Source organism: Ixodes scapularis, unplaced genomic scaffold, assembly GCF_016920785.2.
Source record: "Ixodes scapularis isolate PalLabHiFi unplaced genomic scaffold, ASM1692078v2 PGA_scaffold15__6_contigs__length_5221840, whole genome shotgun sequence".
NCBI lineage: Eukaryota > Metazoa > Arthropoda > Arachnida > Ixodida > Ixodidae > Ixodes > Ixodes scapularis.
The window spans coordinates 652,026-796,204 of record NW_024609841.1 but is presented as its reverse complement, the minus strand read 5'-3'; the positions used below and the strand labels follow the sequence as shown (position 1 = coordinate 796,204).

The window sequence follows — 144,179 nt, the reverse complement described above, 5'->3', positions numbered from 1 at the left end:
GCGGTACACGGCTCCTTGCGGACCTCACCGAACTCAAACTTTCCCTCCTGAATACTCCAGACACACCTACACGTATCGGCCAAACCTCCCGGCAACAAGACACTTGCCCCGTCCTGACCTGGGCTCGCTTCCCTCGACGCTGGAAGTGGCAGGTCACCAGCGATCACCTCGGCAGCGATCACCTTCCCATCACTTTACATTATCACTTCCCATCTCTAACTTCATCTCACCACAACACCCGTCGGGACACCTTTATCACCAAGTGGGACAAGTTTCGGGCAGCCCTGGTTTCTGTCATGGACGTCACCGGTTTCTCAGACATTATACAAGCCATCCAGTGTGCCCACAAGGCCGCCACCAAACGCCTAACCGTTCCCGGGGACGCTCCGGCACCTGATGCACATTTACTCACTCTTTGGAACCGCCGCATACGCCTGTTGGCTCGCTACCGCCGATCTGGTAGACCACGTCGGCTCCTTAGGGTTTTGCGCCAGGTGCAAGACACCATCTCGAGCTACACATCGGAACTGGTTTCTGACCGCTGGACCTCCATGCGCAGCTCCGTTTCCGGTAATACCAATCTCTCCAAAGTATGGAGAGATTGGTATTACCGCGCTCGTCCTGTTTGCCTCTCCGTCTTCGTATTTGTCTTTATTGTGCGCTTTCACTACTTTCAACAGGCTTCTGCGCTTTCTCCTTGGAGACCGCAAACCTAGACAACCTGCCGCTGCCGTTGCCCTCCGCGAAGGCGTTTCTTTCGAGGAGCTAGCGGAAAGAGCGTCTGATGTCTTTTTTCCACAACCATATCGGCATGACCCTGGGTGCTACACTTGTATTCACCCTGTTCCCGAGCCCATCGGCTTGGATTCCCCGCTCACCCTCCACGAACTCGAGGCCGCCCTGGATATGGCGAACACACACAGTGCACCAGGCCCTGACAACATCACCGTCGGGCAACTTCGCAACCTTCCCACCGCCCTAAAACAGACCGTAGTGACGGAGATCAACCTGGTGTGGGATTCTGGGTGCGTCCCTTCCGAGTGGCGTCACTCGACGGTATGTCCTATTCCGAAGCCCGGCAAACCACCTACGTATCTCACAAATTTACGCCCAGTATCCCTCACATCATGCCTCTGCGAAACGGTTGAGAGCAAGCTGAACGCCCGTCTGCAGTGGTGGCTTGAGTCCAACCAGCTGCTCAGCCCGTCGCAATACGGGTTCCGCCCTGGACTCTCCACTCAGGACGTCATGAGCCGCCTCCAGCACGATACGCAATCTACATCATCACCGCATCTTCGTATTGTGGCAGGGGTCGACGTGCGCAAGGCGTTTGACAGCGTCCCGCACTCCTCCGTCCTTTCAATGGCACAACAGCTAGGCATCACCGGTCGGCCATACAACTTCATGGCGGCGTTCCTCGAAGATCGCACTTTCACTGTTCACGTCGGCACACCCCACGGAATCACCCATACAAACCGAGTGGGCGTTCCACAAGGGTCCGTTCTTTCTCCAGTACTTTTCAATATCGTCCTTGCTGGCCTTCCTCCCCGCCTTAGTGAGGTGCATAACCTCGAACATGCGATCTACGCCGACGATATTACGTTGTGGACCCACTCTGGCTCGCCCGGTAACCAAAAGGATGCCATTTAAGCTGGGCTCGACATCATTCACGACTACATCCAGTCTGTTGTCCTCGCTCCCGCTCCCGACAAGACGGAGTTCGTCGTTATTCATGGCGGTCGTCGCACACCAGAAAAACAGTGCATTCAGCTCACGCTCGCAGGTACTCCCATCTCATGCCGCACGAGCACCCGGCTGTCTTGGTCGAAAGACAGCCGGGCGGCGACTTGGTTTCAGCGTACCATGAGCACCTCGAAACAGCTGAACCACCTGTTATACAGGGTAGCCCACCGCTTTCGCGGGGTGCACGAACATGATCTCCGTATCTTTGCTAGGGCCTTCGTGGTGTCCCGCATTATGTACGGCTACCCGTACTACCACCTTACCCGCACCCAAAAACTAAGGCTCGAAATAATTAATCGTGATCTGCAACGAATTGTCGCCGGCCTTCCGAGATACACGCGAATCGATGCGCTCACCAGCTGCAGCCAGATGAACAGCCTTGACGACCTGGCCTCCACCCAGATCGCAACTCAAGAAACTCGACTCCGAGCCACTCTAGCGGGGCGCTTCACACTGCGTAAGCTAGGTTACAACATCGACTACCTCCTACCTTTACCCACCCCACCCCCGCCATGGGAGCTCTGCCCTCTCACAGCACCCCGTCCCCTCCCTCGGAACATGGGTGAAAAAGCGCAAGCCCGCCGCAGCGACTTTGCTCGCCGACATCTCCACTCTCTCCTTGTTCGCTCTTCATCGGCTCTAGTTATCTACGCGGACGCGGCTGTGGACAATAACTCCACTCCAATCTTCAGCACGGCATGGTGCGATGTCGACGGTCATCGACGCGGTACACAAGTTTTCATGACTCCCTGCTCCTCTAGTCACGCTGAACTTTGTGCTATACTGCACTGCTTAACCTCCGTTAACACTTTCACCCTGGTACCCTCCTCCAGAATCGTAATATATACAGATTCTAGAGAAACCATCCGTGCTCTCCGCCACTCACCTCCATCATCTGCCATCGCTATTCAGATTCATCGGGCAGCCATTTCTATCCGGACAACCGGCCACCATCCCCTCATCGACTGGGTGCCCGCCCACAGCGGCATACCCGGCAATGAAAGGGCTCACCGACTTGCGCGCGCTAAACTTCTCTCCGCGCGAGCCGGGGCCCCTACTTTTCCTACGCCATTGGAGCTCACACCTGGCTCCTTTCACGATTCACACGAAGCCCGGCAGGAGCACGCCAGCCAATGGCGTCATTACCTGACTACTCAGGCTAACCCCCTTGACTTCCCCTCTCTTTCCCACCTTCCTCTCACTCGCCACGAGACCTCCCTTCTACAGCAAGCCAGGTCAGGAGCGCTCCTCGCTCCCTCCCTGCTTGCAAAGATGTATCCCCAGGTCCACATCAACAATCAGTGTACCCACTGCCACATTCCTGCTAGTCTCCACCATCTTTTGTGGGGCTGCCCGCTCCACTCAACAGCCCGCGTTCGCGCGCTCTCAACCCTCTCACCTCCCCCCTCCACTCTTACTGAGTGGCTCAACTCCCCATCCGCTCCCGACCCTGGTCGTGTCCTGGCGGCATTCCAGGCGATCCTCCGATATTTAGCGGACCCGCAGGCGCCCCCACTCGGCTCCAGGCTGCTCAAGCAATACGAGCCAATCATCGCCGCCGCCCGACGTCTCTCTGCCCCTGGTAACACTAGAGCCACTCTATATGGCAGCGTAGCTGCCAGAGTAGCGACACGACGCAAAATTATCTAGATGCACGACGTCAGAAGCGCTGATAGTGATCTCCATTTTGGGCCTGGGAGGTTGCCATGGTAACCGTGCTTCTGGCGACGCCGGGCGGCAACCTTTGTAGTCTAGTTGATATCTCCATTCGTTCATTGAAAAGTGGTATAAGACGCTTGGCATCGCGGTACGGCAAGAACGTCTGGAAAAACGGTGCCTGTTTTTTCTGAAAAGTGAGACGATTTGCAGCCCGGAGACTGTCGGGCGACGATAGCTGCTATGGCATCGTACGTGCACGGACAAGGCGCGTAATTTTCGGCGCCGCCGGGATGGCGGCCGCTTCGCGGGACCAACGCACCGTCCTAGTACTTTCGGACTTCGCTCCGATGGAACAAAATCCGATTACGCCGGCCACGACAGGACGATTCGCTCGGAACATGACTGCTGCTCGACTGCACCATAGTGAGCGAGTATATATGTTTAGCATCATACTTCTTCAAGACCCGATCATCCCTTCAAGATGAGATTTCCTCACCGACTGGTGAGGAGCGACGTCGACGGTGTTCAACCAAAAAGGACGGCATGGTGGTCTCTAGAGAAATGTTGACGCCATCAAAAGAGACGGACGCCGGATATGAGGTGTTCTTGCCGACATTCCAAATGGTCGTTCGGAAGTTTACCGGCATCCAAAAAGTCAATATTTTTATCTGGTGTAGCACACATATCCGTGTTAAAGGGGCCACGAAATTATTTTTAAACTTCTTCCTTACCTGTAATCCTCAACTCAGAAGAGAACTGTGAAATCACGCAGTCGTGACATGCTAGGGCACCGGTGCGATGACCTCAAGCTTTCACCGTGCTTTTTAAGCACACCGTAGAACTTGGCATTCGCAAGTAATGATAAGTTCCGTCAGGGCACTCATTCGCCAGGAACGTGAATTCAAATATCCATGGACGAATTGATTGCTGACGAGCGCATACATCCGAGCAATGCAGTTTTCGTGTCCAATGCGTGAGTTGGGGTCGGCTGACGTCATTTTGGCCTTTGTAGGCACTGTACAGAGGATATTTAGAACCATACACACATGATGATAACGTCATAGCACACTGACATTAAGGAGCACAAAACGGGCCCAGCTACAGAAAATAAATATTACACTTGTAAGAAATAAATACGTCTGTAACTTGTTAATTACAAAGACGAACACACCTCTGAGCATCTAAGTTTAATAGTATGTGTTGATGCATTGTCATAGAGCAGGACATTTCATACACGTCACTTGAGCAAACGACAGTTTTTCACTTGAAAAACAAACCAAAAAACACTGCGATCAAATGCAAGCTATTGCAACGAAAGAAAGTTATATCAAAAGCTTCAGAACTGCCATTTCGTAAAATTGGCGATTAGTAAAAAAGGTTAAAGATCGCAGGAGCTTCCTCGCTAAAAAATGCTGTGATTATTCGGTGACCCAGGGCTGAAAAAATTTCCCCTAGGCCCTACACGCGCCGTATACCTTTCGTTATGATTCTCAGAAATTCAGACTTTCAAAGGAAGCTAGAAAAATGCGAACATTTTATCCTAAAAGCTATGTAGAGCGCAAGTTCGTCTGCTTCTTTTTGCAGGGGTTGTGGTGACGTCAGAACGCCGAGATCTGAGTGGCTCCGATCGAAGGATAGTGAGTAGACCTAAAAGCGAGCTACATTGAGGTCTACCCACTATTCTTTATTCAGAACCAATCAGAGCTCGGCGTTCTGACGTCGCCACAATCCCTACTAAAAGAAACAGACGAACTTGCGCTGCGAATATCGTAAAATCGTTGATTAGTATACTTGGGAGTTGTGTGAATATTTATACAGCGTGTAGTTGGTCAGCCATTTCAAAGTTGCGACGAGTCACTCGCTGTAGATGAGCAATTTAGTCAGTGCAGTATAACCGCTAGCCAGGCCGGGGTCTATAGGCCTTTAACGTGCACCACGCAGTAGTGATACACAACCGCAGGCCGGTACGATGCTCATCCAGATCGAAACGGGCAGGGGTGGGGATTGAACCCAGGTTCCCTGGTTCATTAGTACAAAACGTAAACATCGCAAAAGCTTCCTCGCTAAAAGTTGGTGATCATGCGGTTACCTGGGGAAAAAACAAATTCCCCAAGGCCCAACATGCGACGCATAGATTTCGCATCGACTCTCAGACACTCCAACGTTCAAATAAAGCTAAGAGAATGCGAAAATTGCATGCTAAATTTCTTATCGATCCTCAAACACATCCGGAAACCCGAGCACCGCTAAGGCGATATTAATGATGCTGTCGCACAGGTGCTAATATCCAGAGCGATCTTGCACAGAAAGGGTATAAAGTATCATTTCTTTCATATCTTCATGTTATACCTACGTCAGAAAGCACGAAGAAGCCCTAAATCGTCGACAAGCTGTGGCATATCACGACTAAGGGCCCCGAACAAACTCGCATCCACCAGCTCTGGGCGCTGCCATCTTACCGATGACATCACGGCTCTTGAGAGGTCACGTGACGAGTCGTCACTCGGTTGTTACGGAAACCGAGCCAGCTCAGCGCGTTGCTATGGTACCGCGTGTGACCAATCGCGGTGAGAGGCGGCACAGGGAAAAGCGTGGCGCTACTCTGGCAGCTACGCAGCCATATCGAGTGGCTCTATGTAACACCAGGGACACATAAGACGACGAGATAAAAGATCATACAGCAGAGCCCATAGGGCGCTCATTCATTTGGTCTGTAAATAAAGACGTTTGAAAGAAAGAAGAAGTCGAGTGTGTGCAGAGCCGACCTATGTTCGGCTCTGCGTGCAAAACATTGACATGCGTCCATCCTCCAGATATTTTAACAGCAGTGAGTTTCAGTATTGCGTGTATGAGCGAACGCAAACGCTGTGCGTTGGCGTTAGAGTTGCGTTCTCCGCGCTGCGCATTCGCCAAGTCGCCATCCGCAAATACAATTGCGCAGTTTTGGCTCCGCGCATGAGCAGTATGGAACACGCAACGCTAATGCAAACGCACAGCGCTTGCGTTCGCTCGTATACGCAATACTAAAACTCACTAATATCGCGCGAACACCAACTGACCTGTAGATCAGCGCCTTATCGCGTTATTCAGCACCTTTTAAAAGTTCTACTTTTGCTGCAAATTGTAGAATCTGAAATTTCACGTTCGACATGCGTTGATATGCTACCGGTGACGGGATTTCAAACATGACGTTCAGCACAATCGGGAAACATACGGGAATCTGTGCACCGATGACGATGAGGTGGTTGCGGAGTCGTTCACTTCAAAAGGCGTGTATTCGTGAACAAAAATCACATTATTTTGACAACGCGTGATTTTGGTGATGGTTTTATTTGTAAACGAGTGCGTGAAGTTTTACAAATTCTTGTAATTGAGGTTCCTTTAGCTCAAGTATTGCCCCAAAACACCCCCTTTTGTTAACAGTGTTATATAACAATACAGGACAGAGTCGTTCGTAAGGGGCTTGATCAAGAACAGAGGAAAGTCATTAACTTATGCGAGAAATAAAAGTGAACCAGGAACGCTGCCCTTGGGTGATATAACGGGAAGGCAGCCTGATTTGACCTGACCAAGATGAACAGCTCGTTTACGTTTATGGATAATTGCAAGCAGGGCACCTGACGGCCGCCATGCCTCTGCTCATGTGGACAAGAACGAGCAGTTGCAAGCTTGGCAAAGATAACGTTCACGCGCACGCTGCACGTGCTTGGCGCATGGGGCACCAGTCGGGCGCCATGGTTGCTATTGTCTATAGACGCTTTACACACGCGCCAAATTTTTAGCGGCCATTTCTGACCTTCTCTTGTCTTTTCACAATGCCGAGCCACTAAAGTGGGCGTTGACGAGGCTCCAGAAGGGCCATTTCTGTGGAGAAGGATACAATAGAATCAAATGTGGCAATAACCTGGCCTGCTATAGTAATGATGAAGTGAAGTAAACGGAATAAGAGGAAACAAAAACTGTAGGTCGGTTATGGCGGCTCCCATCGACAGCTGCTGCAAAGCGTCTGTAAAGGTGTATCCACACGACGGACCAAATTGCTGTTTTGGTCCGCGGGCCGCGCATCACGTGATCTTACGTCACCGGATTTTGAGGTCCGCCGGCGGTCCGCGGCCCACGCTTGTGAGAAATGCCAATCGACTTTTCTCGCCCCGACCTTGGCGGCGGACCGCGGCGTTTTTAGTATAATTGAAGCGCTAAGTCTGGCAACAAGCTGACTTTTGTTGTTTGGATTGGAATCCAAATCCAAAGTCGTGTTCTTTTGGCGCCAATTGTGGAAGACGAAGTAGACGAACCATTTGTTTTGCGACGATGCAACGTTTTACTTCATCGCGCTCATGGATCAATTCCCCGCTCCGTGGGACAGTAGTCGCGACGACTACCCAAATAATCATCTAAAGATGTCCCCATGCCTTTTTCGGTTCACTTAAGTCGTCCTCGTCCTCAACATTCAACGCCAGGGCCACCGCGGCCAAACGTCTCTTTCGTTCAACCTCCATCTTGGCTCCTTAGAAATAGCCTCAAAGCAGCTCGCTGCATGCGTTTGGCGGAGCTGTGAGGTCGAGGGTTAGACCGGCCCGTTCGCTTTGTCGTCTGCTCTTTTGGTCCGCCGTGTGGATGCTCATCGCAGTCGGGCGGCCCGCGGGCCGTGCATCACGTGATCAATCGGTCCGCGGCCCGGTCCGTCGTGTGGATACACCTTAAAGGAGCTGTGCAACGATATTAAATTGGAATGTTTTTCTCTCTACACGAACTTACTGGCACACCTGGGACTTAAGGATACTCACACACAACGCCATTGGCCAAGAAACTCCTCTGTTGCGGTGTAATTTCAAGGACAAAAGTGATCATTTTCATTCAATCTCTCCTTTGCAAAATTTGATGACGTAACTCGGGGATCGCACTACACCCAAGTGACGATATTTGAATGCGGTTCATAGATTGTACCCGAGCATTGCGTGGGCACTCGACTTGGGCTCGTGACAATTGCTAGCTCGAGAAGCATTCGGGTTGTGACCCGTGTCCAATCGCGGCAACGACGACAACAGCCGAGCCATAACAATGTCTGGAACTCAGCGCGTGTCCTGCGCTTTGCCAACCCCAGCGCGTGGCTATGATCAACACTGGCGGCATATAATCGGCTCCAGATCACGTGGCCGCTTGTTCTGGCTGCGAGTTGAGGGGGTGAACGCTGCTCGTTTTTCTTAAATTTTTTTCTGGGACTTCTATTGCGTGGGGTGAAAAACGAACGCGTGTTTCATAGGTCATTAACGTTAGGGATCCGTTTTAAGCGGTATTTGTGCACAGTACAAAAATTGTTGCATCGCTCCTTTAAGGGGTACTGAATGGACACCATATTTGAGAGCGCTGTTTAGAGCGCGTGCTCAGAATTCGTGCACACAGCTATTGCCGCCAGTAAATACTCACTACAGGGTGTATACCACGACCGGCTTTATAGGGGCGACCAGGTTACTTCCTCTAGTTCGCTGAACCGCCACCGCGTTTTCTGGCGCTGCAGCTTAACACACTAGCAGACGCTTTCGCGTGTGTATCTGTCTGTGTGTGTCCGCTCCACGACCGGCGACGTTTTGAGGACAATCGGCTGTATTTTAAGGACTATTCTCATCGTTAATGTGATTGTAGGTTCGGTAAAACACTACAAGCTGATCTAGATCGCATTCCCTCTTTGGTCAAAAGATAACAAACTTTCCCTAAACTTAAACCAAATGCGCTACCCTGCACATCACTGACTCGCGCCAACTTTCGGAACCTCCAACACTTTTCCTGAACCAAATGGAGATCCCAAGAACAACGCATATCCACCTCCTACTTGTTATCATCGACCAGCATTTTGGTTTCCATCGTTAAGTCCAAAACGTCGTGTCCGGGGAAAGGTGACTTCTTGGCTTCGTCATTCGGTCCACAAGGAGAGCCAGTCCCTATGTGCCCAGATTGCTGTTCACAGCACCGGTCTTACCCATCCTGGAGTTTTGCTGCTCGGTGTGGGATTCGGCAAGCGTGCAACTTGCTGCCTCCCTCTAGTCGGTGCAACGTCGCGCTTCCTACCTTTATATGAGGCGCCGACTTGGCCCCCAAACACCATCCTATCGAGCACTGCACTTCCTTTAAGTCGGCAGGGTCCCGCTTCAACATCGACGTCAAGTAGCGACCACGCGGCTCCTAGCCACTTTTCTGCTACCGGACTCCTCGCTTCCTTTTGCCTCTTCCCTGCGGCGTACTCGTACTAGTGGACTGCAGCTCTTTTAACCCTTACACTTCGTCACTAGAACTCTCCCGTGCAGAACAACTTTGGAGGTCCCCCCCCCTTCCCCCACGCCAGTGACCAGTTCACCACCAATCGACAGTGTCTCATTTCGAACATTCGCCAAGAGCTTCATGGTCCACCTTCGGAGCCTCTAACTCGATATTTTATTACGATCAAGGTAGTGGGCTGCAGCAGGCGGACTGGATGCACCATCCTGTACACTCGAACACCCTACTGATGCTTAGCTCACAATACTAACTATTCTGCTCGAGAAAACTATAATATAGTCACTCATTTCAACCTATTCTATACACACTATGTGCTAGCATCAGCCCCGGACTATTAAATGCGGCAAAAATCATCTGAAACCAACGTTATTTCCACACGCTCCCATTGCCTTTCATAGTAGCCGCCGCGCTTTTGGTGTTGAGCTAGGGCGGCGGCTAGCGGAATACTCGGTCCCTCCAAGCCGTTCCCGTGATATTTCTTGGCCCGCGCGCTCCCATGGGGAAACGCGGAGTGAGCTGGTCGCCCCTAATAAAGTCGGTCGTGGTGTATACACTGGACACCATATTTGAGGGCTGCTTAAAGCGCATGCTCAGAACGAGCTCCCAGTAGTACCGCCATAAGAGAGGCAATCTTGATGGTGTGGAATGCACATTGCGAAACAACTGCGGAAGCTCGCCATCAGCACGCCCTCAGCAGTCGCGCATGCAGCTAGGGCCGCCAATGAATACTCCCTATACAGATTTTACACAAGGGCGCAGCCACCTTGAATGTCTTCACTTCTGGTGTGCGTTAAAGCACCGTTTTGATTTCCGCACGACGCTGGAAAGTGTACACGAAATATTTGTGAATGTGAGAAATTCTTGTTTTGCCCCACCAAGAGTTTCTTGCATATTGCAAGTTAAAAATTATCTTATAATTTTTTCGTCCCGCTCACCAGATACGGAACCCAAGTGACTGAGAACGAAAGGAAACAAAGAAAGTTTACAGTTACTGACTGATTGAAAATGGCAGGACGTGTCTTTCGAACACCCGGCCTCCAGCACGCGCTCTACGCCTTCCTCGGTGCTTCGGCTGCGCGTGCGCGCTCGATTTGCAAGAAAGGCGGAAGCGTTGTCGAAGATGCGAAACTGGCTTCTTCGTTTTCTTCTCTTTTTTTCTCTCTTTTTTTCATTCTTCGCCTTTGTCTTTCACTTCTTCGTCTTCTTCCTCTTAGTTTTCCCTTCTTTTTCTTCTTGACCTCATCCTCCCACTTCCTCTTCTTCTACTTCTGTTTCTTCTTTGTCGTTTTATTCCTCCTTCTCTTTTTGTTCGCCTTCTTCTTTGTAGTCTTCGTCGTACGTCTCCTTCTTCTTTGCTTTTTCTTATTATTACTATAATTCTTATTAAAGGGGTACGGAAACGAAATTTTTGCTTTTATTTCTGCGTTTAGATGTTAACTATGATGCGGCATCACAGAAACATAGTCTAGACAATTATTTCTGGACTGTCGGCAGAAAATTTAAGAAAACTAATTTTAAAACGAAATGTCATATTTCAAGATTGCGCCTGGTGGCGGCCTGTGACGCTCCGTTGGAATGCCGCCATGTCATCGGTCTCTAAGAAGAAGCGCCAGTTCGCCACAGTATGGCTCTCTCGTGGAGTTACTTAGTCTTGAATATGACTTGGCGGTGAACGCTAACGAGTCTACTACGTTGTACGTGTTAACTTCAACAGTGTTTTCGCAACACGCATTCCACATTATCGAGATCGCCGTTCTTTGCAGACGCTAGGTAGGAGCTTGATCTGACGATGCAAGGAGCTCTACCAAACCAACCTCACCACTCTCCCCTTCCCCCGGGTATCCGCTGTGAGCAACGCACTCAAATATTGCACCCAGTGAATGCCTTACATACAGAGCTTGCAGGTGTCTTCATTGCTGGGTACTGACGGTTCTTCCTAGTCACTGGTTCCCTCGAGCTGCGGTGTGAAACTAAGAGAAGAGTACCGAACGCTCGTGGCGCATGAAATGCCGGCATGACCGCGAATGACCTTACGGGCAAGCTATGCATGGCTGTGTACCAAATCTTACCCAAATGAATCAGAGTTACTCCGGCGGGTCGTGTCACGTGACAACAACAGATTAAAAACCGCTGAACATGGGTAGGTTTCGGAACGCCAAGGTACAAAACCCTTACCCTAAAATAAGATCGAGTAAATTTTGGAACACGGCCCAAAGGAAATAGGGTGTACAGTCCTGAGATATCTATTAGACAAGATTGTCACGCGTTTGCGCTACCAAGTGACAGCGCTCGCAACAACATTAACCTTGGCCATGCAGGAGCCATTGACATCACGAGCGCGATACGCATTGCGCTTCTCGCTGACCGATTTTGAACCGAGAAGTAGTGAGCTCCCGGCCACGTCATTTCGTTTCCGTACCCCTTTAATGTTAGGGGGTTCATTACTTTCCGCATCAACATTCGCAGTGCGAGGAAGTACTACGACTAATTCTGCCTTATCGCTGATTCATTGAAAGATTTTGGTGACATATGTGTTATGTATGTTGACTAACAGCCAGCGCCCCCTGGCTCCGGTGCTCTCGTGGCAACCTGGCGAGGACGAAGTGATGTGGCGCGCCCTCGAACATTCCATCGAACACTGACCAGAAGCAGCATCTCAGTTCTATGTTCAAGACTATGCTCTAAATAAGCATAGTCTGATACATAACATGGTGTCAGAAGTGAACCGGTAGACGCACCGACGCACCAGCCGCCATCGACGCACCAACGACGCAACGCAACGACGCAACAACGACGCACCAGCCGCAACATGGCATGTGTCTTCATCCAGCTGCCATCGGCGTTGGAGCCCAACACGGAAAGCCCAGCGATCTCGTGGGAGGAACGGCGATCCTCTTACCTCATCTACGAGACAGCGTGCGAGTACGCCCAGAAACCAAAAGCAGCACGGAAAGCGCTCCTCCTCCACCACCTCCAGCCTTACCCGCAGAAGCCGCAGCCTCCTTCAACGAGGTCGAATATATTTTAGAGCAGTTTGACGCGCGATACCAACCGTACAAGAACGTAACCCAAGCAACTGCCATCTTTAACTCGATGAAACAGCAGGCGGACCAGTCCATTGATGATTTCGTCACTGAGCTCCGACTTCAGGCTCAACGTTGCGACTTCGGCAGCACAGGGGATCGGCTCATTGGTGACAGGATTATCGTTGGGATCCAAGACTCGGCACTTCGCGAACGGCTTTTCCGCGAGCAGAACCTTACTCTTGAAAGAATAATATCAACCTGCAAAGCCGCAGAAATATAAAAAAGACATGTCAAGGATCTCCAGGCAACTGCACCTAAGACGGTGGTGGACGAGATGCATCGAAACAATTGGCGAGATGCCAATTTTCACCGCGAACAACGGCGCCGGTCCAAATACCCGACACAACCGCCGCAACAGCAACAACGTCCGCCACAACCGCAACACAATCCACAGCACCCGCCTACAACCCGGCCATGTTCGAGGTGTGGTTTGGTGCATGCCCCTAAAAATAGCCCTGCCTATGGGAGCTGCTGCTTTCGTTGCGGGAAATTTGGACGCTTTGCTTCTTTATGTCGACAAACAAGATCTGGCCCAGGGAACCACACATCCAGTCTTGAGAACGACGGTTTCTTTCTGGGACAGCTGACAGTGGACAACGTTCAGACACCCTCTTGGACGGCCACAGTTGATCTTCACAACAACAAGGTCGCCTTCAAACTGGACACAGGGGCTGACATAAACGTCCTTCCCAGGCATGTTCTTCGGAAATGGAGTCAACCACCAAAGGTAGAACCCACTTGTGTCGGGGTCTACACCTACCTACGTTATTTGCATGTTATCGCCCCCTATCCGAAAGCGCTTCAAACTTTCTTGATGAACTCAGGTCATGCCTGGCTGACTTTCAATCTGCAGAGCAGTTTTGCGTAGTTGGTGGCTTAAATATTGATAGTCTAAAACCCCAAAACCAACTGCATACGACTGTCTAAACGTACTTTCAGAATTCAGTTGTGACAACACTATTCAGGCCCCTACAAGGGAGGAAATATTAAATGGACACGTTTTTCTGCTCCTTTAGATTTCACGAATATACGGGCTCATGGACCTTCAGTTAAATCTACCGTGGTTTTGCAGAACTTAGCAGACCACTACTTCACCACAGTTCAGTTTATTTCAGATACCCGTATTCAGCACACCTGCCCTGAAAGAATACAGATAGAAGTGATCGATCGAAACTTATTCGACAAACTAGTTTCTTCTTATAACTGAGATAGTTTATTACAATTTCAGAGTCAAAACGAGCTTTACTCAAACTTGATTCACCCTGGGCAAAAGTTCATATTGCCGCGCGCAAGGCTGAGAAAGCAACGCTCGGTCGCGGTCCTCCAGAAAGCTCCCGTTTATTCATGTACCGCCCGTAACTTCTATCATTTATCCTGCTTTTGTTTTCTAGAAAGTACGTGTTCATTCTCGCCCCGATCACGCGACGCTCGAACCGCTTTCGCCGAATCTTCGAGATAGCGACGCACTCTAGATAAGAGGCCGCCCGCGACCTTGTCGAGTCAGTCTCGCCCCAGCGCTCGATTCTGCTGACACGCCGACTTCGACGCCCGCGACGCTCTGCTTTCTTCTGTTTCCTTCTTTATTTTTGGCACAAGTTCGCCACATTAAACGTTTATTTATTTCTGTTTATTTCTTGTTTATTGGTCACGAATCACCACCCGTGACATTCTGGTGGAGGTGCGGGGTAACGCATGCCCCTGCCGCGTACCCCTCCGAGGTCCCGCAGTACAAGTCCGGACCCAGCCTCCCGAGGACCCGACGAAGACCAGATCGAGACCCGGTCAAGTCGCCGCATCCGAGGTCTACCCCCGGAACACGAACTTCTGCCGCCCAGGACCAAGCAGTCAACAAAGCCGACGATGGCCAACCAGTCGCCGACGCCCGCCGCTCCTGCCATCGTCTACCTGCCCGCCGCTCCCCGTATGCCGACACCCTTCCACGGCGAGATCCACGAGGATGTCGAAGACTGGATCAAGCACTACGAGCGTGTGGCGCGCCACAACGGATGGACTGCGGAGCAGTGCCTCCAGAACCTCTACTTTTCGCTGGAGGGTACTGCGAGGCATTGGTTCGAGAATCACGAGGCTTCGCTTACGTCGTGGGACATCTGTGTGGCCGAGTTGCAGCGGACGTTCGCCAGCCTACACCGACGGGAGAAGGCAGAAGATCTCCTCCGAATTCGAACGCAGGGCCCCGACGAAAGCGTCACAAGCTTCGTAGAAGATGTCCTCCGCCTGAGCGCCCGTGCCGACCCACGAGCCACAGACGACAAGAAGCTGCGGGTCCTCATGCGCGGGGTGAGAGACGACATCTTTGGAGGCCTCGTGCGCAACCCGCCGGGCACCGTCGAAGCCTTCGTCACCGAGGCGACAAACATCGAGCGCGCCCTCCAAGCGCGCGCTTCCCACTACCAGCGACATCCAAGTCCAAGTGTCGCTGCAACCGCGCTGCTTGGCGGCGAGAACGCTCCCGGTACGGACATCCGCGAAATTATCCGGGAGGTCGTCCGGGAGGAACTCCGCCAGTTGCTGCCAGCCGCAAGTCGTCCAGCGACACTCTCCATTGCCGAGGCTGTGCGCGAAGAAGTGCATCGGGCGCTCCAACCAGAGGTTCCCGTCACCACGGTGGCACCGGAGGAACCGATGTTGAGCTACGCCGCAATGGCCCGACGACCGCCGCAAGCCCTTCGCCAAGCCACGTCGCCACCCCGAAGAGACGCCCCAACGCCGCATTACCCCCGACGACAGGAAGATCAAGCGCACGTTCACCCAGACCGACCTGCGCCGAGGAAGACAGACGTCTGGAGGACGGCCGACCGACGCCCGCTGTGTTACCACTGCGGTAGAGCTGACCATGTGTACCGCCGATGCCCATACCGACGACTCGGGCTGCGCGGATTCCACCCAAGCGACCCGCGTCCCAGGTATGGTGAACGCCCTCGGGAGATCGACGAGTACTTGCGACGACCCCAGTCCCCCGAGCCTGCGTCCCGCCGAGAGTTTCGATCGCCTTCACCACGACGTCCAGCTTCGCCGATGCACCGACCCCGACGTGAAAGCCTGTCGCCCCTTGCTCCACGCCGGGGAAACTAGGCGCGGCAACCCCTGGAGGTGGAGTTGTCGAAGACGACCGACGCCAAGATCCTCCACGAACGTCGGAGGGCCCCCACTCGAACGCTACCGGAGACCGAAACGACGCTCCTGAAACGGTGTCCAACAACCTAAACGTCATCATCGACGGCCACGACGCATCGGCACTCGTGGACACCGGAGCAGACTACTCAGTTTTGAGTGGGAGGCTCTCCCGCCGCCTTCGAAAAGTCATGACGCCGTGGGATGGACCTCAAATACGAACCGCCGGTGGGCACCTCATCACACCAATCGGGCGATGCACCGCTCGCGTCGAGATCCACGGTGAGACGTGCCCTGTAAAGTTCGTCGTTCTGCAAGACTGTTCGAGGGACGTTATCCTCGGAATGGACTTCCTCTGCGAGTATGGCGCCGTCATCGACCTCGGAGCAAACCGGTTGACGCTGCGAAAGCCTGTTTCACAACCGGAGGAACCCAAAGCGACGTCATCTGCGGTCCGAGTCCTCGCCAGCCACGTTAACTTACCGCCGCGGTCGAGTGTTTTCGTACCCGTCGGGATCACCGAAGATTTCTGCGGCGAAGTTCTGCTCGAAGGAAGCCTCCAGTTGCTTCTGGGAAGAGGAATAGGCGTCGCAAGAGGAGTTGCTGAACTTCAGGATGGCCGCACTGTGGTCCTCGTCACGAACTTCCGAAACGAAGCGCAACACCTCACAAAAGGTGCAGCCGTGGGCCAGGTTGAGGAACTCCAAAACTCCGCCGCTGTCGCCGCCATTACTGACGAATTCTGGCCACCTCAGCAAGACAGTGCGTCGCCAGCGCAGCTCGACATTGACCCTAAACTCCCAGGCCCGAAACGACGACAGTTGATTAACCTTCTCGCCGAATACCGCGACTCCTTTGCCACGTCGTCGAAGGTGCGCCAAACCACCGTTGCGAAGCACCGCATCGTTACCGAGGACGACGCGCGCCCTGTGCATCGATCGCCATACAGAGTCTCCGTTAAGGAAAGGCAGGCGATCCAGGAGCAAGTTCAAGAAATGCTGAACGACGACATAATTCAACCTTCAAGCAGTCCTTGGGCCTCTCCAGTCGTACTGGTTAAGAAGAAAGACGGGACGCTTAGGTTCTGTGTAGACTACCGGCAGCTGAACACGGTGACGAAGAAAGACGTCTACCCACTCCCCCGCATCGACGACACTCTAGACCGGCTGCGCCACTCTCGATATTTCTCATCGATGGACCTGAAGAGCGGCTACTGGCAGATCGAAGTCGACGAAAGGGACCGAGAAAAGACAGCCTTCGTCACGCCGGATGGACTGTACGAGTTCAAAGTGATGCCCTTCGGACTGTGCACGGCGCCAGCAACTTTCCAACGTGTCATGGACACCGTACTGGCAGGACTGAAGTGGCAGAGCTGTCTCGTCTACCTCGACGACGTCGTCGTGTTTTCCAGCGACTTCGACGAGCACTTGCGACGACTCCGAGCAGTTCTACAAGCCATACGGACCGCCGGACTCACCCTGAAGCCGTCAAAGTGTCGGTTCGCTTATGACGAACTGAAGTTCCTCGGCCACGTGGTTAGTAACGAAGCTGTCCGCCCAGACCCCGAGAAGACTCGTGCCGTCGCAGCATTTCCAGCGCCAAGAGACAAGAAGGCCGTCCGAAGGTTCCTTGGGCTATGTGCCTACTATCGGCGCTTCGTTCGAGATTTCGCAAGAATTTCCGCACCGCTCACACACCTCACGAAGGACGCCGAGAAGTTCGAATGGGCCGATGAACAGCAGCAGGCATTTGACGAGCTGAAGCGACGACTGCAGACTCCTCCTGTTCTTGGACATTTCGACCAGGATGCGGAAACCGAGATTCACACGGACGCAAGTAACGCAGGGCTTGGCGCGGTTTTGGTTCAAGTACAAGAAGGCACCGAGCGAGTCATCGCCTACGCAAGTCGGACATTGACCAAGGCGGAGAGAAATTACTCCACGACTGAAAAAGAATGCCTTGCGGTCGTCTGGGCAATCACGAAGTTTCGTCCGTACTTATACGGGAGCCCGTTCCGGGTAGTCACGGACCACCACTCGCTCTGCTGGCTTGCGAACCTCAAGTACCCGTCAGGACGCCTCGCGCGGTGGAGTTTCCGACTACAAGAGTTCAACATGACCGTCGTCTACAAGTCAGGCCGCAAGCACAGCGACGCCGACTGCCTGTCCAGAGCTCCCGTCGCAACACCTTCCGGCAGCAGTGACGACGATGACGACGAGTGTTTTCTGGGCGCAGTGAACATCGACGACATGGCCCGGCGTCAACGAGACGATCCTGAGCTGCGCGCACTAATAGAGCACCTGGAAGGGCGCGGGAGTACCGTGCCACGTGTTTTTTCACGAGCGCTGCCGACCTTCGCCATTAGACAAGGTGTACTCTACAAAGAGAACTTCGGGAACAACAACTCGCCATGGCTGCTGGTAATCCCGACCGACCTTCGGGAGGAGATCTTTCAAGCCTGCCACGACGACCCGACGTCCGGACACCTTGGTTACAGCCGGACCCTGGCACGTATTCGTGAAAAGTATTACTGGCCCAAGCTCCCCAAAACCGTCCACCTGTACACGCGATCATGTCATGAATGCCAGCGACGGAAGAAACCTCCGACGAGGCCGGCCGGACTCTTGCAGTCAATTCCTCCGCCAACAGCACCCTTCCAGCAGATCGGAATGGATCTACTTGGCCCTTTTCCGCCGTCGACGTCGGGAAATCGCTGGATCATCGTCGCCACAGATTATCTCACGCGGTATGCCGAAACGAAAGCCCTTCCTTCCGGAACTGCTGTGGAAGTTGCCAAGTTTTTCATTGAATCCATCGTCCTCCGGCACGGCGCTCCCGAAGTCCTGATCTCAGACCGTGGATCATCATTCATGGCCCAGCTGACGCAAGAAGTCCTTCGTCTCAGCCACACCAGCCATCGCCGCACCACGGCGTACCACCCGCAGACCAACGGGCTAACGGAGAGACTCAACAAGACCATCGCCGACATGATCTCCATGTACGTCGACGTGGAGCACAAGACATGGGACGAGGTGCTGCCGTACGTCACATTTGCCTACAACACGGCCGTACAAGAGACCACCGGAATGACACCCTTTCAGCTGGTGCATGGGCGCAAGGTAACGACAATGCTGGACGCTATGTTACCCCACGAAGTGGCTGTCGACGCAAGTGACGACGCCCAGGTGGTTGCCCAAAGGGCAGAAGAAGTCCGTCAGCTCGCCAGACTTCGGATTCAGGCTCAACAACGTGTCGACACTGGCCGCTACAACCTTCGTCGTCGGGACGTCCACTTCCAGCCCGGAGACAGGGTGTGGGTGTGGACACCGATTCGCCGCCGCGGTCTCAGCGAGAAGCTCCTGAAACGTTACTTTGGACCCTACAAAGTGCTTCGTCGACTCGGGGATCTGAACTACGAGGTGATGCCCGACGGAACACGAACATCGTCACGCCGCCCACCACGACCTGAGGTCGTCCACGTCGTGCGCCTGAAGCCGTACTACGCTCGATAGGACTGTGGACCTTTTGTGCTCCAAAAGACTCTTTAGTTTATCGTTCTTTTTTTATTTTGATTTGTTTTACACTGCATCGGGGCGATGCACTTTTAAAGGGGGGAGTAATGCCGCGCGCAAGGCTGAGAAAGCAACGCTCGGTCGCGGTCCTCCAGAAAGCTCCCGTTTATTCATGTACCGCCCGTAACTTCTATCATTTATCCTGCTTTTGTTTTCTAGAAAGTACGTGTTCATTCTCGCCCCGATCACGCGACGCTCGAACCGCTTTCGCCGAATCTTCGAGATAGCGACGCACTCTAGATAAGAGGCCGCCCGCGACCTTGTCGAGTCAGTCTCGCCCCAGCGCTCGATTCTGCTGACACGCCGACTTCGACGCCCGCGACGCTCTGCTTTCTTCTGTTTCCTTCTTTATTTTTGGCACAAGTTCGCCACATTAAACGTTTATTTATTTCTGTTTATTTCTTGTTTATTGGTCACGAATCACCACCCGTGACAATATAAGGCAGCAAAAAGGTCATTACTGTTAAAAGGGGTCACATTGCACATAGCATGTGACTGAATAATGATATAATCGCCGCCATTAAAGACAAAAAACTCTTGTGACCACACTGCTACGGTCACTCTCCAGACAATATAGATCCGCGGATTTAATTCAAAAGCTAGCGCAACAGGGTGACCGCGCTCATTCGCTCAGCTAAACGTAACTACATTAAACAGAAGCTGGTTGAGTCATGCTTTAATTCCTGCGTAAGTTGTTCTTTGTTTAACGAACTGCCTATTGGCCAAAGTTTAAAACATTCTGGCGATAAAATTATTTCAAAGTAGTTTCCTTATGACACACAGTCCACGGCTAGTGGGTTTTATGGTCACTTTGGAAAAAACCTCGAACGCCTCACGCGGTAATGCATTCTCTTCCTAAAATTCAACTTCAAGAAATGTTGCATCCACCAAATGTTGCATCCACCAAATAACAGAACAAAAAAGACATGCACTGCTACTAAGTTTCAAGCCAGGCCAATCTCCTGGAATCCATAAAGTACGGATAGCTGATTTATGCAGAAAGGACGACTCGTTGAAGAATCTAATGGTTAAGATGCTGATCAATTTCATTACTTCAGTTATTATTACAGAAGATCTAAAAATAGCAATTATCAAGCCTTCATATAGAGATGGAAGTCATAATGAGGTCGAAAGTTAGCGTCCGATCTCTGTTTTACCTTCATTTGCGAAACTCTTAGAAAAACACAATTTCTTGGTAGTGACAGTGTTTTTAGATAAATTTAATATTTTGTCGCCACAACAGCACATATTTGTACTTAAAAAAGGCGAGCAACAGTTGCTTGAAGAGTTTTCCGATTTACTTTACAGTAGATTCGAAGGTAATCTTTTCAAGAACAGGCTTCTTCTTGTTGTCTCGAGAGCTTTTGACTATGTATCACCTAAAGTTCCTTCACGTAAGTTATTCAGCCTCGGCTTTAGTTACTTTTTCCACGCACTGCTCGATAACTTTCTGTCGAATTGTAGGCAGCTTGTTTCGATATGTGGCGCTCACCGCACAAAACGACTTTCAAGGCTGGCATTCCACAGGGTTCTATACTGTCACCTTTCCTTTTGAATACCTATGTCAGTGACCTTCCGCAAGTGGTCAGGATATTTAAATTATAGCAATATGCCGATCATACTGTTTTGTTGCTGAGTTATATACGTTATAATAAGGCAGACGAATTACGTCTGTTAAATGCATTGCGGGTTACGGATTGGTTTTCGGCCAGCGTCATGCGAAGTAAAGCAAAAAAAAACTGATGTGCTTTTGTAATTTACTAAAAACTACTTTAATCAAAACACCACTATTTCTGCACGTACCTAATTGTGTTTCTTGTGAATGTATGGCGATCGGCTATGTGAACTCAACAAAATATTTACGAATCTATTTTGACTGAGACATATCTGGGAAGGCCTCACCACTCCTACATCTTCAAAACGTTACGAGCAGCTTCGGGCGCCCCATGCTACTTGCGAATATTTCTTCCGATGGAAACTAGAGTACTTCTTGTGCATGCCCTTGTTTACAGCACACTGCGATACGGAATAACTCTTTTCGAACAGTGTACGAACTGAATATTGATATAAAGTGAAGTATTTGTCGAGGGGCATTTTCCGTAGCGTGGCATATGGTTCTAGAATTCAGTCATCTGATACCTTTTTGACGCCCTTTCTTTCCCAACATCTCAAGCTTTCGTTTTTCAAGCTGTGATACTCAGACACTACTCGGGTATTTTTAAGATACCAAAAATGTTTGTCGCGTCCTTCGAGATCTGACACCATATTCAACGCCGCGCGTCAACGCCCATTTTGAGAAATGCATGCGAGCTTATTATGTACCCCAAATTTTTAACAACCTCCCTTTTCAGCTTGTTAACGTCAGATCTCGAGGAGACTTGAAAAGAAGATTACGGTAAGAACTATTTGTACGTAAAAGTAAAATCATTTGATTGTGCCGGTACAATTTTCTTTTTTTTACATCCGGTGTTGTTTTTTTTTTTGTTTTTTTTCGCGTTCTGCACTACGACTTTGCTTGTATATCTTTCCTTGTCACAGATTCTGGGTTTCTACTCATGTTTTGCACCTGCCGTGACTCTAAAGTTAAAAAGACCAGTCCTGGAAGCCTTTAGCGCTTTGTCGGTTCCGATATAAAATATTAATATACTTTAAGCCCTTGAATTAAATTGCTAATATTATTATTATTATTAGTAGTAGTAGTAGGAGTATTAATATTGATAATAATATGATTATTTAAAAGGAGCTATCCAAGGGATAATACCTACAAGGGTGAGTGTTTAGTTCAGAAATATTATACAAGTGACGTGGGCAAGAAACCGTACGAATGCTTTTCAGAAATCAGTGAAAGTTACGTTAGCGGGTTTAGACAAGTGAAAGTTGTTACAAAAATCAGTAGCTAATTAAAATAGCTGGTGTAACACAAATTTCCATTCGTATAATTATGTTAATTGTTACATAATTACTGATTTTGTAAGAAGTAGTTCATAATGAGGGAGTATACTACATATTCCATAATTTTGCAAGGGACAGTATTTAGTAATATGGGTCGACAATCTACGAAGTAATTTTTGTTTCCATTTTTAAAAATAAGCAATCTTCTCCGGGCTCTCCAGTCGGTGGGGAGTGCGTTTTTAAGCCGAGTGGCTCTTGGTATAAGGGATAGAAAATACGGCAAGGTATGTATTTCGTTAGCTTGAGAATTGTAAGAAACATCATGTCATCGCCAGGGGTTGAGCTGCAAGAGAGCTCTTCTATTACATCCTGGATACCGTACAATTAAAGATGATGGGTTCACAGCAAATGTCAAGCGCTCTACAAATTTATTGAGTGGTGTCAGTAATTTTTCTAAGGCAAACGCGAAATTGTTAGTAAAGTAGTTAGCGTTCCTAGCTTTGTAAGCATTTCGTTGAGCTCGTTGCACAGTCAAGGCTGGGCGTCACGATGTAGTATTACAAACTTCACGAAAATTGGTTATTACTCATTTAACCATGTCTTTGCTAACACAATTTTAACCTTCGCTTTTTCTTGATAATTTTGAATTTTCCGAGACAATTATAATACTTTGTGAAGTAAGAATACAAATTAATTTTTTTTAGCCTTCACAAAAAGACGTTTACTTATTATTTAATTTCCTAAGGGTATTTGTGAACCAGCGTTAATCCGCATTCGACTTTAACTGTTGGTGTTCCCACATGTGTGTGTGTGTGTTGTGTTGCGTGTGCGTGTGTATGCGCCTGTGCGCGTGTTCGGATTTCGTAAGCATTTTCAAGAGCGAGTTTAATTAGACCGTAACTGGATTAAGTGAAGATTGACGTGCCGGAGAAAAAAATAGAGCTAACTTAAAAAAGTTTGCTTGTCCTCTGCGCCAGGTTATAAATAATTCACGCGAGAGCCGCACCTTCCCTGAGCAAGAAAGTTTCTCACTTGTTCTTTCTCCCCTAAAGTTTTAAAGGGGAAAAAATCTCAAACACCATTCCATTCAAGAGCACGTGAAACCAAATGGGCAGGGCAGGATCGCTGGCGTGCGGACACTGAGTAATCCGCTCCTCTTCGCTCTGCAAGTCCTTACCTTGTGTACGGGCCTTGCGACAGGTGTATCGTCACCTGAACATGAACCGTCTGCCTCCGTTCCCTGCGCTCTCTTTGGCTTTGTTGACGGATGCACGGATTTCTCTACAAACAGGACGCTTCCTTGGCACTTGAACGACGAAGTTTCGATTTGTGCATCAGGCAGCTGCATAGCGAAATCGACAATAGCCACGAAGCTGTTTTCGACTAACGACTCATTCGCTCTCCACGGCATTGGACAAGGCGGCACTGCTGGCCGGCTAAGTTGGACATTTACATGCGTGTTTTAAAAGAGTCGCGGAAGTGACGTAATGGCGTCTGGTTGATGTGCCCTCGTTGTCTTCTGAGGTTGTTCCCCTAAACTAAACCAATACACACACAAAAAAAAGACCAATGTTGCAAGTCAGGATTTTTTTTTTAAGTTGCAGGCGTATGGCAATTCATGAACATGTTTATCGCTTTTGTGGTGCTGCGCCGGCCTCCTAACGGTATACTAAACCTTGTAGATCTTCTCAGTGTTATTCTTTATTCTTTCTTCAGTCTTTTTGGCAGGAAAATCCCGCAGCTCCTCTTGGGCATTATTGCGGGGGCACAGTTCATTATAAAACAAAACGGAGTTCTCGCGGCACACCACTTTTGCTGATACCGAATCCCAGCTCTATGTGGTACGCGCAAAAATTGAGTGTTTATATATATTTTTCCTGGTTCGATACGGTTAAACTTTGCAAGAGTGAACTGTTCGCGGTAGTATTTAATTTGGTGGTTGTAAGCATGATGAAGCAGAAATTCCTGTATGATTACTATCAATTGAATAAAAAAAGCTTAAGCCGGAGAAGTCGAGGTACTCTTCCAAAGAAACCCAGTTCAACTCTGGCTACATTTCTGTTGTGCTTAAGAAGCGATCGTACTTGCCCGTGACAAGCCGAGCAGCGACCGATTAAATGCAGAGCTGAAATAAACCCGGTTAAGCGGATCCCACACAGGGCATCTATATTTTAGGATCGAAATACGATCCTTGATATGCGACTTCTTGAACCTCGTTATTGACATGTTTGAGGTTATATTTTGAAAAAATCTAAAAGACCTAACCGCCTTCCCAATTACACTGTTTACTTGAGTTGACCGCAAGGCGCCTTCAGAAAAGATCACTCCTATGTTTTTTAGGTTGATTTTGTTGTGATTTGTTCACTATAAAGAAAGTGCTCAAATATAATTTCTTTAATTTTTTTAGTAAAGCTTGCGTGAATGCACTTACTAACAATCAAGGAGATCATATTACTCTTGCGCGATGTCTTTGTGCTTCTGACATCACTCACAAGCTGTGCGGAATCCGCTTCACCAGAAACTGTACTGTATAATACCCAATCGTCCGCGAACAGGCGTATTCTAGGTTGAACTCCAGTAGAAATATTATGAATAAAAAAAAAAGAAGAAGCCACAAAACAGACCACATTAGCACTCCACATGTAACAAAGAGCAAGCCCGAGCATGTTCTATTTACCACAACATTATGTTTTCTTAAAGCCAAGTATTCCCTAATCCAGGTAATCACCCCAATGTCAATTTTTACAGCTTCAAGTTTTTCACGTTGTATGAAGCCAAATAAAATGTTGAACGCTTTTTGAAAACCTCAACTTATGCAGTCACTTCGAGCTTCGTTTTCAAGTTCTTTGAAGGCACCAAAATAAAATTCAATGAACTGCGTCGTACATGAGAAGGTAAACGATCTGAACGATCACCATCCTGATTATCGTTCAGAAACACAGTTAAACTAAGGCGCTTCATTAAAGCTGAGTACTAGAAGTGTTAAAGTATTTTGCAGCAAAATGTGGTAAGTAAAATCGGCCTGTGCTTCGACACACAAGGTTTCAATTTCCTTTTAAAAACCGGCACAACATTAGCAGCCTTTCAATTACCGGGAAGTTTTCCCCCCTAAAACAGTTTAGTGCATATAACCGTGGAGGTACTTTGCCACATCGCCAGAACAACGTTGCAACACTCGAAGCAAAACTTTACCAGGACCAGAGGCTTTTGACTTATCAAATTTTCAAAAAGCTTGGCAATACCACTAACAGAGAGGTCAACCTGCTTCACTGTAGTATGCTGATTGCTAACAATCTGTAGAGAAACAGGGTCATCAGGAAGAAATACTGACTTGAAAAAATTATTAAATGCAGTAGCTTTATCAGAAATATTTTTCACTAATGTTCCTTCGTGCAGCAAATTGGGAAGCCCTATTTTATATTGAGCGCTCCGTTTTTCGGGCTGCCAAAACTTTTTTTTATTTTAAATGCCCGCCGTTAAACAGTAAAGACCCTCTCTTTCGACAATCATTCAATTTTAATTTATACGACGACATTACATTTTTTAACCTACGAAAATTATTTGCAGATTTATTTCTGCAATGCTGCGAGTATGCTTCCCATCGTTTAAGAATCATACGAATGGCATATCAGTGATCCATGGCTTCCCTCTCTTTTTTCAATGTGCTGCTTAATATACTTGGTACATGAGAGTCAGTGAGCGCAAGAATCCTCAGCTTAAATACTATTCACAACTCAGTAACACTTAAGTCTTCGGCTAAACACACAAAGGCAAGAGCGTCTCTGCAATTCAATACAAGGATTTCCGTAAAATCTCCCTTCACGAAAAAGAAAACATTTTAGGCATGATTTTTCGGATTGACAAACAGATACAGCGCAGACAGCAACGACCGCGTGGTGAGTATTAATCGCAGGGATAACACCTACGTTAGAGACTATATAAGAGGTGTTACAAAATAAACCAAGAAGGTTGCATACCTGTAGGAGTCGGGTATGAGACGTGTTAGAAAAAGCCAAACGTATTTGTCATAGCTTTCATTTCGCAATATACATTGCTATTAGGGCTCCAAGTAAATGTACGTTCGATTCATGTCCATTCTGGTAAATTTAAATCATTTTTAAGAAGTATACAGTTTGTAGAAAAGTGCGATAAGTTATGCGCAATTTGTGCACAACACCTGTGTGGGAAGTAGCATGACGACAAAGGGCACCGATGACAAAACTAGAACCGCTAGAACCATCCGACTGCGGGACACGGCGGCAAACAGACTCAGACAAATTATTTTCAACACAAAGCTCAGTACTCATCAGTATATCACTCGCAAGAACGAAAACGACACCACCGTGAGTTGATCTATCATTGCAATACACGTTAGGAGAACCAGGAAAAGCTACACTACCATTTACTGATACGTCGAGGCAAGGTTCAGCGCCGATAATAACGTCGGCACGTAAAACATCAATTTAACCAGTAAATTATTACGCTTTATTTCTTAGGTTTTCTGCAATTTACAACTACAACAATACCACTACCTTTGTTTTTGGGGGCAGGTTATGTACGTTTTAACGGTACTAATTTTTGCAGTTATGAATCCCAAATAAATGGTTGACCATCTAAACAGAGCTTCTCATGAAAAAGCTTAACCGAGTGCTCGCCGTTTCTTTTTTTTTTTTTTTGTGGATTTACTTACAGGGGCGTATACCATTATTCATGACTTCACAAGAGTAGTCATCACTGAGTGCGAGGTCAATGTCTTTTAGCTTACAAACACGTTTCTAAAATGATGCTTTTTTCTCGCAGTTAAAATGCCGCAGAATGACTCACCACCTTAAGTTTTCGTTTTATCCAAGCAATAAATTCTCTCGACCCTAGAAACTTTTACACGCTCTCGTACTTCTGCCGGAATTTCTTTTTTTTTTTTTACCCTATATAAAGTCATGTTATATCGTCTACTGTGAAACTAAATGTCGTTAATCGTAACACAAATTGCTGCATTATCACCCAACATCGTTGGGACTGGACTACCTTTTCACATTGAGCGACTTGTGTTTTGTATCCAGCAATACTTTTGGGTTCATTTATACGGCGTTTAATTGCCTGTCGGTTTGAACTGTGTAGTTGTCTAACGTTTGGGTGGTAAGCCACAATCTTGTCGAGTATTTATTTTTAATATTCTAGAAGTGCCCGCACTTTTAGCGCTATTCGGCCCAGGGCTTAGCTCAATATCACCGCTTAGAAGCAATACCGGCTTACAGAATCCATCAGAACCTTCGGCAATACAACCAAGCAGCATTTTTTGGGCAAGGATACACCACTAGGCACAGATAATTAAGTTAATATCATAGCATATATAAAGGGTTTCGATCAACCTGCAGAGCGGAGAGGGGCAGATTACTCGGTTCCCGCGTGCCAGGAGGGCTAGGTTGGGCATTTGAGTGATTAAGGTGGGGTCTGAATGCAGGTTGGACGTCCAACCTGCAGTTAGAGCCCATCTTTATCACTTTGCATACGCATACCTCCCAACAAAGTTCCTGCCGTATGCGGTTTGTCTATGCACTATAAAAGGCTCCAAAACGTTTTCACGTGTAAAACGGTTAGAAGACGGCCCTTCAATTTTTAGTTGCCCACCAAAATCATCTCAAACGTGACTGCGCATGAAATGGACCGGCATAGCAGGTTCGAAGCAGCTTCGTCCTCTTAGTCGTAAAAACAGACCGTGCTGGTCAGCCTATGATTCTCTCGAAAAAATTTCGCCCTTTTGCACCGGGATTCGGAGTCGAGAGAATCGTGATCAGCATAATGAGGAATTCAGCCAGGACCCCGCTACTAATTTGCAGAGTCCGGAAACAACTGCTGTGTTTTACGACCATCCGCTTCGAGCGACGAGCGTTGAGTGCCATATGCCTTGGCTAATGGCAAGAAGGTCGCTGAAGTAAAAAAGAAAAAAAGAGAGCCTTCCTTTGACTGTTTTAATGGCGCCCCTTCTGCATTTTTGCCGACAAGATCATTTCAATCCTTAAAAGATCGCTGAGCAGAGATTTTCTCTTTTCTTTTACTACCGGTTGGGAGGAGAGATGAAAAGAGCGTCGTTTATTTAACGGGTTTTATTCAATGGACCCGCGGAGGTGGCCATCTCCTCATTAGAAACATAAAACACCAGGATGAGCGAAAACGAACGAATCGAATATATTATTGGGGTCATTCTCTCTGATGTTGAACGAGCACGATGGCTCTGTCTGAACTTAAAAACAAAAATGTCGCAGAAGCGTTGGTTAGCAATACTCAGCTGTTCCAAATAAATACAAACAATATGCGTAATCCTGCCTCAGCTTAACTAAAATAGTTTATTCTACAAGTCATAGAGGGAACTGAACAAGTCATAAAGAGAACTCCCGATCTTGAAAGGCAGTGGAATTTTTACAGTGTCATCTTGCAAGAATAACGGTGTTATACTAGCAAGACACAAACAATCACGGGACGGTTGCGCGTAGTGCTCCTATGTCAGAATACCATAGTAACTTTCGGACTTGCCGTGACTTTTATACCGGTGTTTTTTTACCACATGGAAAGGGTTTTAATTTCAACGAACCTAAGTCCTGCAAACGTAACTATAGGCTTCATAATGTTTCTTTTTTATGCCCTAATAACGAGGTACAAAGCTTTACGCGGAAGTAACGGACTCGGATAAAATTGCCAAAGCAAATGTCACATTTTTCGGAATAAATAATACTATCTGGCCAAATTGGCCAGATAGTATTATTTGGCCAATTTGGAGTGGGCACGGCAACCGTCCGAGCGACAAGTCATTTAACATGCCCCTTCTTTTCGTGATACAACAGATGATGCTGCTGTGCACCGCATGTCCCGTTCCTGCGTTGGGGGCGGCAACCATCGTAACTAGAATTCCAAGGTCAAACCAAGCGCAAACGTTGCTACCGCACGTCAGCATCGGCGTATTGCACGGACATCAAGCAGCAACCATGACTCAAGGCCAGAGGGGTACAAGAGCACGGCCCGAAGCAGCTTTCGTCAGTGGGCACGGCAACCGTCCGAGCCACAAGTTATGTAACATGCCCCTTCTTTTCGTGATACAACAGGTTAGTGAAGGCGATTGCATGTGCTTCAAATCTGACAACCGATGTATTATTGTTCTGCCGTGCCCACGAGTGTTTTTGCCTGTGCCTTGCAGTGTCGGGACAATTTATTCTTGCTTCTTTCTGGGGACGTTGAGTTAAATCCGGGCCCGGATAAACACTAGAAAAATAGATTAAACAAGTTCTTGAAAATCAAAAGCAAATGAGTAGTGAAATTAAAGAAGTGAAGGAACGCCAGGTTACGTTCCAACAAAGACAGGACGAAATGGCTGCAAAGATCACCCGCCTTGAAACGGCTCTAGACGCCCTTCAGGAGAGCAATCGAGATATTGTTCAGCTACGGGGAACGGTTCAAAAGTTAGAAGAACTAGTTCACATCTAACAGGCTAAAATAACAGATCTTGAAGATAGAGCTAGAAGAAACAACCTAATAGTATTTGGTATTACCGAAACTCGCAGCGAAACAGATGGCTTGAAAACTAAGGTAATTAGTGAACGTTTTTGAACAACAGCTAGGCGTGACTGTGAACACGGTCGAGCGAATTCATAGACTTGGGGAAAAAAATGAAGGTAAATGTCGGCCTGTAATCATGAAACAGTATGATTACAATGAAAAAGTTCAAGTACTCCAGAATTGCAAGAAACTGAAAGGGTCAAAGATATCGGTGTCCAATGATTATTCGCATGCTACTTTATACAAGAGACGGAATCTTTGGCAAAGTGCAAGTGAAGAAAGGTCCCGAAGATTACGCGTGAAGCTTGTACACGATAAGATGCAGATCGGTTACGAGTCGTTTATTTGGAATGATGCTGTTGGCTGTCGCGAAAAAGTTACGGATTCACGGGGTTCATGGTTGGGAAATAAACGACGATCAAAAATTGAGGAGGAAGAATGCCTCGGGCTTATTAATTTGAACGCGAGAAGCCTTGTTAATAAAGTGGATGAACCGGAGCACTTACTTTTATTACATAATCCACATATTGTTGTTGTTACTGAAACTTGGCTGCACGACCAGATAAATGATTCCGAGCTTCTTCCGCCAACCTACAAAATAATCAGGAAAGACAGAGGATCCCCGTGGAGGTGGAGTTTCTATTATCTATAAGAATAACAGAGCCTGCATCTTGATGGCCGACTGCGCTGATACTGAAAGCTTGTGGTGCAAAATGACGTTTCGTGGACATACCTATGTGATTGGTGGAGTATATACACTCCGTGCGGGAACTATAGGGGGCGCTTTGAAAAACGCGCGCAGCGCCGCTAGCGGAGGAGCTGGCGTTCGACAGTCAGGCGCGTTCAGCAGCCGGCGGCGCCTTTTCGCACGCCAAGCTGTGGCGGCGGAAGCGCGCACGGACGAAACTTTTGCTTTTCGAGCCGATACGTTGTGGGTGACGTTGCATGAGTGCTGGGTCAGAAGGGAATTTAGCTGTTCTCGACTTCTTTTATATTGAGCTTGAGTCGTTATTAGGGATAATTTCTCTAGTTGCGGCCGAAAAAGGAGTTGGAGCAATTTTCCCAAAAGCAAGACGGCCGCCACCATAAATGCTCTGAGTGGGAAATTTATTTCGCTCGTCGCTGTAAACGTAGGACTGCTGGAACGATGATATTGGAGGCGAGTGAGATGTTTCCTAAGTTTGTGCACGAAGTGTGCCAAGTTTCATTAAGACAGCTGGTGTGAAAGTTAGGTTTCTAACGAATAAAGAAATAAAGCTGTACGGGTTATCCATTATTGGACCCAGAATGTTGTGTTATAGCGGGCTGTACAAAGTGCCGTTTCGGGCACGCAGGTGCTTAGACTTGACAATAACATGACACAGCACTTATTATACAAAAAAAAAAGGTGGCATAGGGAAACCAGGTGAACATTCGTTATGGGCGGCGTAACTCAATGGGAACCGGTTTTGACCATGAAAAGGCTGTCAATAGAATACCACTGGTCGTGTCGTGGGAGGTGGAGACTTTACAGGTAGGAGGTGACTAGTGGACTGTACTTCCAATTGAAATAACTTTACGAAAGGTGGTTCCAAAGCCGAGAAAACAAAGTTGTCGGCCAACACACGTTATGGACGTCAAGGGCTTTTGCGGTCAGCTGTTGTGTAATAACCTGTTGTGCGAGGTGCTGATTTTCTGCGCACAGGTACTTTGACATGACCGTAACTTGACTGTCGTGCTACAACACAAAAAAAATGGAGCAGAAGAGGAAAACGTCGAGGAAGCAGGGCGGAGGAGAAGGGGGCGAAAAAGGAGGAAGAAGGGGAGTTCTTGTTCGGCGGTAACCCGACCAGGTGGAAGCACACCCGGCAACGTCCCGAGGGTGCTACTGTCGGGTGAAACATCAGCTTGGCGGTGTGCAACCAAAGCGGCAACATCCGGCATGAACGAGGCATTCGGCAGCGATCCGAAGTAGCCGCTGGTGGGAAAGATTATTGACTTCGGCGGTGTCCCGGAGCAGAACATCCCAGACCAGCCTCAAGGAACACCCAAGGAACACCCAAGGAACATCACTGGGAACGACTTCGGCGGTGTCCCGTAGCAGAGCATCCCAGACCACCAACAAGGAACAACACTCACCAACAACCAAGCGCTGCTGAAAACAAGACAGCACCAAGACCTTCAGCCAGACAAGGACGAACTGAAAGTGAGACAATTTCTGACCTGTATATTTGTGTATAGCTAAAACGTTTCTTATTTTTTTTTGTTAATTTTTTTAATATATATATATATCTTGATCAAACCTCACGGTATGACTGAATTCCTCCTTCGGCGGTTTGACCTGAACCTATAACATCACATTGACACAACACTTATTATACCAAAAAGAGTCGGCATAGCGAAACCAGGTGGAAATTTAGATTGGCGACGTAACTAAATGGGAACTGGCTTTGACCGTCAAAGGCTGTCAAGATAATACCACTCATCATGAGAGGTGCACACTTAACAGGTAGGTAGGGACCAGCGGACGGTGCTTCCAGTTCAAACCACTTTGCGATAGGTGGCTCTGAAGCCGAGAAAAAAAATGTTGTCGACAGAACTCGGGGTGTCAGCGTTTCCACATCCAAAAGGAAGCTGATCAAGAAAGAAAGCACACCACATAAACTTCCATACTCAAACGTCGACTCTCCAGTGATTCCAAGTTTCATTGTTGTTTTCTTTAGTCTTATATTTGTCACATTTTTTTACCGTTCAAATCTTTCTTCATAAAGTACAGATTGCGTGCCATACTTGTTCGGAAATATCATCGACAGGTACGATGTGGACGAAACTTCTTTGGAGGGCATTCCTCCAACGAGAGTGGCACTGCATACCCGCGAGTGTGGGATGGCATTTCAGGTAGTCCCATCGGCGCTGACACATGTAGGCGCTACTGGTACGAAAACACACGCAGACCGCAAAGCGGCAGTGTAGAATATGTCAGCCATGCCGACACAGTGGCAGACATGATCGGGAGATCAAATTTCTCGCGTCGTACGGCACGGCTCCATCGTTGTCGCTGTCCCACAAAACATCGGCGAGGTGAAAAACTGTCAAACTTTGTCCCCACGAGATACGACGCATAACTATTGAAGCACTTAATGAGGCAGCACAGGCAGCACTTCATGCTGTGAACCCAGCGCAACCGCACCGCTCCGACTTCAATGCGTACCAACGTACGCGGCGTGGTTTCGGTTTCGTTTTCTCTGGGGTTCTCACTGCCTACTTTCGGTACCGGTCGCGCGGCGGCGCGCCAGTCGCGACGCACGGAGTGTATAGAGCTCTTGGTTCCCCAACTGCGTTTCTGGAGGCTATTCATGATGACCTACAACAAAATGTGACCGATCACTCCATGATGATAATTGCTGGTGATTTTAACCTACCCGGAGTTAAATGGGATGACTTAGAACCAGGACCAACTGAAACCAACAATGGCGAACTTTTATTGGACATCGCTTTTTGTAACGATCTCGTGCAGGTGGTTCAAGAACCTACTAGAATAACTGGGTCATCTAGGTCTATACTTGACTTAATTTTTGTCTCTCAACAATTGACAAATTATAAAGTAAGCCTTAAAGACGGACTGTCAGATCACAAGATGATGTTACTATCCTGCAAAGTCGCAACAACGTGCAGAACCGCAAAGTGCTTAACCATGGAAGTGTATAACTTTAACAAAGCCGATGACGTCAGTATTCTCGACCATTTAGAATTACAACTTTCTTCTCTGGAGGGTGTGGAAGACTTAAATGAACTATGGAATCAATTTAAAAGTGTAGTCTTCTACTGTCTGGATAGATTTGTTCCAAAGAGTGTTAAGCGCGTGGCAAGACAAAACCCGTGGGTGACCCGAGAAATAATTCAATTCAAACGTAAGATAGCCCGCAGTCGCAAGAAAAAAACTCGTAATGCCACACTTATTCAAGAACTATCGCGTACCCTGATATGGAAACTGAAGGACGCGAAGGAAAAGTATTTTTCAGAATCCATGCTTGAATTTATGAGGACATCACCACAAAAATGTTGGCGTCATCTCGCGCCGTCACGGGTGGGTGTGGAATATGCCACCGGTAATGACCGTATCATTACTGATCCCGCCCGAATGGCAAACGTGTTTAATACTTTTTTTTAATCTGTTTTTGTAGATAGTGACAACACATATAAAAGCGTTGAAGAGATAAGAGGCGCGCGGCTCTCGGCTATGCCAGCTTTGATCATCTCTGAGCAGGGTATTTTTGCTTTACTACTAGAGATCGACACGAAAAAATCCCCAGTACCAGACGAAATTCCCAACGCATTTTTAAAGCGTTCCGTGGAGTGGGTGTCCAAATACCTATTCGTTATTTTCAGCAAAAATTTAGAGCGCCATCTAGTACCCTCGGACTGGCTGACAGCGAGAGTCGTACCAGTGCACAAATCGGCAGATAAGCATTCAGTTAAAAATTATAGGCCAATATCGCTGACGTGTGCTTGTTGTAAGATACTTGAGCGCATTCTGTCTAAGGAGCTGTATACGTTTCTTGAAGATTCAAACATATTTTTTTCTAACCAACATGGGTTTCGAAAGTCGCTGTCGACTGTAACACAGCTTGCTGAAACTGTACACGACTTTGCCAAAGCTGTTAATAATAGAGGGCAAATTGATGCAATATGTTTGGATATATCGAAAGCCTTTGATCGGGTACCTCATTTTGAACTTATTCATAGATTACAAAACCTGGAGGTAAATGAAAACATTGTTTTGTGGATTAAAGCCTACCTCACAAATCGAATACAGTTTGTGCAAGTAAGCAAAAAGAATTCAGCTACTGTAAGTGTACCCTCCGGCGTTCCCCAGGGGTCTGTATTGGGGCCCGTATTATTTTTGTGTTATATAAACGACATTACGGAAAAGGTAGGGCCTAATGTTACTGTTCGCTTGTTCGCAGATGACTGCTTGTTGTATACAAATGTTTCTCGTCACCATGATCAGGTACAGTTAAATAACTCTTTACAGCAAGTAAAAGAACGGTGTAAGCAATGGAGAATGAAAATTATTCGTGAGAAGACAGTTTTTTCTGTGATAAATAACAAAAAGAAAAACTTCTTTCATTTGTGTACGAATGTGATAACGGACCTCTGACTAACGTTTCTCAATTTAAATATCTGGGCGTTACAATATCGTCCGATCAAAGCTGGAACGCACACATTGACAACATCTGCTCCGTAGCCAAAAAAAAAAAAAAGCTGTGGTTCCTTAAGCGCAACCTTACGTACGCTCCACCTGAAACAAAATTAACTCCATACAGAACATTAATACGGCCAAATTTAGAATACGCTTCTGTTATCTGGGATCCTTTTAGAAGTTACCAAATAAGCAAATTAGAAAGGGTGCAAAGAATGTCTGCTAGGTTTGTACTGTCGAAGTATCGAAGAACCGAATCAGTAAATGAACTGCTTAAACAGCTAAGTCTTCCTCTCCTTTCTGATCGCCGGAAAATAGCTCGTTTAAAATTCCTATTCCTGTTGAGAAATCAAATGTTTAACCTTAATACAAGTAACTATATAACGCCCCGTGTATCTAGGCATCTAAGAAGTACTCATTCATGTGAAATAAATTTAGAGAAACCAAATAATGATATTTATAAGTATTCTTTCTTTCCAATAACTATATCAAAGTGGAATAACCCCCCCGAAAAAATAGTATTAAGTGATACCCTAGCTTCTTTTGAAACATGCATTTCCAAATTGTATATGCAGTATTAGCGAACCTTCTCTGTCTGGCACTGGATAATTTCGATTATATGTTTCTGACACTTAAAGGGATTGGGACTTTCGAGACTCCATTTATTATCTGCTCATGTGTTCTTGTCTTTGTTTTCATTTGCCTTTGTTCGATGTTGTTTTTGCGCGTTCAGCAGCGTACGTTCTTGTAAGTTTTAGCACTGACGAGATATTATACGTAAAAATGTTTTTGTTGTTTATTCAGTGTGATTTACCAAAATAGTGTACTCTTGTCTTTCGTGAGTTGTAACCTTCAAAAATGTGCCTTCATATGTACTAGTTAGTGTTCTATTTTGTATACTGTTGCACTCCTGTAACAGCCCCTACGGGCTAACAGTATAAATGAATAAAATTAAAAAAAAAATGGTTTGACATACTACTACGTTTTTGAGTGCTCGGAGTTTTTTTTTTTTTTTTTTCTTTTTTGTGGTATTTGTGTGTTTTTTGGGTGGAGATGGGTGATCGTTGGCCAAGTGTGCTCACGCGATTACTTTGTATTTTATTTCCGGTCACATATTACACCTTTGCGATACTCCTGCGGGTTCTAGGGGAACAAAGTAATAAATTAATAAATTGTTCAATTATTTAATTATTACCTTCTTAGCCTGTTGAGTGTTAGTGGCTGCTTCTTTACATATCAGTACAACCATTTTTGAGAATAAGAATATTCAAGCTATAATCTCATCGCAACATTAACCGCGTTGACGTTCGACTTCATTCCACTGCTTTTATTTATCGCTCGTCATTTTCGAATTGCTTCCCGATCATTCATAGGCAGCCACAAAATGGAACCAATTCTTGCATAAGAGAGGTTCTTTTTGTCTTCGTATTTGTCATACGCATAGCCATCACCGTCAATCTTACACTTATTGAGACCAACCTGTCTCAAATCAGGAGTAAAAAAATATTAATCTACCGAAAGTTCTCTCTTTCTCTCCCTCTCTCTCTGTCTTTCTTTCTAAATGTTTTTTTTTTTTGTCTTCATACTCTGAGTTTGATTTGACTGCATAATTCCCAGGTGCTTGATCATTTCCTGTAATACCGTGTGCAAGAAATATTCGCAGCGAATGACGGAATGGCGATGGCGCAATACCAACGTTACACTTCACAATTTTTTTTTTGTATCAGCCTGCAGTATGCGCCAGATTAATTGTCTGCGAACGATGGATTGTTTGCAGGTTCAGATATGTGTTGCCCTTGCATTGGACGGTTACAGTCTTAACAAGAGTGGGTGCGCTAAAACCGGAGGAGTGATACTACGAACCCCAAAAGTTTGCTGATGCGCTTGCGAGGGGTTACCTACCGGTCGGCAATAAGAACAACGCCTCCATCGTCCGTATGAACACACGCATTCGCTCCATGATATTGCACAAATGACTAAAGAGCAGCAGACACAAAAATTAGAACTTTGCCTATTTACCATTTTTTGGCTCTCGACAGCATGTGGTATGATAATCCTCAGCACGCAAAAGTCGTGTTTTTTTTTCTTTCTTCTTAACTTAAGTCTGAGGAAACAACAACGTTCAATAAAGACGCGCTGTAGCAGCAACGACGTAATCGACACCATTTAGGTATTGAAATTTGTTGTTGTTTTCCCTGAACAATATTACAGTCTAACACAGGAGCCTGCACTTGGTATAACACTCCCCATTCTCACGCAGTGTGTTTTCATCTTACACGCAGGCTAAGTTGTAAGCATTTCGCGGCAATCCACTTAGGGCATCCAGTGAACCAGGATGTTGATAAAACGATTCGGCTAAATCTGCGTAGGAACAAATGAGTGTGTCGCTCACGTGCTCATTGGGACACGATACTGCTCGCCCTTTCTATTAGTTAAGTTAATTAAAGAAAGACAGTGATGGCGAACAAACTTCTCAGAAGAATATCTGAGATAGATAATTTCCAATGTTTCCAGGCGTTGAAGGGTTCCCATCAATTCTTATCGTCTTAGACACTGCGCCGGATATATTCCTGTATTCTATATTAAGAATCGTTCGGTATATATCTCTCTGTTTACTTTTCGCTCCTTAAACCCCTCCTCACACACATACAGACAGGCTCACACGCTCGAGCACGCACCTTCCTTGCAATCTATTTTGGTGTTTCCGTTTCCAAGTTTTGAGCGAGCAAGTTGGAAATAGTTTGGCACGACGTCAGGGTCCCCGCGGTGCGTTCCGGATCGCGATAATTGCCCTCGCGCTCACCTGGACTTGGAAGCAAGCGTGGAGTGCTTCCGAACACGCGCCAAGCGTGAAGGCAGTGTCATCTGTCTGGGTAGTTGTCGATTGTAGCCAGGGTTACCGGCTACGCGACGCTCCTTGGCATTCAAATTAATGTCCCGGAACAGAGCAGCTGGTATTGCTACACACAACTGCGCTCTCAGAAGTGCCCGAGTATACATTGCGCTGGAAAGCACTCGGAAAACCGACTGTTACCTGTTCTTTCCGTCAATTCAACTCGTGACAAAGACCACAAGTTATCATCAACATGGCCATGCGGTTACTACGCCAAAAAGTCGCCCACATCTTGGAACACATTGCTGCTACGTTATAAACACTGAAACTACATCAGCAATATTGCGGTACGTCGAACTGGTTACTGTTAGTCTAGTTACTGATACAAACAGATACGTCGAACTGATTTAAAAAAAAAGTCTAATAGTTGGTGTTTAGAGTGCAATGCTGTATGCATGCATATACAGGGTGTTTTTTGTTTCTTTTTAGCTGCACCAAATTTTTAGTAATAGGGAACGCGATATAAAGTAATTTAAGCCTGAATAAATGTTAGTGGCCATGGCGGCCTCTAGAAAAAAAGTTAAAATTAAGTAATCAGTTTGCTAATTAACTAAAATGTTGCAACTAACTTTTTGATTTTTCACTTCATGGAGCATAATGTAATTAGAGATTTGAAGCTCGACCTCAATATGGTCTAGCCCTGCCATCAAAGTTTTATTAAAAAATGTGTAGTAGGTGCTACGAGGTCAAGGAATGTCACTTTGGTACACGGCGTCAAACCGAAACTAAGCGCGAAAGAGCGCCGGTAAAGTTATCGTTCCGCCCTTTCGGCCCCCGTGGATCGTCGTCATCGCAGCCAGCTTCGCCTAATAGCCCCTTCCCCTGGCAAATGCCGAGCGCTCCCCGCTAGCGATCGTCGAGCGGTCGGCCTCCGTGAGCGATCGGTTACGTGGTCCATCCCAGTGGCACGCGCTGCGGAGCAAATCGAGCGTAACGCTCCCAGCGCCATCGCTTCCAGAGCGTTTGCTCTCGCTTTTGAACAGTTGCGGTTCCCATTGCTATCTTGCTGAAAGCATGAAGTTCTGATCGGAACTTTATGCTTTGACAACAAAATTGATTGTTTACTACTTGATTAACGGTGACCCCGACGTTAAGACACAATTTACTTTTCCTTAAAGTTATATAAGCCCGACGAAGACAACTAGAAGTACTTGTACGAGCCGTAGGATACCAACACGTATGCCGTAAAGCGATCGTCATCTCCGAAGGCGACTTTCATCTGCGGAGTATTTAACGTGTTGTCTTCTAATTATTCCAAATACATTACAGAGACAACAAAACGAACAAACGACATATACCTAGCTCTTCATCCGAATCGGCGCGCACAACGCCTTCGACGTAACGCGGTATCTTGGGCCTCTTCGCTGGCCAGCCAAACGACTCGGCAAACCCTTCGCCGAGAACGGCTGCCTCGTCGTCACTCGAGCTGGAGCTAAGCTGGTATCTTCGTCGCTGTCACTGCGTTTTATTAGACCTCCTGAAATAAACTGTAATGATGTCATCGTTGCAGTATGCTCGGGCGAGTCGGTCATGACGGGGGGAACGAAAGCAAACGCGCCAAGAGAGCCCACCCAGCAATCGAAACAAAAAAGCCGCGAAACGCCTTCACTCCCCCGCGGGAATGTCGATGGTGAAACTGAAACGTTGCGAGAGACGACTACAGATCGTATTCCTCCGAAAAAGGCTGCGCGGAGAACTACTCCGGACCGCTCGACGCGCTCCGCCACTTTTCCACGGAGCGGTTGGAGCCGCTCGGCGAGCGCCCCTCTGGGTCCAGATCCACAAGCGGCACACGGAGAGATTGCTCTCATCTCGCGAGGAAAACAAGAATCCGCTCGGCGAGCGCGCGCCGAGCGCTCGCTATTTGCCAGGGGAAGGGGCTCTAAGCAAGTGGAGCCGGCCGCGATAATGACGAATCGCATGGCCGAAAGGGCGGAGCGATAACTTTACGGGCGCTCTTTCTCGCTTAGTTTCGGTTTGACGCCATTTACCAAAGTGACTATTCTCGACCCCCTTAGAACCTACTCCGAATTTTTTTATCCCAATTTGACGACACGGCTACACCATATTGTGGTCGGTCTTCAATCCTCTAAATGCAATATGTGCGCTCAAGTGAAAAATTAAGAAGTTAATTAAAACTCTTTAGTTAATTAGCTAACTAATTACCTAATTTCACCTTTTTTTCTAGAGGCCGCCATGGCCATTAACACTTCCCCAGGGCTTAAATTACTCTATCTCAAGTTCCCTTTTTCTTTTGTTGAAAATTTGGTGCAGCTAAATAAAACACCCTGTATACAGGGACATCTTGGAGACTTTAGTAACGCAAATCTCAAGCTCACAATTGCAGCGAATTATCTAAAAACAGTCATCGTTTCAATTAAAAGATTTCCGCTGAAAAAAAAGAAAAAAAGATGACAGCGCACGGCAAACAAAGAAACAACGACCATCATTCGCTGTTCACCTTCTCCATCAGACGATATCGCCATCGCCACATGAAATTACCGCGAGATTTGGATGCCGGAAAGAAAGAAAATCTTTGAAATTCAGCGCTTTCCTTTCTTCCCTAAGCACGGTGTAAGGTGCTTTGTAGACCTCAAAGGACAAATAAAGAATAGACAGATCTCACCAGTTACAGAGCAGTGTATACAGAGGGTTTGGCCAATGGGAGGCGCGGGCAAAGCCAGCTGGCGTGCGCGAGACGCAGAACGTGAGCTTGACATGCGCTCCTGGCAAACCAGAAGCCTAAAAGAATCCCCTAGCGGAGGTAGCAAGAATCTGTTTTATTCATAGGTGTATGTTGGTATATGGTTTTAATAAGCGCGTAAGAGTGAAATGTAGTAACCTTCATGGTTGAAAATAGGGTGCACGTGATGTTTCGATCATGATCATGCAGAAAGATGTAAGAAACGAATATGCCGCTCGAACTCTGTTTTGCTCGGACAGAGCGTCATCACTCGGACGGCAGATACCCAGCCCTGGGGGCTTGGCGTACGGGTTATGTCGATCGTTCCGCTAAACTCATTCTTCCACCATGATTTTGGATGACCGTGATTGAAACATCACGTGCACAATATTTTCAATCAGCGAGCGCTACTCCGACGCACTTATTCAGTTTGTTTTTCGCGACCACCATTCGGGTATTATTTCCGGCTTCTGGTTGGCCACATTTGAATTTGTGAAGAAGCCCTGGTACACGCCCAGTCCGCTTTCGGTCAATGGCGCCTCCTCATTTGTCTCCTATATACTTCCCAACCAATGGCCAAACTCTCTGACCAGCCAGTTTGGCTACTCCGCTGCCGCCGCGATGCATCAGGGAGCTGTAGTCTTCCTGCACGTGCGACAACCTCGGGGCAGGTCTGTGCGTGAAAAGCACGGGATGGCACGTGCCGTAGGGTGAACTACCGCCTGCTTCTCGCGAAATGATGCAGTATCACCTAGAAGGCGAGGTCAGGGCCTTTTTACTAAACGTCACCGCTATAGTCACCGCTATACTTCGTTCAGCTTTAAAGGGGTACGGAAACAAATTGTTTGCACTTATTTCTTTGTTTAGGTGTGGCTTATGTTTTGTCGGCAAGCCCAGAAACGCTAGCCTAGACTAGTATTTCTAGGCTGCCGGCAGTGAAGTCAAGAAAATTTATGAACAGATTTCAAAATTCCGTTTTGTCGCTTTTTGTGAAGTTTCGTTGGAATACCGCACGTCATGAGCACCTAAGGAGCAGCGCAAGTTCGCGGCAGTATGGCTCATTTGTGGTGTTACTTAGTCCTGAATGTAAATTGGCAGGGAACGCTAACGCGTTTACTACCATGTTTATGTTCAAGCCTCCACAGTGCTTCCGCAAAGTGCATGCTACACCATCAAGGTCACCGTTCTTTGCAGACATTAGGTAGGAGCTTGATCTGGAGGATGCGGGGACCTCTGCCAGGCCAACCATATTACTCCCTCCCTTCCGGCTCCCCGGATGCGCTGTGAATACCGCGCTCAATTATGGCATCCAGTAGATACCTCACATACATAGCTTGCAGGTGTCGCCATTGCTGGGTGCTGACGGTTATTTCTAGTCAGTGGTCACTGGTCCCCTCGAGCTACTACTTCTGCAGCGTGAAACTAACATGGTGAACGGAATGTTGGTGGCACAAAATACCGGCATGGCCGCGAGGGACGTTAAGGGAAAGCGATGTTAGGCTCCGATATTACTACTAGGCGAGGTTGTCACGCGTTGACGCCACTAAGCGGCAAAGCTCGCAACTACAGTACCCTTGGCCATGCATGAATCATTGACGTCAGGAGCGCGGTACGCATTGAGCTTCTCGCTGGCCGACTTTGAAGCGAGGGGTAGAGAGCTGGCGTTTACGTCATTTTGTTTCCGTACCCCTTAAGGGTGAACGGAGTTTCTTCACAACTAGTGGACCCTCGCAGCGCCGCCTATTGCCAGCATCGTTCCTTGCAGTGTCTCCCAACGAGCACGACGCTAGCACACGACGACAACAAGAAAGACGCGTCTGTAGCTTCGCGGCGACACTAGTCGGGTTCCAGCGTGCTTGCCGCTTGGGGCGGTATCCACAAACAATGACGTCATGCGCAGGCCTTGTCTTTTAGGTGGTATTATGGCATGCAGGTAGGAAGGTTCTGGAGGCTAAATGACGCCACCAGAGGTGAAGCCAGAAGTGTGAAGGGACACGCACCCAACAATGACCAAAACCACAGCTGTTTTGGTCACGCTCGGGCAGACTTGAGAAGTAATCCGTTTCTTTTTCAAATAATTTTGTAATGGCCACGTTACTTTTTTTCGCAAGTAATTTGTGATGTAATTTCGTTACAAAAATAGGTAACGGAGTGCTTTAATTACTCGTTACTTTTTTTGAAAATGTTAGCATAATACAGTAACTGAGCAATACGAGCAGAATATTCAGCAGCATAAAGACAGCACGGACAATAAAATAGAATACATTAGGAATGAGGGTATAGCCGAAAAGAAAACACGATTTTTTGCATGACCGGTCACTGGAACCACTGGAAAAACCGCTAAGGCATGTACAAATATACGAAGGACAAAGATCAAGTAAGACAACACCGAGTGTGCTCTCGTAGCCTCCGATGTTGTTTTTCTTCTCCCGGGCAGGAGAAAGCTCGTCGTGTTTATTTGTTTTTGTCTTTTACACCGTGTCACCCTTTCCAGCTTCTTCGACGTCTCCCGTCACTTGCGCAGACATCAAACGCGGGTTCAGAACTTGCGTAACAGACGATGTAGCCTCGCGCGAGCGGTTCGAATTCTCTTTGTCTTTGATGTGCGCTACTTTATCCTAGCACGCTCTTGAGGTAGGGCTGAAAAGCGCCTGGCGCGAGGCTAAGAGCATCGTCTTCGAGGGTACGGACGATGCTTCTTTTGGTTTACTTGTCTGTTCCATGGTGGTTGAGTCCAGTCTTCACTTTACAGTAAACTGTCAACGTAAAAGGGGAGGGGGAGTTGGCCATCTAAGGGGTGCTGACAGAGAGAGAGAAAGAGGGATTGCGTAAAAGTGGTGTGATCCCCTACTGTTTTGTGAGACCGAAGGCCACCGCTTCTCTCGCTTTCTATCCTCCCCCTCCCCTAGCCTCCGCGAATATTGGTGCGAAAGTGAGAACCGATGAACGATCGATAACCCGCAACCATTAATATTTCTCTTACTATTTTGAATTTTCGGTCATGAAGTGTCCGTCGTCTCCATGGCCATCTCTTAATAAGATGTTCAAAATTCAGTGTATTAAGGAGAAGGGAAACCTAGAGTTTCAGTACATACTTTGCTTGCAAAAAACACACCCATCAGGAAGAACAACAAAATCTAACCTACGGAAACACATCACGTTAAGCTGGGACACCTGCATTCTGTATTGGCTATACACTGTAACGTTAGAATCAAGTTTTTCTTTTCTTGTGAATAACAGGCGAAAAACCCGAGTCAAAAGGCAGCTTTCGTAGATCGATTTTTTAGCTGCAAATTGCGTAGCGGGGGTAGACGCTGCTACTGAGCACGCGTACCCCTACCTTTGTCTGTAGAATTCCAGGAATCATTTCCGGAGGCCGTAAACTAGAGGGATGGCGGGTGAGGTTGCAGCTTTCGGTTCCTTGTCATCTTACAGGTGAACGAAGTGCACCTGCACTCTTTGTTTTTTTAAATATACTATTTCATTGTTACAAGGACTACCATAATATGGACGTATGAGAAATGAAAAGTAGTATTGCAAAACACTTTTTTTGAAAATATCAAATTTGTTTCTATTGTTTTCTGGGTAAGTGAATGGATAACGTAACGTGAAAGTAATCCGTAACGTAACGAGTAAAGTAACCCATTGATTTTCAGCGAAAGTAATTTGTAACGGTGATTCATTACATATGAGGCACGGTAATTTGTAATTGTAATTCATTACATTTCTCAAGTAACGAGCAGAAGTCTGCCCTCAGGTGCCTTGTTCTGGCTTCATTTCTGGTGGCGTCATGTCGCCTCCAGAACCCTCCTACATTCATGATTCTAGTACACTGTAGCCACACGCTCCGTGCCTTTTATTAGGGTCCGACACTATGAACATACTGTCAAGACCGGTTATAACGAAGTCGGTTAAAACGAAATAGCGGCTACAGCGAAGCGCTCACGATTTCCCATTCCCTTTTGCACTTCGTTTTAACGAAACAGCGGATGTAGCGAAGTGAGCTCCGATTCCCGTTGACTTTGTTATTACCGGTCTCGAGAGTATTTCGCGTGCTTCGTTCGCCTTCCACAACGCGCGCGAAACGGTAAAACGCGACGCCAATAGGGAGTTTTAGCGAGTCGTTTTTCAAGCACACGGTTCCGAAATCACGAACGGTACAGCTGGTCCGTTCCGTGAAACCGTACGTCAAATTTGACATACTTTAGCGAATCGTGAAAGTGGTGCGACCGTGTAAACGATGATGATGATCATGCTTAACGGTGGCGCCATCTTCTAGTAAACATGTGAAACATTCTGCAACGTGTAAATCAGTGGCGACGGTGGCGGACACCGTGGTGGCGGTTCGTGTTTCCGGCGTACGACTGATGTAAACAAGACGGCCAACGTAACATTTGCCGGTCGGAATTTCAAGAACTGCGAAGCTAGATAGAGTAAAAAATGTCTGAACGACCGTAAAGGTATGTGGTGTGTCTCCGTCATCTTCAACTTGAACGATCGTTCACGTTGTGTGCCGTCGAACCAAATCATTTCGTCTGCTCGCGGTCGCCACGGCAGCTAGTCTGCCCGCAGATCGCAAAAATTTACTAGCATGCGCAGTCTACAGCATTCATGATCGCTTACCATTGTGAGCAGTCCTCGAAATGACTTGGTTCAACCTCTCAAATGAAGCAGATTTAAACAGGACGACAAATCGCCTCCCGCTGTCCTAAGCCTAACGCTCGGCTGGGTCGGCGAAGGCGGTCGCCAAACCGATCGCCATCTTTTTTTTGCCCGAGTCGTAAACGGTGCTGACTGCGTTGCGGTGACGACTCGAGCGGCCGGAATGGGAGAAATGAACGAGAAGAGCCTCCCGACTCCCCGAACGACTCGCGCGCGCATGCGCAGTGGCGTCGCGGATGCGTTCGAGGGCGAACCGTTCGCGTGGAAACGACCTGTTAAAACTCCCTAATAGCGCTTTCCGAACACGAGCGTTCTAAGCTGTGGAGGAGGAGGAGTAGGAAAAACTTTATTTGTCTTAGGGTGATTGTTGAGCGGGCAGGATAGGGAGATTACACGCCGGGCCGTGGATCTGCAAATGTACCGATCGAGTGCTGCACTGCTGGGTCGATAAGAACGTAGCGCCCCCTCTGTCCCGTTTACTGAATTTTGTTTACACCGCGGTTGGGTGGGCCCCCCCTCCGATGGCTGGCAGAAGAGTCAGTGGCCCGCAGGCTTATGTCGCTCACTTCTCAATGAGATATTTTATTTTTTTGTCATTGTTCAGAAGGGCGTAAACTACAGAGAAATTCAGAGCTGAAGAAACAAGAACGAAAAAAAAAAGTTGGGAAAGACACGAATAAAAAGATATAAATTCAAAATGGTTGTTTTAAATCAAAGAAAAACAGCATATTCTATCACTTTTGAAATAGTACCTTGCACCTGAACATTTTAATTTTACGAAATATTCTACAGATACAACTTCGGCTGGCAGCTCGTTCCATTCGTCTATTTTGGATTGTAAAGGTGTCGTTTGTAAACGTTTAGTATGACATCATTGTTAACTAAATTGTGTAGCGATGATTATACGTAGGAGGGGGGGGGGGGGGGTGGCAGGGATTGCGACGAGACGTTTTAAATAGGTCGAATTTGGGCAGGATAGTTATAATAATTGTTATAAAAAAAGTAAGCGTCGATTTTTTGTATTTTTTTTTTTTGAAGATGTTTCTTTCTCTACAAGAGCTTGTATGACGACAGTAATTGTTGACACTAAATGAAAGCGCCCCCTTTTGAGTGGATTCAATTTGAATGGTTGGACAGTCTGATTTAAAATTTCGTAATATGCAGGCATTGTCGAATGGAGACAGGATATGCGTAATTAAAGGGATTGAACGAACCTCCGTGGGTGCCAGGTATAAGTTTTGTTTTATCGAGCCTAATTAGCGACTTTTATTGGAAGCCTCATAATTAACATAACTTTTTTTTGGTTAAAAATGTTTCTGCAAATGGCTTTTTAGTGCTGGGAAATATCGCCGGGCAGAGCGTCATCTTCAGAGTTGAGAGCATTTGATTTTAAAGAAACGTATTCAGCTCTGAAGTGGAAACCCATTAAAAACAAGTATGAGCCTCTCGGTTCTGAATTGAAACCCGGCATCTCCATTGTCAGTCAGATAGCAATTAGCTTAATCGATACACTTGTCTGGACCGATAAATGAGGCAAAATGATGAGGGCGCAGAGCGCAACCTTCATCATTTTAATGCACTTCCCTTATATGCCTCTTACTTGGGCAGTGAACATCAAATTAATTGTTACTTCGTGCCAGGAACAAACTGTATAATATTAATTAATTAAGAAGGCAAAGAGCAAGTAACTAGAACGTAAAAAAAATGCAGCGCAGGAAATAACGCGATGCACCGCAATACGCAACACGCACACGAAAAAAATAAGGTCAAAATTAGGATGGAAGTTGAGGCTGAGCGACGTCACCACGCTAACGCGGATAAAACGACTGTCTTCAAGACGGCGCATCAGAAGCAGTCTAGCAGCGGCAACGGCAGTACCTTCTTGCCCTAATACGTCGCACTTACAATTCCAGCTCCAACTGACCGCTGAATCGCTTCGTTGCTCCTGGACGCCGCCGACTACTGCAAGCTATCACCTGACCGCCATTGGACAGCGACAAAGAGGCTGAGCGACGTCACCACGCTAACGCGGATAAAACGACTGTCTTCAAGACGGCGCATCAGAAGCAGTCTAGCAGCGGCAACGGCAGTACCTTCTTGCTCTAATACGTCGCACTTACAATTCCAGCTCCAACTGACCGCTGAATCGCTTCGTTGCTCCTGGACGCCGCCGACTACTGCAAGCTATCACCTGACCGCCATTGGACAGCGACAAAGAGGCTGAGCGACGTCACCACGCTAACGCGGATAAAACGACTGTCTTCAAGACGGCGCATCAGAAGCAGTCTAGCAGCGGCAACGGCAGTACCTTCTTGCCCTAATACGTCGCACTTACAATTCCAGCTCCAACTGACCGCTGAATCGCTTCGTTGCTCCTGGACGCCGCCGACTACTGCAAGCTATCACCTGACCGCCATTGGACAGCGACAAAGAGGCTGAGCGACGTCACCACGCTAACGCGGATAAAACGACTGTCTTCAAGACGGCGCATCAGAAGCAGTCTAGCAGCGGCAACGGCAGTACCTTCTTGCCCTAATACGTCGCACTTACAATTCCAGCTCCAACTGACCGCTGAATCGCTTCGTTGCTCCTGGACGCCGCCGACTACTGCAAGCTATCACCTGACCGCCATTGGACAGCGACAAAGAGGCTGAGCGACGTCACCACGCTAACGCGGATAAAACGACTGTCTTCAAGACGGCGCATCAGAAGCAGTCTAGCAGCGGCAACGGCAGTACCTTCTTGCTCTAATACGTCGCACTTACAATTCCAGCTCCAACTGACCGCTGAATCGCTTCGTTGCTCCTGGACGCCGCCGACTACTGCAAGCTATCACCTGACCGCCATTGGACAGCGACAAAGAGGCTGAGCGACGTCACCACGCTAACGCGGATAAAACGACTGTCTTCAAGACGGCGCATCAGAAGCAGTCTAGCAGCGGCAACGGCAGTACCTTCTTGCCCTAATACGTCGCACTTACAATTCCAGCTCCAACTGACCGCTGAATCGCTTCGTTGCTCCTGGACGCCGCCGACTACTGTAAGCTATCACCTGACCGCCATTGGACAGCGACAAAGAGGCTGAGCGACGTCACCACGCTAACGCGGATAAAACGACTGTCTTCAAGACGGCGCATCAGAAGCAGTCTAGCAGCGGCAACGGCAGTACCTTCTTGCTCTAATACGTCGCACTTACAATTCCAGCTCCAACTGACCGCTGAATCGCTTCGTTGCTCCTGGACGCCGCCGACTACTGCAAGCTATCACCTGACCGCCATTGGACAGCGACAAAGAGGCTGAGCGACGTCACCACGCTAACGCGGATAAAACGACTGTCTTCAAGACGGCGCATCAGAAGCAGTCTAGCAGCGGCAACGGCAGTACCTTCTTGCTCTAATACGTCGCACTTACAATTCCAGCTCCAACTGACCGCTGAATCGCTTCGTTGCTCCTGGACGCCGCCGACTACTGCAAGCTATCACCTGACCGCCATTGGACAGCGACAAAGAGGCTGAGCGACGTCACCACGCTAACGCGGATAAAACGACTGTCTTCAAGACGGCGCATCAGAAGCAGTCTAGCAGCGGCAACGGCAGTACCTTCTTGCCCTAATACGTCGCACTTACAATTCCAGCTCCAACTGACCGCTGAATCGCTTCGTTGCTCCTGGACGCCGCCGACTACTGCAAGCTATCACCTGACCGCCATTGGACAGCGACAAAGAGGCTGAGCGACGTCACCACGCTAACGCGGATAAAACGACTGTCTTCAAGACGGCGCATCAGAAGCAGTCTAGCAGCGGCAACGGCAGTACCTTCTTGCTCTAATACGTCGCACTTACAATTCCAGCTCCAACTGACCGCTGAATCGCTTCGTTGCTCCTGGACGCCGCCGACTACTGCAAGCTATCACCTGACCGCCATTGGACAGCGACAAAGAGGCTGAGCGACGTCACCACGCTAACGCGGATAAAACGACTGTCTTCAAGACGGCGCATCAGAAGCAGTCTAGCAGCGGCAACGGCAGTACCTTCTTGCCCTAATACGTCGCACTTACAATTCCAGCTCCAACTGACCGCTGAATCGCTTCGTTGCTCCTGGACGCCGCCGACTACTGCAAGCTATCACCTGACCGCCATTGGACAGCGACAAAGAGGCTGAGCGACGTCACCACGCTAACGCGGATAAAACGACTGTCTTCAAGACGGCGCATCAGAAGCAGTCTAGCAGCGGCAACGGCAGTACCTTCTTGCTCTAATACGTCGCACTTACAATTCCAGCTCCAACTGACCGCTGAATCGCTTCGTTGCTCCTGGACGCCGCCGACTACTGCAAGCTATCACCTGACCGCCATTGGACAGCGACAAAGAGGCTGAGCGACGTCACCACGCTAACGCGGATAAAACGACTGTCTTCAAGACGGCGCATCAGAAGCAGTCTAGCAGCGGCAACGGCAGTACCTTCTTGCCCTAATACGTCGCACTTACAATTCCAGCTCCAACTGACCGCTGAATCGCTTCGTTGCTCCTGGACGCCGCCGACTACTGCAAGCTATCACCTGACCGCCATTGGACAGCGACAAAGAGGCTGAGCGACGTCACCACGCTAACGCGGATAAAACGACTGTCTTCAAGACGGCGCATCAGAAGCAGTCTAGCAGCGGCAACGGCAGTACCTTCTTGCTCTAATACGTCGCACTTACAATTCCAGCTCCAACTGACCGCTGAATCGCTTCGTTGCTCCTGGACGCCGCCGACTACTGCAAGCTATCACCTGACCGCCATTGGACAGCGACAAAGAGGCTGAGCGACGTCACCACGCTAACGCGGATAAAATGACTGTCTTCAAGACGGCGCATCAGAAGCAGTCTAGCAGCGGCAACGGCAGTACCTTCTTGCCCTAATACGTCGCACTTACAATTCCAGCTCCAACTGACCGCTGAATCGCTTCGTTGCTCCTGGACGCCGCCGACTACTGCAAGCTATCACCTGACCGCCATTGGACAGCGACAAAGAGGCTGAGCGACGTCACCACGCTAACGCGGATAAAACGACTGTCTTCAAGACGGCGCATCAGAAGCAGTCTAGCAGCGGCAACGGCAGTACCTTCTTGCTCTAATACGTCGCACTTACAATTCCAGCTCCAACTGACCGCTGAATCGCTTCGTTGCTCCTGGACGCCGCCGACTACTGCAAGCTATCACCTGACCGCCATTGGACAGCGACAAAGAGGCTGAGCGACGTCACCACGCTAACGCGGATAAAACGACTGTCTTCAAGACGGCGCATCAGAAGCAGTCTAGCAGCGGCAACGGCAGTACCTTCTTGCCCTAATACGTCGCACTTACAATTCCAGCTCCAACTGACCGCTGAATCGCTTCGTTGCTCCTGGACGCCGCCGACTACTGCAAGCTATCACCTGACCGCCATTGGACAGCGACAAAGAGGCTGAGCGACGTCACCACGCTAACGCGGATAAAACGACTGTCTTCAAGACGGCGCATCAGAAGCAGTCTAGCAGCGGCAACGGCAGTACCTTCTTGCTCTAATACGTCGCACTTACAATTCCAGCTCCAACTGACCGCTGAATCGCTTCGTTGCTCCTGGACGCCGCCGACTACTGCAAGCTATCACCTGAGCGCCATTGGACAGCGACAAAGAGGCTGAGCGACGTCACCACGCTAACGCGGATAAAACGACTGTCTTCAAGACGGCGCATCAGAAGCAGTCTAGCAGCGGCAACGGCAGTACCTTCTTGCCCTAATACGTCGCACTTACAATTCCAGCTCCAACTGACCGCTGAATCGCTTCGTTGCTCCTGGACGCCGCCGACTACTGCAAGCTATCACCTGACCGCCATTGGACAGCGACAAAGAGGCTGAGCGACGTCACCACGCTAACGCGGATAAAACGACTGTCTTCAAGACGGCGCATCAGAAGCAGTCTAGCAGCGGCAACGGCAGTACCTTCTTGCCCTAATACGTCGCACTTACAATTCCAGCTCCAACTGACCGCTGAATCGCTTCGTTGCTCCTGGACGCCGCCGACTACTGCAAGCTATCACCTGACCGCCATTGGACAGCGACAAAGAGGCTGAGCGACGTCACCACGCTAACGCGGATAAAACGACTGTCTTCAAGACGGCGCATCAGAAGCAGTCTAGCAGCGGCAACGGCAGTACCTTCTTGCCCTAATACGTCGCACTTACAATTCCAGCTCCAACTGACCGCTGAATCGCTTCGTTGCTCCTGGACGCCGCCGACTACTGCAAGCTATCACCTGACCGCCATTGGACAGCGACAAAGAGGCTGAGCGACGTCACCGCGCTAACGCGGATAAAACGACTGTCTTCAAGACGGCGCATCAGAAGCAGTCTAGCAGCGGCAACGGCAGTACCTTCTTGCCCTAATACGTCGCACTTACAATTCCAGGTTGGTGCATTGCTTTTTTTTTCTGTTTCCTTAAACTTATAAGTTTCACTGCCATTGCTGCTGCTACTGCTACCACTAAATTTAGGATTGTTTTAGTGCGATGTCATCCGATGAAGGGGATTCAGCATGTATAGCGTGCGATGAACCCTTGCCAAAAAGTGACTCACTTATGTGTTGTGCTGAATGTGAGTTCAGCTTCCACTTGGGGGCGTGTTCGGGAGTGTCTAAAAGCGCATTCAAAAAGAAAAGTGCTGCTTCGAAGGAAGCCTGGACGTGTCTAGCTTGTAAGAAACCAAAAGCAAGAATTGATCAGTAGGTGAAAATCCCAAATCAAGCAACGAAAAAGATGATGGAAACACACTTGCTGAAATAAGTAGAAAACTCTCTGTTTTGATGACACTACACGCAAAAGTTGACGCATTGATGGAAATCAAGAACACTGTTGATGGAATCGAGCGCTCGGTCCAGGTCATGTCTGACCAGTATGACGTACTGCTTACCGAAGTTAAGCAGCAGAAAAACGAAATCAGCGAGGTAAAAAAGCGTATCGAGAGGGTGGAAACAAGTGGCGACACCGAGGTCCAACAGCTCAGGCGCGAAGTGAACGATCTAGAACAGTATAGTAGAAGGCAAAACATTGAAGTACACGGGCTGGCACCTTTCGCAAATGAAAACTTACTGGGTCAACTAAACGCGCTCTCGGAACAACTTCAGTTACCAAAGCTGACCGAGCAAGATATCGAGGCAGCACACAGACTCCCCCCCAAGTCCGACAAAGTTCCAGTCATCTTAGTGTGATTTGCGTCACGTCTCACCCGAGATAAGTGGCTACAGGGAAATGCGCGCCTAAGGCAGATGAAATCTACAGTGCGAATCTATGAAAACCTGACAGCTCAAAACAAAAAGTTATTCTGGCAGATTAGGACCAAAACCGCTGAAAAGGGCTATCGATTTGCATGGCACAAAGAAGGAAAGATGTTCATGAGAAAAGCTGCCGGTGACCGTCTTATCAGGATAGAACGACAAGATGACCTGGAACTGATACGTTAATCAGAAACGCGAAGTTCACTTTTACTTTTATTTTTTCGATAATGGGTAGTTGTTCCACAGAACACAGTTATTATGATAACAATTCGTTCAGAAATCTTGTTAATGGAAACATTGCACACAATGACAATAGACATAGATTATCTGTATTTCATTTAAACACAAGAAGCATTAGAAACAAATGTGACGAAATTAAACAGTTACTTGACTGCCTAGAACTACGCTTTGATATCCTAGCATTCACTGCGACACGGCTTACGAATGATTCACATATTCCTGAATTTAACGGTTACTACCACACAGAGATATTTCGAACTGGGAAAAAAGGTGGGGGAGTGTCCCTTTACTATAAAAGCTACTAGGCATGCAGTGTTATCTGTGAATATACTCGTGTCTCTGCGAATTATGAGTGTCTTTTTGTAGGGTGTCGTGATTACATTATAGGTGTTGTGTACAGACCGCCATCCGGATCAGCTAGTGTTTTTCTAGACTTCTTACAAGAAATTTTTCAGTATGCATCTGAGAGCAAACTTCCTATGATACTAGTTGGTGAGTTTAATATTAATCTGATGTTGTCTGACTCATGGCAATTAGAATTTTTAGATCTCGTGCAATCACATGGTTATGATTTAGTAAGGTACGTTGTTGGGCTAGTTGGTTCATCTTAGTAAAACATGTAAAATAGCGCAACAGAAACAAGGACAAGAAGTAAACAGGACAGGCGCTAAGGTAGCGCCTGTCCTGTTTACTTCTTGTCCTTGTTTCTGTTGCGCTATTTTATATGTTTTACATGGTTATGAAAATGTAATTGATTGTCCTACCCGCGTTACATCTGAGACGGAAACTTTAATTGATTTATGTTTGACCAATGCAATGAGAAATGACGTAGTATCTGGTGTACTGACGGTAGATTTAAGTGATCACTTACCTCTCTTTTGCTTTCTTCCATGCGCAAACGTCGGTTACAATAAAACGAATATAACTAACCCTTATTATCGAGACATAAACGATTATAGTATCGAACGCTTCGTTACGCTTGTATCGACCATACACTGGAATGATATATACAATGAGCCAAACCCTAGTAAGTCCTACGATAAGTTTATAGAAAAGATAAAAGAAGCCTATGAAGATGCGTTCCCATTTAGGAAAGCTAAAAGACACAAGAAATCACGGAAACCCTGGATTACCGTAACACTTCTCAAACGAATTAATGAGCGAAATAAACTTTACGACACATTCATGAAAACAAAAGACCTCGATATACTGGCTGAATACAAAAAGAGACGGAACAAGTTAAACTCCGACATAAAAAAGGCGAAAGTAAACTACTATAAAAATAAGTTCATTACAATTCAACATAATCCAGTGAAAGTATGGAAGACGGCAAAAGAACTGATGTCCAAGTCAAGCAGTACCATCCCCAATGTCCTTAGAATAGATGACGTGGATTATTCTGGTAGAGAACTTGCAAATATATTTAATGCTCATTTTTTGCTTTCGGGCGCTCCGACCTTCTCCTTGCAACAGGAAAGAAACTTTGAATTTCATACCCGCGTATGTTTACAACAGTCTATATTTGTGTTCCCCAACTACAGAGACTGAAGTGCTTAACGTAATAAATTCATAAAGAAACAGCGGCGCATGCGGCGATGATAAGTTGAAAGTTAAACCTATAAAAGCAATTGCTGGGGTAATATGTCAACCACTATCAGCAATCTGTGACAAAATATTAAGCACCGGGATATTTCCTGCTCAATTAAAAATCGCCGAGTATCAGTAATACACAAAGGTGGGCCAGTTAATAATTTAAACAACTACAGACCTATATCTGTATTGCCAGTATTTTCAAAAGTAATAGAGAAGATAATAAACTCCAGGATGTCGGACCATTTTATTAAAAATAACTTAATTGTTGAACAACAATATGGATTTCAAAAAGGGAAATCAACCGAGGAAGCTTTACTGAAAATCAAGGACAAAATTTTAACCAATTTTGAGACCAATCTTTACACATTAGGAATATTTTTAGATTTCAGGAAAGCGTTTGATTCTATTAAGCATGAAATAATTCTGAAGAAGTTGTATAACTATGGTATTAGAGGAGTAGCCCTAGAACTTATTCAAAATTACTTATCAGATCGTGTGCAATATACGACTTTAAGTTGCGAGAAATCAGAAATCGGTAAAATACAATATGGTGTTCCCCAGGGGTCCATCCTTGGACCACTCTTATTTTTGGCGTATATTAATGATATTGTCAACATTCCCCACACACCTGACATTGTGCTCTACGCCGATGATACAAACGTATTTTTTTCTGGTGCCAACATAGACGAACTTGAATCACTTGCGAATGATTGGATGTTACAGTTAAGTGCATGGTTGACATGTAATGAATTAGAGCTAAACACCGAGAAAACAAGGTATATGATATTTCGAGCAAAAAATAAAAGTATTAATCAAGAACTTAACCTACGATTTAGAAATAGTGAAATTCAATATGTAAAAGCTCACAAGTTTTTAGGTGTATACTTTCAGGAAAACCTTAATTGGTCTTATCATATTGATCAGATCCGGCCAAACATCTCCTGGTCAATAGGCATTATAAATAGGCTCAAATATATCATTCCGGTTTGGTTAAAACGACAGTTATACTTTACTCTTGTTCATTCTCGTTTAAATTACTGCAGTTTGGTATGGGGTACGTGCTCACAGACCTGTATATCCAAGCTGCTCATTCTACAGAAAAGAGCAGTACGGTCAATTGCCAATATCTCGTATAAGGAACACTCTAGCCCATATTTTATCAAGTATTCTCTTCCTACGGTAGAACAATCACTCATTCAAAAACTGGCAATTTAAATGTTTTACAAAATAAAAGCACACCCTCAGTTTGTACATGGAAATTACATCAACAATGCATCAATATACTCATTTCGCCATACCCACTGCACTCAGTCCAGAGTACGCACAAACTACGGTAAACAAAGAATAATTAATCAGATCGCACAGCTATTAAACAACCACCCTGAAATACTGTCCATGATCAATAATTCCAATACAATATACACATTTAAACGAACACTGAAAACGTACCTTTCAGGTACAACACGATTTATTAAAGTTTCCGGCCGCATTTCTTTTGTTATATCAATGTATCTTAGTGTAATCCCACTATTAGTATTTGATTGTTTTTGTTCCTATGTTTCTGTACGTTGTGCTGCTGACTGTACAGGGGGATGGAGCCCTGTCAGGCGATTTAAATCGCCTTTTGCCCCATCCTCCTAGACACTTGTCTGGATAAAGAATATTATTATTATTATTATTATAACATGAAACATTGTTCCATGCCTCTACACTGAACGGTAGCGCAATTCCTCCTCTCCCCGCATTTTCCTCCTTGCCATAGAGGGAAATCCTCCTTGCCTCCTTCCGCGCTACGCTCCCAGCCGCCATGTCTGGGCGAGGCCCACAAGGCGCGCGTAACCGCGCGCCTGCGTGCCGGCTCGTACTTGTTTGCTATTGCATACGGCGCCATAGAGAATATTTTTTTTCTTTAATTTAAAGACCGTTTTGTTTTCCAATGTGAAGAAACTAGCGTTTGTGCACCTTTATTGAAGTTGTAAAGCACGGGAAGACGTCTCGATCGCCAAATGTAATAACGGGAGCAGAGTTGGAATCGCTCGGGTGTGATGACAAGCTTTCCCAAATTCCGCTGAACGCAGTCGGTTAAAAAAAATGACAGTGTAGTTTTGAGTATTCTAGACATCGACATGCATTGCAAACATATGTTGCGCTTACCCGTTCATCGCAGCAAGAGCTGAGAGAGCAGGCACACAATAGAATGCACCTCTCCCTAGCTGCGTGTAAATAGATTTGTAGGCAAGGACTGCGTTGCTAGCGAGAGCTCGTGCCTTCGCTTTGAGCATAGAATGGACACGCGCCCGCAAGGGTCGCAATCCTTAGCGTGCGCACCACCATAGCCTTCTTCATACTCACAAAGCTTGGTAGTTTTTTTTTTTTTTTATTCGTGCAACAAGCAAAGCTTGAGAGTTTAGATTAGGTGCGCTATTTGTGCATCCCGTATAAAGCCCAAAAGGGCTCCGGCATGCGCGTTCACTCTTGTCCATTTGTAGTAGTCCTCAGGGGATGCTAGGTTGAGGTCTCGTGCCTGAGTCAGGGGAAGGAGGCGGTGCTGAAGATTTGGGCAATTCCAGAGAATGTGTCTGAGTCCAACTGCGGACGCCCTGGCAGAGCAGTAGGGGCACGCCGGGCTGGCATCATCGGGACCTCGGCCCCAGGAGGCCAAGACTGCTGGGGTGACTGCGGAGTCCGTCCGGATCCTTGCGAGGAGGACCTCCTCCCGCCGGGGCAGGCCCGCCGGGAGAGGATGTGGGCACGCGGGAATGAGTGCACGCGTAGCGACCCTTATGCGGGCCTTGCCCACGACGAGTGAGGCCTCCGGCTCATCCGGAAGGGGGGTGGGATCAGGGGGGGGATGTTCAATCAGGGCTCGAGCGATTTGGTGGGCTTTGTCCTGGTGAGTACCGTGCTGGTGCCCAGGGGTCCAGAGAATCCGGACTTCTTTAACAGATGTACGATTTAGAGCATGAATCTCATGGCAAATATGTAGTAAAGATCGCGTTGACTTGAGATGTCGGATGGCAGAGGCACAATCCGTGTGAACGCGTACTCGAGTGACATCGGGCATCCGCGTTAGTGCTTGTATGGCGTCTCGAATCGCGTATAACTCGGCGATAAGCGGATCGTCCAACTGTGTGGCGTAGAACGCCGATGTGTAAATGGAAGGATGAGATGGACAATGCACTGCGGTAGCGATGCCATGTCGGCACGTTGCTCCGTCGGTGTAGACATCTATCGCGAACTCATCCGAGCTCGGGGCCGCGACCTGCTCTACTCGTGGTGGCGCGGAGCCGGACGGATGCGTGCGGACGGTAGCAGGCTTATTGGTAGTAATTGTAGTGTAGTACCATGGTGGAGGTGGAGCCCCAACGTACGGAGAGCAGCGGGGAGGTTCCTCGTGCAAAGGAGTGACGGTATGTTTCAGATTGCGAGCTTCTCTTCGTTGATTGACAAGTTGTTCAATAGTGTTCAGTTGCGCATACTCGTACAGGTGCCAGGTAGGGGTATGCCGAGGGAGACCAGTCATGCCGCGAATTGCGTCCCTATTGATGATTTCAATACTCTTCCACTGAGATGCAGTGAGACGCTGGAACTGAGCTTGGTATATCAATCGAGGTTGAAGGACGCATTTAACCAGACGTTGGGCTACCTCAGTCCCCGCTCCGCCACATCGTTTCGAGATGCGTCGAATGAGGTGTGTTGTAGACGCCGCTGTCTTGCGTGCCGCTTGAAGCCACTGCTTGGCTGAGCCGGACTGGTGGATGAGGAGTCCCAAGATCTTGGTTTGTGTAACCATCGGAAGCTGTGTCGACCCTATTCTGAGTGGCATGGGAGTCAATGGCAGTTTCTTCCGGGCAGCGTTGTTGCACACATGAAGGAATTGCGATTTCTCGGGAGACACCGTCAGGCCAAAAGTCTTTGTATGGCAGTCTAGTTTATTCAGCCCGGCCTGTAAGGCATTTTGTTGCTCCTCTAGGGATTTGTGAACTGACCACATTGTGACATCATCAGCGTAAATTAAAAAACGAAGGTGTTGTACATCAGCGAGAGCCCAGGCCAGGGGAAGGAATGCAATGTTAAATAGGAGTGGTGCAAGTACTGAGCCTTGGGGCACGCCACAGTTTGATAGGAAATTGGACGACTCGCCATATGATAGGCGGACGGCGAAAGTTCTGTCGGTAATGAAGGCGTGGACAGCATTTATGACACGAGGTGGAAGGCCGAGAACCACCATTGCCTCCAACAGTGGGGCGTGAGCGATATTGTCATAGGCCTTTGATATGTCAGTAGCTACAAGTGTGCGAACCAAGTGGCTATAGGGTGACAGATGTAGGACTTCCTTTGCAAGGCGGTCGAGGCCATCTTCCGTTCCGAGATGTTGCCGGAATCCAATTTGGTTGGGGTGATAGAGACAGTGGGCCTCCAGCCACCAAGAGATACGTTTAGCCATCATACGCTCATAGATTTTGCAGATGGTGGGAGTCAGTGATATAGGCCGCAGAGCTGTGAGGCCGGTCGGTGCCTTGCCCGGTTTCGGAATCGGTACTACAATCGAGTGTTTCCATGATGTGGGGAGCTCGCCGGCTTCCCAGATCTTATTGATGATAGCTAGCAAATCTGTGACTGCCTCTCCCTCGAGGTTCTTGTACACTTCGTACGGGAGACCGTCATGTCCTGGAGCAGAGCGGCGACTAGCACTCTCGATGGCGTCTTGGAGCTCAGCCAGAGTGAAGGGCGTATAGTGATGCCAGTAGTGTCAGGCATAGCCGTGACAGAGCGCGGGACCGACGGGCTGGCATGTCGAGGGAAAAAGGTATCTGCCGCGCGCGCCGCAAACTCATCGTCGGTGAGCCCCAGACGCAACTGAATGTTGCCAGTCCGGCCTTCAGCTTGGCGAGGTCGTTCCATAGCGTGAAAAGTCCGCCAAAGAGCCTCAGGGTGCTTCGGGTTACTCAACGAGGCACACCAGTCAAGCCAGCGTTGGCGTGTAAGTCGTTTCTCGTGGCGGCGTGCCTTAGCTGCCACGTGGGAAGCCTCATCCTGAAGTTGGTGGTCGTCGGAGTGTAAGGCTGCCAATGTGACCGCTTCAAGTCGCTCTTGCCACAGGCGGAGGAGGTGGGGATCAGGTGTTGGTTGGTCACAGTGCACCGTGGTAGTCGTGGTGCACTCTATCATGGCTTCTTTGATGTCTCTCTGAACTGTTTCTGGGTTCTGCGCCGTGATGTTAAGAGATGATCGAAGTTTATCCCAATCGGTTACCTGAACTTGCTTCCGGAGGCGGTTATATGCCGTTGGGAACCATTTGATAATGATCGGAAAGTGGTCACTTCCCCAAGTTTCGTCTTCAGTCCTCCATGCCGGATTGCCAGTCCCACGCCACCAGGTGAGGTCCGGAGCGTTGGACGGGTTCCCTAGGCGAGTGGGACCCGGCAAGTTGAGAAGATGGAATCCTCGATCGGTGAAGCGATCGTATACTTGACGGCCTCGGGGGGAATCCTGCTTGTAACCCCACTTCGTGTTGGGGGCATTGAAGTCGCCACCCACGATAATAGGTATGTTGGGATGGAGTGAGAGAATGTGTTCAAGCCACCCGAGATTATGACGAACGTTTCCAGGTTTTCCGTAGAAAGAGACTGTCACAACACAATTGTAGCGTGTCCGGACAAGGACAGCCACTACCTCCTGGCGGGAGGTGCACCATTTTGATAGGTCTATTGGGCCGTGCTGAAGATGATCTCTGACATAGATAGCCGCTTTGCCGGGCCTAGAGGGCTCGGAGTCTGAGGTCGTTAAATGCCGGGCATCAGTAATGGACGGTGAATGGTAGCCGCAGTACGTGGGGATACGAATGAGTTCCAAATGTTCTTGTACAAGGATGAGCCATGGATTGAGCAGATGATACAAGATTCTAGTGCGTAGTTCCCCAAACGTTTGACGGCTACTACGACAATTCCACTGTAATATGTGGAGCGGAGGGGCTGGACGACACTCTACTGTCGACTCATCCATCGCTGCAGGATCATAAGAACGGCATCTAGGGAGTATTGCATTGCAGCGATTTGACTTGTAAGTGTGTCCAGTGCTTTGGCCACGGACAGCAAGTGACCGGTTACATCATCAATGTTGACATTTTCTGCCGCTGAGGGTGACCGGGCCTCCTGACCACGCCGTGGGGTACGAGACGGCATGTTCTTGGCGCCCCTGGGTTGATGACAGCTGCTGCATTCTTGCGATGCTCCATGTAGATCTTGAGACGAATGTTGAGATGTGGCTGTCTTTCGAGGCGGTCGCTGAAGTTTCCTAGTGGCCTTGACAATCGCTGCGTACGAGGGTTGTAGTGCCTCAAGGCCGTCGTTTGATGATACTGTGTGATCACTTTCCTCCTCTTCCCCTTCTTCGGCTAGGGCTTGGAATCGATTTTTCGTCAAAATCGATGCTCTGCCGGTATGAGGAGCGGGCTTGTCAGTCTTACGGGATTTAACATCCGCCAGCTTCTTCTTTCTTGGACACTTTGGTGAGGCAATTGAGTGATCGTTAGTGCGGCATAAGCCACACTGGTAGCGCGCGCTGCCGTCAGCGTTGACCAATTCAGGGTTCACAGTTTGTACAGGACAGAAGGCCTTCATGTGTCCTGGTTGGCAGCAACGGTAGCAGATAACCGTAGATGGCTTGTATTCTCGTGGGCGCAGGATCGCCCCGAGGTGATAGATGATTTCAGGTATTTGCTGCTCACCTTGAACGGTTAGGAGGTATGTGTCTCCCTTGCCTAGTCGGCGAGCCGCCAGAATTCTGTGAGATGGTGTACGGAGATCAGGTATAATATCTTGATCAGGGTGGTCGGGTACAACGCCTCTCACTACACACCGATGGACGTTCGGACCTGAAGCTAGATACGCTTGCACTTGCACGGCTCGATTACCCTGGTGTTCAACAGTCAACAACTTTGTTAGCTGGAAGGCGTCCTCTAGCGTGGAGACGTATGCCGTGGCAGAATTCGATGGCTTGTGACGATTTAGCCCTTGGTAAGCAGTGGCGGAGATGACTGCAAAGATTGCTGTTTCAATCTCCCGCGTCGTCACTTAATAAAAGTCCATTTGCTCCCGAGGCCGGATGTTCACCTTGTACATTTCGGTAGGTTTCTTTTGGGCCGACGCTGTGTTCCTAGCTTGGGGAGTCGAGCACGTTGCCGATACACTTGGTCCGGCCGTTTGCGGTACCACTTCATTCGTTTCCATTGAATCGATTTGCGACTGCGGCGTCGGGGGCGAGGTACTCACCTCAGGTGCGATCGGAGCCGAGGCGGACATCATGCCTAGGCGTAGCTCGGGTGAGCTAAGCCTCGCCCGGGTGTCATTTGAATCGGTGGGCCCGGGTGTCGAGATCTCTCCCGGCCTGGGGCTCCCTGTGATTCCTTTCTTCGCTTTGGGTCGTCGGAGTCCCGGAACGGTAGTTTCGACGTCGGTTGAAGCCGATTTTCTTTTCAAAGATGCGAAAGCGACGAAGCTCGGAATAGCCACGTCAGTCTTTAACACGCGCTGCACGCGCACCTCAGCTTGGTAGTTCAACGACGGAGCCATAGAGTGCCCGGTCGCAGATTTGGAGCGCGAGGATCTAAATGCACAGAGAATCAAAGAGCCATTCCTCGGGGAACCTGGACGTCAGCGCACAGGTTTTGTAGCGGGGAGAACCCGAAACACAACTGTTCCCACAGGAGAAGTGTGTTTCGGCGTGTCGCAGCAGCGGGGCGCCAGTCACGTGGCTCTTTTCTCATCCGTTGTCTGCCGCTCGACGTTTTCCATTTCGGCGGCCGCTTCTCGTGGCGAGATTCCAGGCTTTGTCAGTATATAGGAGTTTATGGCACTACTCAAAGATTTTAGTACCTTAAATGAAGTGCCTTTGCAGGCTCGGCATCACTCGAGTTAGGCAAATATCAGTCACCACAGCGCGTGTAAAACAAAGACTTTTCGGTAATTTTTAGCATTGCCGTTCGTTTTGCCGAACCAGCAGCTTGGTTCACTTCGTACACATTTTATGAAGTTCGAATGCTGCCTGCAACTGTGCAAATGCGCGCGGAGAAATATTGTACGTCTGCTGTTTACGCGCCTTGTGCATATCCAGCAAATACACTCGATATTTGCCCCTACGTGAAAAAGAAAAAAAGTAATAGCGCGTGCTCGGTTGCATTGCCAGCACGTTTCTAATGTACTCTATTTATTAGCGAAGCCCTCTTTCATTCTTGCTGCGTTTCGAAATATTTGTTTTGACGTTCTCACGCACAAGGTACGCCCTTAAGTTCACTTGCAAAGCATATCAGCTTTGCCGCATATCCGCGGACGAACTTTACGGCCTAAGTAACAAATGAAGACAGATAGATCCTTCAGCAAAACCCTCAAAAGGAAATAACAATTTTTGTTTCAATAAATGATGCTTTATAAATCACAAAGGGCAAATAACATATAAAAAATGAAGACAACAAATTATTTATTGCTTCAAAGCAAAATATTGCACAGGTTGTAGTTGTCCTTTCAATAAACACTCCTCTTCAACTACAAAGACACCAGTAATGAATCAGAAGCACAACAAAACAACCCCGTTTTTTCATGATGTAGTCATAGATTATACTGTTCTGTTGTGGCTGGGGATCCAAAACAACATTTCTTTCGATCAGAGAAATCTATACAAAAATAGTGATACAAAAAAATCCTGGATACAAAACATGCATTGCACATTTGTGGCTGCATCTCTCATTGCAATGCTCCTGCTACCAGATTTTCTCAACGCCACTCGCGTTTGATTGCTTAAAAATTGTGTTTATTTTACAGGAATGCGCATCTTTCTTTGCAGAAACAATGTCACAACCTTTTTGCGTACTTCGTGTCATACTACCTTTGTGTGTACTTTGTTGGGGGGGGGGGGTGCACGAAAACACCAGATGTCAAAAGACCCGTGTCAAATGCCCCGCGGCAAACGCCCCTCCTTTTTGCCCCGCTTTCGAAAGCCCCAGTTCCAGAAGCCTATGACGCGAATCCACCGTGCCAAGTGGCCGAATCTTCGACGTGACGGCGAAGCATTACGCTTTTAACTAAGAGACAGTATATGTGGGCAGGAGACCTTGTGAAACGTAATCATGCCGCACGCGGGACTCAAGTAAGGAACAACTGGGAAGGAACAAGGAACAACCCGTTCTTCAGGCGTACGCTATACGCATTCAAATCTTGTGACGTTACAAGTGAGAACAAACAAACAATATCAGTCAGTGGCCAAACATTCAAAGTCTGATTTTTTTTAATGAGCGTTGACCCAAAGCTTTTGTCAGCTCTGAAGCACGCGCGGATTCACAGTTCCGACGAAGTGGGCTCTGTCACAGCTGTTAGCCCGCAGCTCATGGCGCCATAAATATCACCACACCAAACACCTGCTCCATTCTTCTTACGTCTATCTAAAAAAATGTATTAGGTAGTTCAAGTCTATATTCTGTGTTTGATTATGAAAGCGGAGTGCATCGCTGGTGATGCTCATTTATGCAACTGCCCACTTGTACGTCATTCTACGTTTTTCGGTAGTTCAGGTTAACCATATGGTATATTGTTGTTCCTTTTACTTAAAAAACCCTCTGTAGACCATCAATAGAATACGTTAAGACATGGAACAATGTTGAATTGAAGCGCGAACGGGTGGGATGAGGGCAGTGAGGACGGTTCTTTTGGCATGCTTGGATAACGGGAAGGGGTAAATGCACGCGGGGTTTTCAAGACGTGGGGCTAATGACGAAGAGTTTTTGCGACGGGGATTCTGCGCGCGGGGTGATCGTGGTACGGCCACTTCCTGGCATTTCGTAAAGGCATTGGCAGTAAACAACGAGATCAATACTGTTTCTTTTAGAGCTGGCAGGCTCACTTTTTTGCTCAGAAGGCCGCATTTATTTTTCCTCAGATACGGTAATTTAGTTCCGTATTTGCTTCGCCGATGGCGGAATTATGTTGCACAACAAAAGCGCGAGCTACTCGATCGTTGGTGGCTCCCCTTTCACTGACGCAATATGCACGCGGTAACATAACAACCCTTGTTGAATATTAGAAGAAGAGGAGAGCCCGGCTACAGCGCGGGCTCGCGAGCCGGCGCACCGGCGATCGAGTTGTTCTTCTAGATAAAATGGACGCAAACGGTACGGAGCGGTTCTAGTCCTTTCTTTAACATCTGGTGCCGAAACCCGGGAAGGCTTTGAAGGACCGCTTCGGCCTCACCGCGAACACCGACGTTCATGGACCGCATGAAGAGGACACGCGCCGTCGTCCGTTCAGCCGTTACCCGTACCCTGAACATGCTCACCGATCTACTACGAGGCCCTGATCCCGACTCCACCGATCTGCAAGTACACCTCGATTTCCTCCTCCAAAAAGAAGCGCAGCTGATAGACCTGGACAAGCAGATCAGCGATCTGGTGGACGACGACGGCCTGGAGAACGAGGTTGCCGGCACGCTAGAGTACAACATGAACATCAGTCACACCGTCACCCGAGTTCGTTGTGCTCTAGCTCGAAACCATATCGCCAGCGATCCATCCCAAGTCACGGACAACGCTACCGTCATCAGCGACCAGGGTCAAGTTTCTGCCGGAGCAGGAGGCCCCTCTCACACACCCGTTCAACGAACACCGCGTACCGTCGCTCTACCGAAGCTGCAAATACCTCCTTTTTCGGGGAACCTCCGGGACTGGCAAGGGTTTTGGGATCATTCTCGAGCGACGATTCACGACAACGTCGACCTTCCACGCATAGAAAAATTCAAATATTTACAGACTTATCTGACTGGGCCAGCGAAACAAACAATTGCATGGGTGAGGCTATCGGACGAAGGGTACGAGCTCGCTATCAAAAGCCTTTTTGAAAGATTTGGAAGGAACAGCATTCTGGTAGACGAGCATATCGACCAACTGCTAGCGTTGGCACCCGTCCACAGCTCCAACAACATCGCGCAGCTGCGACATCTGTATGACTCTATACAGTTCCGCAAAAGCTGTCTTGAAGGCTTAGGCGTCCCATCTACTCAGTACGCAGTCGTCCTCAAGCGCGTTCTTATGAGATCGCTCCCCAATGACCTCGCTATTCTCTTTAGACTGAACCTGAAGGAAAGGGAGTCACCGAACGACTCGGGCAATTACCAGACCGGTATCAGCATCCCAGATACAACCGAAGTTGCCACAATTTTGAAGTTTCTTCGAATACAAATAGAAAGTCGCGAGGAGAGTCAAGGAGGGAGTCAATGGTCTTCGTCTGTGCCACCACAAGAAGACCGAAGGGGGACACGACCTTCAATCGCCCATCCCAGTTCTCTATCGGCTCTCGCTCTGCCGACTGCGTCCATAACGCCAGGGCCTGGGTCGTGCTTACTTTGTAGCAACGTGGCACACCAACTCCAGGACTGCGATTCTAATATATCGCCAGATATGAAACGGAACCGACTGAGGGCTGCAAGGTGTTGCTTCAAATGCGCCAAGATTAACCACGTAGCTCGTAACTGCCGTACATCGACACGACTGGTTTGCGGTACTTGCAACGGACGTCATATAACTATCCTCTGCGACATATGGCGCTTCCCTCAAGACGAGTCCAGACCAAACCTCGCTGCGCCACTCAGCGAATCACGTAGAGACGAGAACAGAGGAGACTCCGATAACCACGTGACCAGCGCTCCCACTAGCAGCACGGGAGCTTCATCGGTTTTGCTCCAAACCGCGAAGGCATGGGCTACGGGCACCACTGACAGTACCCTGGTAAGAGTTCTCCTGGACACCGGAAGCCAACGGACATTCATAAAGCGAGACACCGCCGAGAGGCTTCAATGCGAAGTCCTCGGTACCGAAGAGCTCACAGTCTACACATTCGGAAACACTAGACACCCGACAAATTATCGTTTCCGCCGTGTGAGCTTGACGCTACAGAGTCAGTACAGTACAAGCAAGGTTACCATGGAGGCGCTCGAAGTACCCGACCTCTGTACCGTACGAACACCTCGCCTCGACAATGATATCTTGAATCAGCTACATTCCGAAGGGCTGATTGTGGCTGACGTCGCTCCCCCGAGTTTACAGGCCGACACCGAGATAAGCGTACTTGTCGGCTCCGACCTCTACTGGAAGGTAGCAACTGGACAAATCCGTCGTCTAACCGAACAACTGACAGCAGTCCATACCCTTTTTGGGTGGATGGTACAAGGTCGCTACAATTGCTCAACTGATTGCCGGAGTAACACAACAGCCCTTTCATTAATCAGCTACGAAATAGCGAACACCGGACCGTTTCCTCTTCCATCCGAGATGTGGCAACTGGATGCAATCGGAATCTCTGACCTTCCCTCTACTGACCCGGCAACTCACCCAGCGTTGCTTCAATTCAGAGAACAGATCATTATAAAGGGGGACCGCTATGAAGTACCTCTGATGTTCAAGCACCCAGAACTTGGTATCAGTGACAACAATCGCCTGACAGCTGTCACTCGATTACATGCTCAACTTCGGCGATTTCAGCACAATCCAGAACTTCTGATACAGTACGACGACGCTATCCGACAGTATTTTCGCGAAGGGCACGCTGAGCGAATTCCAGCCTCTTCCACTCCTTCTGAAAGTGTATACTACTTACCCCATCACGCCGTGGTGCGCAAGGGGGCAGTCACAACTAAGCTTCGCGTATTCTTTGACTCTTCGTCCCACGCTCCGAACATGCCGTCATTGAATAGTGTTCTGGACCAGGGCCCCAAACTGGACACGGATCTGGTACAACCCCTCCTCACGTTCCGCAGCAGTCCAGTCATCCTGACCGCTGACATTCACAAGGGCTTTCTTCAAATCGGCATCCGAGCACAAGACCGTGACGCCCTTAGATTTCTTTGGATCGAACACTTGCCACCAGAAGATGGGCTTCCACCTCCCATTGTCGAATGGCGGATGACTCGTGTTCCATTTGGAGCGTCATCGAGTCCGTTCCTTCTGGCAGCAACGCTCCGTTATCACCTTGAATCAATGAAGAATCACTACCCCTCAGTCGTTTCCGAGCTACAGAACTCATTCTACGTCGACGACCTCGTTGTGGGTGCTGCGTCAGAAACGGAGGCCCTTCACATTTACCGCGATGCCACGTCCATCCTGGCGAAGGCTGGGATGAAACTCTGTAAGTGGTCATCGAATTCTTCTCGCCTCCAGAGTTTGTTCCTGCAGGATGGTGTTTCGTACAACAATGCGACATCGGAAACAGACACGATAAAGGTGCTAGGTCTGGAATGGGACCGCAAAGCTGACGAGGTCTTTATCAGCACAAATGGAGCCTCCTTCCCACCGCATCGAGCGACAAAACGCACACTCCTTCAGGCATATTCACGAATTTTCGATCCCCTAGGATACCTCGCGCCACTCGTGATCCGTGCACGACTTCTGTTTCAAACACTTTGGATTATCAACCACGCATGGGACAAGGTCCTTACCCCCAAGGAACAAGGGGAATGGGAATCTTGGTATTCCGAGCTTCCGTCGCTCTCCTCTCTGCGTCTACCACGAAACGCCCTACCCTTAGCAATCGAGAGAGATACGCCGGTGGAGATGCACATCTTTGTCGATGCTAGCCCCCGCGCTTACGGTGCAGCAATCTATCTGCGAACACCCGTCAAGCAGGGCTCGTTCACGACAAACATCCTAATTAGCCGCTCCCGCATCGCGCCCATTAAACCAGTGACGCTGCCCCGCTTGGAATTGTTAGCTTGCTTGTTAGGAGCTCGCCTCTTCGACTACGTAAAGAAGACAACAAGAATTGCCCACCTGCAAGTCCAATTTTGGACGGACTCCGAGATTGCTTTATGCTGGATCGCCGGTGACGCAGCAAGATGGCAACAGTTCGTCCGCAACGGCGTGACCCAAATCCAGCGTCTCACCGGAGGATTCCCTTGGTCCCACTGCCCGAGTCACGACAACCCCGCAGATCTACTCACACGAGGGGTATCAGCTACCTTTCTACTCAAAAGTCAGAAATGGTGGAATGGACCCCTCTGGTTAACCCAGTCGTCGACAGATTGGCCCGTCGAAGAAACTCGCAACCAACTCACCATTCTTCCAGAGACGGTAGCATCGTCGAGCACGATCGCTCCGGTCACGACGTCAAACAACACGAGCCCGTTACTCGAGTTGTCTAATTACGGATCGCTATCTCGCGTCATCCGTCTCACTGCGTGGATTCGGCGCTTCATGAACAATGCGTCGCCCAGTCGTATTTCTGTCTCGGGACTCTTAACTTCTACAGAACTGATATCTGCTGAGACTTACTGGATTCGCGTCGTCCAAATCGAAGCCTTTCCACTTGAAGTCGCAGCGCTACAAGAGAATCGACCCCTGCCTTCCAGCTCAGGCATCCGTCGTCTACTTCCGTTCATCGGACCACAAGGTACAATGCGTGTTGGAGGCCGCCTACAGGAGCTGAATGCATCACAAGAGTTGAAGCACCCTTATTTGTTACCGCCCAAGCACAAATTTACACACCTATTAGTGTTGGACGCACACAACCGATTGCTTCATGGTGGAATACAAGATACCCTGACTGAGGTACGGGAAAGATTTTGGGTACCGAGGGAACGGCAGATCGTCAAAAGGGTCTTGCACACCTGCTTACCATGCAAGCGCCGGAGGCTCGCACCAGAAACTGCACCCATGGCTCCTCTCCCGCGTGAGCGAATCACAGAAACAGGTCCGTTTAATGTCGTCGGCATCGATTTCTGTGGACCCCTATATGTTCGTAACACCGCGATCGATACGAAGGCCTACATCGCAGTTTTTTCTTGCGCGGTCACCCGAGCCATACACCTCGAACTTACTTCGCGCACGACGTCTCAAGCCTTTTTGTTCGCCTTTCGTCGTTTTGTCTCTCGCAGAGGTCTGCCATCTATAGTCTACTCGGACAACGCTCGAACATTCCACCAATCCGCGAAACTCCTCAACCTCGCCTCCTCTCCTGAAGTACAAGACTACACAAGCGGACTCCGAATTCAATGGCGCTTCAACGTGGAGCGAGCCCCTTGGCGGGGAGGATGGTGGGAGCGCGTCATCTGCTCTGTAAAGGACTGCTTGAAACGATGTCTGGGTCGCAACAGTCTGTCATGCGAGGAACTGACCACCGTGCTCCTTGAAGTTGAAGCCGTTTTAAATTCCCGCCCACTGACTTATCTAAGTTCCGAACCCGACGATCTTCAGGCATTGACACCTTCGCACTTCCTCCTAGGAAAACGCGCTATCAGTCTACCGTTGGAAGTAGAGCCTACATCGCTGAGCTCGACACCTGTGGACCTTCGCTGCCGTGTTCAAGTGTGGAAGCGGACTTTGGAACACCTTTGGAAGCGGTGGAGAAAAGAATATCTGCTGCAGTTACGCTCCGCCCACATCAGCACCACAACATCACCGCCTCGACTACAGATCGGCGACGTGGTCATCGTAGAGGACGACAACACACCTCCTCTGCTATGGAAACTTGGTCGGGTGACGACTACGTTCCCGGGCAGGGACGGCGTAACTCGAGCATGCGCGCTACGCCTTTCTAACGGCTCGCAACTGCGCCGCCCTGTTCAGCGCCTCTATCTCCTCGAGGCGGGAATACCATCCGCAACGCCGCCGGAGGGAGGATGTTGAATATTAGAAGAAGAGGAGAGCCCGGCTACAGCGCGGGCTCGCGAGCCGGCGCACCGGCGATCGAGTTGTTCTTGTAGATAAAATGGACGCAAACGGTACGGAGCGGTTCTAGTCCTTTCTTTAACAACCCTCTTTATTTTAGTAGCACCGCAATCTCTCACGAATTGTTCTCAACTCGCCCGACTCAATGCAAGCGAGCTAAGAGCGAGCGAGTCAGTTTCCATTATCAACTACGCACAAAACGACGTGTCAAAGTTATTCGTGCCGGGAATTTAGTTCCACGCTTGACTCGTCTCATGCTCGTATTAGACGATCTTCATCAGCGAGACCGAAAGAGACAGGTAACACGATCCAGAGTTTTACCGTGACTTTCCTCGTAAAGTCTTTTTCGGAAGCAGTCGAACCTTTTCTGACCGATGCGGTGGAGCCATTGTCTTCGTCGCTGAAGATTTTTTTCCCGTCGGGACGGTAAAAAGCTTCTTCCCTTTCGAAACGCTGTTTTTACAATCCACAGCGCAGCAAGATGACATCGCGTTGCCGCCAATATTGTACAAAAAAAAAAAAAAAATTACGGTTGTTGTCACGTTTTGTTTAAAGATGGCGCCGGTTTCTAGCAAACCATTGAATCGCGCGCGATCATTGGAAGGCTACGCTCGAGTATCACCGAACACTTTAGACGTTTGGTTTGATTAGAAGCCATAAACACACCCACAGAAAAACGTCATGAGCGGAGTGACGTTGCACTTTCGACGCTGTTTGATTAGCTCGTCGCCTCCTGGCGTGGGCAGTGCTCTGACGTTCGATAGCATAGGGAATGGCTTGCATCTTCCATGATATCCGTTGTTCTCCCCAACGTGCAGTGGTTCCGAACTTCAATAATTGGCACGTGACTTTCGAAACGGGTCTATTAACCGTGACTCAGTGCAGTTTTTTTTGTGCTTATGTGCATTGTATTGTGTATATTTGGTTGCTTCCCAATGTTGGGTAAAGTACAGTGCTAATCACACATGTCTATAACGCGCGAGCGTGCGGCTTTCTCCGGGAAGCGCTGGACTGGTGGCATCCGCGGAAACTAAGCTAGCCACGTGCCGCAACATGGAACGGCCCACGCGAGGGATGTCCTGCACACTCTATCAGCTGGCGGCGAACGTGGAAGGCTGCTCGCACGCTAATTTTTTTCTTGATGCGTGCTACTGAGATATGTTAACATAATTTTGTTCAATCTTTTTTTGTGTGTATTTAGCTTTTTAATTACTGTATCTTAGTGTAGGCAAACATCGCTGTTGTCAATTCATTATTTCGTTGTTTTTGTTGCTTTCGTGGTGGAAGTACACCCGTGAGCGATATGAAGGTGAACAGCCCTCTTCTTGTTCTTGACGCTCATGCAAGTTTTGGAACAAGCTCTTTTCCAGTAGAGGGCTAGAACGCAAAGTTTAGACCCCAAAGCCACGTACCATTTGAGACGTTGAGAGTTAATATAGCTTTAGGGAGCCGTAAAACAGGCACGAAACCAGGTGAGGTGTTCACCTTCATATTGCCGGCGGAATATTAAGACTTAAAGTACGTGCAAGACTCAATTCACCTTTTTATACATCTAGAGATTTTAGCAATTTATGCCCAATTCCCATGTTATTCGATTGTTACAACGGTTACGCAGAAAGACTGCATATGTCTGACTCCAGCCGAAAGAATTTGGACTACTCAAATCAAAAACCTGTTCCAATTAAGGCACAGCTGAAAGGTACAAAGAAATTACAGCGAACCTCAGAAGAATATTTTTTTCTTCTTTCTTGTGACTTTGAAGATGCGTTGTTTTAAGTTTCGTTCGCACTGTTGCGTCGACTACGTGACACTGCGTTGCGTTGTGCTGCACAGCACTTCCCAATCGGCTTGTACTAAGTGTTGCCATAGCAACAGCTTGACGCAAGCAGTCTTTACAAGGCGCAAATGGTTGCAGTCACACTCGGTCGCGAGCGCAACTGTGCGAGCGAGCCTTTACTCTTGAAGCTCATATCTAGTCGACATAAGTTACTATCACTTTTGAACTGCCCGATAATGATTACAAACGGTATGATGGCTACAGTACCACTAACATTTGCGAACAACTTTCTCAGTTCTTACATTCTTCTTTATTCTTTCTGCGTGATGTACTGTCCAGAGTATATACATTCATATTCACGGCGTACCAACGTATGAACTCCCAACATGATTATTTGCCTTCTAATTTTATGTGTCAGTAATACTGATCTTTGTGTGTCTTTGTCAAGTTATAATGTTCATTTTTATCTTGTAATCTGAGTGTGTTCCTTGTTTTTAAAGGATCGGTGCAACAATATTCAATTGGAATGTTTTTCACTTGACACGAGCTTACTGGCACACATGGGACACAAGGATACTCACACGCAACGCCACTGGCCAAGAAACTCCTTTGTTGCGGTGTAATTTCAAGGACAAAAGCGATCAGTTTCATTCAATCTCTCCTTTGCAAAATTTGATGACGTAACTCGGGGATCGCAGTACACCCAAGTGACGATATTTGAATGCGGTTCATAGATTGGACCCGAGCATTGCGTGGGCACTCGACTTGGGCTCGTGACAATTGCTAGCTCGAGAAGCATTCGGGTAGTGGCCCGTGTCCAATCGCTGCAACGACGACAATAGCCGAACCATAACAATGTCTGGAACTCAGCGCATGTCCTGCGCTTTGCCAACCCCAGCGCGTGGCTATGATCAACATTGGCGGCATATAATCGGCTCTAGATCACGTGGCCGCTTGTTCTGGCTGCGAGTTGAGGGGGTGAACGCTGCTCGTTTTTCTTTAATTTTTTGGGGGGGCTTCTATTGCGTGGGGTGAAAAACGAACGCGTGTTTCATAGGTCATTAACATTAGGGATCCGTTTCAAGCGGTATTTGCGCAAAGTACAAAAATTGTTGCATCGCTCCTTTAAGGTGCAACCCGACCGTGCATGACGTTTTGTACTTTGTTTGGCTGTTTAAAACGTTCCTTTTATGTATCCTTAAGTCATGAAGTTAATAGGGACCTTTAGCAAACCCTTGCCGTGTTTGGAGTACCGCACTGTCGGAGCCTTTGAAGCATGCTTTTAAGCGAGCGCCCCGCGGTCACGGTACCACCCTGGCGCGCGCTTAAAAGCATGCTCCAAAGGCTCCGGTAGTGCGGTACGCAGAGCACGGCAACGGTTTGCTAAAAGCCCCAATGTGAAATAAAAAAAAAACGTCTTATTAACAACACTTTATTGTCTAAATACTACGATTATCACTTCCTGTTCCTTCATTATTTAGCTCTTAACAGACCACAGTTTCTAATATAGAAAAAAAAACGTTTCTAGAGTTATAATGTACCATCGCCTACGATAATTTCCGTGAACGGTCGGTTGAATGTAATAAATCAAAGAAGCTAAGCAACAATTTTTACCAATACAGTATACCTTAAAATAAAAAAAGAATGTTTAAAATATTACAATTCCATCGTGTTAAAAAACGGAATCACGCCAACTAATCAAATTTATGAGACACTAAAGTACGGAGCATCTATCGATATTACATTTTCCAGAATTTCTATGTCGATATCTTACACGTGAAGAATGTTATTAGACCTCATATTTCGCCCATTTTGTTGCGGCAAGTTGCAGTTTCTTAATATAAAAAAAAAACAGACTGTGACACGCGTTCAAGAATAGCTTCATATGAATGTGACGTCATGTGCCGCTTGGAACGCCGCGTGAAAGTCTTAAAAAGCGCGAGTTGTTTGGGTGTGAGATGCCTGGATGCCCGCAGTGACCGAGCCAGGGATATCAGGACAACAAGCGCGAGGCTGCGGGTGTACCAGAGCAATGGTCACAGCTGCTTTTGTGCGCATTTTACTATGCGTCGGTGCACGTGCTTGACGCGATCCAATTGAAATATGGTCGCCATGAAAGAGATTCCGGCAGTTGGGATTCCGCAACGTATGCACAAACAATTATATGTCTTCATCAATTGCGAAAATCATTTTCGCAATTGAACTAGACTTGTCGGAATGGTTCGACAAAATTTGTTTTACAAAAACGCCGGTGGTTTTTAAGTGGCAATGATATTAAAACAAAACACAAAACATTAAAACGTTTCAGCGGCTCTGAGCCAACACGCTAGCGTATGAATCCCTATTTGACAGATTTGAATACCGAACGAGGTGCCCGTAACCTGTTGGAGGCCAATCTGAGATTTCGGTTGCACGTGAAAAGATCTACAAATAATCAAAATAAAACCGCGATATTTTTTTTTTTTTTTTTGGGGGGGGGGAGGCTCGGGCGTGTCAGATTATTTTCGTTTGTCTGTCTTGCAAAGCCTTAAGATCTGGATATTTGCTTCGCTTTAGCTTAGTTCAGAGCGCAGTCAACGCTAAGGGGCTCATAAAGCCACTGAAGCGGCTCCAAGAGCGCGAGGTCATGCAGTTCCTTCTCTTTCGTTGTCAAGTAAGAAATATAAAAAAAAGGCAAAACGAGAAAGATTAACGGCAGCGATAAAATTACGAACACCTTCCATTTGCCTGGCGAAGGCCAAAACCAGACTTGTACGTAATCCGTTACAAGTAACGAAATTACTTGTAATCCCTTACATTTATCGGTAATTTAGTAACGGAATAATTACATATTTTCTAGAGTAATTTTAAAGTAATTCCCTTACATTTTTGACGTAACGGATTCCTTGTAATCCGTTACATATTTTTGTCAGAACCAACCCCCCCCCCCCCCCATCCCCTTCTAAATAAAGTTTTTTTTTTTTTTTCATTTTTGTAGAGTCAAGCGGCAGTGGGCGCAAAGGGAGGCTTGGCACTTCAGTTCCGCAAAGCCTTTTTTTTTTTTTGCAACACCAAGCCCCTGAATTTGTTCTTTTTTAGACCCTAACAACCATGTCACAAAAATCTAAATAAACATTTCTAGAAAAAAAAAAAAAAGAAAAAGGGGGGGGGGGAAGGGGGCAAGATATTTCGTTCGTCAAGACGGGGAGAGGAGGACACCAAGTGATTGTGCGCCTCTTCGAGAAGCGCGAGGCGGTAAATGCACTGAAAAGAATTAACAATGTCCTTCTACGACTATTTTCATAATCTCACAACACGAGACAACGCTCCGTCTACCCTACCCTTTTTGTGAGTCAGCTTTTTGCGTTTTGCCCCAGCAGGGCCCATCTTATCTCAAGCAGATATTTTTACAAATAAAACATAAAGGTGGCTGACGTAGACTTGATATTCTGGGCTGGAGGAAAGACTGAAATTCATGAGTGGGGCCATAGCGCGGCTTACTTCTACCCTTTGCTGCCCGTGGCATCAGCGGACGTTTATCTGGAGAGCACCGGAGTAAACTGCAGTCGGTTCGTGCTCCGTGCGTTTTTGAACGGCACCAAGAAAGGTACACACGGCAAACGTGCGTTTACATTTCCTTGTTTTAACCGTCGTTCTAATTAATTGTTGTTATGAGTGTCATTCTTTTTTTTTTATTACTTATATTTATATACTGGAAAGTTTCTTTTATTCACCAACGTCTCAAGTGGGGCTCGAACTCTTCAGAACCAAAGGAAGAAGAATATCGAGCCAAACATTATTTATTATTCAATGATCACCTTACTGTTACAACTATGTTTTGCTATTGATGACTTCCACAGCTTCGCGATTTAGACAATGGAGAATTTTAGTAGATCGGTCCGATGACTCCGATCACAATATCCGATACTTCGCCGCCGTCTTTGCGTATGCATCATATCGTTATCGCGGGTATCGGAGGTATCAGAAGGATCTACTAAATCTCTCGAATAGCAGGCAACGGCTGCAACGATGAAGCTTTGCTCTACATTCGAGGTAAATAGTACTTCCCTTGCTTCGCTGAAAAAGCTCAAAGCAGAGCATGAAGCATTCGTGAGGAACAATATGGCACTCCCATCCAGTGCCTCAGCTCAAATGGTGTTCAGCGTAGCAGTCGACGTATTGAGTAAGAAATAACGCAAAATGTCTGACGAGACTTTTGAGGGCCAGCTGTTGCTCAAAATACTCAAGGTCATTAAATGGAACACGTTACAGCAACAAGAACTTGAATAACCCTCTTCCCTTTGTTTCTTACTTGAGGACATAAATGTTAAAAGTAACGCCACGAAAGTAACGGATTACTTTTTGGGGTAACGGTCAGTTACTTTTATGGGAGGGTAATTGTAATTGTAATAAATTACAATTTAGCCTCGAGTAATTGTAAATGTAATTCGTTACTATTTTTCAGTATCGTGTACAAGTCTGGCCAAAACGATGTTTCCCCTCCTATCGGAAGTTGCACAATTCGCGATGGCGACGACTATACGGAAATAAGCTGCAGTACTGGGAAATCCAAGGACGCGAGCACGTGGTCTTTGAAAGAGCTTAAAGGCCGGTTCACACATCTGCGTTGGTTGCATACGCATGCAACCGAAACGCTTGTAACGACAAAGCCACCGGGACAAGCGTTCGCCGGACACATCATGGCAAGCGATGCAAGGAGTAGCTTCATCGCTTCACCATAGCTTCACCATGAGTCACGGTTGTTGCGGTGTTTCGGTGGTTCCGGCTGTTTCGGTTGCATGCGAACGCAGCCGTTGCAAATGTCTGACCCAGACTTAATTTCACAGAGCGCACGACGGCTCTGCCCAGATCAACGCGCTCGCTCCCGTGCCTGTCGTGAACCCTGCGAGTCTTGCCCATGCTCACACCTCTCCCTCCATCTTTAGAATTTGACGCCACTTGCACTGGCTTGCACCCAATGGGGGTTATAAGCGTAGCAATGCGTCGTCCGCTCCCGTTACTGGTGAGAGTAGAATATCCCCCCAGAATGTCTTCAGATTTTGCAAAGCATCATTTTCTAATGCAAATTTAAGAAATGGTCAAATTTGGGGAACATACCTTGAAGTCGGGAGCTCTACTTTCCAGGGTAAGCGCAAAACAAAATGATTTAGGTACACAACAAGTACACGCTCAAAGGATGTGGTTCAAGTAAAGTACAAGCTTTTTAAACCTACTTGAAGGAGTACTTTAAGTACTATGTTTTAAACTACTTCTCACCACTTCTGTTTCTTTGAAGCCTTTCAAGAAAAGATAGTAGTACCTGTAAACAAACAAACAAACGCAAATATTTCTCGTGCAGTTGCGTGTGTTTTGTTTGAGTTCCTTTTTCTTTTCAGCGCCGCAGTTTCTGCAGCCTTGCCCTAAAATCGGTCATGTGCATCGAAAGGCTGAAAGACGCCAAGAATTGATAGGGAAGGGGCGGGGACTTGAGTTTCGGAATACGTGCCCAACTGCTGCAGCGGCCGAGATAGCGGGCACACACTCTGAAAGATGTATTTTTGTTTCTGCTGATGCAATTTTTTATTTATAGATTTATTTGCATTGCACCGCGCATTGTATTTTTTTGAGGATTGTATCACGCAGCTCTGGGGTGAAAAATAAAGCATATTTTTCTTCACTACTTTAAACCTAACGGTTAGATGTTGTGAATTTCGCAATCACAGGTAAGGTACGTGCCCTACTCTAGGTCACTAATATTGGTTCTTTTATTTTCCCTATATACATGACGTGCATAATCTTGCTCTCTTAACGTTTTCGTGATTTTTGTGTTCATATTTTTTTTTTTTTGCAATGTCGCTGTCCAGAAATGGATTCTTTGCGATCGCTGTTGTTGATATCGTGGTGCTGCACTCAAAAATGTTTTCGAGCAAGAAAGTAAAAACAAATAATTATAAAAAAAATTAATCGAGTAGAACTATTTGCACCGAAATTAACCCCATACCACTCGCAGGTTTCACTTGTTTCAAGGTTCGGTAAGTTTAATTATTAAAAATCATCATATAATTTGACATTTCGAGCAATGAGCAAGGTCAGATTCCGTATACAGTCCAACATTGTTGAAATACGTCCTCATTTGCTTTTTCGGCGCTTTTAGATCGTGACGCAAATATAGCACGAAGTTGGTGCGGCCAAATCGGGACAAGCTTGGAGCTGTTACTCACTCCTGGCTTTTCCTTACTCCGTTCAAAAACTGAGATCTTACTTTCTTTTATTCGCGAAGGTAAGAACGTCGTTATGCCTGAAAAAAATTGCGGTGAGTGCATGCTTATACTGACTAGAACTTTATCTGCCTCAACGGGTGACAAATCTCCCGGCTGTAGATGATAAATTTAGGCAGTCCAGAACAACCACTACCCTGGGGTCTTTAAGGTGCATCACACAGCAGTGATACACGACCGCACGCCGGTACGATGCTCATCCAGATCGAAACGGGCAGAGGTGGGGATTGAGCCCAGGTTGCTGGGTTCTGCAGGGCGAGCTTTCGCTGCACGTGCTCCGAACCGGTGCTCACTAGCCCTTTTCGGTCACCGATCCCCCGACGTGGTTATGCTTGATCACGGTTATAGGTGACGTGTTAGGGCACTTGGGACTGCTAACAATCGAGGAAGTTAAAACCTCTTGGGACAGGACGAGAGGACACACTTGCACCCTCTATTTGGTTACCGTAAAAAGCTTGTGATTATCTTAAATTTCCAACTTTCTTCGCGCCTCATCCTTTCTTTATTACCTCGAAAGTCTTTTGACACTGTTATAAGTGGTAATTTCTCATTAATGGTACGTACATTTGACCTCGCGAATACTGCCCAAACATTCGCTCTAGGGCAATGCAGTTACAGGGTGACCACACTGACGGCGCCAGCGTGCCGTTATGTCCTCTAGTCATGAGAGATCCAAGAACTCGACCGTACGCAAACGCAAGTGTGTGAACCGGACTTTAGAAAGAAGGCGCTCAGTTTCCACGCGTTACGTGCAAGTCTTCAGCCCACCCTTTCACCTTCGCGGATTCACTCGGCTCCCAAAAGTGGCCGCCCTTTTGAAGAACGTCGGTTTGGGGGAAGAAGGGATGGCGAGATAAATGCGGAGCGGCAGCGGCACAAGCGGAAAGCAAAGTGCTGTTCCATCACTCAAAGAGGCTTCCCCTCCCAATTACGGTATGGGCTACTCCTAGCTCCGACGAGACGTTTGGAGCACGGACCACTCAGACACGTGAGTAATCGGACACGGCAAGTCCAAAGGAAAACATGCTGCCCCTCCGCCAAAGGCTGCGAGCAATCGAGCACAGACGGGCCACACAGGCACGATCGTGTCTCTCTTTCCCCGTACTCCCTTGATCGTGACAGACGGCAAGGCTGAGGAGAAGACGGAAAGGAAAAAGTGTCGGCGCGAGTTTTTCGTTGGAACTCCGAAGCGTATCGACATCGATCCCGCCATGGCCCGTCGCTCGAATACTCTTTGAGTGGCGAAGTCGGGTGTATATACCTAAACAACGGCAACAGTAGCGGGGAAGTTGGGCTGCAGATCGTAGATCAGAAAGTCCAGCCTTTTTGTTTGTTTTGTTTTCATGTACTTTTAGCTTGACGCCGAACACTCTCTTTCTTTCAACTCTACCGTGTCAAGATGGTTCTATATTAGATCGTAATTTATACTTCACGCTTTGTTTTCACGTTGACAGTGTGTGTCCGTGTTACTTGACGGAGACGGAACTGGCGTCTTCTCTCGAAGCGGGTTTCTTTGGGGGGGGGGGGGGGGGGGGGGGGGGGGGGAAGGGGGGGCTCTCACTTTGATATCGGGTCTAACTTTGACATTGTTTTGGATTTATACTGTTTGGTGGGAACAGCGCAAAAAGACGTAGGACGAGGTCGACGAAACACACAGACAGGGCGCTGACTTACAACTGAAATTTGATTGCTCTGCAACAAGAGAAATAAACACAGTAAGGAGGAAGGGGAGAGAACAAACAAATCAAACCAATAACATACGGCATCACCCACGCCCACGCAGCGTCACACTAACCTGCCACACTTTCTTACAAAATCTACCTCGTCATTTGCAAGGGCAACAGAAGGAGCGCTCACACACGTGTCAGCTCCGATAGACGCTATAAAATACGCTTCGTCTATCTCCCTCACAGTCTTGTTTTTGTGACGAGACAAAATTTTTATATCATGAAATGACGGCGTGCAGCCACACCTATCACAATGGACCGCTAGATTCCCTGAGGGCGATGAACGTAAAGAAAGCGAATGCTCCATTGCCCTTACGTTTACACAACGCCCAGTCTGACCAATATACACCCTGCTCTAGGACAGGGGGATCTGGTACACGACCCCGCTTGCACATGCGACAAACGGAGTGCGATGTTTGACGTCGCACTGAAGGGAAGGGCCTCCCTCCCTACTCACAGCAGCACAAAGGTGTGACAGCTTAGATGGCGCCGAGAAGACGACAAACACCTCAAACCTACCGGCAACGCGCTTAATTCGGTGGGACAAGGCATGGATATACGGGAGTACGACAGGTCTGGTGGATGGCCTTTGCTTTTTCCTAGGACTAGTGTGCCCCCTAAACATCCTAACAAGGGACTCGGCAACACTCACCACAACCGCCGAAGGGAAGCCCGCAGAAGCAAGTCTTTCAACCTGTGTCACAAAACTTGACCCGCACCTATGGTGACAGGATTTTAACAAAGACGCCCTGAGGCACGACCCTGCAATGGCCCTTTTCACCAATTTTGAGTGCGCCGAGTCATAGGGAAGCAATCCCTTCTTCGATCTGGGATCATAGGCCCAGCGCACGTGTGACATCTCAAGGCGGAGATTAATGTCCAAAAATTGCAAAGCCCCCCCTGTCGGGACCTCGAGCTTAAAACTTAGGCCCTGGGAACATTCAATAAAAATGTCCACAATCTCTTTAACCACTTGAACACTGTCGCTGTCAAGGCTGGGTCTAAGGACAATGAGATAATCATCTACATATCTTAGCACTTTCAAAATGCGTCCGTCCAGTCTGCCAGCAATGCCTCTATCACACCTCGCCAGATAGATATCACTAAGCACCGGTGCTACGCTAGACCCTATGCAAATGCCACTCTTTTGCAAAAAGGTTTCACCCTCGCAGGCAACGTAGGTTCACTGGAGGTAGAAATGCAGCAACTCTAGAAACAAATCACTCGATACCCCTGAAGAGCTACTGAAGGCCACGGCCCCATTGGTTTGGATACATTCCTCCACGGCCGTCATGATTTTGGATTTACCTCGAGTTAATAATAAGCACTAAGTGACAACGGACTCAAGTTGACCCATACATGACATACACACCGGTATTTACTGATTTGTTAAGTTTCCCATTATTGTTAGGTAACATATGTGTAAAGTGCAGCATTTGTGAAATGTCATTGGATGTTTCGTCACTAGTTATCGTTATTATCAGGTTTTATGTCCATGCCGTTCAGTCCCGATGTCTTTATCGAGTGTTTATACTGTTTTCGCAAGAAATGCTCCCGCTGTCCGATCAAATTTGTTGTCATCATTTTCCGAATTTGTGAGAATTTTCTGGTTTTGCCAAAAAACAAACACATGTATATTAATATATTCACCTTATCCAGCAAACTTCATAGAATGCAATCTTCAGAGAGCCTTCTATACCATTGTAGTTTCGTCATTGCTGTACCAAAACGAACCCAAAGTATTTTTAATTAGCAAAGACGCATCCGAGCGCGTTTGCGTAAACCAGAAAAAGTTTTCTTTTTTGTTGAACTCCTGGGAGTCAGACCTGCAGTCGAGCATCACCCCTGAACGGGGTAATAAATAAAAAGTGCTCATGGAAGCAGGATTCAGAATTTGGGTCGAAAGGAAGATCGGAGGCGTGCCAAAGTGTTGAGAGACGTCGGCGCGTGGCTCAAAATAGAAGATTAATAGGCGGAAGAGTTGAAAGAGCCGCGTTCTATTCACCACGCATCATCTCCAACCACTTTGGACGACTCAAAAATATTTAATCGGTGAAACGTCCACTGACTAAATCTCGCTCGTTTTTTACTATATTTTAGTTTGAGATAAACAGGACGGGGTGTCGAGTGCAAACTATTTTTTGTTGTGGTTGTTGCCAAGAAGTCAGCCAAAATCTTGAAAGGTTATCCTCAATTCAAGAATTACCTTTTCCATTACTTTTTTTTTTCTTTTTTGCTTTGGAATTTCTGTGGGCGTCCAGCTGCATGACCACTCTCTGCAGCCGAGCCCCATATCTCGATATTATTTTCCACTACTGGAGCAATTTGTGGGGTTCAATCGTTCGGCAGTATATAACAAAAGAAAACATTAATACGAAACCCAAAGTTTCTGAAATTTGACAAGGTGTATCTGAATCGCATTGAAATATTACAGAGTTTTAGGCAACGGGTTTCTGAACTCCCATACGATCAATCCGCAGCCTAGTGACTGCCGCCAATCCGCCTTAGGCTCGATCACAGGTAGAAGATGAAGAGGCTGCACGTACGAGTGAAATGAAATTCGACCGTGTACTTGGGAAGTTCACGTTAAAAGAAACCTAAAGAACAACCTCGGAGACTAAAGTTTTTTGAACGTGCGTTACATTTTAATTCGGCGTTGAAAAATGTGGGCACCAAACCCTCTTGGGTTTATATTCTATGTAACTTAATCATATTTTTTGCTGTTTTATGACGCAATATACTAATTTTATCACCCCTGCGACCTCAGTCCTAGAACAAAATTTCGAACCATCACTCTCCTCTGTTACTACCTGGGGCTATGGCCACTATGCCTGGCAAAACAGAGAAATTCCTGACTTGCCCTTTGCTAACGATGCTGTGCAACGCCTTTACCAGGAAGCCGATAATAGGACAACTGCGTTTAAGTCGCGCTGTTGTACCGTGCAATTGTCAAGAAACGCAGGTCAAGACAGAAAAAAAAGATCCAGAAGACGATTCTAATTTCAACATTTTAAGCTGGAAAACAAGTACGTAAAAGGTGTTTATCAATTCGCACAAAAGCGCTAATTGTATCATTCATTTATTTTCTGCTTTAGTTCACGTTCATGGCTTGAATTTGCGTCAGCGGTTTGGAATTATCTAAGACGTACACAGTCTCTAAGAATTAAATTGGTACAAAAATATGCGCATTTTATACGACAGACACTTCCAGCGTCGTTTTTATTATGATTATAAATTTCTTCTTCATACTGTTTTGCTTAGGTCTTTGCCAAATAGAAAATTCAAGTCCATTAAATTTCTTTCACTGTTTTCTAGTTTATTAAACCGATCAGGAAATTAAACACGTGCTTTTCTCCCGTGGAGAATACATTTAAAAGACCGCACTGAAAGCTTTCTTGAAGATAGAGAAAGATCCCCAGCTGGACTTGAAACTTATGTTCCGACCTTGAATATCTGCCGCAGAGGCTTACAGAGCTACGCTCTAAATTTGAACTCTGTTACCAAGTAAGATGTCGTTTAAAACAATTTCCTCCTTAAACGCAAGAGAAACTGCTGCCTTCATAAATCACAGCGACAAGCGCCCTTTTTGAACTTATGCCCGCATCTCAATAAGGAAGCTGTCCCATCAAATGTAAAAAGAATAGCAGCCCACTTAAATTTTTGATGAAGATCGTCTCTTAAGCAAGACTTTCTTAATTTTATCACTCCTTATAAGAGCGACTTTCTTCTTCATGTGTTTCTATCCTAAAAAAAAAAGACTGCGTCCGTATTAAAAAAAAAAAAAATCATGGACGCGCGTGGTTGTTCCTCCTAAAGGGTAGCACAGCAGATAGTAGAACAAGCGTTTATCAGACAAGATCTATAGAAGTAAAGTGGCACCTATGACGAGCTAAATATATGGGAAAGATTACATTATGATGCCAAAAGAATAATTTAATTAACTTAATGATTCACAACGCCATAATTCATGAAGAGCACCCTAAACAATATAAAATCAACATGTTCAACACTTGACTGAAATTTACGAGCGTTCCCTGAAATTAAAGACAAGTACGACGCCAGCGGTAATGCGATATGGTCGCCAGCTCTTTCCGTTTGAAGCCTCGGTGGAAACAACGTCCGCATGTCTGTCCTTCGTTTCACGTACCTTGCGACCTAGATATCATCATCGGGTAGTTCAGCTTCCCCGAGACATAACATTAAGCACCATATCAGTCTGGAACTTAACTAGGGTGAGACCGACTCAGCTTACGTTTTTTTAATGGCCCTTTAAAACAAGAATATTGAGTGGCGACATCACAGCGTAGGTATGCTTTCACGCTTCAATCCGCCCACCGACACCACAAAAATAATCGATTATATTAATATATTCTTTATATTTACACGAATACGAAGTAATATAGTACTTTATATTTATATTAACTATTTTTGTATTAAAGCACAAAAACTTATTTTTTTTATTACGTGACTCCAGAGGATGCCAACAGTCAGCAGAGTATTGGGGGGTGACTGATTCTTCTTCCCCTCCAAAATGTCCAAGTTAGCATTTTGATTCGTTTACATGCATAATGTGTGTGAAGCGGATATTTGTAAATGCTATTAAAACAAAGGGTGAAAACCGACGGACTTAAGCTCAAACACATTTACAAACTGTCAATAGCACGCCGCTTCAGAAAAGCCACAATATTGCTGCAAGCAAACGCTAAAGAACAGTGGGCTCAAGATAGTCAAAAGCTCGCGAGCCTCGTCGTAGGGTAAAAGGAGGCGCAAAAACGAGTGGAAACGACACAAAGCATTCTTATTCCATTTGAACGACCAGACAAGTACACACAGTGGCAGAACCTCCCAGTTCTCATCGCGGCCATGTAAATCAACTAATTACCTACCTCGGGCTTGGTGGTTCGTTTTCGCACAGCACAGGCCAGGAGAGCTGGCTGCTGTCCACATGTATCTTGGGCTTGACTGCCAGAGGGGGATACACACACTTGCGAATGTTTTGCGACCGAGTTCTTTTAAACTTCGTAGGATATCTTACGACGAGAGCAGAGCCTTTTGTAGAAAGAGTTTGGTCAATGGGAGTAGCCCGCGGGAGCCGAGGCGCAAAGGCTAAAGCGGTGGCGCCGCCAGCGCCGCATAATCCCCCTGTGATAATACTGCCAAATAACATTCGAGATGACCTTGAAGATCCTCACGTATATTTGTACTTCGCAATATCATCTCGGGTTTACCGCGTCACATGTATTCTTGGTTTCTGGATGAGGCTGAAATTACAAGAATCGATAATTGTAAGAGATTGATAGAAACAGGGTGTTTGAAGATGCTGACAGAGCTGTTTATAGAAAGAGTTTGGACATTTACTGGGAAATATCGGAGCCAAATCAGAAGGCGTCATTGGCCGAAAGCGGGCTGGGCGTGTTCCAGGGCGTCTTCACAAATTCGAATCTGGCCAGCCAGAAGCCGCGAAAAATACTCTGGCAGTGGTTGCGAGGAACAAAATTAATAAGTTCATTGGAGTTACTCTTGACGGTTCAAAATATCGTGCACGTGACGTTTTGATCACAGTCAAGCAAATCATTGTTAAAGACATTCAAAGATAAAGAAGATATTAAAAACCGCGCGCGGATTCCGGCGCCTGGCGCACGGAATCCGAGCGCCAGGCGATGAGCGCCGGTAATCTGCCGTCCGAGCTGTCAGACTCCGTCCGAGCGGCCAGACTCCGTCCGAGCAAAACAGAATCCGAGCGGCACATTCGTTTCTTACATGCTTTTGCACAATCATAGTCGAAACATCACGTTCACAATATTTTCAACCATGAAGAGTAACTACATTTAACTCTTACGCACTTATTAAAACTGGTTTTCGCTACCACCGATAGGGTATTATTTTCGGCATCTGGTTAGCCAAGAGGGCATGTCCTGCCCTCTTACTGCGTCTGGTGCACGCCCTTGCTCTGCTCGATCCTCGCATTGACGGAACTCTATATACGGCTGTGGGTGCTGAGTGCGTTTATTGAGCCAGAAAAGGTGACATTGACGACAACTGGTTCCTGAAACATGGGGCGAATTTGCGAACGTGGGGTGCGCGTTCGGCGTTGGGGTCGAAATTCCCACGCAGCCGTGTCCACGGTTTTCACCGTCCACTCCAAGGACGTTGAAATAGGGCAGGACCCGGCGTGACGTTATGCCCAGCGACGTCGGAAAAAGGAGCTCAATTCCAGACTTCCTTGCGCAACAAGAAGAGTGGTTGTTTCGGCTTGTTGGTTTGCCATCTTATGCAATCTTGTGCGCAGCAAGGACGAGGACAAAAAGGAGAACAGGACACAACGAGGCAGAACTCTCAGCTGATTTTTTTTTTTATGCGTATTCCGGTATTTGTAGTCTGAACCATCGTCACAAAACAAAAAACGACAACAAACAAAACGACAAAGGAAAGGAAACAACCATCCTAGATCATGATCGAGAAAAACACAATCTCGTTCTCAGGAATGCCATTTTGTTCTCCGATAACGCAATCGAAAATGCAAAATGCATATAAAATGCAAGTAAACGTTAACACTCGAAATAGTAGAAGCCGAACACATCGATTATTTAGGGGACATGTGTGTTGCTATGACTTCGATTGCGTTATCGGAGAAAGAACTGGTTCGACGTTGTTAAACGTCCCAGGGACCAGCTTACTCGTGAAAGTCTGGAGGCTGTTGAGATAGCGAGGTTGGGCGCTGCATGTTTAAGTAGTCCTTCTGTAGCCCTATCAGGCAAAAATATTAATTTTCTAGTTCCTTAACCTGCTTGTTTTTTTAACACGTGCGCTGAACGGCTGTGTCATGGGGCCTTTTTATTGGCGATGTATTACGTGGGCTGAATTCCTCCTTTAGTTTATTTTATTCCTCCTTGTTCGTTGCAGCGCATGTATATATTGGAAATTTGCGATCAATAAACTCTGGTGTAAGTAGACTTGTACACGTTACTGAAAAAAGTAACTGATTACAACTACAATTACCTCTCTGTAAAAAGTAACCGATTACAATTACAATTACAGCCTCGAAAAAGTAATCGAAAAATTACTCTAAAGTAATCAATTACTTCCCGCGTTACTCTTCAGTCAACTTTTTTTATTACGGTAGCATAATCCTTGGTATCTCGCGCTCAGTTGTTCCGGAAAAAAAAGAAAGAAAAAAAAGCTTTGACCGTTTTTGCTTAGAGCTGAGTGAGGGACGCCAACACACCCATCTCGCTCATGAAAAAAAAAGAAAAAAAAAAGAAAGAGCGCTGTTTAAATACGTTATTTACAAGATATCATTTTTCATACCTAAACGTAATCTCCGGTGTACCAAAGAAAAATGTACCCATGAAACGGAGCATAGTTAAGTGACCTACTAATCCTCGAGGTCCAGCGCCTAGTGGCTTCGAAAAAAAAAAAAAAAAAATTGCGTTGCCCAGAGCGGAGTGGCTCCAGCACCATCTAACCCCTTCCCCATTAAAAAAAAAATTAGAAAAATCTTATTGGGGAATGTTTTAATCGATTAGAGCAAAAAAGTAATTCAATTACAAGGATCGTTACTCCTTAAAGGAAGTCATTGAAGTGTTACCAAATTAAAGTAAAATGTAATCGATTACAAGTAATCTATTGCTCGTAACGCGTTACCTCCAAGTCTGGGTGTAAGTCAGCGCTGCGTCCGTGTTACTTCCTCGTCTGGTCCTTCGTCTTTCGCACTGTTTTTAATCCCGAAGTGCGTCTCAGTCGCCTAGTCACGCCTACTTCCTTTGCACTTATCTATGGAAATGCGGGCGCCGCCTCTTGTCCAGTATAACCTCATTAGTCCAGTCAGTCGTGGCCTCGACAGCGACTACAATCAAAAGAAAGATTCAGTGCATTCCGAATGTCGCCGTGACGACAACGTCACTTGCGTTCCCTTCCAGTAACGAAGGGTCGCAAACTTCAACTCGAGCGTATTGAAATGAAACATTTGAAATCATCTTTATCTAGAAATTCTGATTGTGAGATGTGAGATGTAACTTTAGCTCACTCTCTCCGCTAGGGAATATTCGTGGCGGGTGGTTGATTACAATAGCAGTCAATCAAGGCGCCCAAGGTCTTTGAAACAATTTCGGTCAATGGCGTGCCCGTATTTTCGCCCTATTCTTACCAATTGATCACCGAACACTCTACATATACGGCACTGGTCGAGCGCTGGTCGAGCGAACACACTGGCGCCACCTGTCGCCGTTTCCGGCGTTTCCGTGTGTTCTCTCTCTGTCGCGCATCATTTCTTATTGGCTCGAAAAACTTTGACAACCTTATAAACCTTTACAAACGACAATTTCTCATAGGCTGTACGTATATTTGATCTCTAAAATTCTGCAAAATATTCGCTCAGTGAAATGCAGTTCCCGGGTCGCCTCATAGATGGTGCCAGTGTGCCAGTGTGTTGGCCACAAGAACTAGAACGCGCGAAAACACAAGGGTGTAAACGGGCCTTTAGACGTTACAATCTGGAGTCAGTAACTTCTAGGACGGAAGGGAAATCAAGGTACTACCACATCTTTACTCCGGGAAGTGTTGTGCGAAATACATAGAGTCAACCAATTTGAAAAAAAAAAATAAAAAATAACATGGGATTCAATTCTATCAGAAGTATTCTAGTGCGCACTTTAGCTGTCTCAGTAAGGTATGTACATGAGTGATTGCACAGCTTCGTTGAATTGGGACTCTTTTCGGCACACTTGTACAGGATTCGCGTCGGCTCGATGCCGGACTATGTTGCTGCATGGAGGTTGAAGTCGCTTTGCTCGGCTTCTCCGTACAAAAGCTTATGGGGACATTTGTTGACACTGCTCAACAATCAAGATGGACAACCGCTTTGTTTTCTTCTGCCTTTCAAAAAAATTCAGACATATCCCTGTGATATGTGTCATTACACCCCTAAAACGAAAACCGTCTTTCTAGTTCGGCTTTCTTCAGGAAGAGCTGTCCCCCTGACATACCCCATTTCCCTCGCATAAAAAAGGGTGATAGGAATTTGTAAAACGACTCAATGTTAATGTACGGAAAAGCCTTCTTACTTTTTTTTTTCAAATATGCACAGCCATAACGATCAGCTTAGGGCAGTGCAACGCTCTGCAAGGTTGAGAGGACACTTGTCAATTAATAAATCCTCTGCGTGCATGCGTGCGTGCGTGCGTGCGTGCGTGCCTGCGTGCGTGCGTGCGTGCGTGCGTGCGTGCGTGCGAGTGTGTAATTGTGTTTATTTATGTTTTTTTTTTTTTTTAATTTTATTTCTTTGTAACACTATCTCTATCTCTTTTGCTCTCATTACTGCCTTCGCCTTAACCAAGTGTCTCCAAACGTTGTGACCACGAAGCCGGATTAGGCATCTCCCACAGTCTCGATGGCCGGGAGGAAAAATAGTAATTATAACTGAGGAAAAACGAAATGAATAAACCTAGCTAAGAATCTAAACACACACAAAAAAATGTTAGATCAAGTATTGGAAAAAAAAACTAGAGTGGATGACTTCATATATTTCAAATGGAAATTTAGCTTTAGCTAATTATGACGCCACACAACAATTGTGACCGCTAAAACTCGCGAGGCATAAATTTAATCGAATGGAAACTTCGGCAGACTCGCGCGATGCAAAAGACTACTGGGAATGATAAAACTAATGCTGACACATTGTGCACAAGAACGCCAAATACTGTTTACATAGAAACAAAATTGAAACATGAAGCCGGGGATTAAGAATGGTGTTGTTGATCCTGACAATTTTCAGTAATGGCGAGAGAACCCCGTTAAGATGCAGACTTTTTTGTTATTTCTGGTATTTTCTTTTTGCGGATTCGGAGCGCGCCGCGTCGCCGTTTTTTTCAAGCGCGGATGTTTTTTTTTTTTTGTTTTTTTTTGCCGGTTACATTGGTTATGCTGGAAGCGAGACGCGGGCCGGGCTTGTTTGGGAGGACCTCGGCGAACCGCGGGTCGCGGGTCGGTCGGAAGACATCCGCCAGCCGGATTTGACACGTGGGTCAGTGTTTGGAGACCCCTGTTCTATTAGCGCCGAGATGCTTCGGTGGCGCCCTCTTATGGTTTCTATCCGTGACGTCCCGACTGGGATTTGCCTCGCCGTGACGTCACCAGTTGTTATCCTGGCTACTTACCATCAGGTGCGACGACGAGTTCGGTGGTGTTTTAGAGCGCAGCTCTTAGGGGCCCGTTCCCGGCTTGAGCGGCGTCGCCGTCGCCGTCGCCGTCGGCGTAACCAAGGTCATCCCAAGGTCACGTGACCCCCAAGGTCACGTGACCCCTGCAGGTCACGTGACCCCTCTCAAGGTCATCTCAAGGTCACGTGACCCCACGTGACCCCCAAGGTCACGTGACCCCTCGAGGTCACGTGACCCCTCCCAAGGTCATCTCAAGGTCACGTGACCCCAAGACCCCACGTGACCCTTTGAAGGTCACGTGACCCCCAAGTCACGTGACCCCTCTGAGGTCACGTGACCCCCGAGGTCACGTGGTCTCCCCCCAAGGTCACGTGACCCCCAAGGTCACGTGACCCCTCCCAAGGTCATCTCAAGGTCACGTGACCCCAAGGTGACCCCCGCGTGACCCCCAGGTCACGTGACCCCTCTGAGGTCACGTGACCCCCCCGAAGTCACGTGACCCCCCCCTCCCCGAAGTCACGTGACACCCCCCCCCCCCCCCCCCGAGGTCACGTGACCGCCCCCCCGAAGCATATTAAAGAATGAGGGGAGGAGGAGGGGTCTACCCTCCCCTCAGTACCCTTCACTCCTCCTCCTCAAGAGCTGCGCTCCAATTCGGCGTTACAGGGATTTGTAAACGGCTCACTTTTTTTAAAAGCACAGTGGAAGCTAGGAGCCATCGCAATCCGAAACTAACACCGTCAAAGTTGACATTCTGACAATGCTCATATGCCCATGGTTTTGCCAATCGTGGAAAGCTGACCGCAGCGACGCTTTTGGTCGCGCACATCGCTAATACTATCCACTGATCCATTTTCTATATCTATTTGTCTCTTTTCACAGCGTAGCAAGCCGATGCAAATCCCTGAGTCGCGGTTAGGTATTGACCTTGTTGGTACACATATATACTTGTAAGTAGATCAGCTTGAACTGTAAAACAATAAGTGAACACGGAGGAAAAAAGGACAGGAGAGGACAAACAGCTGATTGCCAACGACTGACAGCTTAATACCAACTAAAACATCCTTTGCAGTCATCTGTCTGTCCAGCGCTGCCCTTTCTTTTTTCGTGTCCGAGTACAGTTCTATCAGTGAAACCCGGTTAGAACAATCCCACGTACAGCAAATTATTGTCAATATCAGATTCACGGAAAATTTAAATAAATATGCATGTAAAGAGTACTTTTTATAAAGAACAACATATTGGGTATATCGAACTTTTTCCCACGGGGAAGCATTCCAAAAACGCGCAAACAATCATCTTCTAGCCTGTCCCTCCCCGCCCCCCCCCCCCCCCCCAAAAAAAAAAGGAAAGAAAGAAAATTTTAAAAGCTCAAGCCGTGAACAAAATTGAGTGAAGAGATGCAATTCAGAAGGGGAGAAAGCTAAAAAAACGACCGTATGTCCATGTGGTGAATGATTTAGATTGGGGCGAAGCTCTAAAGGCGCTGATCGTGCTGATTTTCATCCAAGTCAGAAAGAGAATGTGTGGTATGGAACGTGGTTATATGCGCATTTGAGCATTTGACCGCAGCGCCCTCTCGTCTATAATCGTTGAGCCAATGCATGTAAAGTTTAACGCGATTATATACGTATTTGACCGCAGCGCCCTCTCCTGTATAGACGTTGAGCAGCTAAATGCAACATTTCATCCATGACATCCCCAGCTCTTGAGTTACTACCACATCTCAGAGCCCCTTACTCGTCCCGAAATCATGGCCGAGTGGTTAAGGCGATGGACTAGAAATATATTGGGGTCTCCCCGCACAGGTTCGAATCCTGTCAACTGCGGAAACATTTCTTTTTTTTAGGAAGACAGATAGGATGGCAATCGACGTGAGCACGGACGCCCGATGGACAAGACTAGACCCTAAGGAGCTTCGCCCCTAAAAAAACTCTGCACGCACGCACGCACAAAAAAAGAACTTTTCATCCCAAAGCGGTTGCCCACGAAGAGAAGAGGTTCAAAGCGAAGCTACGCTAAAAAAAGAAAAAAAAAATTATGCATGCATGAAAAAAAGAAAAAAAACTTTCCAGCGCTTCGTGACAAGGTGGAAACAAAGAGATGAGAAAGAAGGAGGAGCTCTTCGTCTTACAACGAACGCATCGTGAAAGTTCGTTGTAAATAATTTTTGCTGTATATATTTTTGCTATATCGAACTGATCGAAGCGTTTCATAGTGTTCGTTATAAACGGGTTTGACTGCAGTTCGAGCCGTTTGATTTACAAAGCCCGGTTGGCCTTGCTGTTTTCTTATAGTTGTTTACCATCCCTCCGTCCGCCAACTCTGATATCACTCTCTCTCTCTCTATTTTAGTCACGGAGCTTGTGAAGCGGACTCAAAAGTAAACTAGAATTAAAGTGTAGGTCAATTAAGGGAACGTTAAAAGGTTTCTGAAACCCTAATGTTCAAGATATAAATGGGTGTTTTTCAAGCCAACTCAGGCATGGTTTTACGAAGGAATTTTTAATTTTGATAAACAAAATATATATTTATATATTTTGGCGTCATTCTAGAAATAAAAAAGAGGGAAAACGGCAAGCTTGGCGGATTGTGTTTATCAAGTTATTTTCAATTGAGGTGCCCGAGGCGCAAACTGGCGTTTCTTCAACCTGGCGGAGATCGCATGTTTTACCACTCGCTCTTTGGTCAAGTATCAAACTACTACACAAGGACTTTTTGGTAACAATTTCAAAGAAGTGTTTCTTGTGCTTATTGAACTGAATTTCTTTTTATACTTTGGGTTATAAAATAATCGAACTGTGTTTGCTTGGTCATGCCTCGCAAAGTTTGGCCATTTTTACGTGTTACATATTTAAGATTTTCAATGAGCTTTATATCGTCAGAAAAAACGCCAGCGTGGTTCTTTGAATTCGCTATAAATGCAGTAGTATAGGTAAGTATAAACCTTTGCTACATACATCAGAAATAACCAATGTATTAAAACATTTGCCAATTTGGGATCGCTCTTTCAGAAAAACGCCACTTTTAATTTCCTTAGTTTTTTTATTAGTTGTTAAGAATAATGGTGGTTTTATATAAAATATAAATAGAGGGTGTAGTATATTAATTGTTTGTATACCCTCAATTGAAGCTTTAATTTCGTAAGATGTGTGTTGTCAAAGCGCCTTCACATGGGTGCTATTATGGCCAATACTGTGGAATGGGTATGATTAATGACCTACTATTAATACTTTCCTTTACATGTATCCTACAGATAAAAAAGTATATGATGCGGAGTGAAAAATTCGCTATAAGGTGGCTCGCGCTACATCTATACTTCCTGCATAGTCCGTGGCGCAATTCTTTCGATGAAGATACCGCTTCCCCACAGCCCTTCATTTCCAGCTCTGACGTCTTTCACATTGTATAAGTTAGACAACCACCTAACCGGACATGCCCTCAAACTGCGCCGGTCTGCCGTCAGTGTATCCTGCGGGGTGCAAGAGCATCGAAGGGTTATTTATATCTTTGGGAGCAGTGGCAAACACAGATTGTCGCAAGACCAGGCCCTTGGAGGTCAGCTCTGACGTCGGCAGTTTTTCTTTCTTCTGCCTCCTCCTCCTCCTCCTCCCCCTCCCGTGCACTCTATCTGACATGTTCTAGGGAAAAGGGAATAGTGTTAACCTATTCGGTTTCCGTCTGGCTGAAGCAATCTTGGAGGGCTGGTGGCGACATCTTTGTTTTAAGCTTGGTGTACTTGAAAAATGCTCTCTCTTGTTTCCAGAAAGCCAGGAGCGCTCGTTTGAGCTATGGCTTGCAAGTTCAGTGCAGACCGGCAAGCGTGCGCCGATTATTTAAAAAGGCATAAGATAATAATTTATTACAATCGCCATTTACGTAAATTTTCAGAGCTCGGCCTCAGTTTCCTTAAGCAAGTAATACGGGCCGAGCGCGCCGAGAACGTAAACCCATGTGACGTCATGTGCAAGAACTGCTGCACAATACTCTGCAGTCAGATCAGATAGGGCAGAAAGCATCGTCGAGCTCCCATCGTCACCATCCCTCACACATTCACATCATTCATTGGCGAATAAATCCTGGTTTAAGGGGTGGCGGAAACACTCAAATTAAGTGTGACACCGCTGAAACTCTTAGAGTAAGCCCGCGCAGACGGGCTGGCTATGCTAAATGGAAAAAAATCCGGAGTGACCAAGGAGTTCCGAAAGAAATTTGGTCATAAGCTGAGCCATGTGTACGGAGCACCTGTAGATCTGGACAATGAAGAGTCATGTGCCTCATGCACAGACTGGGTCAGCAGTTTTCGTGTCGACTATCTCAAAAGCACGTTGCAAATGGAACGCTACCGCCTGCTAATTTTTTTCCCTCCAATCTCTAAAAGCAAGATATTTTGAAAGCAATCCCTGGCGCCAGAAAGCACGCTGTAGACATGTACAAACAGCTTAGAAGGGAAATGGGGATGTGAGCGACGGCTGACCTCATACGAAGGACAACCTATTTGAAGAAAAAGTATGCGGCTCCTTCTTCTGCCCGTTACACATCAGACGCTAAAGAATGCTCCAGAAAAAGTCAGAATAAAAAAGATGCGGTGCGACGTTTCGTTGATGAGCCGCTACGTCGCGAATCGGCTCATGACAAGTTCGGTTAGAGTAGCCTGCAAAAAAATTTGAGGCGGCTTTCCCGAACCAAAAGTAGGCCTAACGTAATTTTACTCTCTTCGACCTAAGTGGGTTAAGAAACGTCCAGTTCACGATGAATGTGTGTGCGTGGATTGTGCCAACTTCTCACTTGGCCTCATATCTTTGTCAAATGCCACAGGGAAGACCACGGCATTTGTAGATATTCAGGATTTTTTTCTTCGTGACGATCCTTCAAAAAACCGTTTCCTGTTAGCATGCGAAGCCTGTTTGAAAAGAAAGGATATATTTCTTGCGAAATTAGGCATAGAACCTGAAGATGAGCTAGAATTGGCATAGTGGCAGTCTTCTGGGCAGTTGATAAGAAAACATTTTGAAAAAACAGCCTTGCTTAATGAGTTCCAAAAAAGGGGCGACAAAAAGCAAACCCCACCTTTAAATAAACGCGTTAAACAAAATGTCAACTGCCTCAAAAAAGCGAAGGTTCAGCCACGTGCCGGGATCTTACAGTTCGATTTTACCGAAAACTGGAGTGTTGTTATTCAACGTGCCGTGCAAGGCTACCGCTGGGAGAACAAGATGGTGACGATCTTCACCTCTGTAGTCGCTGTCACAAAGTAAACGTAAGCTTTAGAGTGGTGAGTGATGATATTTGCCACGAGTCTGGAAACGCGCTCTTTGCACTCCCGCCGATCGAAGAACAACTTGTGGAGCCGGTTCCCGTGTTTTCGGATGTAATTTATATTTCTGACGGGGCCATTTCCAGTTACAAAAATTCAAGAGGAAGACAAATGTCACCAAATGGAGCCACCTTTTATTTATTTGGTTTTTTTACTTAAAGCGCCGATAGCGGTACATTAAAGCGACACGAAGGAACGTTACGGAAACCGCACATGCACACATTTAGAAAAGTACGAAATCGAGGATATTTTGGGGAGAAGGAGAAAAATAAACTTTTTACAATGCAGCGGAAAAAGCGTCAACGCCCAAAGTGTCTACAACCTCCAAAAGCAATTGGTTCCATTTGGTAATGGTTTTGGGTAAAAATTGGTTCCATTTGTATTCTCGGATTTTTAGTTCGTGATCGACACGATGAGATATATAATGCGTGGAGAAGAGGTAGCTTTCACGGTGTATGCCAACTCTACAGTAATATATGTTATGAAACAGTTTTAGCCGTAGTTTCTTTCTTCTTGTTTCAAGAAATTCCCTACCTAAATATTGCTTCATACTTGTCATGCTGAGTTGCGTGCTGTAATGTGCTGAGACATATCTAGCTGCTAAGTTTTCAACTCTTCTAGTTAATTCCTATCGATAGCTGTTGGTGGGTCCCGAACTGCACAGGAGTACTGGAGAACAAATCTAATGTAAATTTTCTATAGCAAGTCTCGCGCACCTGGCGGGAATTGTCGAGTATTGCGTCGTAAAAAGCCCAGTAGTTTACAAGCTTTTGCAGTGACGTAATCAACGTGCCTATGCCTACACAAAGAGGGTGTTAGGTATATACCAAAGTATTTAAACCCAAAGACAGTTTGGAGGGGTGTACTGTCAATGAAGTATATATTTATAGGTATATCTCTTTTCCTTGCAAAGCATCAGTGTACAGATTTCTCTAGGTTTATTCTCATATTCCGTTTTGGCACACATGTGCATTATGAACAGGTCGCGTTGTAATTAATTGCTGTCATCCACACTTCTAATTCATCGGTACACGACACAGTCATCTGCAAACAGTCTCATATGAGAAGTGATATTTTCTGAAACGTCATTTATATGAACTAGGAACAGTAGTGGGCCCAGAACCAACCCCCGTGGGACGCCTGTCGTCGCATCAATATAGTTTGAGATGCAGCTCCATCTACAACTACATATTAAGACCTAAAATCTAAGCATTTTTGAATCCACAATACTACGCGTGATTTAATATTAAAGCAATGTAGTTTACAAAGAAGCCAATTGTGGTCTATGTTATCAAAAGCCTTTTTTAAATCTATAAATACAGAGTCTATGCAACTTCGCTGATCCAACTTTTCACTTACTTGGTGAACAAACTCTGTTGGTTGGGTAACACAAGATACTCCCTGGCGAAAACCATTCTGGTTTGAATTGAGCAATGCATGCGCGTTGGTGTGTTTATAATTATGCTGGTATATATGTTCCAAGGTTTTACACAAAATACTCGTTAAAGAGATGGGCCGGTAATTAGTAACGAGCTCACTAGGTCCAGATTTGTGTACAGGGACAACACAGGCTATCTTCCAGCCGCTGAGAAGTAAGCCAACATGTACTCAATGAATTAGCAAAAAACACGTTCACAAAAGATGAAACAGATCGTGCACACACCTTTAATATACTGCTCGACAAGCCGTCCGGTCCTCCCACTTTGGTTGCATCCAAGGGCTGTATTAGCATTGTGATTCCATGCTTGTCAATTTCCGCCTCTTCCATTGTTTCAGTATTCATTCTGGCTGGTCTTGACTGATTAGAGTTCACCGTTTTAGGAGAAAAAACGGAACCGAAAAAGTCGTTTAGACAGTTTGCTTGCGAAAGACTATTTTCTATTGGACCGCCGTTATGTGAAAGTGGTGGGAAACATACTTTATCTTTTCTACTTCTTTGAACGTACCTCGAAAAGGCTTTGGTGTTTTCTTTTAATCGCGATTGGAATGACCCCAGAAAGTTATAGTTTTTGCTTTGCTCATTGCTCTTTTAAATTCTTTGTTTATAGCCAGCAATTTCGCTGTACACTCTGGGGATGGATTGTTTTTAGGACTAGTAAACACCCTCTGCCTATTGATTCTAAGAGCCCGTAACTCATTATTAAACCACGGCTTACATTTTGCAAGTCTTGCTGTTAGTAACCAAGACGACAGAAAGTGGTCTCGCAGCTCAAGAATTTTTTTGTTTCCAGAAGTAACCATAGATTATTAACATTAAGTTAATTTGATAATGTTTCAAAATTCTTCTTAGTATCTGTCTAAGGCAAAACTTATCTCTCCAGTATTTCAACTTTCATCATTGTACATTCTTCGGGCAGTGGTTGGTTGTTGTTTTTCGTACGATGCATGCATTTCACAAGGAACCACATGGTAGTCACGTATTCCTGATAGAAGCAAGGTAGACTTTACCCAAGCTGGTTGGTTTATTAAAACTATCCAGCTGAAATGTTGTTTCCTTTAGTCGGTTCTTTTGAAATATGTGTGACCGCAAATGTTCGCATCATGTTTATCATTTCCTTGCGTACTCCTGATATCGCGCCAGACGGCAGCATGAACGGATTCCAAGAAACTGCAGCTATATTAAAATCCCTATTTATAACAAGACAGTACGTTTGAATCGTTATAGTGTTTCAGAAAGTTCAGTGATGACATCAACCGAGCTTCCAGGCGATATATAAAAAGAACAGAGCGTTAGTGATTTTGCTATTTGATAACCTAATGCAGCACAACACAGCTTCGCACGACCTAACAGTGATGTCAAGGAGAGAGGAAGAGACAGTATTACCTACTCGTATAAAACCGCCCTCAGCATGATAGCTCTTGTCTTTTCTGTAGCCTATGTAGTTGTTTGGAAATACCTCGTCAACACTAATGATATTATCTAGCCATGATTCAGTGCCAAGACCACGGTAGGCTTTGTCAAACACAACAAATTATAGAATTCATCTCCTTTATTTTTAACGCTCCAGCAGTTCACAATAACGAAGGTACACTTAACGCCTAGCAGCTCTTTTTCTCTAAGGTATTCTGAACAACTTGACCAAGTGCTTCGTCGCAGACGAATCTTGTATCGTTCAAGTACAGTGCATTATACCGAAGCTTTACAGAAGTATTGCCATTAAGGTAATATTTTGCGAAATTCCAAAATTGTTTTCTTTTCCTTCGGACCGACTCTGAAAAATCTTCCGAGATGCTAATGGGAATACCTTTTATTTTATTTGTGTTTGACAAGACAGATTGTTTTTCTTTTATAGATGCAAAGCTTGCGATAAGTGGTCGGATTTTGCAAACACACTGTCTACTAAGTTTGCGCGCTCTTTCAGTTTGGACGGGTTTTAATCCACGTTTAGTTACGACTTCCTCTACTCCTTCCTCAGCATTCGTAGGAACCTCCCAAGTGCCTGCGTCGAGTACTCTGTAAAAAAAAATATACAACCGCGACGTTGATTTTTTTAAATCGTCTGCTTTAGCTGTTAGGCTCTTTAGGACACTATACGTGTCCTCACACTATTTTCTGCAATCCGTGATTGCAGATTTCATGTATTTAAATTGTGTCAAATGGTGTTCCAATGACTCATTGCGTTTGTTTAGAGCGTCCAAGGTTGCTTTACTCTCTTCTTCAATAGTTTCAATAGTTTGAAGCTTAGCCTTAATTTCGTTTTTGCCATCTAAAAGCCTCCGTAAGGTGGCCGCCGTACCATGACCGGGACTCAATTCAATGTCTCCGCATAGTACCAACAATAAGAAAAAAAAAGTTGCGTACTGCGTGATGCTATACTCCGTTTCGCCTTATGTTGTACCGCAGCGAAGGCTAGAAGCGCGCGCTTATAGCGTTGGCAGCTGCCCTTGGTGAACGACAGCTTGTGCCGCCGAGATTTTCCCTATAAAAGGAGCTCGCGGTTGTAGCCTTTCCTGCGGTACAACACAAGGCGAAACAGAGTATAGTATTATCGCTCTACTGACTGACATACAAACCTATTGGCAGGGAATGCATGCGTACGTAAACTACTGACGACTGTAGTGTACTGTGAGTAGTTGTGTGTTCCAGAGGTAAACGAACAAAATGAAAGCCGTTTACAATTCCCTGTAACGCCGGTTAGAGCGCAGCTCTTGAGGAAGATGGAAGCGTACTGAGGGATAGGTGACTCCTTGAGGTCACGTGACTTCAGGGGGTCACGTGACCTAAGGGTCACGTGACCTCAGGGGGTCACGTGACCTTTGGGGGTCACGTGACCTGAAGGGGTCACATGACATTAGGGGGATCACGTGACCTCAAGGGGGTCACGTGACTTCAGGGGGTCACGTGACGTCGGGGTGTCACGTGACCTAGGGGTGTCACGTGACCTGGGTGGGTCACGTGACCCCCTCAGGTCACGTGGCCTCAGGGGGTCACGTGACCTCAAGGGGACACGTGACTTCAGGGGTCACGTGACCTAGGGGGTCACGTGACCTAGGGGTGTCACGTGACCTGGGTGGGTCACGTGACCTCGCGGTTACGCCGACGGCGACGCCGACGCCGACGCCGCTCAAGCCGGAAACGGGCCCCTAAGAGCTGCGCTCTAATAAAAAGCGTAACTGCGCAGTAAAACAAACCGTCGACGTACGCGGCAAGTGACATTGCGTGACATAGCGGTAGCGAAGGCGATTTGAGGTGGAACCGGCAATACAAACAATCTAGAACAGTTAGTAAGACTTGAACTAACCCGGAGAGGCGACAGAAAGTGCGTGAGTAGTACGACCGTGATCGTGCCGGTTCCACGCCCTAAGTTGTCACTGAATCACTTCCTCTTTTGTACGCTGTATGCACGCCGACTGCCACCCCAGTGTTCGTAGCTTGGCTGTAGACATTGGTCAAATTATGTCAGCGGACCCGTTCCAGGAGCAGAGTCGTTGAAGCCGAAGTCCAGGCCAGTCGATGTCGGATGCACGGCGCCTCCATTGTTCACTCGGTGCAGCGGTGATGGAGGATAACGCCTCTCAACCTGGACACGCAGCAGAAAGTGCATGAGCGGAACGACCCTGATCGTGCCGGTTCCACGCCCCAAATCTTCACTGAATCGTTCCGTCTTTTGTACGCTGCATGCATGCCGACTGTCGCCCTAATGTTCGTAGCTTGGCTGTACACATTATTCAAATCCTGTCAGCAGACACTCAGCATCAGGGCACCGAAAAAGCTCGTGCAATGGATTGGGCGGTGTTCTCAAGCACCAAATACCAACTGATATTTTGAGAACATCGAAGTTAAATTTCATGACAGACGCGCGCACATTTGTTGAGAAACTAAGCTATAAAATCAAAGGAGCAGTGCTTGTTTCAATCGCCCAAGTGGAGATAACCATTTTAGGTAGTCGAAGAAGAGGGAGTTGAAGAAGGTTAGAGCATAAAAAAGCATTCAGTCCTCACACATGTGGAGCAAAGGGAAAACGCAAAGGGACAATACCGTCATATTTTGTAAAACTTAAATGTAGCAAGACACACATGCTGGGCCATGAACCGGACAGACTAGCATGTTTCAACATTGCATTCCCCTCGACCCTCTGGGAGCGGGCTCTCGGCAGTGAGACTGCTGCGTTCAACTCTTCAGCAGTGACTTGCCTGAATATTGACCCGTGCGAAGGTTAACCCAGTATCGCAGTGAGCTAGTATCTAAAAAACTTGCTCCCTTCTAATAATGTTTGTCAATATTCTTCGTGTTTGTGACTGTTTCTTCACTGATTTTTTCGTATTCCAGAGAATTGCCAGCAGAGATGGGAAAATTACTTTCAAAAAGTAATTAAGTTACATCACTAATTACTCTTCTGAAAACTGCGAAAATTTAATTAAATTACATTATAAATTACCGCAGACTAAATGTAATGACCTTACATTACAATTACTTTCCAAAAGTAATGGAATTCCTTTGAAAGCACTTTTGAATACCTTGAGGCAGTAATGCGCGCTCATTTTATTTACCGTATACACACACACAGTGTTTACAAAACAAGCCCTCCTTTGCCCACACAGAGCTTGTGCAGGAACCAGATCCGGAGAGAAGCGAGGCGCTGGGTATGCGCAGTGCCAACAGCAACGACACCGCAGTGATGCACATCAAATAGGTGGGTTGGTTTATACATAGAGTTATTACAATAAACGCTAGAGGCTCAGCTGGCGCTAGTGTGCTGTTGCAAATTGAAGCAGACAGCATGCAGGCAGAAATTGACTTCCGGTAATGCATTTCTATGGGAAAAAGCGAGTGCATTTTCTCTCTCCGCTCGATTATAAGAGCAAATATCACGAATAATTTGTACGTACTAGGCACATTAGAACATTTCTCAGTGACGCAGACGAAATAATTGGCCAGTTACAGCATTTTTATTTGAAATTCGCGGCATTAAAAATGGTGTTAAAACCGCTTCGTACGTGTATTTATGTGCACTGTCGGACACTGTTAGCGCGAACACGGCGTCGACGCTTTCCAGCATGGGGAATATACGTGCCAAACGAACGAACGACATGTGGAAAACCAAGAGAGACAACTCCTTGTGCTTGCAGACGATCAAAATAAGTTGAAAGTGACGTAATATAGTCCGATTTGCAATAAATAAGTACTGCTTTATTCTTTCTGCTCATGAATATGTGCGAAGATGCTTGTTCTGTGTTCAAATCATCACCCGCACGCTCCAAATCTTTGCAAATAGGGGGAAGCCAGAGGACAGGTGCGCGATAAAAACTGCCCAACATAGGAAATAATAAGAAAACGCACCTTTCGTTGCGCACGTACTTTATTCTTTACGTTTCGAACGTTTTTCTTAACCGCTCGTAGAGATGCACGACGGGGTCATTTTCATATAGTGAGAGGGCATTCATATTAGCAATATATAAGCACCAACGGAATGCTGGCGAACTTTGAACACACTCTACATTCCTTTCGATCGTTATTTTGCTTAGTATCGTCGCTCGTTTCTACATATCTGCCATGGAACAGAGTTTTGGGCCTGAAATATAGCGCAGTTTAACATCGTTCAGTGGTAAAGGAAAAATGCTGCAACTAAAGCAATTACACTTTCACAATATTAATAAAGGTACATACTACCCGGTACAACTGAAATAACACAAGTTATTAATGGTATTTTGCGGCGACGAGACAAAATTCACGCGTGTTTTCCCATAGGAATACACAGGAAGACTGGAAAAGTAGACTGCATGCTGTCTGCTTCAATTTGCAACCGGAAGTCCCATAGACACTAGCGCCAGCTGAGCCTCTAGCGTTTATTGTAATAACTCTATGGGTTTATATGTACTAAAACTCGGATCATCCTGTTTACACCGCAACAACCTCATGTGCCTCAAAGTGAATCCTGCTGAACAGCGGTTTTGCTGGCGCATACAACATAAGCGTTAAACATGATGAATCGCCTCTTTAGATGGGACTCAGAAAATCAGTCGACTCACCTGTTTAGCTGTTTATTCAACGGTGAAGGTTCTTACTAAAGAAGTGATGTGTTCCCGTCTCCCTGATTTAGAAGTTGTAGTCCGAGTCAGTTTTTTTTTTATTTTTAAGTCGGGCAATGGCAGTTTGTTCTTAATCACCACGTGAAACGTTTCCCTTCCGCCTCCCCCGACACAATCTAACTCTACTCTCCCAAGAGCCTATTCTCAGTCATTCCTTTCAAAGGGCTTTTTCCCCAAACACGCAAAGAGCCCAACACTTTATGCATTGTTATACAAAGGGCCTGGATAATTGCTAAGCAAAAGCGTCGCCAGTTGAGGAATGGTGCGAGCTTCCTGAATTGCGTACTTTCCCAACAAACGGGGGCGATATTTGCTTGTAGGCTTATTCCCAAATAAACTTCCCAAGGGAAGGTAGCGAGGCATACCGCAAGCGGCACCTGCTTTCCTCGAGGACGCACGAAACGTTCTGGGGCTTCGAGAAGGCATTTGGAATTAACTATTTATTCCGGCCGTTTGTTGTTAGCCATGGTTGAAGCTTACGGTTCGACCTTGCGTGACGAAGGTGCAAGGCTGGGGTTCTGTTTGTCCTGTCCTCTCAAGTTTTAACTTATGTTTAACCAACTCTATAATGGGCGACCAGCTCACCTTCTCCTGCCCCAGCACGCCTCTTTTTGTTTTGCTTGTTTAGTTTTTTTTTAGTTCGCCTAGTTTCCGCCGCTCCCGCTGGCGCTGCTTAGAATCTCCACTTTCCCCGCTGCCTAGTACGTTCGGGAAGCCTGGGGAGGCTAGTACAAGCTGTCTTTTGGCACGTGCACGCGTGGACGCGTAGTTTTTCTGGCTGTAAAGTAGCTCAACGTTAAAGGTAAAGTGGTACTCAACGACGGGCTGTGATGGTCTTCTGCTGTGTGCCGCTGTGCAAGTCGAGCACGCGGACTTCGACGGGGGTCGCTTTCGACGAGTTCGCGGTGACGGAGATCCGGAACGACTGGCTGAAGAAAATCTCTTGCCAAGCAGAAGGCGAATCAGTTATCCACCAAACTATGTAGCATAAAGAGAAAATAGGTTCTCCTCATGTTCATAACACAAAATAGGTCGTGGTACATATAAGTTTACAGCGTCATCCTTTACACGCCGAGTTGCGAATGTTGGACGCTGTATATAACCTTCCTCATTTTGAGCGATTAGTTAAATATGCAGTGATGCTGATACCGCTACGTACCTGATTAGCCGTCATTCATCGGAAGGAATGATGTTCACGTGTTAATGTTGCGAGCTCGCGAAGTTCAGATGACGCGGAACTTGCTGACAGGGTGTATATTTTAATTATGAGCATGTTAGACGTCGTTTGTTTATCTGATACTGTTTACTGTATTCGTTACTGTTTTCAATTTAGAGCGTCACTAATAAAGCAGTTAGTTGTCTGTGTCCTAGTGAAAATGAAAGAATAATTGTAAATATACAGCTTGTCTCTGTCTCTCCTATTTTAACCATTGTTATGAGTATGCCAATTTTAATGGTATATTTTAAACATTTTTACGCTTTTGCCTTTCCTACAGCATTATTTCAAGAGATTGAGTATACGTTTTCTTCATGTATACAATAGTATGTTCATTACTGGCCTGGCAAAAAATTTTCGAGTGAAGAGGAGCCATACCCTAAAACCGAAACTAATATCTTTTTATTCAAATTTGGAGTATTTCTGGGTGTGCATTTCTTACAAGAGGTATCAAACTGAAGCCGGTCGTATTAAGTGAGAAAAAACACTGTGCGCTATAGGACTGAAAGCTATACTGATAAGCAAACACTCCCATTGGTCTACGTTGGCTTCACATAACTTAGCTCTTCTCAAAGGGGGAAAAATTAATAACTTAAGTAATAGACCGGCAATAGAAAGCGCTGTCGCTTTACCCTGTTTACAGAAAATGTCAAGAAAGCTATGCGGTTGTCGACAGAAAAGGTTACAATCAAACTCGTGGGTTTTATCAACACAACCGCCGCCCGTCGCGTATGACCGCGAGCGCATTTGGAGATGATACGCGGCGGCGCCTGGCGGATTTCGCTGTCCCCAGCCGTCGTCACGTGGTATTTTCCGGTACACGCGTTCCCGTAGAGAGGGGAGAGCGGACCTGGTCGGCCCTTTATAGAGTTGGTCGTGTGTTTAACTCACTAGTGATGTGCCGGACGTCTTCTAGCCTATAAGCCGTTCATCCCTAGGATGATGCACTGTCAGCTTAGTGATGAACGGTGGAATCTACGTGTTTGTTGGAGCAGTCACACGTCTATCGTCCGCCACGTAACCACGCGTCGTTCATGCCCACGCGCAGAGAAAGGGACGGGTCAAGCGGTCAAAGGAAGGTGCCTGATTGGTCCTGGTTATCTTGTAGCTGCCACCGCGCTGTCAGCTTAGGGATGAACGAAGTATAGTATCGCCCTCATGACGCGGCGCCGTGAATCTGTCATGCCTAAAGTTCGTAAGCCATTGCCTTCCAGCGATGTCTACACGTAAGCTTTTCTCCTTCGGCTTGCCAGCCCTCCTTTCTGCGTCTGTCCAGCTCTTCGTACGAGGTTTCGCGCTCAGGTGGCCGTCGTTTATTTCCTCCGATGCTCTTTCACAACATTTCACAATGGAAAATAATTTTCTCCTTTTTGAAAGGTTCCAAACAACTTTCTAATTTAGGACGAAGTAATCTCAAAGTTAATGAGCATTTTCCTCCAAATTACTGCCTGGAAGTAATTCATTACATTACTAAATTACTAGGCTAGAGAAGTAATTCATTACATTACTCATTACTAATTTAATTACTGTACTTCCATTAGAGTAATGTCAGTACCACCATCCCTGACCGCCAGTTCCGTACTATGTACCTTATACGTTCTGTGTGATGTGTGGTATATCAAAAACGCACTTGAACACGAACTTACAGCACTGAGAACTTTAACACGGACAGTAAAACATGTTTTTAGAGCGCAGCTGTTAGGGGCCCGTTTCCGGCTTGAACGGCGTCGGCGTCGGCGTCGCCGTCCCCGTAACCGCGAGGTCAGGTGACCCCACAGACCTCGTGACCCCTCTCAAGATCACGTGACCCCCCGGGGTCACGTGACCCCACTGAGGTCACGTGACACCCGGAGGTCACGTTAACCCCCCCCCCCCCCCCCCCCGAGGTCACGCGACCGCCGGAGGTCACGTGCTCCTTCCTGAGGTCACGTGACCCCCCTGACGTCACACGACCCTCCCGGAGGTCACGTGACCTTAAAGGGTCACCTATCCCTCAGTACGCTTCCATCCTCCTCCTCAAGAGTTGCGCTCTAGTCTGACGTCACAGGGAATTGTATACGGCTCTCATTTTTTGTCAATGCAACCACTGTGTGTGCTTCGAAAACATTTTGACACAGTTGTATAATTCTGCAGTATTTCTGCGATCTGTCAAGCTTTTCAATTCACTTGATGCAAATTCACCGGCCTGATCTTGCACAGGACAATTTTAACAGGGCTTTTTGTCAAATAACAGGCAGAAGTGCCTGTTATGATCTCTTCGAACCGGTGACTTATTCAACTTGATTCAACTTGACCGCAGATTACGTTTTGCTAGTCTTTTTTTTTAATTTTGAATATTTTATGTTTATTGGTGCATAAAAATATTTGGTAACCATCTGTGAGTTATGTTTTATACACGAAAGAAGTAATATTGCTCCCCTTCTGTGGTAATAAGTGAAGCAAAAGTTTTAACATCGAGCTTGGTAACTAAATGTACATGCCAACATGAAATATGTTGATCGCATAAATTATAATATCTTGATCGTCTAAGCGGAAATCCCCAAAGCGCAAACAATCACTTAGTAATTCGTCAGCTTTGGAACCTTTAGCTAACACGAAAATATTTGTGTTAGCCATTATATAGTTTTGTTTTATTGTCACTGGTTCCTGAAGAATTATGATTAATTTTACCCTTTGATATGTACTTTTATTTGTCGAGGATTTTGTTATATTTCTTGTATTTTTACATTGCGTGACTCAGTGCAGTATTGTAACAACCCCATAAAACAAATGTCATTACTCAGAACGTACCATTCTGGTTCTATTAATGATTAATTTCTATGGTATGTAATAATATTTTGTCGTTATTCATGCATACCCATGTCACAATATTGACCAGGTGCATTAACAACGCTGAACTTACGAGACTCAAGCTTTCATTGCGGACATACAAACAATATTTTGCAAGTTCTACTTATATTTTCTAATAAAACACTATCATAACTTACTACTAATAAAAATGAGGGAAAATAAAAGTGGAGTTTCCGTTTTAGAAAACCGATTTAGAATTCCAAAGATTTTTTTAAACATTGTTGAATTACGATACACGTAGAGCATATTTATTACACATATAATATTGAATATATATTAAATCGAAATAACTAGCCTTGAGCTTTTTTTTAAGATATCAAGTTTCTTAACATATGTTATATAAGTAACACATAAAACATTTCAAAATTTTGCAAAAATGATCAAGAAGAGACAGTTTGACATATAAAAGATATTTTACAGTTTATAAAAAAATAATTCAATAAGCACAATCAGAACTATTTTCGGAGCATCAACAAAAAGTTCTAGTGCGGTAGTTTGATAATTAAGCGACAAAATGCCGAGCGGTCAAGCATGCAATCTACGACAGGCTGAAGAAACGTCAGTTTTCGCCTCGATCACTACAAACCCCTATAATTTGAAAACAAAACAAAACAAAAATCCGCGAAGCTTGCAGTTTACACTCTGTTTCATTTAAAAAGTTCTGCCAACACGGTATTTCTTTTTTTTGTCATCATTGAAAATACGATTTTAAAATTACGTCTATTATACGGGAAGCGCTAGTACATCGTGTCAAGCTGCCAAACCAACTTCAAGTGCTTCCGGTCTGAAATCCCCCGCATGTACGACGTTACGACACCGTGCCGAACTTCCTCGATTTCGATAAGCAACGGGAAGTATACGCAGCGACAAGCAGTTCCCTCTCAATATGGGTCCAAGAGGAGGATACAGAGGCCAAACGACCTACAGGCGAGGCCTTTATAACACGCGGGCACGAGGTGGTCTGAACTTTCGTTCCTCTTTTGTTTGCCCGTCATTGCGCCGCTGCCACCAAACACGCCGGCGAAAACAACGCGGCCAAAGCCTTCATTACCTTTCCCCTTTTTCTTTTCACCCATCCCCCGGCTTTTCTTCTTTCTATACAACAAAACTAGCAGTCAACACGAACTCTCTAAGTGGGGCTCAGATATCGATTTACCCACCCGTTTTGCCAGTTTATCTGCTTGTATACGCTAGAGAGGAGGGAGTCAAGAAACAGCTATTTGAAATTATTAGCGAAATAGAACCCCCTTTCCCTTCCCATAAAAACAAACAAACAAAAGAAAGAGCTGAGAAGTTGGAAGTGCGCGGGCGAGTGTTCGCCGAAGCTCCCTTTCATACGAGATCTCCCGTTAACAACTGCTAAGCGTCTTTGTTTTGCGCCGAAATTGCCGCCAGCGCAGAATCGCGAAACACGACTGCGTCCTTGGAGTTTTGCTTCCTCGGAATTTCTTGAGGCTTTTATTTCTAAGTGCAGGCAATACGACAGAGTGCCAGAGGCGGTTTGCTTGGACAGAAAAACGGATCACAAAGGGAGTACATTAACGTTCTTCGTTCCCGTTCTGTTGTTTTGGCAGAGCAGGCCGCTTTTGATGTTCGAGCGCTGTCTCGGCATGTCCTTGCGTGCTGTCGGGGCACTTTTTGCGACGCAGCTGCTGATTTAAAGTCAGCGACATACGATCGGAAGTTCAGGGTTGATGAGATGCTCTCTTCGCTACTCAACTCCTCTGACCCGGGTTATTAGCGGGTACGAAGGACACGTGAAAAGGGAATTAAAACCGGGCTCTTTACGCGGCAGGTTTTGCCCAGTGATATATATTCCAGTAGACTGGATCGCGGATCGGGAGCCCGATGGTGGTAGCACCGGCGGCCACTCCTTGACACCAGGCAATACACACAAATCTATACGAAGAAGGAATAAATTCAATTTTTTAAGCTTGTGTGAAGTGCCCTGTAAAAAAACAAAAAAAACAACGTTTATGAGGTTTCGTTGGAATAATAAGACAGAGTTCGCAGTCGCCAGTAACTGTTGAGAAAGTCATTAAATCACCCAAACAGCGTTCCAATCTTTGTCCTCTGATTCCATCAACGAAATTTGTCTGCTCGATTGTTCCGAATCGTTGTATTGCTTAAAAAAACGTTTTTGCTTAAAAGTTGCAACGCAAACACATGTTCTTATGATAATGTATTAACAAGAGCACCAGCAGCTCACCTCGCAAGTCTGCTGCTTTCTTCTTGTAGACTGTCGTGCTCGGGCAGTGGTTGAGCAGAAAGACAGCACACAACACAGCAAGGATCACGGGAGCCCATCGCAGCTGTTTCTGGCTGCGACTGATGGCGGCCATGGCGGCCATTTATTTCGTCCTGTCAAAATTCATTACAGAAACACGCCTCGACTGGCAATGCACGTAGAGAATGTGGTGTACGAACATCGTTATAGTTTTTTTTTCTTTCACTTTCGTATCGTCATTAATTAATTATGAACGGGATCAAGAATATTCTCCGACCAATCGAATGTTACCGAACGCAGTTTTGGTGACACGGTGCTCGTATAAAATTCGTGAGCTAGATTCGGCTGAAAAAAAAAATAAAAAAATAAACCGGTTTTATTTTCCATATTTTAGGGCGAAAAGCATACTTGGTTCTGTATCTTCACTTGCTCGTTTAAATTTGCCCCACAGTCAATTTTAATTAGTAAAATTGAAACACTTTCGAAAGCCTCTGAGAGTATGTTTCCCTGTGGTGAACGAGAAACACCTTTCATTGGTCTTCCTTTTTTTAGGTCGACCTATGCTTAAAAGGGATGGGCGGCTTTTTTCACCGAGAAGCACGATTATTGGAGCAGGATACGAAGTACACTCCTTGTTGACTCGGATGGTTAGAGAAAGGCACGTGTGTGTTGCGAGGCACCAATGCAAAGAAGCATATTCTAATAGCCCCGCGGGAAGGAAGGAAACCGAAATGCCACCCCACGAAGGTTTAACATTCGATGCGTGAAAGAGAAAGAGAAACAAAAACAAAGCAAACAATGAAAATAAAGGGAATGAGCTTAATTAATAAAACACGGGAGACGGTTTCGCGAACCGCTGTTCCACCAATCCACTCCGTGAGATTGCTGAATAATAAACATAAAAAACAGCTTGACGGCGTTTGCGAACTAGCTTAAAGCTTGCACAAGAGTAGACAACCAAGCGCTTTGTCTATTATCCTGTGCAGGTCCCAACGGCGGCAAACCTAACATCCTGGAAAATCAACCCCTCGGGCAGGGAGGAAAAATATTGACCGGTTGAACACTCCCTCTATATCTTGCGGGCAAACATCGGCTAGTAGAAGAGCCGCAGGCGCTATACGCCTATCTATTTCTCCGCTCGTGCACACTTGCCGCGAGCCAAAACGCAGACCTGAGTGACATTTCTCCAATTCTGGAGATTGGGGAAACAGAAGAACAGGACAACACGAAGGAAAGGGCAACTCAGCCACAGGAAATCACGGACAGGACAACACGAAGCGGAGATTCGTATTGCCCTGTCCTGTTTCCCCACTTTCCAGGGTAAAAAAAAAACTGAGTCCTTAACCAGCTCGCCTGCATCCTTGCATTAACAACTGAGTGGGAGTACCGCTCGGCTGGCCGCTTTGCTTTCGCACTTTTCAGCTACCATAAAGGTGCTGGCATTCAGCCAAAGCATCCCTTTTTTTTACATCTCGCAAAGGCAGAAAATTATTCCAATAGACTACTTCAATATCCGTCACCGTCTACCCTGCTCGCTGCATTCTGGGAATGTGTAGGCCAGGAGCAGGGCGCGTATGGATTTTGCTAGAGTTCCTCAGTGTCCTTCCGTTTAGGGTGATGCCATCGTTTGTAGTACCCGATGCCAACAGAAATCGCAGGAAACAAAATGTCGCCGTAGCACAGTCAGCGCCACGAGCGCGTGCATGGATACGCTCTTTCACGCGCTTCAGTATAAAAAATTAAAATACGCGTTCGAAACAAAATGGCCAGACGTCATCACCCCTAGCAAAGCGCACATGAAGGTACCCTAGATTTTTGTTCCCACTGATTCTCACAATGCATAACGTGGCATTACGCCGTGATGGGGCGCGTCGAGTTTTGGAATAAGTCTATTTGCAACTGCTCGGACCCCTCTGGTATAAAGGGTAATCACTGGACGCTATATAGACACTGTTCATAAGTGAGTGAGAAAACGTATTGATTAAAGGAATGGGATACATCGCAATTTCTCGATAAAGTCACCCAATCGTGATGGGGGAAGGGGATTATGGGAAGGGTAGGCGGAGGAGGCTAAATGTAGCAGGTGATCTCCGATGAAGGACTAAACTAATCAGGGAATCGAGAATGCCGAAAAAAAAAGCGCACACTTGTAGCTTTCCAAGACGCGCAATCTTGATGGTGTGGAATGAATGTTGCAAACACACTATAAAAGCTCGCGATCGGCATGCGCTGAGGAGTTCTGCACTCAGGCATGGCCGCCGGCGAATACGTCCTACCCCTTTTTATGGCAAACGCCACCAGGCGGTGCTCCCAGTCATTGACGTTTCAGGGAACTCCCGGTTCATAAAAAGCATGAACAAAACCCACCTTAAGATTGCTGCTTTAAATGTCGATGAAACGTTTGACCACCAATTATTCAGGTGAACGCCAAAAGGACAAAGAAGTGCGAGATCTCTTAATATGTTTCGAATATTTTTTGTAATCCAACTTTCCTCTTCCAAGACGTTAAATTGTACACGCGAAGGCCTTCGTTAAATCTCCAACTTTTTTATCCGTCTAGCATTTATGTTTTCTACAGCACTGATGACATAAGCAAGCTCAAAAGGTTTGCAAAGACAGAGCGACGGGAAATCGCTTGGGACGCAAGTGGCAGTTCATGCTTGTAAACAGGAAAACGGTCTATAGACACTGTAAGGAGAATTCACGCGGGATTTATTTTCACCCTTTTTCTTATAGACGGTGCAGAAATTTTTCTCAACAAACGAGTTGCATGCTCGCAGTTCCGCATGTAAATGGGGTGCTCGGAGTGAGCTCGGGCCACGGCTATTCGCCCGGCATCTGGCTCCGAAGTTGGCACCGTGTTCGTACCATTCGAACGTATTTTGTGAACAACCTATTTGCTGATCTTGCTGTACGTTGGTAGTCCATTCGTGTTTTCAGCGTTTGCAAGTGTGTCATGTCTGTACAAATAAAGTCTCTACCTCGACTGACGCCTTGACATCATGTATTCGCTTTAGCGGCGTTCATCGCTTGTTTCGCATGGTATTTGGATTCCGAAGAATACTCGGCGGCGTGTTGTAATATATTTATGAAGGCCGAATATTTATGTTAATCTTCGCTTCACTGAGTTCAGCCTTTAGATGCGAGCCTGTAATTTAGGTTATGCACGGGTTACGGTTGTAGGTGGAAAACAAGATCATATGATCAGTGAAAGTAGCGCCATGGCCTTCCCTGCCTGCTAGCCAAACACAGATAAATACAAACATACAGATAACCGAAACCTCGCAAGGCAATTGGTTAATCTGTCTCTGTTGCTATGGCGATCTCCATTTCGCCCCTTTCAGATTATCGAAGCTTCGAGAGGGTTGTTCTAATCTAGTCGAACTAGCTAATTTAGATCGGCTCTCCGGGAACAAAGACGTCAAGAAGAATTTGTTCATTTTATGAGCCAAAATGGCGTCCATTCGAGGATCTTGCCGCTAGCTTCCCACGATCCAGTTACTTCAGTAGAACAGAGCTTCTGAACATGGGGCCATCAGTGCAATTTTCAGCACCTGTTGTTGGGTTGGGTTGAGTTGGGTGATTACATTCACGGTTGTCAAGGGATTATCAACGCCCGCCTTCGTTTACGCACGTGCCGAATGTGAAAACGATGGCATTTCTACAAAATTAAATATTTGAGTGTAATATGATCTGAGCTCTCGCGTTAAGATGAAGCAACAACACATGTCTTTTTTTTTCTTTTTGAAGTTAAGATGAGCTAGAAAATTACCGAGATGTGAAGTGGCCGATAGAAGTCAGGGAAGTCAAATCAGCGCTGTAAGCTTGAGTCCCTGCATAAAATGAACGCTTGGCGTTTCTTAGAGGTACAGACAATCACTGTTGGCGAACACGAAAGACGCGCACCACGAGACCCCGAGCAAGATGCGCACCCCAGTTTCCCTTCAGGGGCCGCTCCATAGCCGCTAATTTTAGTGCTGCGCCGAAGTTTGCTTCCATGTGTCGCACGAGGCACGGGCTCGTGAATTGGCGCATTTGATGATTTGATGCCGCTTGCAAGACAAACAAACGCATCAAGGGGCTTAACTGAGGGTATGTGACTCTTCGGGGTGACCTAGGGACTCGCGGAGCGCGAGGTTACGTAGCACATTCTTACAGCTAGATTAGTTCATAGGTTTAATTTTAATTTTAATTTTAGACTGACTGCATCGACTGCAGTCAGTCTAAAATTAAAAACTCGTCGCGCGGCGGTGAGAAGCAGCACGTCGACATTGCACCACTTCGTCATACATGAGTCGCCTCTCATTGCTTCTATTTTTTGTGTCGTGCAGCAGAGAGAAATCTCACATGGGACATACTCCGTCCAGACGGCAAAACAGATATACTCGTGCCGCGGGTCACCGTCCGTGCAAGCTCGTGAAAACAGCAACAAGAGCCAATGCTCTGGTTTAGTCAGTCAATCAGTAAAGCGTTTATTATTTTGCCGAAAAGGAGGGGGGATGCATGGGCACGCTTTAAGATCATTATACCTGATGTAGCTGATAAGGTGAATCGATGCGCTACACCCATTTCCAAGGAACGTCTCACGCACGATTGGACGGAATGTATATCTCAGGTAATATATTGACTCAACGAGAAATTATCAAGTCAAACCAGTTTCCTTTTCTGATCATTGCATGGTGTCAGTCTGTTTTGGGCCGCGCAAACTCAGAAGTGTTCATCAGCAGTGGGAACACTGGAAGCTTAACCTGGAGGCTTCTAAGTGATGAGCAATTTTCAACTAACGTCGCCTTACTTTTGTCAAATGCATTGCAAAACATTGACATGCACATCTTTGCAAAGTGGGATAGTTTCCAGCAAGAAGTAAAAAAAAAACATCGCAGTCGAACGCTCTTCAATTGCATCATATATGAACACACAACAGCAGTGTGACCTTTTAGTAACCCTGCACGAGCTTGAATGCTTAAATCAAGGCGCGTGCAGCGACGATATTAACACACTACGAGCCCAGCTTCAAAAGTATGAAACCTAAAGGTACCGCCGAATATTCATTTGCTCGCGGAAGAAACGCTTTCTCCTCCGCGAACAAACCTACAAAAATACCTCTGGATGACGAAAGGCGTAATGCACTGTCAAAGGAAACAGTAGAAATTAACAAAGATGGATCGATACTCACCGATGCCACAGAAATAGGTAAATTTTTTCACCGCTTCTAGACAAATATTTTTAGAACAGTAATACCCACGAACGAGAAGACTGAGATCGAACAGGTTACTAACAGGGATGCCAACACTTGACGAGGAAGGTCGCGATTTAATTGAAGGTCCCGTAACATTAAACGAAACTAAGGCTGCCAATAAATTTCTCCCGAATGCGAAAATACCAGGACCAGAAGGAATAAGAGGAGAATTTTACAAAAACGTTCCAGGACATTGTATTTTTCTGTTTTACTGGCTGTATTTGAAGAATACTACACATAAAAAATTCTTCCCTTTTCATTTTACTGTGGAGGCACGGCATTGCTGCCAAAAACAAAAGATACTGAAATGCTTAAAAAGATGGAAAACTACAGATCAATATCCCTTTTCAACGTAGATTATAAAATTCACCCCAAAGTGCTCAATGAAATACTTCAGTGCGTAATAGAGAAGCTGCTAAGTGAGCACCAAAAATGTGGGATGCACGGCGGATCTATCCAAAACAAACTACATGTTGCCCGTTCCGTCCTAGAGTCTGTGTCGGACAGTAATGACCATCTATCACTTGTACGAATAGACCTTACAAAAGCCTTTACACGCGTGAGTCATTCATTTTCATTTGCTCTTCTTGGACACGTAAACGTAGGAGAGACACTTCTGGAAGGAATCCGACTTTGCTACAATCATTGTTCGACACGACTGAAAATCAATAACACACTTTCTGATGAAATTAAGATGAAATCTTCCTAAGGCAGGGCTGCCCGCTATCCACCCTTCTTTTTTTTATTGTGTTTAGAGCCCTTGTGCCTTCGCATCGTGGAAACGAAATGTATCCGTGGATACTCCGTGGCAAATCTTGAGGTAAAAGTCCTGGCATACGCAGACGATGTTGGATTTTGTGCGTTTACAAGAGGAGTGTCGAGTGTCCTCCTTCGACTACACCGAAAAGGAAGGCTTATGCGTGGAAAGATAGAGCCATTTCCAGTTTTACTAGAGCCACTGTTTGTAATATATTCCTCGCTTCGAAGCTTGTGTACGTTCTTCAAGTGCTTCATTGCGTTCGAGCAGCCATCCGAAAATTCCATAGAATATTTGCCACTTTGATATGGTGCGCAACGTCGGAACGTGTAAAAAGTGACAACCTATACCTCCCTCTCGAATTTGGTGGTTTAGGACCCTCTCACATTTCTGTTCGCCAGTTATTGTCAAGATTCCTTATTTTAAAAATCGCAATCACAAGTTCCTTAGAGTCATACTCCAATCACGCCTTGCTGAGAATTTAAGTTGTCTTGTTGCTTCAACGGGCGAAACGTCGAAACATTTGGAGCGGGTCTCACGGAGCGGCTCTTGGCCTCCCTCGCGGATTTTGGAAAGCGCTCCAGATGTACCAGCTGAATTGTCCATAAGCTTATTTCGGAGTCATAAATTATGAGATTGCGTACTGAAAAGGTACGCTTGATTACTTGGGTATTGTTATATTTCGAAGGCGGGGAACAGCGAAATGCCGAGCGCAGTGGAAGGTGGATCAGGCTTGTGCTTACACGAACCGGAAGTGTGAGCGTTGCACAAGCGAATATCTTTCCTTACGTGGATCGCAGACTGAGCAGAAAGAAAATAAGAACATGAAAGAAGAAGCAACTTGGGACTTAGGTGTGGGTCGAGTAAACAAGCCGTCCGTCCGGTCCCCAGGGCGTCGTTTGGGGCCCCGGTGGACCTGAAGTAGGGAGAGGGAGAGCGGCAGCGTCCAATATTCCCGGCTTATATTGACTGTTCTCACGCGACACCAACCTTCCCCCCTCCACACACACACACACTTTTGTTTTTCGATGCAACTACGTGTAATCGTTATATGAGAAAAAGATACGTGAATAATACGTCATCAAATCACAGGTATCACAATCTTTTGGGCGGTTATTTCTGTTTTTTGGTTTGTGAGTGTAGGGCCTTATAATCTAGCAAAAGTCAAAGTAGAGGCAAAATTGTCCTTTTTTGAAAAGAGTCTGGGTATCTTTGCCCTAATTCACCAAACAAGCGCCAAAGTCAGCCCTTACTGCAACTAGTTTTGTTGTCATCTGGAATCTTGGGGTCTAAAGCGCCAAACGAGAGCCAGAGTGAGCACCTTCACTACTGGTTCTTTCGTTAATCTTTCTCGACATGTTTCGTTCGAGTCTGGCAGTTTGGCATTTACGTAGCGAGCCAGAGTAAAGTCGTAGCCAAGGAAGAGTAGTTTAGCACTTGGAGCAAAAGCGTATTAGGGCAAACCTCGAAGGAGAACTGTGGCCCAATTTCGGCCCCGCCAAACTTCTGCCAAGTTGGGCGTTTCTCACGCGTGCTACCTGAGGAGGGTCAGTGACAGCTTAAAAAACGGAAGACATGACTTATTGGGATTTTAGCTTCTTGATTCGCTCTTCACTGCAGCAACGTAGCGATGATAAGATTCTCGGCACTCGCCTCGCCCTGCGTTTCTTAAAGTGCCAGTTCAGAGATTAAACACGACTGCGGCGTCGGCGTTGGGCTGGGACTCGTGTGCTCACTGATTGGACAAGAGTCACAGCCGAACGCTCACGCCGTAGTCGTGTCCAGTCTCTGGCGAAAGAAAGCCTTCTTTGCTGGCGCAGGAAAACTCAACCCTTAGGCTTTCTTATCTAGGAGGAGTTGGTCAGTCACAGTATAGTTTGGAGAGCCCAGGAAAAGTCGCAAGTGTTGAGCTCCGAGCATCTTGTGAGTGCATCCCACGAGGTAGCGGCTTTAGCCGATAAGAACTCGGTCTTGGGTAAGTTACTTTTGAGAAGTAATTCGTTACAGTTGCAGTTACTTTCCGAAAAACAGTAGCGAAGTTACCGTTACAGTTACCACAACAAAAGAGTAACTCGTTACAGTTACAGTTACTTTTAAGAAGCAACGAAGTTACTTTTAATTTACTTTTCTATAACAAAAAGATTAAGAAGAAACTAGAAAACGCCCCTCCCCAAACTTTATTGCATAAAATTTAAAAAAAGTGCGGTTTTTAGTTTATATTGTAACCTAGCAGCAGTTGCTTCTCGAATGTATTGTCTGAAAGTTTCCCTCCTTTGATGGCGAACACCTCCCTGCCCTTGCTGAACAGGCACCCAATTGGAGCGCTGAAAGGAATTGCACGGAACAAACGCGGACCCAATGCAAATGCCCAATCCTTGGTATCACCAGCACATTGCTGGCTCGTTGACGGTTGCTCTGGGTTCATAGAGTCCCTGGACATATTCCAGTTCGTCCCCGGCAAGCCAGAAACAAACCTTGCGCAAACAGCAGTAAAGTTTGCCTCAACTGTTGACACCACGCCGGAGTAGTGGTGCAAAACAAAATACGAAACATGAGCAGTGCCCTCCACGTGTATTGTTGATTCACGGTTGATTCACTCGATTAAAAAGCGTTTGCTCAGAAAAAAGAAAAACCGCTGCATAGATAGTGCTTCAAGATACTAAGAAGTAATTGTTCAGTCACGAAGGACAAGCGCGTGCGTAAAGATAATTTGATTTTTTTTCATCAAATCTACACGTGGCTATATTCGGGTCGTGACTCGCGAGAAAGAACGTATTTACAAGTTTGTGCAAGGCCAACTTCACACTCGAAATGTTGGAAAAGACAATTTGGGAAGTGCAAGAAATAGCTAGATTGGTTACTCGTTCAATGATAAATTATTCATAAAAAACTGGAAAGTTACGACAAAAGTAACGTCGTTACTTTCATCGCTACTTTAGAAAAAGTAATAGAACTACAGTTACAAGTTACATTTTTAAAAAGTAACTCATTACAGTTACAAGTTACCAAAAAAGTAACGAAGTTACAGTAACGCGTTTCTATTTAAGACTGTGAGAACTGCGGATAACGAAGCAACGATCGAGCGTGAACATAATAGTCTATGGCGTGCGATTCTTAAGATGGCAGTAGGGCGACAAACTCAACCTTTTCTCTGTTTATTTATATGTAATTGGCTTTAACTTTTGAGTTAGATGCGCTTCCAGGCGGTGCCGAGAGAAGGCGATCATTTTCTAGTCTTTTTTTTTCCCTATTATTGCCCCGAAATAATCTGTCACACATCGGAACAGCGCTGGCGCGAAATGGAGGCGACTTGGGCGCTTGCTCAGTCAGCTAGTTCATGTCTCGTAAATCTCTGAAGCCTCAGACAGCGGGTGTGCGACACGACTCGCACTCGGCGCTCCGGAGGTTCGGCGAGATGCAATTTTGATCCGGTCAAAGAAGAAGCAGGCCCTCCCGGTGCAGGGATCCGAGAGACCCGGCGGGGCGAATACACAGCAATAATTTGGCGGGCGCCGTTATTCACGCCCGACACCCCATTGTCAGGCGCGGAGCATCCTTCTGGCTCAGCCGGGAACTCGGCCGGAAGCACAAAAGGAAATGTATTCCAATCGATGCAGGCGGGCACAAGGACTCCTTGCAAGCCGCAGGAAACTGGGTCGCAGACTTCCTTAGAGGCGAACCCCGGACCACAACCCGCACAGGAGCAGGGCCCGGTCCTGGGGGCGCATTATGTACATACGCTTTCTCGGAAACTCCGGAAGCGCGCCGGGATACGCTCGGATTCACAAACCACCGGTTGCATTTTAATCAGTTCACGTGATCAGCCAACTAGAAGGGCCAACCGTATTCCGCTATGGCCGTTCTTCAGACGCACTGCGAAACGAAATGCGCCAGCCTCATTTTTTCGCTGAAACCGCACAATCACCTACCGCCCTGCTGTTTAGTTAAACTAATAAAAAAAACTCATCTTATTTTATTTTTCCGACTTCTTTTTTCGTGCGTATGTGCGTGTGTGTATTTGTGTGTGCGTGCGTGTATATGCGCATGTGTCTGTGCGTGTTGGCGTCCACGTGCACCTGTGTGTGTGCGATTGCGTGGCGTAGTACACTCTAACAAAAGTTCGTGCATCTGCTTTAACGCGCAACACTCTGAGAGCCAATCACCGCGACTTACGGAGACAGCTGAGCGAATGAAAATACCGAAACATATGTATAGACCAAAAAACGCAGTCTGAGTTATGACATTAAGCGATGCAAAACGTCAGGCTTGCATTGTTTGATGTCACAACTCGGACTGCTTTCTTTGGTCTAAACATATGTTTCGGCATTGTCGTTCGCTGAGCTGACACCGTAAGTTGCGGTGATTGGCTCTCCGAGTGTTGTGCGGGAAAGCAGACGCACAAACGTTTTTGGGAGCGTACTCTTTTTTGAATACGGACGTGCAAAGGATGTGGGGTAACCAGTGTGCTCACTGACATCCGCTTAACATGTACTGTTTCTGAATCGATATCCCATGGGAGTCGTCCAAGTGAAGTCCCAAACTCCTTCCGTCTAAATAACAAGTGCACATAGTTGTAAAAGTAAGTAAATCGCTTAGACTGAAACCCGCCAAGCCTCCGTCACCTTCTTAGAACTTTGACGACCGTTCTCAGCTGCTGAACGTCAGAAAGCTTAAGCAGCGATCTTTGTGATTTCGATAAAAGAACATGCGCGCTGCAAACTACGTCAATTAGAGCTGGGCTTTTTTCTTTCGAACACTGGGGTGTTTTAAAGTAGCGCTCGAAATTGTACGTTCTATCTAGCAGTTGGACGCTAAAACAAGAGCCTATAACGCCAGAAAGATTTGGGGTGGGGCATCACCTCCGCAACTTAAAACAAAAGCATGCATCTCCTGCTGGCAGCGCCATAAAATAGAGTCAGAGCTTTAATTGCTCATGCGAATTGCGGTGAATTGGAAAAACGTTTTTGCTTTCGACAGAACCTTTCTTAGTTAGCTGGAAGATGCAAAGACGATGTGAGCGGTCATGTTCACTCACTCGTCGGCTCGCGCCGACACAGTGACCGCTCTCATCGTAAATGTGTTAGTGGCAGGGCTGCCTACACGGGAAGTCAGAATTGCTCTTGTGGACGCATGACATTTCCCTATTTCTGCAGAAATTTACCTCCCTTGTCCAAGAAACTATATAATGCTAAATATTCGTGTTTTTTTATCACTTTTATTGTTACGATGAGAGACAAATTACGTAGCCTTTATGCCTCGCGTCCGTTTCGCGAAAATGAGTTTATCTGGCCAAATGAGTGGTCGAAGCAAATCTGGCAAGAGGAAGTATTACGGTGAGATGGAAACTGACAAAGCCCAATATTATCGGCGGTAGGAGATTATTGTTTTCGATGCATGCTTAGAGTCGAGTGAGTACCACGTGCACGAATAACTCTCCGATACACGAAGTCAGGGAGATCGGTCGCAGGTTCTCTAATTTGGGAGGTTTTCCGGTCTTGGGGCTTAGGATGTTATCGGCGTGTTTTCACTCTGTCAGGAGGGTGCCTTCCTTCCAGTTCCGATTGAAAAAGTGATGAGGGTTTCGAGGAGGTGTCGCTATATTCCCTTAGACAAAGTAGTCGGTGTACTGGGAACAATTCAATGAAACGATCACAAGAACACCCCACATTGACCTCCTTCGAAAAGTTCGGCTACTTTCGAATGTACTTGGGCAAAGAAGCGAAAGTAGCCGTTGCTGGGTTACCAAGGATAGAGGCCTGCTGCGCGGCTACAATATGTATCCTCAATGGCAGTTTTAAAGGCAACCCTATCTTCGCCTTAAATTTTATGGATGTCATTACAATATGGTACTGCTTCAACAGCTTATTTAGCGCTTTTTTATAATAGTCACTCTAAAACAAAAGCTGTGACACAAGCTAGAGTTCTCAAACACGAACACATGGAACACGACAGGTAGTAAGCAACATTCCGTGGACAGCTCTTCACGAAATATTGCTACTCATGCGAAGTCCGTCTCTTGGACATGGTGTCTGCATCTCCAGAGATCGCAGTATTTCTTGTTGTACTCAGGTTTTCTTTTCCGAGAAAGCACAGTGGCGCACCAGGAGCTTCGAGTGCGCTGGTCCCTTCCCCCATAATTTTCACGGCGGCGATGAAAACTGATTTTGCCGAAAAAGGTTGCTTGAGTGCTCCTCGGTGTTGTCAGATGATCGCACAACAAACCGCCAAATGGACGGAGGGAATAATCCAGACGTAGCTAAAGTCACTGAAATTCGATGTTATCTAAAAAAAAAATCATAATTGACCAAGAATTTTCAAGATATATACGGTGCCCAAACGTTTCCTCAAACTGGCAAGATTTCATTTATTCCCACGTAGATTGAAATATTACCTTAATATGGGAAAGTTCCCTTTGTTTGGCAGCCCTGGTTAGTGATCTCGTAGCGCTGGCGCCGATAACTTTATACCGGCCGCAAGTAACAAGTGCCTGGCGACCGTTGCCCACCTTAATGGTACTTCAACACAGTTTGTAGTGTGCACCCACAGGTTAGGTTAGAGGCAATGACACATCTGCGATGGCGCCAAAAACTGCCATCATCGCAGTGGCGATGACGCCATTTTCTTGGCTAGGCAAAAGGCTTGGAAACGTTATTACAAAACTCTGTTTCCATGCGTCGTGATCACGTGCCGCGAACTCAGTCATAGTCCGGCGGCCAAGCGTAGAGCCCGTGATCGATGGCCCGGTCCCCGTATGATGACGGGAGACGTGGCCCAACTCTCGCAGCAAGGCATGTAGTTGGGCTAGTTGGCGGTACATACTGTTTGGTGGGAACAGCGCAAAAGAGACGTAGGACGAGGTCGAAGCACACAGACAGTGTCCTGTCTGTGTGTTCCTTCGACCTCGTCCTACGTCTTTTTTGCGCTGTAAGCAACAAACAGCCCAACTTTTGACTGGCCGAAATTACAGGCCACGGCTCGTGAAGTTTTCCGTTTTGCGCTTGCCCTTCCATTTAGTTGCCTCAGCGCGCGTAGAAGTAGTCGCGCCATAATTGTCAGCCTGTTCTCAGACATCATGCATTTATTTGATCGTGCGTTCGGGTCAGACTATAGGAGAGCCTACACAAGTGTATCGCGAGAGTATTCCAGAAATACACCTTGTATTTGCATTTATGTATCGGGACTAGCCTTTCAAAACCATCTGTAGTCCCAGTATCTAAATATTAGAAATATGCGAATAGTGAAATTTAAGCTCGAATCAAATTTGAATGAAATAATGCTGAATAATAGCAAAAAAAAAGAATTAATGTCGATACTAATACTGAAAACCAATAAATCTATTCGCAATTTTCACAAGACGAGTATTTATTTTCCCGCAGGACACGCGGAACAAAGACAGGCAATCCACGAACAGAAACGGCGTCAACGACCACATCGAAACGACCAACTCGAGATACAGCTGACAAATGTGTCCACCCATCCACCCGTGGATGCGCAGTGTGCTCGGTGAATGGACGGATCATGGGTGAACCGCTTGAAAAGGGTGATGTGTTGCATCACATATACTCCGTTTCACTCCAAGTCTGACCGCAGCCGACGCAACGATCCATTGTTGCCAAGCAAGCAGCTCCAAAAGTGCATAATCACGGACCTCGTTTTCTTCGTTGCTGTGGACGGCTGAACCAATCAAAAACGCACGATCCTTCACTTTGAGTTTGAAGTTTAGTCTCGGTGATAGCAAAGCCATAGAAACGATGAGCGCCATGAATATGCGCTTTTGAAGCTGCTTGATTGGCAGCATTGTAGCGTAGCGTCGGCTGCGGTTACCATGGTATAGACGCAACAACCAAGAATAGGTTTTTAATGCTCAGAGTAGGCTTCAGGTGGCGCAAGATTTCTGAGTTCAAACTAAATTTGTGTGTGGTTCACTTTTTTTTTTTTTTGTCGAGCGCATTTGGGAAGTTCTAGGAGCATGACAACTTCGCTCTCGGAATGCCAGACAACCCAATTTTTGTTTAAATTGTTCTTCAATCCAGGCTTCTGAGTTTACGCTTGATTTGCATCCATTGGAGGCATGTGAAGACTACTGCTCCATATGAAGAGCATTCCTGAATTAGCCAGACTTCTAGCCAGCAGTCACTGATATTCGATGTATCCAATTATTTGAAAACTAAAACACTATAGCTCTGAAAGTAGAATCGAATTATTCGGCTCATTATTATCCTATTCAAACTGAAAAGTAATATTCGCTTATCCCTATAAATATATTTCCGGGTGTATTCTTGATATCCCCGTAACTATGAGGGGTGATGCATCTCGTTTTGTTTTCGAGGTGACCCTGACAAAGAACAAAAGTTCATCCTCGAAACACCCGCTTGAAGCATGCTGTTTCAGAAGTTTATCACGAAAGTTCAAGCTGACTTTCTGGAAAGGAGTGAACGGAGTTCTGGAGACGATTTTAAGGCTTCATTGTTATGCAAACAAAGGTTCCTACGGAATGTTTTCTCTCCAATCATGCGTGACCTCCCCGCTCTATTCTGTGCGAATAACGAATGCTCTACCTTCTGCTTCAGGTGGTCCACTATTCTTTCGGATTCCAGACGTTGAAGGTGTTATTAATTGAAGCCTTAGAAGGTCACCATTGTGAATTATACAAAGGGGAGAAGGGGAGGGGGGATAAAGTGTACATGTTCAGATCCAGCCAACAGATGGTATTAATTATACTAGAAAGAAACCCTTGTTCAACTATATATAGGTAAAAATAGAGATACAGCTGAAAAAAATATTGAGGAAGTGAGAAGGGATTTAGGTGAATAACCCCTAATGCAATTAATCGAGTATGCGAATGCACCTCTGACGAATGATTATGGTGGTGGTGATCTAATAGTCATGTTGATACTTTCCCAAGATGTTGAAGAAAAGAACCTTGTTAGTTGAGATGCGAGGAAAAGTAAGGCGACTGATGGCTGTATACGTTATTAGGTTGATGAATAAACTATTAGGCAATTAGAATATATTTGCAATATTATCACGTCTCACATATTAAACTCATAATAACGAAACTTTGACCAATTTGTACTGGGATGAAGGTAATTTTCTAGCTTAATCTGTAGATTACAAATCTTAAACATGTATCATAGTGCAGAATGCCTATTGTTATTAAAGCGTCACTATTGCAAAGTTCATTAAATATCCATAATATTTTGTTTATTTGTAGTTGGGTATAGAATATAAGGAGATCAATTAAAACGTTAATCTATGACGATTGCTTAAATTGTACTTTCATAAGCTATCTCGGGTTATCTAGGTAAACTGTGAAATTAGATGTATTTTGTAGCAGAGTCCTCTCGTATTTAAAATCTACTGTTTTCTTTAGGTTTTTTTTTTTTTTTTTTTAACCCGTAATTTTGGTTTTAAATGTTTGGCATCCGCTCACTTCCGCGAGCACTAGGTTCTGGTGCAGTGTGAAGTTTTCCGCAATGTTTAGTTTATTTTTCCGACGCAAAGCACGGTTCACTTTTTATAGGGTTCTTTTACTACCGTCAAGAATCCAGTGCCTGTAAAATGACAGTTGTTCTTTTTTTCCCCACAAAAAAAGACGTGCATATAAATCAGGTTACCTTTAACTTGTCTACTGTAAAATATAATCTCGTGGTCCGTTCTTCAGCTTCGTAGTGAACCGCAGGTGCAAATAAAATTAGGTTCAAGACCTTCCGAAGCAGAACAGCGGCTGCCAATATATACTGCATGTTTCCGCATGGCTGAAATACGATACCTTGTTTTATAGTTGTTTCTTTTTTTTAAGCATGAATGAGGAAAAAATGAAGTTTAGCTATGTTCATCGTTTCCACCTTTTGTTGCTCTTCCAGCCCGCCCCGGAAGTTCCGCATAAGTGCGACAGTAGAGCGCCGGAAGAAGGATCATGTCAAAACCAGCCATTCGCATAGATTTGCATAGGCAATGGTTTCCACGGCAGGAGTTCTTGCTTCGCCAAGGATGATTTTCCCATCTGAGATTCTCATTTTGTGCCCAAAGTTTCGGTTTAATTTCCGTTATACACTTTTTTTGTTTGTGTGTGAGTGTGCGTGTGAGAGGAAAGTCGCTTGGTTTCCCTTTTGCTTCGTTTGGAATTTCCCTTTTGATTGCAGAAAAATAGGCTCTCTTGTTTGAGAACGACGTATATGCAAATCGAAATATCCATTCGGAATGTTTCGTCGGAAAGCCGCATATTACGCGTGATACATATTAGAGTCTAACGATATAGTCACATATGCGTGTCACTTTTAGTATCAGCTTCCAAAACAAAGTCTCTGTGAATATTGATATTTTAATTTTTGTGTGCGAGCACAGGTTTCAGAAGACGTAAACGGGAAGTGCGTATTACCATTTATTCCAAATACGAAGAGCACTGCTTAACAGAATATCAAGACTTTTGGGCGGCAGGCATATTAAATTAGCAGCTGTCGACATTTGAATGGCCGGGTAAGCCTAAATATCGTGAGGCCTTGCGGTAAATACCGTTGGCATTTACGGCAAGGATTAGCCAAGAGTGTGCACTACAAGAAACGTCCTGGCGTATGCCCGCAAAATTCTTACTGCTTGAGACAATGAGTGTATTCTACTGAGAGAATTAACTCCGTATCATGGCAAAGGCTTGAACCTTTCCCCACGAATGTTGACAATAGAGGATCCAGGCAGCGCCGCCTGCCTAGCGTCACCGTTGCCGCCAACGCGTCTTGCAGCGTCCCACAACGCGCGTGACATTAGAAAGCGGCGACGGTAAAGCGCCGTTCACACCAGTGTTGCGGAATGGGCACCCCCATTCCATTCCAATTCCATTCCGGGGAATTAGAGTTTTCGATAATTCCATTCCTTTCAACTCCTAGGAATGGGGGCACGGGGCCCATTCCCACTCCTGGAATGGCTGAGTCGCTCCATTCCATTCCTCCAATTCCTAAACGCTAAAAGTGTAATTTGACAGCTGCATTACGTTACAGGGTTGGGCAGAAATATTCAGAAATGTATTTAGAAATACAAATACTGGGATAGATGAAAATAGTTGCTAAGATACTGATACTCAAGTCTCAAATATATCTATAAAAATGTATCGTGATACGTATCGGAAATACATCTCAAAAAGAGGCAAAGAGTCTTTGGAAATACAAATACAAGAATACATTTTAGGGAGGGCAGAAATACAAATACTGATAATACAATACGTTTTTCACATTTCTTTGAGACGCCAACTGAAATGAGGCTTTAAGTTTGAAGTGGAAGTTTCTTTATTTCTTTTTTTCGTCCCGAAACTACTTTTCCGCAGGCTTCGCACTTCGCCTTGAAGGTAGTGGTTCCGGACGAAGAGTTCTAAATGGGTTTAAAAAACGTTCCATCAAGGATTGACCGCGGTCCCTTCCCTGGCATCCTGTCTGACTGACCCAGTGATGCGAAAAGACTTCGACCTCTAAAATAAATTCCATCAAGACATCACCACTTCCCTGTCCAATAAGGGCGCCCCTGTCAGCACTGATCACATGACGTCACGGTGGGATGAACTAGTATTCTTGAATCTGTAGGTGTTGCCTTGAACATGAAACTTTACCCACGCTGCTGTATCAAAGGACAATACATACTTTCGTTGTAGCTGATCTCGTTGAAGACTATGCAGGCAGTTGCATTTGGAATTTTCGAGAAAAGTGGACCACCTGAAGCATCCTGAAGCACATGTATTATCTTCTGTTACGGTTGAAAAATCGATATGGTGGCATTCCTGTTGTGACGGTCCTTCCTGCCTACTCTCCGCCTCCAACGCATTAATGGCAGTCTTCAAGTTTCGCCTAGCATCATTCAAACAGAGACCTCGTGGATTGCGACCTGAGATGTCCGGCACAGGTGCGAGCTCTTCGAGAAACAGCGCGCTCGAGACGAGTCGAAAGTGTACGAAGTCTGGGTCCGCACAGCGAGGCCACGTCTGGCCTCCTTCCTGGGTATCGGATCACCAGAGCAGCAGGTCACGTTCACGTCGGCTGATGACCTACCAGCCGTGCAATATTACAGGCGCAGACGCATTCAGATATGTGTTGAACTTCACTGGTGAAAGGCACCACCGCCGCCTCCCCCCCCCCCTCCCCTCCCCCCTCTGTTCTTTGCTTTGACACTTGTTTTTTGTATTGCATTTTTTTCTTTTGCGCATAAGTCTGCTAGGGCCTTACGCGGGTTCGCAGTTTCCTGCTCATTTTATTTCTGAACAACCGACTCCCTGACTGGCTCGGTATAGCTGAACGTAAAAAATAAATAACTAAATAAATAAATAAATAAATAAATAAAATATAAAGAACCTGACCCATTCCATTCCCATTCCATTCCGGGCAAAAGACATCTAATTCCATTCCCATTCCATTCCCCTGAACGTTGCTGCCATTCCATTCCCATTCCATTCCGGGGTCGCGAAAATGCGGAATCATTCCGGAATCATTCCAACTCCGGAGTGGTAACTCCGCAACACTGGTTCACACTCTTGCGACCGAGTTAGACCGAGAGAGACCAGACCGGTTTTTAAGCCTTTTGCGACCTCTTAGGACCGGATGCGATGCTGCCGAGCTGGTCCTAAGAGATCGCAAGAGGCTTAAAAACCGGTCTGGTCTCTCTCGGTCGTACTCGGTCGCAAGAGTGTGAACGGGCCTTAAGACGGAAAAGATTCCTGCTTTGCGGCGGCTCTCATCGAACCTCAGTGTGCTTGCCGCTTGGGATCCACAAACGATGACGTCATGTGCGGGCCTCGGTGGTATTGCTATGCCCCCGTGGCTACACCCTTCCATGGCCACGCGGCGTCAGGGGCCCAAGGTGCGGACCTTAGAGGTATTGTAATGTACGCTAGAAGTTCAAATGGCGCTAGTGTGCTATGGAAAATTAAGCAGACAGCAACGAGTCGAAAATGCACTACCGGTAATGCAATTTTATGGGGAAAATTGAGTGCATTTTTTGTTGCGCTCGATTATAAGAGCAACTATCCCGAATAATTCGCACAAGGAAGCTTGGAACATGCCTCAGTCAGGCAGACAAAATAATTGTTCAGTTACGGTGTTTTTTTGTTTTTTTTTTCAGTTCATTGCATTAAAAACGGTGCTAAAACGGCTTCGTTGATGTATTTATGTGCACTGCCTGACACTGTTAACGCGAACACGACGTCGGTGCTTTTGAACATGCGGGGATATCCGTGCCAAGCGAACGAAGGACATCTGGAAAACTAAGAAAGACAGCCAGAAGTACGCAGGAACGCTTGATCACCAACTCACAGTGCATGTACGATAAAAAAAAAAAAAAAAAAAAGCTGAAGGCCACGAATATAGTCCGATTTTCAATAAGCAAGTACCACCTTATTCTTTCTGCTCTGCGGAGATGCGTCTGTTACGTTCAAAACGTCCTCCGCGAGCTCGAAATCTTTGAGAACAAGTACCGCATAAAAGCTGCACGGCCGAGAAAATAGTAAAATGAAACAACTTACATAGCCCACACACTATAATCTTTACAATTGGAATGTTTTCAACAGGTCGTAAAAATGAGAAAGGGGCAATTTTTATATAGTGACAGGACTGTCATATTAGCAATATATAAGAGTCATCAGAAAGCTGGCGGTCCTTGAACACACTCTCTATTCCTTTCGATTGTTATTTTCCTTAGAATCGCCCCTTGTTTTTGCATACCTTCCGTGGAACAGAGGTCGGGACCTGAAGTATAGCGAACTTAAACATCGGTAACTGATCAAGAAAAATGCGCTAAATAAAGCGATTATACTTTTATAATGTTGATAAAGCTAGATTCGCTTCGGTACGACCTAAATTACAAAAGTGTTCCATGTTATTTGTCGCCGAAGATACAGAATGCACGCGCGTTTTGCCATAGAAACGCACAGGAGTACCGCAAAAGTAGACTTGTTGCTGTCTGCTTTAATTTGCCTCTTGGAAGTCGCATAGACACTAGCGCCAGTTGAACCTCTAGCGTACATTATACTAACTCTACGGGGCGGACGGATAGCCACGTTTTGGTGACGTCCGGAGCACGTGCTGTGCTCCGGACGTCGTTAGAGTTCGGTAATTTCCGTCGCCGTACGACTTCACCCCGAACGCGAACAAGAATATTCCGCGAGGTGTTCACGAGTCGAATGGGGAAGCTCGCTCGGCTCCTCCAATCTGTGTCTGCCACACGCAAGCCGCATCCAGCGGTGTCGCCCCAGGCACCGTTTGGGAGACGGGAAGCGTGACCGAAATGGGCAAACGTGTCTTTAAAAAAAAAGAAAGAAAAAGAAACAGGGAAAGGACAGTTTTCTTTTAATTTTGTTTGTAGCTGTTTGTACGTTTGTTTTTGTAGGTTTGAAGTACGTTTGTAGCTGCTCCTTTTCCTCATGTGTTAGTTCTCGACTGTCATTTTTTTCAGTCGATGTCATCAAGTCCGTGTGATTCGAACCCACTTTATGATTTCTTTGAGGGGACATATTTATCAGTTACCGTGTTGCAACGTATTACCTAAAGAAATGTACGTTTTAGTAAAATGACTTTTTCACGAACGACGAGATTCCTTTCGACATTTTTTTTTATTTGAATGAGAATTACAAGAGAGATGCTCATTGGTGAAAATGTCTATGTTTAGTGTTCTTCGTGAATACCATAGTAGTTCAAAACTAAAAATCAAATAATTAAAATCTTAGTTTCGTCTTGACATTTCTAGTGAACAAAGCACGAGAAAAGGACGACCAAGGAAAGGCAAAACTCGCACTGGTTCTTGTTTCTTGCCCTCTCTCTTTATTAATTTTTCGGGCTCCTTTTCTCTTTCTTTTTTTTTTACCATGTAGTTGTTAAGATTAGAAACTTCCTACTCTTCTCCTTTTATTGTCATCCTCCGAAGCAGATGAATCTAAAGGAATCATTCAATTATCTCATTCTATAGCTCTTCCATCCGAAATTTTTACAAGAACAAAAATGCTTATGATGACGGCACAAGTACGAGCAAGCGTCGTTCTGCACCCTGAAGTAACTGACCGGGCATGACGTTTAACATGCTCTATCCTCGCTTAATGTCATATGAAACATGAAAATATTAGGCCCGAATGTATTTTTTTGGCCCCGTCATTCGCCACTTACTGAAATCGGCTGATTAGGGCGACCCACATTGGGCCGGCCCGTCAACAAAAGCAGTAAAATTTACAGTAACCGACGTGTACGTAAAAGACACGTTCTGTGCAGAAGAAAAGAAACGAGATAATACCCAGCCGCCGTCGCGTAGTCGCGCATGAGTTTAATGTAAGCTAAGTTTAATGTTCTTTGACCGAGGAATCGGAAGAGAATCTCGGAAAGACCGTGCAAACAAGAGCCTCGTTCTCTCAGTTGATGCGTGGGGAAACGTCACGTAAAGCTTATTTACATCGCGCAAGCAAGGAGCGAGTGCTGCGCTAGATTAATTTTAACCGTCCTCTCTGACTTAATGTGCGTTTTTCTGTGAGGGACTGACTAATCGTTTTCGATGTGCCTAGTCAAGTTCCGAATAGCACGCCGCCGGCGAATTCACCAGCTCGAGAGCATGGCTCGCGCTGCACAGGGGATCTCGGCGGCAGCTGGGTACCTTAAAATCCGCCCTCGGAAAACATAGCGGCCTCGACGCATACAGCACTGAGGATGATCGGTGAGTCGGGAAATCGGGCGAAGTTCTCTTTTTTGGGTGCTGATGACCTGTCAGACTTAAAAAAAGGAAATCGTCAAACGGTCAAAACCACTGCGTTTGGTGTCTGTGTACCATAGTTTAGGTTCTGACATCGCCGAGGCAGCATTTTACGTAGAATCGGCGCGACCTGGCCCCTCACGTCGCTCACAGATGTTCACTGCGCGTTCTCTTCCGCCTCACACCGTTTCCAAGAATTTGAGATCGCTTAAAGAGCCCTAAAAGAACTTCAAACTTGAAAGTGAAGCGTTGTCAGCTAAAAGCGATAGGCACCACGGACAGAGCGGTTGATCGCGGAACGCGGGAGACCAGGATAGGTAGGTGGGAGAGAAACTCGAGTTGCAGGACGAGTCAATCTTTGACGTTTCTGCACTGGCGGGAATCGCGCGGGAACTTCAAATTCGGCTTTTGGAAATTCTTTTTTCAAGGACAGAACGAGCGGGCTGGTAGGGATAATTAAACTGGAGGAAGAAAACGGGAAGGACGGACAACCACATAGTGGCAATCTCTCCACAGACTGCAAACTAAAGCGAGAGCGAACATCAACTTTACGTCAAACTAGGCAAATCTAAAATGAAGACCTCTGAATTATTTTGAAGGTTTATGTCAAAAAGCCGTGAGGTGTGCAAGGTGTCTTGAGAGGCACTCGCGCCTCAAGAATGGCAGGACGTCACTTCACAAATGCTGAGTTCCCAAGTTACGAATTTTGAGGGTTATGTCCAGACATCGTTTTCAATCGTTTCGGATAATGAAAAGAATATAATTTTTACCTGTCAGTGCCCCTTCAATCCCCCCCCCCCCCCTCCCGGTTTACTTCGCGGTGAAAGTCTGCGGGTGGATTATAAAAAAAATACAAGTCCACTTGGCCCACTCCTACACGCCGCGAAGCGGCCTGTACAGAGCCCTGTTGTCGCCCATTGCACCTCCAAAAGTGCGACTCCAGGTTTGAGTAATCATTTCCTCACCCGCCTATCTTACTCCTTAAAGCCTGTGCAAGCCGAAATCAGCTGCCAGATCCGATATCTAATTTCGGCAAAAAAAAAAAAAAAAAAAAAGTGAGGAGGGCACGTCGGGACCCGATTTTGGTTTGCACGCATCCATAAGCCTGACCTTGTCGGAATCCCCCCGCCCGAGCGCCCGAGCACGCAAAAAGCCTTTCACACTCCTCACTCTCTTCCCGCAGGCCCCCGTCAAAAATCGGAAGGCATCGGAGCGACACGTAATGTTCCCTCCTCTCCGGAGCAGTTTTCTTGCCGAAATCGAATGGCGGATACGACAGCCGTCTTTGGTTCGCAGCGTGCTTGATTCTGGTTTTCCGACCGACTATTAACAAGGCTGTCCATTTACCTGTTGAAAACATAACCGTCGAGTGATGGCTGTAGATGAACCTCGCCTGTCTTACCAACAACCGATCGACCTTGTCTTCTTGCAGCCCTTGCTTAAGTTCGTAGCCCATGCGCTCGGCCTGACCATTGGTCACTGGGTGGTAAGGTGAACTTGTCATTACCCTGACTTTGTTTCTCTTGTAAACTTCCAGTACTTCTACACAAAAACACTTCCATTATCCGATACGGCTTTCGTGGCACTTCAAAGGTTGCAAATATACGAGGTGTAATCAAAATGCTTCGGGATTAATTCTGTAGCGTAAAAAAAGAGGGCACCACTGTGATGCGCGCGCAGCAGTGGAGGGAATGGAGTTTTGTGTCACGTTATAGGAAAGGGCGTCGCTTTGTGAACATTTGAGCCTCGCCACATGAGTTTGTTCGAACACATGCAGAAGCATAATGGCGATCTCTCCATAGACTGCAAAGCAAAGTGAGAACGAACATTAATTTTACATCAAACTCGGCAATTCTAAAATGGAAATCTCTGAATTAGTTAGGAGGCTTATTTCAAAAAGCCGTGAGGTGTGCGAGGTGTTTTGTGTTGCACTCGTGCCTCAAGAATGGCAAAACGTCTCTGAAGTCTAGGTAAGATTAAAGTCTCCCTACCCCTCCTCGTCTTCCAGCGATGCTCTGCTGTTTCTAAAGCACGAGTGCATCTTAAAACAACTTAAAAAGTTCACTCTTTTTTTAAACAATCCTGGGGAATCATTTTAGAGGTCTCTGTTTTAGATTTGTTAAGTTTAACGCAGAGGTTATGGTGAAATCGCCATTGTGTCCGTTCGCAAAGTCACGAAAACTCGTGTAGCGCAGCTCCAAATGCTCACAGAACGACGACCTTTGGTATAACGAGACACGAAAGTCCTTTCCTTCGACTGCTGAGCGCGCATCACTGCGCTGCCTTCTCTTTTTCGCGCTCCAAAATAAGTCCCGGAACGTTTTCATCACACCTCGTAGCCCGAAGTTCCCGTATAACAGCCATGGAAGTTTCTTATGTCGTTCATGGAACTGCTCTCACTTTAAGCCGTTTTGTGTGTGCGTCGACAACTACGAGGAACATGTGTTCTTCCATTGAGCCTGCAAAATCAAGGTGAATGCTACGTGTGCCACGGCCGGGATGAATGCTCAGGTACGCACAGCCGCTTTCCCCGGAACACGGCTGGATTTATGGCAGATCATGCGGTCCCAATTCACGCTCAATGTCTTTGTCGAATGTAGGCCACCTTTAATAACTCCTACCCCATCCCAACAGTCACTTCCGTGGCTGTTGGGAAGGGGTAGGACGACGTTTCTGCTACGGCGTTCAGAGTGCTGCGATAATCACAGCAGAGGCGGGTGCTACTGTTTTTTGCTCGCACGACGACAACTGTAGTTGCCCATTTCAAATATTGCGTGGGCTCAACAACTCCTTGCTGAAACCAGGGAACATTGACATGAAAAAGACCGGCCTTCATCAAGAACGACAAAAGGACTAGTTGTTCATAACAAAGCATCCCTGGACCGACATGGAGCGACCTTTTCAAGAACGAGACACAGTATGAACAAAGGTGAGACATATTTCAATAAATATAGTCAACATTAGAAGAATATACCTCGAAGAAATGTTAGAACGACCACGTTTCCTACAGGGTGTACTCTTCCGGCTCGACTTTGCCATCGAACCGCATGTGAGTGATGAGAATTTCGAGGAGGAGTTTGTAGATGTGTTGCAGTACGAAAAGATTATATTATAAATATGTCAAAATAAACGTTATGAATTACACCTGCAGAACATAGACGTCGAAACCTCAGATAAAAAATATTGGACGAAAAATAATCAAGGACAGGAAAGTTAAGAAGAGGACTGATCATTCAGTAGCAATTTTGCTCTTAACACACGTAATCGAAATATACGAAATCAACATAGTTCCTGAGGTGGAGTACAACGTGACTGGATAAAGCAGACATGACTTCTAGACTGTTCAAAAAGTCACGACATAATAACATATAAGTTTTTGACGTAGAGTGGAAACGAATCTATATGGAGGAAACCCCTCTTGCAGGCAAAGTGCAGGCCTAGACGCAGTCCGATATGTTGTCTGATATCCACGTACCTTCTTTGTTCGAGCAGTAAGCGTCTACCGACACTAAACTTTCTATTCAAGACATAAAAGCCGGCGGGGTACGACCAAAGAACAAAGAAACAAAACAGAGTCCACGAGGGCAAAAGAGCAAGTCAGCCGCAAGGCGTAAGAAGAACTGATTAAACTCGCAGAGCGTGGCGACAGAAAGCAAATCCACAAATCTATCGAGAAAAATACAAAGTCGACAGAGAAAAAAAAACACGCCTAAAAAGAAACTGAATGTGAAACGAAGAATCAAGCAACGTTCACCAACGGCAAGACAGAACAAGCAAAGACATAGCTCCCAAAATTTCACGCAAAACTCACGCTGAACACACGTTGGCTCCATTTCCATAAACAGAGTTGTAGTTTTGTGAGCATACTAGCCAGGTAGTAACCCCCCCCCCCCCCCCCCCCCTTAAGAAAAAAAAATTAAGCCGAAAAACAACACAGGATCAGCAACACGATGCTCTATGAGTGACCGATGTCAAATTATGATACTCGCCCCAGTGGAATATCGACGAGCACGTGCGCAGATAATTTTAAGAGGTCGCTCTTTACGGTACGTATATCATTGACTAGGGATACACGAACAATGAGAGCCATACTTAAAGATAACCTGATAAACAACACTTCCCAGAATTACCATGTCTTTAATATACTTGGCGACCAGTTTTCTATACAATGACGTCAACGCTACGGGTACCCTTGCGCTCGCTCAAATTAAGCGCCAATCACAGATGTGCTCGTGTGGTGTTCCCTTATTCAGAAGCGACAGAAAAAAGCTATCTCCGAGTATAACCACTTTACTTACGGCACACCCTAATGGCGCAGCTTGCTGAATCTTCAACAAAAAGAGCAAGGAAGACGACGAGAAGGAGCGCGCACCACGTTTCGGCTTTCATTCCATTAAGAAGTCGGTTGCCATTAAGCCATCGTCAGAAACCGTTCGTCTGTGTGATTTATCTGTAATGTGGCGAAGAAACCGGGTAATATTTAACAAAACGTATGAAGGAAACATGCTTCCAAAAGGCCTCAGTCCGCAAAATTCCCCATGTCTGCATCGACATCTTTTGGATGACCAGTGGGGCTGCGCCTAAAGAATTCCATTGAAAGAAAAAGCTGGACTTATGCTCTACTTTACGGTGACGTAAATTGAAATTAATAAGCAGTCAAAACTGTAAATACCCGTACCGCCGCGGATCATATTTTATGAACAAGAAACTTATACAAATGACGGAATTACTAAAAACCTAGAAGCGGCGAACAACTTCCATTGTGTAAATCTATTTTTCTCTCGTGTCATGGCTATCTCCGTGACAACGAGAGGACGCGAGGCCAAAAAACTTCATGCGAGTACCTTCAATTAAATGAAATATAGACACAAATAAAAGCGCGTTGATGCAAAACAAAAATGGCCACCGTGGGGCCATAGACTCCAATAAATCGCCAGCGGTGTGTTTACAAAAGTACGGCACATCACATCTCGCGTTATCTGCTCAGAGACCGACTCCCCTATACGGCTACCTGTGCACTCAAACTGCGTATTTGTATATCGACTTCGGCCAGGATTACGCATGCACTGGACGGAATGGGGGCGCGCATGAGCGGGCTCTAAAGTGGATGAAATTTGTGCGAGAGTTGCGAACCGTCGGATCATAAATCTTCCCGGGCGGAAAAAAGTTTTCCCGGCTTAGGTGGGCTCCAATTTCAAACGGGTTATTTCGAATGCCGATGCTTTTTGTTTCTTTATATCCAGAGGCAAACCACTTTTCTGCTCTCAACTGCAGACACTCGGAAACGATGCGGCTGCTTTCGGCTCTAACTTAATTGCGCTGTGCTAGCTTCAGTATTACTTTGTTGCGCCAAGTAAATATATCTGAATCAATTATAGCTTCAGCTCGTACGGACGACAGAGCTTTTGCAAGCTGTTTATGACCGCATTTGAGGTCACGGCACCAATTCACGAATGTGCCCGTGCGTCTCGTCTCCTCTGCAGATTGCACGGAGAAATAACGACTGCGTTCAACGAGAGAAGTTTGGCAAATGAAGAGACCGAAGAATAATGCGCTTAAGTTTCTGACACGATGGACGGAAAGAGAGGCGTCTGAACAAGGTTACCTAAATGCGGTAAAAGTTTGCTCGGACATCGCGGATCTCCCGGTGAGAGGACTGCCCGTTTAGAGGCCTTCGCGAAGGTTAATGAGGGCGCTTCTTCGATCCTCGTCAGTTCATTACATGATGCGCCATCTCATAGCGATTCTCAAATAGGCGAAGTTGCTCCTTGGCGAAATGGAGCCGTTCAGCCGATACTCTACTCCGCTTGCGCAGCAGGGTATCGCAAAGGTCTCAAATTTGATACTTCAGGTATGGCTGAAAAAGCGAACGTCTCCCTTGCACCAACTCGGCACCAAAAAAGCGAACTCGGCACCAAAGAAACGTGGCGCATCCTACGCACACTCCTCGAACCCTCTCAACCTCGCATTATGCTCGCCAGCAAAATGACCTCGCACGACCTTGAGCAGCAACTCCGCGACACCTTCTTTCCACCACCAACCGACACACCACACACAACAGAACCTCCAACTCCTCCCCTCGACCGATGTAACATGGACGCCCTTTTCCCACTCAATAAACTAAAAGGGCCCTTTACTCTCTCAAACGAAACACATCACCTGGCGAAAATCAAATCACATATCAACTTGGCAATCTCGACGACACACAACCCCAGAAACTCCTAAAATACTTCAATAGTGCTTGGCAAACTGGCGACATACCAGCAGAATGGAAACACGCCATCGTTACCATGATTCTTAAACCAAACAAAACCTCCGAAGTCAAGAACCTACGACCCGTTTCTCTCACCTCGTGCACCGGCAAACTTCTTGAGAAGCTTGTTCTCACGCGCCTCGAATGGCATCTCGAGCGCGTGAAAGCCCTACCCTTTACACTCATTGGCTACCGCAAGAATATCTCCACACAAGACTGTCTATTTCGGCTATACAATGACCTCCTCCAAGCCAAAAGCACCACACAACTCCGCTCACTCCTAAGCCTGGACATCTGCAAAGCCTTTGATAACGTCTCGCATGACTCCATAATCAGTACCCTCAGACAAGCGCAGTGCGGCCCTCGAATGTACAACTGCACCCGCAACTTTCGAACGAAGCGCACGGCCGCCTTTAAAATTCCTGGACACATCTCCACACCTTTTCCGTTGCAACAAGGAGTACCACAAGGCTCCATCTTCTCTCCCAACCTTTTCGATCTTGCCATGAGCAAACTTCCCGCACAACTCGACACCATCCCCCACCTCAAATTCTCCATTTACGCCGATGACGTTACCTTATGGACCAACAACGGTTCCCCCGGCCAGCAGGAAGAGACACTGCAACACGCCTGCGACACTGTCGCACGCTATGCCATTAGTATAGGTCTGGCCTGCTCTCCATCTAAATTGGAACTCCTCGACATCTCCAACCGCAAAAACAATCCCTACAGGCAGCTGATCACCGTGCACCTCGACGGCACTCCCATACCCGAACGCCCACACATCAAGCTCTTAGGCCTCACCATTCAAAACAACGGTGCAAGCGATATCACCGTGTCCACCCTCTCCAAACAGATAAATCAAATCACACACATCCACCGCCGCGTTTCCCGCCACCACAGAGGCCTCAAAGAGAGCTACATGATACGAGCCATCGAAGCTCTCATCTACTCTCTCGTACTCTACCATATCCCCTACACCCCGCTCGCTACCCGTCAACTCCAACACCTCCAAACACAGCTCCGCAAGCCCGCCCGCCTTGCTTTCGGCCTGCCACAGTACGCTCCCCTAGAGCACTTGCAACAGATGGACCCCTTCAACACACTCGAGGAGCGAGTCGACTTGCACCGTCTGGGTCAACAGCAACGCCTAACCACGTCACTGCAAGATCGCTACGTTCTCACCTCCCTCAGTTACAACACCCTGCACCTCCCTCCCATCGAAAGAACCACACCTGCCTGGGATACCATACCCCAAATCACCACACTCCCCATACCCAAACATGAATCCCGACAGCAACCCGGAACGCCACAAGCACAGAGCCAAACTCATATCCCAAAAACTCGCCACACTTCAGGCACAGCAGCACCAAATCTACTACGCAGACGCCAGCTACGACCGTGGCACCAAACTCGGGCGCACTGCAATTCACTGTCCCCAGACCAACACAACGCTTAGGCAAACATACACCGAAGGGCCTTCGGCAGACCTCCTGGAGACTCAGGCGCTGTGCTCCGCCATTCACCATGCTATCGCCAACCCCCACGAGGGACACACCTCCATCACTGTCCTGACAGATTCCCAAAAGGCAGTTCGCACATTTCAGTACAACCAACTCCCCAACTATATGTCGCTCGAGCTTCGAGCCGCCCTCAATACCACCCCCGCCCTTCGCTTCTGCATCTATTAGATCCCTGGCCACGCTCTAATCCCGGGCAATGAACGAGCACATTCACTTTCCCGAGTCACTTCCACTCCGGGTCCTGCGATTGACTGGCCTACGTCGTATGACCCCCAACTCCAGCGCAATGAATACCATCAACAGCGCACTGACACACTCCGACAACTCCGCGAATCCAGGATCGCCCTCGTACCACCGCCTCCCACACTCTCCCGACAACAGGCCAGCACTCTACGCCGAGCACAGACCCACACGCTATCCTCCCCACACTATGCTCATCTCTCCCTTCTTTCCTTTCTCTCTGCTTCTTTTTATGGGGAACCAGTTCAGCATTCCCGCTAGAACAACCTCCCCTGCTTCTCTCACGCCACCTCTCTCTCTCTCTCCAAGGCGCTCAGGGCACACCTAAGTGTCCCTTCTGCACTGACTACCCAAACAACACGCACACCTACTGGCAATGCCTCCATGCACAACCATCCATCCGCTCTATACTTTCCAAGCTCACTCCCAAGCTTCGGCTCACGACATGGAAAGAGTGGCTCTCTCCCACAAATCATCAACACATGCCCGCCATCTTCGACGCCCATCTTCACCACATCACGACGATCGAAGAGACGCTGAAGGCATCGAAAGATGTCACCAATCCCCCACGATCCACCTATCCTCACCATTCTGAGTGGCGTCCTCGTGGACACCACTTTGACACCTTGAACTGAGGGTCAATAAAGATGTTTTCTCTCTTTCTCTCTCCCTTGCACGAGATACGATGGGCGCGACGACACGAAGCCTGGTTCACCGCGCATCCGTGTTGTATGGAACAGCGTTCCTGAAACGCGATCCCTTTAGGAGGAACGGAGGAGCGCCACCGTTCGATTCTCTGTTAGTGGGACTGGAATGGGAACTCGGAAAGAGGAACGGCGTGCCTTTTTTCCCGCCCAGTGGGGTAATATTAGTTTTATTTCTAAGGGAGAAATTATTAAAAATATGAAAACAATACTTTTGGGAAGATTAGAATATTGCTGAGGTCTTGGTTACTTATCCTAGGTTTTATATTTTGGAGTCCTCGCTTGGTAACAGTCGGGTGCAGGCGAGCTGCTTGATATTGATTTTGTTTCAGTGCCCTAGACTGCGGTACAAAAAACCAAAACATTTAGTAGAAGGAAATGAAACAGGGACGTCTCAAACTCAGCTACTTTCTGCACTTCCACGGATCCACATACATTCAGAAATCTAAGGCCGACTGCAGCCATCAGTGAACTTCCACAGAGACATACAGTAACAACAGAAGAGCAGGTTACCAGACGTCAAACGCACCCTTATATCATAAACATTGGTAACTTAAAAGCAAATTAAGCTTTATTCCCCCTCCCCTTCTCTCCTACCTTCAGACTAGGCAACGAAATCGACGTTCCCGAAGACGGACTGGTAGCTTTCAAGACTGACCTTCTAAAATGTCTTCCCTCTTCGACACTTCCCCTCCACCGTAAAAAAAAAGTCGAGAAAACACATGTAGGAAGTGGGCGCATCTGTTTGTTTTATGCTAAACAAATATGCGTGTCGTTTAGTCATTGGGGCAAGATCTGAGACAGAACTCGTGCCGGGTAGACGTGGCGAGGACGCGCGTTCTTAAGAGGGCATCATGGTACCACCTCTTGTCTTCTGTGGTAACTGCCACAATGAGTGCCGTCTGATTCGCCCACCATAAACATAAATATGGTAAAACGCTGATATTTTTGAAGGCGAATATATCAGCATTTGGGACCTTGCTTCCCCTTGCTTTCTTCTCCAGCTGTCCTTCCATCACGGCATTCAAATTCGTATGTTGCCATTTGATTGGATAGATAAAACAACTTTGTTTGATCTAACTAAATATTGTAATTAACAAAATCCTGAAGCAATGTATACGTAATGGATACGCTTCATTTTCTGAACGGTAAATAGAACGAGTTCCTTTTAACAGATGGAACTTGTAACAGGAACGAGTTGCAAAAATCAAATAGAACGGAGAACGCACCTTCGCTCCTCTTTTTGAGGAACGTGCGCAAGATTGCCGCGTATGCGATTGCGGCGCCGCGCATGTGCAGTCATGCGCCTCCCGCTCCCCGGGGCCTTCGGAGGAACCGCGCGCGCCTGCGCAGCTTTGTCGGCCGTCGCGTCGTCTGCTCGAACGCGGCCACATTGACACAGCGCTTGCGTAATAAAAAAAATAACATAAATACACGTGTCTAAGTGTCACATCAAGAAACGTTTTCCTAATCCTACCTCAATGTAAGATCTACAATTCCCGAGCGAGAAGCGAAACATACCTCCAGTGCCACACCCTCCAATGAGGAGTTGACGGCGAAAGGAAAAGGAGGAAAAGGAAGGCAATACTCTGGAGCGCCATTTAGTTACTCTAACCCAGTCTTGGGTAAGTTACTTTTAAAAACTAATTTGTTACAGTTACAGTTACTTTCAGAGAGAAGTAGCGAAGTTACCGTTACAGTTACCGCAACAAAACACTAACCCGTTACAGTTACAGTTACTTTTAAAAAGTAACGACGTTACTTTCCAGGTACTTTTCTGTTACACACAAAAAAAAATATTTGGAAAAATTAGAAAACGTCCCTCACCAAATTGTATTGCATAAAATTAAAATGTACGCTTTTTACTTCATATTGTAACTTAACAAAAGTTGCTTCTCGAAATTAGTGTTTGAAAATTTCCACGCCAAAGTAGTGGCGCAAATAAAAATACGGATCATGCGCAGTGCGGAAAACTGGCGCTAATCAAAATACGACACATGCGCAGTGCCCTCCGCGTGTTGTTTCACGGTTGATTCACCCGATTAAAAAGCGTTTTCACAGAAAAACGAAAACCCACAACATAGATAGTGCTTCAAAACACTAAGATGTAAGTGTTCAGTCACGAAGTACAAGCGCGTGCGTAAAAATAACTAGATCTTTTTTTTTTTTTTTTTTTTTATGAAATCTACACGTGGCTATATTCGGGTCGTGACTCGTGAGAAAGAACGTATTCCCAAGTTTGGTGCAAGGCCAACTTGACACTCGAAATGTCGGAATAGACGATTTGAAAAGTGCAAGGAATATCTAAATTGTACCCTCGTTCAGTGATATATTATTCATAAAACACTGGAAAGTAACGACAAAAGTAACGTCGTTACTTTCATCGTTACCTAAGAAAAAAGTAATAGAACTACAGTTACAAGTTACATTTTAAAAAAAGTAAAACGTTACAGTTACAAGTTACCAAATAAGTAACGAAATTACAGTAACGCGTTACTACCCAAGACTGTAACCTCTCTTCCTCCACTCTGGTCCCAGTGAACGGCCACGCACATGACGTGGCAGTAAATGGGGGTTTGGAGACCAAGTGGGCTAGCGCACATTAGCTTGGATCACTTGGAGCGAAAGCTCGCCCTGCAGAACCCAGGGATCCTTGGCTAAATCCTCACCCCTCCCTGCCCGTTTCGATTTGGATGAACATCGTAACGGCGTGCGGTTGTGTATCCCTACTGCATGAAGCACGTTAAAGACCCCAGGCTAGCAGCTGTACTGCTCTGGCTAAATTTCTCATCTACTGTGGGTAACAATATCGCCATGTTTCTCCCGCTGTATAAACAACTAACGACAAATTTCTTTTTGGGGAAACAAATCTTGACACATTCTGTGCCTAAATGTCTTTGACAAAACAATCGAGCTTCTGCGCGTTTTTTTTTTTTTTCGGCCTCTGCGTTCGCCGATTTCCTCTCCGTAGATAACCGCGACTGTTTCTACAATTACTCTTCGGTACAATAGACGTACGAAGTTGTTTTCAAAATGTATTTCAATCGATCTATTGCTTGAAATGACGCGCGATCTGAGGGCCGAGATTAGTGACGCGTTCAAGACGCGACTTCATGTCTTGCTTTCGGGACGTTTCATTTGAATGGACTTATATTTAATGCTTTCATTACTCAACTTTTAAAGGGGCGATGCAGCGATTTTGCACTTTACAAAAATGCTGCATAGAATTTTGTCTTGACATTCATACCCTATTAAAGGAGCTGTGCAACAATTTTAGTGCTTTGCATCAATAATTTTGGAGTTGGTGTCTCAATCTTCCTGAAGTAGAGAACAAAAAACCGCTTACATGTCATAGTTTTTATTTTAAAAATGGACAAAGATTAAGTTTTTTGACACCTCTCAACTCCCTCGCCATTTTCCGAGTCACGTGCGCTGTGACCTAAATGGGGGTCGCGCGGGGTTCCGGTGAAGCTGTCTTTCTAGAGGCATCAGTGAGCAAGGACAACTCATCCGCTCGTGACCGCGTGACCACGTGCTGGCGCAGCGCGAACAATATGGTGAAAGGAGGAAAGTCTCATGCGGGTCCGGCCAAATCCGGCCATCGCCCGTCCGGTTCTGCCCCTCTCTCCCTCCGACTTCTGGCGGCTGTTCGCGATAGCAGATAGGGCTGACGGTTTTGTGGACCTAGGTTAGATGCGCCACTAAAACTCCCTATAATAGAAGTTGTGTCGATGATAGCAGGTTTTTGACGCGTTTATATTTATAATGAGAAAGACAAGATTTATAAAAAAAGTTACCTTTCATCGAGCAGGTATTCGCGCAACTTGCTATCTATCTAGAAGACCCCCGTTGACGTCATGCCGCGGGTTCTCATGGCCGCCGCTCGCGACTGCAGTTCGGGGAATATTCTAATTTTTGCCTGGCGATTACGCGGCAAAATTGCAACATTTCGAATGAAGGAAGTGTGTTTTTTGTCCTTTGTGACAAGATGAACCATGTCAAAACCAGAAGGTGCCATTTCTTTCAACGTTAAAATCGTTGCACAGTTCCTTTAAACACGTGTTAGTTTTTTGTTTGTTTTTTTTCACGCAACGGCAGTCGCAAAAATCAAAACAGATCCAGAAAAACAACTAGCGCTCACTCCCTCAACTCGCAGCAAGAATACGCGGCCACGTGATCTGCAGCCAGTTATATGTTGCCAATGTGTATCGTAGCACTCACCGAGTTGCACACATTATTAAGGCTCGGCTATTCACGTCATCGCAGTGATTGGGCAGGGGCCACTTCCCGAATGCACTGCTGCGATAAACATCGGCGCGACAGCCGATGCAGCGAGTGCGACCGCCCCCCCCCCCCCCCCCCCCCCCCCCGGACAACTATGATTGTTTATCTGTTTTAGCTTGTTAACTCAGTATATATATAATGCCTTACTACCTCTTCCGGGCCATGTCCCACAAGCATACTTTGGCTTTGACGGGCCCTAAAATATTGAAAACAAAGATGAAAGCGGAATAAATATGATTATTATTATTAACATTATTAATATT

At 46.4% G+C, this 144,179-nt stretch overlaps 1 pseudogene; it reads left to right on the top strand.

Annotated features, from left to right (window-relative positions):
* Window positions 1-29,169: 29,169 nt before the first annotated feature.
* On the top strand, window positions 29,170-29,833 carry LOC120848840 (annotated as a pseudogene).
* Window positions 29,834-144,179: the final 114,346 nt, after the last annotated feature.